Genomic DNA, 138,547 nt, shown 5'->3' with positions numbered 1-138,547 from the left:
CCACCTCAGATTCGTGGGGTGATGCCTTTAACGATTCTCTGGATGCAGCTACATCCTCCTACACATGTCGAACAATTGTCACCTTGAGTAAGACGATAAAAGTGTGACAGCAGCAATCCTTTTACTGTATGCGTCAGGTTTTCAATCACAAAGCAACCGCTTCGCATAATAGGTGTCGAAATGTGCATTCCTTGTAGTTGAAAACCTTCGATCTGGATAAATCAATCGGAACTGAGAAGGGCCGGGATTTTGAAAGTCCCACAAGGAGCTGATATATGTAATAAAAAACCGCAGCCACATCGGAGGCGCATGTCTTGCTCAGAGTTTGTGTCCTCCACCAAGGCTATCGCCGCGCAGCGTTGTGACGCGCGCGACAGCTCATCGTTCTGTTGTGGTTTCGAGATCGAATCACCATCTCTACGGACTGCGCAGCCTTTTTAGGATTTCCGAACAATAACATTCCAATGCTGAGAGCTCTTGTTATGCGATAGAATGACAGATGGAACTGAGTTCTCTTAGTGTACGTGTGAGCAACTCCTAAGGTCGCAAGTGTCCCCGCAGGTCACCCGCCGCGTTACGGCCACCTTTGCGCTAATCAATAGCGCCGTTGCTGGACTCAGAAATATCGAAGCGGGCTAGCATGGAAGAGATGGAACGTACGTCCTTTGATGAATTTCGACCAAACTACTTCATTTCATCTTTAAAAACTGCTTTACAGAGTTGCATTCTTTAGTGATATTGTAAATGATAGCAAGGCAAGGGAGCAAAATCCAGAAATTTTTGGATTGCACGATGAGATTTACTTCATGAGGATGCTAGTCCTGCGTAATCTAATGCTTCTTTTCCTCTTATTTTAATCTGAAAAGGAAAAGAAGACTTAGGGGGAAAAAACGTGAAACTGACGATGAAATTGATGGAAGAGATCTCGTATTCTAATCCGAAAGAGGCACAAACGAAACAGAGTGTGAAAAAATGGTGATAGTGGAGAAATATTTGGATAGTAACAAGTAATACATTTAAAATTGAAAGTGAACGCTGCCTACCTCGAATTCATCAAATATGATATGACTTCACTCGACGATTTTTTTCTCCGGACTTAATGTGGAGCAATAAATAAACTATGAGCTATGAGAGGAACTTCAGCCACTTTAGTTGGCAGACTTGGTTAGAAATGTATATGGCTTTTTTCCTACAACTGCTGAATTTATTGAGCCAAAGTGCATCTACTAGAAATTGTCCTTCGCAGACTTTGATCAACACTAAAAGAGCGTGCAGAATAGGAGAGGTAGTAGAAATGAAGGGGAAGTTAACGATATTGTCCTAGAAGTTGAAACATTCATTAAATTCTATGAAGTGAGTGAAGTGAACTCTGTAAATGAATGTAATAACATCTAATGAGTTACTGAACAGATGTTTTCCCTTTCTCCAAGATGTTTGAGCCCACACAGATTTATTTTCCAGCACGAGACGAGCAGCTAATTGACAGATTAAGCCGTAGAGGAACAAAACAGCGTGAAATTGGTTGATGTGCATGAAATGGATTGCAGAAAAATATGTGCAAACGAAGAAACAAAAGTCACCTTGAAAGTGTAACTCCCACGACCTCAGCAGGGTACTTCACATCATCATTCTTTGCTTCTGGAATTAAGAAAATCCGATCTACAAATAAAGCACGATAGAGGAAGTATTGGATAGGATGAGGAACAATTTTTGCGATAAACAAAAGACATCCCAGGGATACAAATTCGATGTTGAAGTTTCAGAAAAGTTTGCACCTAGTGGTTTAGTTGATTTGTTTCTACTACTGACGAAATTACATTAGCAACGAAAGTTGAAATTTGGCTGCAATCTGTAATTCGAACTGGAGAAGCAGGGTCTGGTCAGGGAAAAGTAAACCAAGAGCCATTTCAAAAACATGTTGCACTTACCAGAAAAAAGAAATCGTCTTTCATTAGCTCTAGTGATTTGAGAGGAATGCGGTGTGAGCATATTCCAGCGTCGGCAAAAGAAGTTAGACTACGTACGTCAATACTACGAATCCGACTTAGTAGATGAGGAGTGAGGAAAGAAGCCGCTGTTTTCACTTGATGCAATATTATCCCAGGGTGAGATAATCCCATAGTTTGACTTTAAAAAATCCTCAATTTTGCTAATAACGGTGACTGGAAACGACCAAAACGATGAGCGCAAAAAAGTCACTACAAATCATTCTCATGCACTATTGTGAGACACTGTCCCTATAAAGCTTCAAGAAAAAATGCTTAAAAAAGAAGCTTCTGAAATTTGAAGGCTGCAAAGGGGGATTTTTTTGGTGAACTTACGAATTCCACCTCAAATGAAAGTCATATAGTGTGGTGTTTCTTTTTTGCTCCAGTAGTGATCTAGTTTTGCCTGCAGGTGGACTAAGTTACTGTCAACACTCCCTGTTCATGGAAAGAGGAGAGCACAGGATAGTATTGTAATCCATAATGAATCACATGTCATGCCACATTCATCAAAAATCCCTGTAATAATTTTTTGAGGTTAATGACGTATACTCGCTGCTCATTTGAAGAGAAAGGAGCTGCGTGAAAATAGTGAGGTATATTTTTACCAGAAAAAAATATGTACAGAGTTTATCAATTCTCAGAATTTCGAGCAAAAATAATCTAGATAATCCAGTAAAACAATCAAAGATAGCTAGTGATTTTCCAAACCAGAAAAGCTATTGATTTTCACTGCACTAAAGGCATCACCCCACGAATCTGAGGTGGTACGGATTTCAGGTGGAGTATTCGTATACTGGATAGTAGATTATGGAGAAGGGTGTGGTTCCATTTCCTCCTAATTGCCGTAAAAAACGGCCCGGAAGATGCGGCGCCGCGCGGAGCTGGCGCGCTCCAATTGCACTCCTTGTAGAAAATAGTGCGCCGGAACGCTCGAAGCCGTATCTTTTTTACGGGAATTAAGAAGAAATGGACGGAATCACCCTCCTGGCCATAATCTACGATCCCGTATACGAATACACCACTGGAAATCCGTACCACTCCAGATTCGTGGGGTGATGCCTTTAATCCTAACCAGTCGGGGTCATTGAAGAAAAAATAACTTGAAAAACGGTTGATGATAGTCTTTGTGGATCATTCTAAATAAGGGAAGCATTATTTTTCATTGAGTTCAATACAATTATAAAATTTTATCATTATCATTCATTATTTATGGGGGCTTATTAACTACTGACTAACTGCATTCGTTACCAGTGATGTGAGTGAAATGGATTTGGAAAAAAAATTAGAAAGAAATTAGAAACCGCTAATAATTTTCAACGCTTTGTTTTACTCTGTACAACAAAGCATTGAAAGTTATTAGCGGTTCTTGTTTGGTTAGAAATCACAGGGAGACCAGATTTTTGTTCTAAGAGAAAATTGAAGGTTATCTTATTTTAAGAGGAAACGGAGAAAAATTTTTCAGTTCAGAAAATTTCTTTCTGGGTTTGTTAGTTCTCCCGCAAAAATAGTAGAATTCCTGTTAAAATACTTTTTTGTAGAGAGAAACAGCGATTACAAATATGCGACCTACCCTTTTTGTAGATTCAATCGTTCCATTTATTTCTAGCAGATCATAATTCAATTTTTGTCTCATTTCTTGCACTTTGCAATCACATAAGCTAGAAATACACGTGGATAACCGCTTAGAACTGCTCTTTGGGATATCTCCTTTCTCTATTTGCCATCCTCTCATCCGATCCTTCAGTACATTGCGTCGCACGTGTTTGCACCTTGCAGATTGTCACCACAGGTTTAGGATTTGTCCTAGTCTACAGAGGAAATGTGGTAGGAGGGATTTTAACTTCTGTGGAGTTGAGGCGATTCACATCAACAAGGACGGCCTACAAACCCTTAGTTTCATTAACGATGAGATATTTATCTAACGTCTGCGGACTTAAAATAGAAAGCCCAAATTGTATATGAAGAGATCGTAACTATGTTAGAAAGGTGAATACACGCAATTTTCTGGAAAATTAGCCTACATCAAAAAACGTGCGGCTCATAAATTATTCATGAGAAATCGATCATGATATCCTATATCAATGTTGTCCTTAATGTTAAGAAGGTAAACACGGCAGAGAGAAGCTCATCCTGAAACACGCACTCACCTGTGACTGTCCGCCTTGAGTTAAACATTGGTTTAGGACTATACTACGTTCCCAGCCGCTAAGCTCCGCCCCAACTGGAAATGTCCGCCTCTTCTCTGCTACTTCGCCTGCAAAGCGGTTAGGAGGTGTGAGAGGTGAGCAGCTACAGTGCAAAATGCAACGTCGCAGCTCTTAACTGAGCACTTGAACAGAAATCTGATCCGAACACAAAACAGCGCACCTGTGAGTATTCGAAGTCCGGATTATGAAGGTATATCCATCCATCCATAGGTAGAGCAGATTGTTGCTAACGCTATATATATATATATATATATATATATATATATATATATATATATATATAGTACCTACAAATATCATGTACATGTACCATCAGTAAGCAGAAGTAAACAAGTTACACTAATAACTAGGAAATGTACTCGTAGAACGTTAGACGTAGAAGAAATAACACTGTTCTAGGACCATAGAGGATAGTCATCCACCTCAAAGTTCTTTTGAGTAGCAATGAGGACAATGTAAATAAATGCAATCTCACTGAAGTTCAATGTCTTTCTAGAGTGTAAACAAACGCCCCTAAGTCCATTCTGACGCATTCGCTCAGAAATACGTCTGTTCTACCACGAACATTTCAACCATGCTTTTCTAGTCTTTGTATTCTGAACCTTTTATAAAACGTAGATTAAAAAATAACTGCCGCTATTATGTTTGCTTTGTTGTCTAGAAACTTGAGAATGATACTTTCGAAAATTTCTCCCCAAGAAAAAAATCCGAAAGTTGTTCGCAAATTCCCAGAGTAAGCTGTTATTCTCCAAATGCACTTTCACATTTCCAAAACGGCCACACAGCCTCATGCATGAAATCCCGTAATGCATTGACAGCTATCTTTTATGGTGAAACAAAAAAAAAGCGAAAAGGAGCGTTTGGCTTGTATCACAATCACGCACTCACCAGAAAAAAAAAGAAAAAGGGAAGTAAATTCATTTCCGCAGGTGGTTTCAATGGTGTCACAAATCAAAGAAGTCAACTCAGACGCTGTGCACGTTGGGTTCTTGTGCACGTGAGTTACGAACAAATATCTCACTGTAACAAAGGTTTCATATGCTAAATCTAGCGTTTGTTTTGTTTTGTACACTTTTTCGTCCATGAACACACTTAGCCAATACCTGTTTTGAAAAAATCCCTGTATATAAATTGCACTCACTATACACATTTTCGACTAGAAAAATATTTGGACTACTTTTTTAATTGGTGTTACAATCAAATACGCCTAATTTTGACGCTATTCCCAAACCCAAAAGGGCCGTATTATTCTCATTTCAATGCTCAGAAGCAAGCTAAAGAAATGTCTTGTCCATTTTCCTGACATTCCAGAAAGATCTTGATCCACCGCTTTAGATGTACCAAATTAACGCAAAACTAAAACAGCAATAAAATATTAAATCCCCTCGAGATCTACAAACCACATCAAACGCCATCTCCGCTTCGAGCGTTCAGTTTTTATCTCTTCTTATTCTTTGTTGGCTGACTTCTGTAGACCAATAAAAGTCTTCAACGCTATTGCTGACGTTGAAAGCAGTGAAAGATAGGAAATGGGAGTTTTTTTTTTGGCTCGCAGACTAATACGTAAAAGGAAAGCAGGTCCTTGACGTTGTCTTTTAGAATCTTTTAGAATTCTATGCACTATTTGATTTCTTCACCTTGCATTTCAGTGAAACACTCCAACAAATTCTGATTGAAGCAATTATTTGGGTAGAAACACGAACATATGCGTTTCATGTTGAATTTAAAATTATTAACAGCTGTAAAGGACTTGATTTGCAATTCTGCAGCTGGATATTCGTAATATGATGAAAGAAGGCTTCAATATCTTGCATGTAGTAAAGTAATATTGCATAACTAGGGGAAATTCACTGAAATGAGGGGAGATTGTTGCTCTCTAAAAGGATGACATCCTCTTTTCTCAAACCAACAGCACTCTCTCATAGTTTATCTGACCAATCCTGCTCCAGATTAAACCAGCGATCCACGGAAAATTTAGCACCACTCCATCACTCTTGGAAAATGCCCAATAGCAAGAAGAGTTATCTATTGCTAAAGAGTATCGTTTTAGCAGGTATGCAGGCTCAAACAAGCGTTCGTAGTTGTGATTTTGCTCTAATGAATCCAATCCAAACCTGATAACGCATGTTCTAGAAACAAATATGAGACGAAAAACATCCGGGGTATAAAACAAGAGCAGATAATGGGAAAACCTTATATTTGCAATACATTCAAATGTTTCGCTGGGCATAGATTATTTGTGACTGTGAGTGTCCATAACCTACATTTCGTATCGGAGACACAACTATTCAAATATTTGGCGATAGGTCAGAGTTCAACTTTAGCATGATCCCGCTACAACCCTTTGTGTACACTTGGTTGAGTTTGTAAAATTCATTATCTCGTCCAGTGAGTGAACTTTCGCATTCAACAAACATAACAAATCCCCGTAACGTGACCTAGAAACAACGAAAGCAAGAAGCCCAAAAGTAAGAAGTAACGGTACATTTCATGGGTACTGCCATCCATGTCAAAAGCATGCTTAAACAACTAATCTATGAGAGCTCTATTATAAAGGGAAACACTCGTAACAAGTGCAACACAACGTGGTTGATTTATGATTAAGAAAAACCAATGTCAGCTTCCAAACAACCACTCAGTCATATACCTACATGTTTGGGGGCTTATTACATGACCAGAAGTACAATCGTCCACTACTGGGCATGTCGAACAGGGAACGGTGACCAAAGGAGACGGACGCGTTGTCGACCACACCGACCGCACCTTCAAAGATCCAGGTTAAACATGTAGCTCTGCAAACAGAGCAAAACTTCTGGTGAAGAATTCAAAACTCGAAAGAAAAATATAAATTTTAAAAAATGAGGTGCCGATAACAAAAGTCACTGGTTCGCCAACGATGACTTGCGAAAAGAAATTGAGTTTTTTATCTGCATATCAAGCGTTTTCTTTCCAGGTGGTGGAACTACGTAGTTTGAAATCAAATTAGCTGCATGAATGAACTGAATTGGCCGATTTTAAAGCAAATGTCGAACTTCTACGAATGCTCAAGTTGAATTCAACTCGAAACTTCTCTTTCGCTTTTTAGAGAGCTATTTCTTCTCTCCTAGGAGCATCTGAACATCTGAAAACTACTTCTTATGCATAAATTAGTCCCAAATACGAAAAAGATGTGCCTGTGGAGAATCAACTACAGCAAGAGAGCACAATCACTGTATCTGCAGAATTATTGTGAGGATTTCTTCTCAACGATAATTTCGACATCCATCAGTCTCGCTATTTTCGTTTTCGCAACATACAAGCACATCTGGATTACAGTGAAGTATGATGCGCATTAAGTCTCGAAGATGCACATGTTCTGACTACCCAACAATGAATAGAACACGTCCGGAGTCTCCTGTGGGACAAAGACAAAGTTCTGCTCTTTCTAGATGTTCATTCGAGACAGAGACTTGCGTTTCAAGTAAGTTATTGTCTCTGCACGTGCTGTATAATGCAATTGTGAGTAAGAAGACATGGAGCGCAGCAACTTATTTACATTTTATCCCTGATCTTAACCTCTAGATTTCATTCTTCATAATTTCCTCGTGCTGTTTATATCCTAAGTTAGTGCTATTGCTTCATTTACCCCGTACATCCTAGTAATCTTACCTGAGGGTTAGGACCACGGATGTACAGAATCATGAAAGGTAACGACTATCAATTTAAGCAATGTTGATGTGTGAATGATTGAATGAATGAACGAATGGTTTTTCATTAGTGAAAAGTAGATACTGAAATGAACACCAAAAGGTAGACTCATTAATTGAGATAATCTATTTGTATGGGTTTTTCAACTCTTGAAATTGAATCCATAGCGATCTGCCAACCAACCTACAAGGTTAATCAAACATGAAGACTTTAAATCAATCGCGCGTTTGCTTTTTCTCTTCCTATGACGTAAATTTGAACTTCTGCGGTGTAGTTCCATTGCAGCAGAAGCTAGCAGAGATATGCTACTTCTTTTCGTCACACATACATCCCATCAGCTCTTAAAAAACGAAGCCTCAAATAGATATGTCGTCAGAAATCGTGAATAAAAAAGAAAAAAATCCACGTATCGACTTAAAAGAGAGCTAAGGGGAAGGTTGCGGTCATACATAGTCTACAACGAAGCTGTTTAACCATTGAGGGTGACGCCTCTGCAACATCGAAAACTTTTTCTCTTCTTAACACACGTTTTCTTCCTCCTTTCTGTATAGAAAAGGCGTACCAGTAATGAATTTTCACATAAGATGTAAGCTAAGCATACAAATTTCAGTTATGTGGAAAGAAATTTCCAGCATAGACGAATCTGTGCTATAAGCAAAAGAAGAAATGAAGATAGATCGCTTCTGAAGGTGCTACTGCGTGTTGTATCAAAAAGTTTGCAAAATGGGCATATTCTGTCTCAGAAGTAGAGAGAAACAGAAGTATGTAATGCACAGAACAACAATAAAAATTTCAAAGGATTAAATGTGTAGCAGCAAAAATGTTGCGCAACGAACAAGAAAGAACGAAGAAAAAGTCGGTCAATTTGTTGAGCGCAGCAGAGAATCAACACATCAACATTGCAAGGGTGCTCGGTGACTCATCACCAGAAGAAAAAACACCGATGTAGAGGATCTCCGTAGGTAACAATGAAACAAGATACGAAGGAAGCGCAGACACTGTATCAAAATTAGGGCTTTAGCCGGACGTTCAGACTGGTATATATATAATGCTAAATAGACGAATGTTTATTAATTAACAAAAATGAGAAACCAGTAGAAGTGGGTAACACGGTCAAGAAATGAAGAGTTATGAATAGCTTACTAACGTAGAAGATCCGACTTCCTAAATATTAAATGAGGTCCCATATTGTAGTTGGTTAAGGTGGACAGCGTATTGTAGCTGGCTAAGGCGGACAGCGATCTTGAGATCACCGAAATTAAGATGGGAAGAGATGAAGGATAATCACGCTAGTGTTGATGGGTCAGTAATCCGCAATAAGATAAGGGATTAAGCCACTGGCGCACTCCACTTGGGATGCGCCAGCGCGTTTTATTACAATTCCTAACAGTTGAGGTTTTGGTACGAGTGGAGTCCTATACAATGACTTTTCGGTGGGCAGTCGATGATCAAGTCAGTGTTTTTAACCTCCCGATGAATTCTGATAGCAATTAATCGACCCCTCAGGGATGAAAGGCTTGGTTGGCACTAGGTCGTTTTCAAACCATCGACCACATGGGTACAGCGGACTTCTATCACACTGTGCCACATCCGCCCTAAGCAACATTATTGTATTTGAAACTGTGTTTACCGCCATGGGTGCGATCGTCGGGACCGGTGCTCCGACACTCTTGACTTTTGAACGATTAGCTAATGCATCCTCATCGCCTGAGCTGCACCCCATGAACTAGACCCCCCTTCACTTGAGGAGGGTGCGGCTCCTTCCTATCGCACCTATGATTACTACCAACGAAAGCGGTTATACTTATCCCATCATATTGTGTAAGACACAGATCTCTGAGGTTCAAAAAAGAAACGCACTAACCTTTCCATCTGGTCTTCGTTCAACTGCACCGTCTAATATAGCCACATCCAAGATCCGTTCGATATCTTCTAGAGTGATTGAAACATTCAATACCCGCTTTTCTAGGACGAAATCTGCTATCTGCAAAAAAGCCTAGCATCGGTTACGCTCGTGTGCACTTGTTTTGTGGGTTAAAAGTACCTCCTGAGGACGGACTGCACTGAGTTCCTTCTGTATTTGTAGGTCATCGGGGTGGTTATCGATCGCTTGTTTGCGCCGTCCCTACAGAAAAATGTGTAGTGCTCGCCCCACACTAGTGACAAAATTATAGCAACAAAAACAAACATAGGTGCGATACAGGGAAGCCGGACCCTCCTCAGGTGAAGGCGGCTCAGCTCATGGGGTGCAGCTCAAGTGAAGGGGGTCCTTTCGATAGTCGTCCAAAAGTGAAGGGGGTAATTTCACCAACCGTTTAAGAATGAAGGAGGTCCTTTCCCCAAACCGTTCAAAAGTGAAGGGAGTCAGAGCACCGGCTCCGACTATCGCATCTATGAAAAAAAAATTTCTTTGTCGTTAATGGAATGGCCAGTAGCATGGGTTGAGGTCTTATATAGTTAGTTGTCTAGGCGAGAAATGACAAGCTCGAAAACGTTACGGAGATGTTTCATAAGTATTCTTGAGTTTATTTTAGAGCAGGAAAATAAGTAACTAAGAGATGACAACTACAGAGAAATGAGTTTTCTAAGTAAGTAAGTCAAGTAAGTCATGTGATCGAAGGAGCTCAGCATGCTCGTGTTTAGACGGATTTAGACCCTCAAAGAGGCTTTGAGCACATATTCAACTTACACCACATTCTTTCAACGGAAATTTGCCGAGTAGTTGGCATAAGCATCAAGTTGAAGGAGATACCTGTATGTAACCTATACAAACATTGACCAAGGTGTGAATAAGCTCCGAGTCCAATTGCTGATCCGAATAGAATGTCCCTGCAATTTTAACGGGTAACTGAAACATAAGTAGCGAAAAATTGAAACTCACCTCCAGTCAAAGAAGTATCGGGCTCCAAATCATAAAGCATGTAGCATTTCTTCGTGGTACCTACAGCCTAAATATTGCATCCCGCATATGAATAGAAAAACGGTGTGGTATAGTCGTGTCAAAACGACATGAAAGTTGCGTGAGCGGTTAGCGAGCGAGACTCTTGCCAGCATCATACTTCCCCGCAGTTCGTAATAGTACCACCTCGATTCCAACAGCTATCTCCTTCGTACCGCTTACGCAACTGCACTGAGCTTCAGATCGTTTTGGCCCGACTATAACTATGCATATAAAGAAACTCAAAACATAAGTTCGGTAAACATCGTTTCTTACCAAACCTACTGACAAAATTCAGATACATATATGTATATACATTTTGTAAGCATTAAAAATCGTATGATTCGCATACAAGCTGACGGATGCAAAAAGATAACAAAATTGGGTGTTGAACTAAACCTCCAAACCACATTTGATAATTATTTCCACCTTTTCCGAGTGAAAGAACAAATTGCAAAATCTTAGAACGATACAAATTCAGAAAAAAAGAAAATTATCTGTGAAAATGATACCTTTACAACACCCTTCAAAGAAAGAAGGAAAATACCTTTATATTCTTGATAAGTTTCTTCTGCTCCAGTGATTTCAACACCTTTCGAAGTTGAACTTGTGACAATCCTGAGCCATCGCGCAATTCTCGTATCCAAATCCCTTTCCGTTTTGAATCTTCTATCAAAGTGTATATCTAAGACACAGTAACTTATATATGAAAGTAGAAAACCAGGTACTGAAAACATACAGCTTGTTCCTCATCGGTTGCTCCTGTTAACTGAGTATTTGTGTTCACTTTCAATCGCAGGGCTCCACCTGATGTTTTCGCAATCACGAGTCTTTTTGTTACCAACAGATTATTTATGGCATTCTGAAGATGCATAACACAAGTGAGGAAACATAGGAGAAAAAATTGTGAGTGGGCAATAATATACCTCTACTTTGTATGTAAAAAGCAGCATAATGGAAAAATCAAAAGAAACCTCGATATTTAGCAGTACTCAGGAATAACCAAACCTTAAATATGTACCTGTCTATCTATTGCTGGAACTGCAGCCGTAAGAGCGCTAATTGTGTCCGTATCCATGCCATCTGCGGACGACTGGACAATATTGAATATTTGCTCCTCCACGGCATCGTTTGTGGTTGCTCCCACCTATGAATATTCTCGCTTTCTCTCTCGATGTGAATCTACATCTATCCGTGAGAAGCTCCATCCTTTAAATCATAGGTGCGATAGGGAGGAGGCGGACCCTGCTCAGATGAAAGGGGTCTAGCTCGTGGTGTGCAGCACAAGTGGTGAGGATCGCTTTGCCAACCGTCCAAAAATGAGGAGTCCCTTTCGTCAAACGTCCAGAAGTGAAAAGAGACCATTTGCTAACCGTCTAAAAGTGAGGGAGGTCGGAGCACTGGCTCTGATTATCGCGCGTATGTTTTAAATCAGTGCTTTTGCATTTTTGCAGCCAAATTTAAAATTCAGTGGCGCCCTTATTCCTGGACGCTCTATCTTCCTTTTTTTCTCTTAGCAGCTCAAGCTTATATATTATAGATCCTTTGTGACTAATGCTTCCGTCTTAGGGCCTCGATTAAATTAGTTATTTACTTCTAGAAGAAAGCCCCCCCCCCCCCCCCCCAAAAAAAAAAAAAAAAAAAACTACATTTCACTGTCAATGCATCTCCTGATGCTGCTAACACGGCCTAGTAGGCTTTAAACCCCATATGATGACTGCTATAGTTCTTGTGCAATCTTCTAATAAGAAAAGGGTGCCTTACCTCAGTCTTCACTGTAGGAGCAGACGCAAGCATGCGACCCAACAAAAATGACTGCAATGGAAATCAGTTTCGTTTGGCCTCTATTACTAATATTACCCCTCAGAGTAGAAAAACGTAAATACAAAACGTACATATGAACACGAAACGAGAGGTAGTCCAGAATCACAGCCGTTTCGTCATAATGCAATGCTGGTCGTGAATTTTATGTGGTTACGTGCACCCACGTACAACGTATTATTTTAACGACTTTTGGCGGCAGTGCGGGGCCTGAGTACGGTGTTATTTGTGGATGGAGTTTAGTCTCTCCGGTACTTTTTTCTATCCTTGCCATTGTACAATTTTATTCTTCTATGGTATGAAGGAATATCATCACTGAGAGAAGTCGGACAGGTGAATCGCCAAAAAACTTCAAACATCTGCAAGTAAAATCAATCTCTGGACATGAGATATGCGATTGATCGTAGTGAGCTACAGAAGAGAAATTGTAGCTATTAAACTCCCAAGAAGAGATTTTGGTTCTGAGGAACGCTAACTTTACTGTCGCGGATATCTTAAGACGGTTAAAGGCATCACCCACGAATCTGGAGTGGTACGGATCGCCGGTGGAGTATTCGTATACGGGATCGTAGATTACTGAGAGAAGAACGATTCCGTCCATTTCTTCCTAATTGCCGTAGGAAACGGCCCTGAAGATACGGCTTCGAGCGTCCCGGCGCACTATTTTCCACAAGGAGTTCGATTGGAGCGCGCCAGCCTTGTGCAGCCCTGCGCCGCATCTTCAGGGCCGTTTTTCACGGCAATTAGGAAGAAATGGACGGAATCACCCCTCTCTCCATAATCTACTATTCCGTGTACAAATACTCCACCTTAAATCAGCACCACCTCAGATTCGTGGTATGCTGCCTTTAATCAGGATCAGGCTGGCGACTGGAGCTTTCTTTCAGACTTTTCTCGTGCTAGAGCGCAGACGTACTTCGTGATGGAAAATAGGTTAAAGGTGTTTTTAAGAGCTTTTTTATTTTCCGAATCATTTAATTCCATGCTGTGAGATTTCAAACTGATAAGAACTTTGAAAGTTCGAGTAAAACGGTGAATCAGAACCTTTTGTAAATGCCAGATTTCGAATAATTTCTAACCGATAGGAACACATGTTTGAGTGGCGCTTCTCCGTATGCGTAAGCCCCTATACAGCGTCGGTACTGTAGGCTCATACAACAAAGATCTGGTGTATAGTTAACTCGTGTATAGTTAACATCGTTCTTATTATTGAGTTTGTTTATTGAGTTTCATTGAAATTTATGCATAGTGGTTATTTATGGGTTGTTTATTTGCGAAAACGGCATGGCAACACACAGGGTTTCTCCTCAAAGTTAGACTCGAGAGGTAAAATTGGAAGGATAATAAAGTCGATAAAGCTGGTGTGGCCTTGAAAAACATTTACAGTATTCGTTATCTGAATTTTTAACAGCGTATTTATTTGAATTCTCACAAGACTTTTCTTTTCTGCTACATGTTTTTTTTTTAACTGGAATGCACTGCGACTCACTGAAAGTTGTTACTAGTGAGGATTTGGCGGATGTGCGTTAGTCATTCAGCAATCTTTTTAGAACGACAAATGATTCACACGTACGTAGTCGCTGTTGCGTATCCGTAACTTGTATAAAGTTGCTTCAAACTCTTCTTGTTTCCTTTTGCAGTGTTCGTCTTCAGACTTATTGCAATTATTGTTTTGATCGTATTGAATAGACAGTTACATGTATGTGTGTATCAGCGGAGATTTGAGACCTAAGTCTTTAGTGAGAGCGACAAACTCCATATCTTTTGAAGATGAGCATTGACGAAAAATTTCAAGCGAATCCTTTCATCGACGCAATACACAAGAAGCGATATTTAAAAATTGTGGTGTAACCTATACAAGCTAAATATACATATGTACTAAACGAAGAAACAATTGTAGTGTTCATATATGGACATCTTTTCATTTTATTTGGTCAATACCCAGTTTGCCCGACCCACCACAGAACTTCATAACTTATGCATGCAGGGAAAATCTACGAAATCGACTTCTTTTTTGGCAATGATTAGGTTTTAACCGACGCAGTGTAGTATCCTGGCGATACACGTGGTGGTGGACAGCTCTCACACGGCCATTTCAAGCCCTTTGGACCTGCAGGTCCTGGTGGACCAATGTCCCCTCGGGGACCCTTCTCTCCTTTCACTCCCGGATAGCCTCGTTCACCAGGAGGCCCTTCCACACCTGCAAAACGCAAACGAAAAGCTGAACTGACTGTCAAACATGCGGTATATCTAGGAATCCTTACCATCTTCACCATCTTTTCCTCTTCTTCCTTTTTCTCCAGGAGGTCCTCTTGGGCCTGGCTCACCATCTTTTCCAGGCGGTCCATCAGCAGTATAGACTTTACCGGGCTCTCCTGGTTCTCCAGGTGTCCCCGGCACACCTCTAAATCCTTTTTCCCCGATTTCTCCAGGCTCACCTGCTCGAGAAGGAAGGGCAGGTTTCCCTGGGAATCCGCTTCTGCCGCGGTGACCTCGCTCTCCTTTTTCACCAGGAGGCCCGGGACGTCTGGACGACAAGGTCAGTTCTATCCAATGAAACATGAATATATTCATGCTAATATCACACTCACCCTTGTGCACCAGCTGGACATTCACGTTCGCATATCGCACGACTGTCGAATTCTGCGGGGCGCCCGAGCCGTCCTGGCTGACCTTCAATAAGAATTGTTGCCTACTGCCCTGTTTCCTAAAACTTACAGCCATCCGTATACCAGGTGTTCCATCTAAACCATCCGGAGAAGGATGTCCTGGAAATCCTTTCAGTCCCGGCGGGCCGATGCAGCAAGCTGAATAATTGAATAACAAATTTCCGCTTTTTCGAATTCCTCTAGTTAATCGCCTTCAAGTAGTGTTTCGCTTGTTCCACTAGATGCCCTTAATATTGCTAATTCGATACAACTATGGTGACTCCTAGGAACGTGATCTGTCATTTTAAGCTTCTGCATAAATTTTAGACACTTATTTGCTTATGGAAGGTTTTGCTTATGCACTGGACATATTTTCTAAGCTCATTGCAGTAATAAGCACAAAACCAAGTTTTAATACTCAGTGTCGAACATCAACACAGTTTTTTTATTTAAAAAAAACTCACACGCCATTTCCCGTTTCTCTCGTATACTTCGGTGAATTTCAGCTTTTGCGACATCAACTTTTCGCCATAGTTCTCCTATCAAGGTCTAAAAATTTTCCAAATTCAGAGAAAATGTGGGAATTATAATTTCAAATCCTTTTCCATTGATCGTCACAGTCGCACTATGAACATATGATTAGTATAAGATAAAACACAGTTTACCTATTAGTAGCTCGTGTTTGCAACAAAGTTTTCCAAAAGACAATTGGGAAAGAAGCAAAATACCGATAAAGATATAAAAGAGTAAAAAGGAATTCCGCAAAGATCCGCTTTTCATATTTCTGCAAGTTTTTCCGCAAGAGTACTGCTTGCACTTTTATGTCATCTGTTGCCAGTTAAAAACCGCACAGATAGGAGGAGTTATGTACTTGCAACCCCATTCAGACATATTTTAATTTGCTGAAAACAAATCCTGACATTTTCATGTCCTCTACCGTAAGCTCCGGCAAATCGCCTGACATGTTTTCAGTGTAGTTTGGAAGTGTTTTGAAGACAAAAATGGATCGTGAATGTTTTCCTGAAGAACTGCCGAACCTTGAAGATTGTGCTGCATTTGAGCCAAGTCGCAGATCTTAAATCGAAAATTTCCTTAGTAGTCGGGAGAACCAGGTCGACCGTGTTTACCGAGCTAGCGTTGACAATATTTAACGGAACATAACGTGTGATACGTGTCAATACAAACTTCGTCCTGTTTCTAATCGTGTAATAACTTGCATGGGATCTGGATTTGTTATTCGGACAAAAAATCGATGGAACATCGACATTTCCAATCCGATTCATTGCTAATATGGTGACCCTCCTCTATAGACTTATTTTGACGATATTCGCACTATTTCAAACTGCTACAGTCTCCGAGCAACCAATGCAAGATAAGGATATCTTCCACGATGAAGTCCTAGAACTACTAGCTAATGCCGATGTTGACGTCGCACCTAGTATGCCGATACCAGAAAGTTTCCCTTTAAAAGATAGGCGAGAAGAAGAAGTTCTTCGCGACGGAAGAAGCAACTATAAGTGAGAAAATTCGGCCATGCGTGGCGTCAGTGAAACGGAAAAGAATCACATGTAAAGAGATACGCCTTTTGAATTTATTTTTTTTTCATGCAAAAAAATATTTTGTATTTGTGTAACAACAGCAAAGATTGAAGTTTTCGCAGAAAATTTTTTCGCACCCAGAAGTTCTGTCGGAATTATCTTTCGATTATGTTGATCGTATTTTCAACTATAGTTGAAAAATCTCCAAAAAAGTTGTCTGTCTCATGCAATTTTTTCTCTTCACACAATTTTCGTGCAATGGATATTTGGAAAGATTTCAGGTACGGATTAGGAATGCATCTGTGCCCTGTAACGAAAAGAATGCATTGTTGTCATATTGTGCTGTTATATGTATACCAGTCTAAACTAAAGATTTTCTTTCGCTTCGCTGCCCTTCACCGATAAATGAAAATTAAGAGTGGCTTTCTCTGTGAAATTAGATTTCTGGTATTCAAACAACGCTTTCTTCCTCTTTTTTATAACAAGTAAAGGTAAAAGATTTTGTAGTTTTCTTACGGAACGCGTTCTACATTTACAGAACAATCAAACTTCTGTTTCGAACACTCCTTCGAAACCAATATAATATAGACACGAATTGAGAGCCATTACTCGAACTATGAGGTTTCTTCCTGATTTCCCTCAACAGGTATCAAGGAATGATGTTTTAACGTAAAATAACGTGAAGACATCATCGTACTGATAAAGATAACGTCCACGTCAGATCAGGCAAACTGTTCGCTACAATTTAAAGGCATCACCCCACGAATCCGAGGTTGTACGGATTTCAGGTGGAGTATTCGTATACGGCATAGTAGATTCGGGAGAGGTGGGTGATTCCGTCTATTTCTCGCTAATTGGCGTAAAAAACGGCCAGAAATATGCGGCGTGTGCACACGGCTGGCGCGCTCCAATCGAACTCGTTGTAGAAAATAGCGTGCCGGAACGCTCGAAGGCATATCTTCCGGGTCTTTCTTTTTTACGGCAATTAGGAAGAAATGGAGGGAATTACCCCTCTCTCCATAATCTACTATCCCTTATAAGAATACCCCACCTGAAATCCGTACCACCTCAAATTCGTGGAGTGATGCCTTTAAGTACCCATTTGCACGGTTGTTTCCACTTTTTGAAGAAATCGTCAAGGCTGAATAAGTTCCATTTTGAGACAAAATATTTTGCTAAGTCTCTTTTGCAAAATAATGTGAACTGTGCTCTTTTTGCTCAGGAGACATTACAGTTATTAGGGTCGATATTCTCAGAAGTTCATTTTGATCCCTCACAAAGATTAACTCTTTCCAACAGGTCAATCCGCCCGAGGAAGGTTTTGGAATACAAATAATAGCTTCTGTTCTACTCGTATCCTAGACATAAAGGCAGTCATCTGCTACATTTTTTGAAACGTTGATTTTGACCTATTCATCACATACTGGAGAATGTTTCAGCATTTTTACCACAAAAAATCTTAGAACTCATAGGGATTAAGTTAAATTAAATTAAGTTATTTGATGAAATAACTGCAACTTACCGGGCAGTGTTGCTGATCTATGTGGGAGAAAACGTACAGTGTGTGGAATAAAATCAGTGGACATAAAGCAGTGGCACAGATGATAGCAGATACGGAGCAAGTGAGCGCCACCGCAGGCGATCCACTCCATCGCCATAACAGCGACAGTAGCGCTGGCATCTGCGTGAACATAAATTCATAGCAACTACGTACACTAGGGAGGGTAAATAAAGAGAACTAAAGAGGAAGATCAAATAAGATTCAATAAAATCAATGGGTTGAAGTATGCAATTTAAATTAAAGACATCACCCCAGGAATCTGAGGTGCTGCGGATTTCAGGTGGAGTATTCTTATACGGGATGGTAGATTATGGAGAATGAGGTGATTCCATCCATTTCTTCCTAATTGCTGTAAAAAACGGTCCGGAAGATGCGGCGTGCACAAGGCTGGCGTGCTCCAATCGAACTCGTTGTGGAAAAAATGCGCCGGATCGCTCGAATCCGCATCGTTCGGGCCGTTTTTTACGGCAATTAGGAAAAAAATGGACAGAATCCCCCTTTTATCCATAATATACAATCCCGAATACGAATACTCCACCTGAAATCCGTACCATCTCATATTCGTGGGGTGATGCCTTTAATAATTCCACAGACAAGACAGGTTAGGGTGAACATGTGAGGAGAAATGATGGATTATGACATTCGAAGAAGTATGACAACTGAGGAGGATGCTGTCTTCTACGAATAATGACCTCGTAGTAAAAACGATTGACGTAAGGTTGTACGAGGTTGAATACGTTCAAGAGGACAGAAGTGCACTTGAGAACTGGCCTCAGAAAGCATCAAAAGCTAAATGTCACACGATTGCTTGACTAGAACTCTAAAAAAAACCAATGAACATCCGAAGGTTCTTCGTCTTCGAATCTCTTGCGATAGATCTGAAAAAGGGGATGAGATCAGCGGAAGTATAAACCATTCAATGTTTTGTACGACGATTTGTTCGTGGAGGAAGTATGGATGAGTGGCTGTGTGAATCTTTTCGCACCTTCTCATTCGTATAATTGCTCCTCCGATTTGCCCCCATTTGGTGCTGACGTGCCCTTTTTCCACAATTTCCACAATTCCTCGTAGTGGATCACCATATGGTATGCGCAGTCGGTTGTCGTTTGATCACGCGCTTATTGGTTGCTTTCATAATTGAGTAATGTGCATATTTCGTGCATAGATTGTCCTTTATTTGTTGAACATATGTTCCTTGCGCTTGTGCGCAATTTTCTGGATTATGCCAAATATTTCTGACCGGATTATTTGTCCAAAGTCAGCTGCTTCACTCGTTTTGTCAACTCGTCTTTGATATTGAACCTAACACGCATTAATGTTAAAGTATAACAAAATTTTAGAAGTTTTTCTCATTCAACAAAAGGCAGCACTTGATCAACACGTGCCACAACGTTAGTTCTGGGTTTGTCCACATCTGATGACCGGTATGGTGGTAATGTCTACGCAGGGAAAACAGATGTCATAAATTCAAATTAACTTGAGGAAGTGCGATTGAAGCAGTGTTCTTTGTTCAGTTCTGCGAACAACATGGATGATAAAATCCAAAATGGCAAGGTCGAGTCAAACATTTAAGATGTCTGGAGCATTTACACGATGGTGTTGAATTTGCACAGATCGGTGGAAAAATTCGCAACGTTTGCGCTGCGTTGTCGAAAGTACGTTATTCGGGAAAACTCAGAAAAATTAGAAAAAGAAAGTATGATGAGCTCAATAACGTTGACTAGTCACTGATAATATCGCTCACGCTCAGCTCGTTATGGGACCGTTTTTGTGTACTTCTTGAATCATTTTTCAGGCGAATGCGCATCTAAGAAGAGACGAGAGTTCACACAGTCAAAATATTTCGTATGATTTAAGTTGAAAGCTGAGAGAAGTGTTTGAAAACAACGATATGATTTGGGGTTGAAATATAGTTAATCCACTCTTTCGTCAGTTTGTTCTAATAAAACTAAGGAAATAAATGAGTGGATTTCGTAGCCAAGTGTTTCATTCAATTTTCCTTCCGACATTTTTAAAGGACGTGTCAGTGAATCGGAATCCAGAACCTTCAGGAACAAATTGAAGCAATCAGAGCACCGGCTTCCTGCAACACCTCTATAAGCAGATACTTCTTCTTTATAAAATATAAATGATGCTGTTTAAACAGTGTTTTTATGTCATTTGACATCAGAAGAACTAATCTCTTCTTATTTTTGTTAACACTATTATTATTAATAATATTAGTAGTGCTAGTTTTTATTATAATTTGTATGATTTGTGACAATGGTTATTGATCATTACTAGTGATATTATCATCGACACTACTATTATTGTTGTACATTCTTTCAATAGGTATTGCCCCTTTAGTCAAAGATATTTTTTCGGAACTAGTTTGAAGTTTTTGTAGGGCAAATACAATAGTAGATATGTAGGAATACTAGCTGTAGATCAACAAAGACATTTCATTGAATTGAAAAACCTATCTATTTAATTTGATTTATATTTACAGTTCAACAACGAACTGGAGTGCAGAACTCAGATCGTTCAGCCCGAAAAAAAGAGAAGACAAAGAAAAACTAACTAAATACAAAAGTTGGTCAGCTGGATACTATTGCTGAAAACAAATGAGATATAGAAAAGTACTATATTCTCATTATTACAGAAGATCTGGGTGTTGTGACATTCAGTTCCTTGTGTGCTTGTACATATTTACATTGATGTATGATTTCTGAAGAGATATAAAGGTGTAGGAAGTCAAAAATGTGTTTCAGGCCTAGTTTGGATGTACGGTCGTACGTTGGGAAGGGTTTCGAAGCGGTTACAGTATGCTTTCAACGCTGGAAAATGAGCCATGTAGAAACTGTCGTAACAGCTTTGAAGTCGAGTCAACATCTCAATCAAAGCGATGTCTGCCCATGAAATCTGAAAAAAATGACGCTAATTATATGCATTAACAGAAAACAGGAAAAGACTTCCGAGAAAATGCTGAATTTGTTGCAAGACTCGAGGCACTGTGCGAAACTGATGATATCACTCTACGAAAATATATTGCTAGGCGTGCAGCTCGTGAGTGTTAGTCGCTGTCACGCCTTGTCCTTAGGTTCTTATCCAGGAAAACGGGGTAGTAGACGGCTTTGTTGCACCAAATCCAACCTCCGAAGCACCTGGTAATCGCCGACTTGTGCCGGCGTAGCCTTACGCGCCGCGTGCGAGAATACAATGAAGTGGCAGTTGACGCAGCCTGTCCCGCTCACTGGCGGACGCCTCATGGGAAATTAGACGCCTCGCAGGAAAATTCTATCGACAAAGGTGTCTCCCACGCCATCAGATTTTTTTGGGAAGAATTGATCGGGATTCGGCTCGTGCTCGTCAACTACCTGTGACATTATCGTTTCGTTGAGCCACCTCAGTGTCGTGTTCTGCTTCTTAATCACTGTGTGTTAATTGTGTATTGCTAATCTAATCACTACGTGTTACTTCAGTTCAAAAATTCCATCAATTACCCTTGTTCCAACGAGAAGAATTTTTTCAGACAACTCTTCCTCAAATTTTCTTAAGCATGGAAATAGCGTCGAGTCTTTGAACGTGTTCCATACCACTCGCTGAAAGAAACTTTTCAAACGTGCCATAAACAGATAATGTGTAGCTTCAAAACAGCAGCTAACCCGCTCTTCATAATTCTTCGTGAGGGTCGCCCGAATAATGGGTGCTAGACCTGTGTGAAGTTCTTCAAGAATGGTCATCACATCGTCGATAGCCTTTTTTTCACCGGGTAGACTTCCATAAAGCCCTAGAACAAGAGTGAAAGTGGAAATTGAAAGTTTGGGTGAACTACGAATAAGAAGGCAATCACAAAAATATTGAAAAAGAAAAAATGTTTGTTTGTTTGGCGTCGTTTTCACTTTTGAAAATAAGGGCGGGTGAACCAAAATCCTAAAGGTAGTTTCGTTAGCTTGGGAAATGAGTAGTTTTAATCAGCCCATGAGCTAACAATAAACATCCACTTCCTTATGGCAATGGGAAAGATTTGAGAAAGTTGCTGTTCATTTATTTCCATACTATTATATTTCCATAGTTAGTGACATTAACAAAATTCATCCCTAGAAAGGATACTAACCGAGCTTTTCTGCGACATATTTGGATATCTCGTTGACTCCTACTATTCTCGAGCTGTTATTCACTATCATCACCGGCAGTTTCGTGTCTTCAGAGAAATTGTCTGAAATCTGAAACTCACTGAACAGAAATAGTCAATGGTGTGTGCATCTAAATGTACGAAAATGTTATTTAATTGTTGATTATGTAGTGGAGTAAATTTCTGAAACTATAACGATAGAAAATCCCATGAGCATACACGGCACTAACGTAGTCAACGATCAGGCATGTTTCTGGGAAGTTGTTTTCAGGCGCCGAACTGAAAATTTGCTACAAAAAACATTTTTCAGCAAGTTTTTTTTACAATGAAATGTCTAAGGCAAGGGAATTATTCTTACTCCATTACTTTAATTGAAAAATCTGCCTAGCAAATTCATTCTATACTTCAATTTCAATACTTTAATTAATCGTACTTACCATTTTTACTGTAGAATTTCATGCGCCGGTAAACTATTTTCTTCCCCGTAAGCTCACCTTTCCTCTTCCTAAGCTTCCATTCTGCAATTGTTAACCTTGAATCCGTGAAGGGGTGATCAGCAAACACGAGCATAAGTCTCACAGCTTCAGCTCGTCCTCTTCCTTTCAAGGAAATCAGCTCGAGTTTTTCACACATTCTAATAAGTGTCCTGAATAGCATGCGGTGAAATAATTTTGTTCTGCAAAAGAAAGTTCTGAAGAGAACGTACTACGGAACATGGTCTTTCTTCGAGAAGAAACAAGAGCTTATTACAACTAGGCGAATTGTATTTCTGTGTTTGCTCGGATGCTTTGCACATGGGCGTAGAAACACACTCGAAGTGAAATGTTGTGGAAATGGAAATGCTGCGATGCACCAACGAAAAGAATATGAATATTAAGAATTAATGCGAATGGACGAAAATAATCCTCGTTCGCTGTACATTATGCATCGTTCATTATACATCGACGAATTCATTATGTTCACTGGTTAGGACAACGCCCATTGAATTCTCTGCGTGACAGAATCACATAGGAGTCGCATTTTGCCAAAACTGAATAAAGAGAAGTAGTAGTGGAAATGATGTAAAGCAAGTATCAAACGATATTCCCTCTCTGAGGCGACAAATACATATCTGTTCCCTTTCAAACGCAACCTTCCTGTCTGATTCCAAATTAGCTAGAAATAAGATCTATGTAGACTTCAGCTCCCCTTACGGTTCAGGTAGTGTGCCTTGTACTTGTATTTAAGCACTTATAAATTTAGCCAACAAGAAACTCTTTTTTCAAACTTAAGGACCAAGGAGCAGTGTTTTTCTCACAACCTTTCACGATTCCGCAAAAAAAACCTGCAGCTATCGACGTGCTCAATCTTTTTGGAAAAGTCATATTTATTCAAAAATCTTTCAGACTAATGATTTTTATTTTGTTCTTTGTTGTGTTTTTTATTCTTCTCTCTCCTATTCTCTTGGACAGCAGAAGAAATTGGGGAGAAGGTTGTAGATAAATAATCCTCCACTTCATTTTTATTCCACATTCCATCTTTATTTGACAATAGAAATAAGATGTATCAGATGTATATATCCGATATATCCGCCGGAGAATCTGCTGGAAGCTGTTCTTGTATAATAAAGAAACCAACAACTTTCTTGTGTATGCATTACGAGGCCCAAGCGCTCTTTAATGGCTACATCAATGGAAAATGAAGTGTTGCACCGTGGTATATGGTGTATGCAATCAGGGCCAGGATCTCGGTTGCTCGGGATTTTTTGCAAAAGTAAATCTTGCATAGCAAAACTGCGAAGTTCATCATGTGAGAGCCAATGGTTTGGTTTCGGCACCAAAATGGCTGGGAAAAACTTAGTCAAACGCATTAGGGTGATTTAAAGGTTGCGGTGAATTGAAGAATACTTTTGTTCTTCTGCATGGATACGTTCATTGTAATAGGTGAGATGAAAGCAGCAGGAGTAGAGAAAAGAACAAATGGTGATAGAATACAAAGATAAATGCGAAATGAAATAAAAGTAAGATAAAATTCGAAAAATATTGAAGTAAGAAGATGCATAAGTTCAGTTTAGTATGAAGTGTGAGGAGGACACATCTATCCAGATCCTAGCTAGCGGTGGAATGAAGTCTAGTGAAGTGGTCGTAATGGGCTGCAAAGCTGTAGAGAGCTATCGCCGCAAGAAGAATGCAAACAGTTTGAACGAATGCTAAACAAGCGGATAGAATGGAAAGAAAAACGATACACTCAAAATGTTTACAAATTCCTTTCTTTGATCACGTGAGGTTCGATCAAAGACACATACTCGCTTGAGAACATCGGCGAAGAAGCACCAAGCCCGACCACTCATCAGAGGCCCGCTAAGTAAGAAGAGGGCGAGAGAGTGGCGGGTTTTATGTAAATATTGGCCGAATGCCAAGAGACCAGCCGCCCGAGGATTCACCGTGTATGTGCAAAGTGCTAAGTTTCGTCTCCTCGGTGGTGACGCACCCTGTTTGACCATACATGAGGACGATCCTCCGATGGTAGACAACAAACACTCTGTCACAAGGATATTCTCCTTGTGACTCTGTGAGGATATTCTTCTTACTGGTTTTCTCTGTTTATGCGGTTGCTGCTGTTTTCATTTTAAGGTACTCCGGGAAAATTCTCCCATCACTTACGTCCCGCCCCTACAGGGTCCCATAACTCGAAAGCAGAGCGCCTTCTCTTCTCTTACAAGAATTAAGAATACAAGACAAGTGACAGGACTACATCTTCTCTCTTTAACTTCAACAAGAAAACTGTTTCAAAAGAAAGTGAGGTGTAATAGACGGGAAAAAGCTTGATAGCTTGATTGAATTTGTCTTCTGCCGTTGACGGAAACGACGTCACTTTTGGGAAGCACAAATTCCAAGTGGATCGGCTCTGGCGATCAACACGATTCTTCAGTCAATATCCATCAAAGAAAGGAAATCGAAACTATTGAAAACGAGGGAGCAACGCATGCCTGTACATATGTAGTACAACAACACGACTAAATGAATGTTGAACTTAAAATGTTCCTTTTGAATCGTTCACCAGGATCAGAAGAAGAGTTCTTTATAGAAGCTGTTTTATGTCTTTGTTTATTCTTTTTTTATTTATTTCTATTCGTTTATTAAATGATTGTTGTTATTTTTATTACCAAATATACATAAATCTTTTACATAACCATTTTTAGTACAATCTCCTACTAATGTTTTGGATTGGGAATGCCACCAGACTCAAGTACTAAACGCACTAGTGGTAGAATACCTTAAAATCCAATTGACTAAATATTAAAAGTTGTTAAACGCAGCTATAGAGAAGCAAAACCTTACACACCAGAGGGGGAAAAGAAGAGTTCAGATTAGACTGGTCGTGCGGTTGCCGTGAATCTCGTCTTCAACGGCACGTACCGACAGTATTGTGCTTCTCGCACTTTATCCTTGTTTCAGCAAGTGGTAAACAAAGCTCTCCGAGTACCGCAGTATTTTCGTCAATAACAAATAGTGTCTCCGAAGTGAAAACTGCAAGGAAAGTTGACGGAAAGAAGAATTCTTTTGCTCTTCCTTCTGTTTTCTTTACTTATCCTACATCTCCTGCGATTTTTTTTTAACACTTCACAGAGTTAGAAATCAAGGAGGTTAAGTATTTGATAGAGTTTTTTCAGAGTGATCATTCGAAATCATTCTTTCCTCTGGCTATGACTGGGGTTCCTGCTGCTTTCATAGTTCTATCGAATCACAGAAATAATTCCTGTCGGTACTGTATTGAAAGAATGGGCATTTCGTATTGATTTCAATGAAAATTGAAGTAAGACAACGTGCGCTTCTGAAGGAATTGATTTTGGAAGATCTGTGAAAAAAAAGTTAATTTCCTTAAAGAACAAAAGATCTACTAGCCTTCGTGATAGGACGACTCAAAACATGCAGAGCTCAAGCAAAGCTAAGTTTACTTTTTTACGTAAACTAATTTTGCGCCTGTCCGACCGTCCCTGTAAACTAACAATTTGCTTATACTAATAAACTTTTTGTCCATATAGTCGTTACAAAATTTAAACTGGTAAATCGTTTATGTATATACATATATGATCACTATGCCTTACTTTACTAAATGGTAACTTCCTCGTGCATTCTGCGCTTCAATACGACGTATATAAGCGTATGTAAGTTGTAAAAATGTCATTGTGGAATGGTACTGCGAAGGGACATGAAGTGAAATTACTCGACTTCGTCAAGAGCTCATGTTCTGCCAGTTGACCAACCTTTTAATTTCTAGATAATCAGACTACCGCGGCTCTACACCAGTTATCGTTTTCGACCGTATAAAATGGTCGGATCGATTCTGGGTAACTATGTCAGGCATTATATTTGCCTAGTTATTATTACCCAGCGGCGCTGTAATGGTATTGCGTTTATAATCGAATTGAGCAGATGAGGTGATCACAATTTAAAACTTTTCTCTCATAATTAATGAGACATAGGACAGATCAAGATTGAAATCAATGCGTTTTCACGCAGGAATTGAGGAAAGGTTTTCCTCAGAGGAGGATCAGTCAGATCAGGTCGTTTCTCTGGTCTGTGCACTCCAACAATTATCCTTTATTTTTGTATCTTTTGATTTAAGTGATTTTTAAGATTTTCTGTAGACTTTGTAATATTGATTCATGTTTAGCTTCTGGCTACGTTCTTATTGAGCATAAATTCAAGGTTTGCCATTGTGAGTCGCGAAAAAAGAGGATTTGGACGATTTCTGCTCACGCTTCTTCTTGCTGCGTATCTTGTTGAGCAATTCTGCTATTTAAGAGTCGATTTTAATGGAACGAAAAAATACTACTCTATCGAGAGACGAGTTTCGCTTAAGCTTATTTTTAGGATAAAAACACACTAACATTCGCTGTTACATATTTCTCCGCATCCTTCCGTTTGGATGTTAGCACGCGCAGCCTTCAAAAATTTGAGTTCTTTAGAAAGCCACTTAATCTGCCTTTTGTAAATTTATCTTTTTTTGTATTGCATTCCACCGTTTCTGTTTCACCTCTCGCGAAAATTTTTGCAATCTCCATTGTGCCAGGATAAGTACAACAGTGAACTCGTTGATGACAGTTAACTATATTAGAGGATGGACATTTTATAGAACAGCTGTAGCTTTAAAAAGCTACTATCATCAGTTTGTAGCGTGTGAGCAACAGCACTTTTGCTCGGATTAATTTGTTATCAACAGCAGCAAATCAATTGAACAAATGTAATTTTCAAAGGAAATTTTCCATGGATTTTCCAAATTTCTCTTTTCAGTTGAATATTTACTCTCTAATAGATATTAGAACAAATAATCCAAATTTGTGAAATAATTCTGCACTGAGAAGCCCATATCTTCAACAACTCAAATCAAGCATAATAATCCGTTATAATTTTTTTTTTAAATTCAGTGGGTTCCCTGTTCTAATCTCCCTTTTTATGCCGTTATTTTCGCATTCCTGCAGGTCAATAGCATTATCTTGTATCCTTCTTCCAACTCACTTTTGCATGCAATTCATCTTTGTGCTTGTTTTGTAAGCTTCATACGTCGCGGTGTATTGTGTTCGCATGTATTCGAACTGTGTACATCGCTTTGTTTTCGGCGGATGCACAGCACATGATGTTTCTTGGAAATGAGCAAACATATGAATTTGTGGCAGTAGCCACCAGCTGCAAGGGATTTGCAGCCGACTTTCGGGAGAACTCCGCTGACCTCTTCGCTATTCTCGCTGTCCATTTCAGGCCACTCTCACTCGCTCGCTTCCACTTCCGTTCGCGTGAGGTCATGCGCTGATTGACGCTCATAAATTTGCATTTTATGCGCAGCAACGGGCTGTCCACTCACTATGTGTCCATTCATCGTTGACTCGTCCATCTTCTCAATAGTCTCACAAGGAGTTCGTGGGGAGTGCATTCTGGGGACCTACCGCCCGTGAAAGTGACTTTTTCGGTTGTTGCATGCATGGGTGCGACTTGCGTTGATAACGCTCCTCTGCTCCTGAACCGTGAGCAATTTGGTGCGCTCTCCAGGCTTCCTCTCATTAGGCCATCTGCTGTTTGTCGTCTATGGCGAATCTCCCGCAAACAATTCGCAGTAGATGTGCACATTGCGACAATATTCAACGCCGAAATGAATCCTATTAAGCGCTCCACCAGCGATTCGCTTTCATCTTCGAACACATCTTACTCATCCACTCAAGTCAAAAAATTATTTTGAGATAATTCACTGGGTATTTGCTGATTCTAGATGTTGTTGTACTTGTAAATGTCTAATGTATGCTTGTCATATACTTAGCAAGACGACCAATCTATAATTTTCTGAGTCATTTGATTGATCTGACCTGCAATCAGCTGTAATTGTGTGGATGATGGATTGATTTGTGTGGATTGTGTGTGTGTGTGGATTTTCTCCATTTTTGTTAGATTCAAATATTACGGACAAAGAATAGTGGTGGAATGAGGTGCTCATTCCTCTTCTTCTTCTTCTCAATCTGCAAATCCTCTAGCCGATACTCCGTGCTGAGCCATTTCAGCGTCCTGTTTATTTTCTAGACTAACACAACGACCATCACACGAATCTGAAAGAAGAGAAAAAACCCTTATTACAATCTCCTGTGATTTGAAATCATTCTCACTTTCCCTCCAATGGCTGACTTATTTTTTGCAGTACTACATGTTGGCGTCTCGTGGCACAAAGGAAAACCTCAAGTTTTTCCATAATTTTTGCATGAAAAATGGGTAGAATTTATATCTTTTCAATGATCTACATTAATTGATGAAGTACCGCTACCAATTATAGACACAGAGAGCACTTTTTTTTATGAATATCTGAGGATGAAACCGGACAAGAAGAGCTGGCCGTTTTCCCTGCATAATCTTCCCATCTATGGTCACCTCTTTACTAACCAATCCCGTAATTCCCCTGCATAATCAGGATTCTGTCAGTTATTGTTGATCCAGCCGTCTTTCAGATCAGGTTGCCGGAGTAGCATCCACCTCTTCGTTCTGCGGGATCATTTCCCGCATCGTCATATTGATTTCAAGCAAGCAGTAATCGTGTATCCATCTGTCGTATTCCTCTGATTCTCGCTCCCTCTCACTGCTCTCCACATCCTTTAATCCTTCTCCTCTGCTTTATAGCCGCGCCCCATACTCTCCAATCATTACCTCCATTGACCTCATCTGTGTAAATGTCATATGAGGTTGTGACCTGATTTTCCGTCTTTTGCGGTATCTTCTTGTTAATCGTAATTATTGTCTTCATTTGGATCCTAGATTACGAGGCTGATCCTCAGTGGTTCTTTGAGCTGCGTAGGCTTACACATAGTTGCGTTTGTCCACGCCAGCTACGTTTTATTACTACAAAAATCGGTTGCCCTCGTTCTCCTCCTCAACTACAAATGTAGGCCTTAATCCGCAGCTTTTTCGCATAAACAGAGCAGTTAGCTCATGTAAATAATTTAACGAGAGTGTCAACACTTTTGATGGATAATTAGTGGCACTTAATTACATAGCTCTCTTGCTTGCACGACAGCTCAGCAATCGTTTATTTCCACCACGATACTGCTGCCATCGGAGGGGAATTTTAATTTTGCGATTTCCACGCTATGAATCCTCTCTTGGGAAATGCACAGTTTTGTAAATTGAGTTGAATGAATCACAAAACCAGTACGTAGAAATGTAAAAGATTAAAGGATTTGCATAGGCACAGTTAGTGTTTCATAAAACGCTTGTAGCCACTGTTGGTGCGAGTTCCCAAATATTCATTTCGATTTGAGACTTCAATTAGTGGTGATGTTTGCTCATCAATCTTCAAAAGTTCTTATGATAGTCTATATTTAAAGTATATTTTATTTCGGTTCCTTTCGACTTCCCTATCTTGGGGAAAAATTTAAATACTACATTCTAGGAAGTGCTACAGGTTCGCAGTACTTTCTGAAGAATGACGATGTTGAACCGGGAATATTTTCGCATTTTATATGTGGACATAATAGTGAACCGACTTTCTTCAAAACTCTTCTACCTTGGAGAACTTTGTGGAGGACTAGGATTCTTCACATGATACTTATAGTTTAACCCCAATCTTGCATAAAAAACGTTTCCATAAGGAATGGCACCCGCTATGACAAGCTTAAAAATCATCAGACAGTGGACGTAGTTTTTGTTTTTGCTACTATTCTATGAGCGGTGTTGGAGGAGTTCCAATCAGAGGAGAACTCAATGAACTCTCAAATTACTATCGCTAAAAGTGTCTATATGTTGCCATGGAATTTATATGTATTTATTAACTTTTATTACCTGATCACAGGAGAAAATTATAAATATAATTGCAAGAATCCTAGTTCTCCACGAAGTTACTTCAAGTTCTAAGAGTTTGCAAAGGAAATAACAGTTGTTTCTACAAAATGTGCCATGGTCTCCGGTTCGTCATTGTCACTTTTCTCGAAGAGCTTTAAAAAACACAAATTTCGTTTCGTGTCGCTAACTAACCGAGGACATCTTTCCGGTTTTCTATGTTTCTCTTCATATGGACATGCATGATTTACTTTCAATAGACTTAGTTCATTGAATGCCAACAGATCCTGATCCTAACAGCCTGCACTTGTTTAACTGAGGGCAAATAACAATGTTTACGTTTCACGTAACTGATCCCACTATTGTAAACAACTACCGTAGTCTTTTTCTGTAGATCTAGCTCTAAATAGAGTTTCAGCTATAGGAAAGTTTATTTAACTAAAATCGTTATCCCGGATCAGATATGAAGTTCATACGCTCTTCAAATAAGCCTACTTAATTCCCCAATGCGCTGCAATCGGACGAGCTTTTTTTTGTTGAAGTAACATTCGGCATCTACAAGTAAAACAAATTCCAAGATTGGTTATTCTCACACATTTGTACGCAGTTCTATATGTGCCATAAGCAGAGACACTTGAAAGGAATCGCATTGTTTATGCAGGACTTTGCGTCACTGACGCGACGATTCGCGCCGCTGTCACCGCTTCCGCGGACTTCCTTTGGCTGAGGAGCTATAATTGCTCTTAAAGAGCAGCTGCGCCATTATTCGCGCATTTTTATGGTTTTACTTGCACCTTGCCCTTGCTGACTATCGACTCTCTAAGGACAATGTCATGTAAAATCTTCAAGAAATATTCAAATCTCATTTTGTTGCTAACGTACTTTATATGGTGTACTAGCTTTGAAGTATGGATCGGGAGACAGTGGCCAAGTCTCTTGTTTTCAGTTTTCTTATTTCAGTGCAGAGAAATTTTACTGTTTCCTTCTAGAGGTCCTGTGCACTTCCGTAGCTCTTTTCTTAACCTTCGCTAATCGAGATCAATTTTTTGATTTATAGTTGAAATTTTCACGGGAAGAAGGACAGTTTTCTTTAACGGGACATTTTTCTCCCTGTTCAGAGCCAATTTAGTCCTTCGAGAAATTTATGGCTTCCGCTGCCTCTGTCACTCATCAACAATGTCGCAGCTAATTTTTCTTTTTTTTTGCAGAAAAGAGTAGCGCTCGATGCATTTATTAGAAGAGATGGGGCTCGTTTTTTCCCATTGTGTCGCGTTCTCTTGCTGCTGTGAATTGCTTGAGAGCATAGATGTTTGAAATTTTCTGGGAGAAGTTGAACTGTACGCATGAGAACGGAACTGGTTACATACACGTATGTGTGTGGGCTCCTTAGTATTGCCGATTATCGCTGCGAAAGTATCACATGTAGAATAGCAAATCATTTTCGAAAAAAAAGATCTTGTTATATTGATTTGCTTGAACTGTAGCCAAGATTAGTATCGACCTTTTTATCAACTAACAATCGGCGTTATCGTTTGAGCCTGGAAAATCAAAGCCATCAGTGATTCATCCTCTCAAGCACATCATCACCTTACCGCATCACAAGGTATTCAAACAGTAAGCATACTCAACGTATGTACAACACAACGGCTTGCACTTACCTTTTTTAATTTGGTGACATAAAAGACTACCACGCACCACAACTGAGAGTCACAAGGGTTTTTATAAGAGAAAGACCTGAAGGCCGGCCGGTCGAGTAACCCATTCTCCATTCGGTTACCCACTGGATATAATCACTTTGTGTCAGGTTTACAGAAGGTGTTTTTCCCGGCTGCGCATATGGATATGCACATTTAAAGGCATCACCCCACGAATCTGAGGTCTGTTTCCGTCCATTTCCTCCTAATTGCCGTAAAAAACGGCCCGGATGTGGCCAGTGCACAAGGTTGGCGCGCTGCAATCGAACTTCTTGTAGAAAGTAGCGCGCCGGAACGTTCGAAGCCGTATCTTCCGGGCCGTTTTTTACGGCAATTAGGGAGAAATGGACGGAATCACCCTTTTCTCCATAACTTACGATCCCGTATACGAATACTTCACCTGAAATCCGTACCACCTCAGATTCGTGGTGCCTTTAAGAAAAATAATCAGTTGCTGATTAGTTTTCTTAAAGGATTACACATTGCTGATTTCGATACTAAACACGGAATTGAAATTCTGCTATTTGTTGAGAAATTAGGATGGTACGACTTTGTGCCAAATTATTCCGCTTAAGGAGGAGGGGGAGGGAATCCTTATGTATTCCTCAAGACTATCATCTCTAATTTGTCGTTATTTTGTCGCTGTCGCTTACTTTCCTCAATGAATCTCTCCTTCTTTGAAACACCCGTCAAGCAGCATCAATCGGATGTTTTATGATCAGTGGTTTAATTGGTACCCAGTAATGTGATTCGATAGCAAATTCCCATCTCTTTTGCTGCGTGAAAATCTGCTTTCACTTTAACCATCATCTTTTGGTGGACCTATTATGGCTCATCTTACGTTCCTCTTCGAGTTTCTTGAGCGAGGAAAAAGCATAGGTGAAGTCTAGCACGAGCAGAACTTTGCATTTGCGGCGGCGGCTCGCACAAATCGAAGATCAACTGGGGGAAGGACAGGTGACCTACGCGCCCGATAGGTAATCCTTGGTCCTTTTAGTCTGTCATAGGTACATGAGAAACTTAAACGGAGCTTTGCTCGTAATCAGAAGCAGAAACATCGTTTTTTTTGTTGATAGGCACTCGGGCCGGTTCTTGTCCGGATATTTACGCCAGACTTTTCTCGCTTTTTCGTAGCATATGGAGCTTATTGAGCGGAGGTAAAACGAGGCAATGAAATTACAAACGGTCCGTGAACGACCGTTGGTTCACTCGTTTTCGCAAAATAACTTGCTGACGCCGGCGTCACTCGATTAGCCTCGCTTATCTTCGCTTTCGCGGTTATTTCACCTATAAATCAACACCGAAGTGCCGTACTTACACTAGTCCTCGTTTTGTCTCCTCGGGAACAATTCCCGAATCTTTGGTCAACTCAGAGATGGTCTCGGAGTAGCAGTTGGCGTTTTCTCCTCCGCCTGCCTCGCCTCGTTTTTACTTATTTCTCACGATTTCTCGCGCTGGACTGGTTAAGTGCTGGAAGACTTTAGGGATAGGAAAATAATGAATGATTCATGGATGCAGTGGTTGCGTGTCGACCAGAACACGTAAAGAAATACTGATATGGGCGGCTCGCACAGAATTTCTACCGATTAGGGTGGAATTTTTTTTATTTCCTACAATGAAAAACGATTTGTTTCAAACGAAGCTAATTACACACTGTAATTGCTTGGGTTCCGTGGATGAATTGAAATTATAGCCATCCCTCCGGTTCGTTCTGGCGTTACTTTTAATGACATCTGGCGGAAATGCGCAACGGGATGAAGCACACATTAGTTTCCGACCCTCATTGGAGAGTATAACTGAGGTGAACGAGATAAATGCTCCCACTTTTTTATTCTGAAATGTGAGGATTTTGTTCCACAAGCTCAACGTAAGCTATTTCTTCTTTATTCGTTCTGCTAACAACCAAAAAAACTTCAATGTATGCGACATTTGGCTTTTATTCACTGGAGGGAACAAATATGCACTTGAAATGACTACGTGCAACAGATGGTGTCGTTGTCGTTTCTTTGAATTGCATCATTTGATGTACTTCTTTGTACTGGACGAAAATTAATCTACAATGACCGTTAGGTACTTCTTATCCCTGTAATAAGACATCTTTTCGTAGGAGAGAGCGTTAAGGTTACGAGCAAATTTGTTGCCTCCTAAGATTCGTAGTTATCATAAACTTTTCTTTAGTTTGCTGAAGGAGAACATTTATTCCCCTGAATTAAACGGTGGTTGGCTTTACTGAATCGGAATTCAACGAGAATGACCTTATGGTCCTGCTCATTCGTGTTCTTTATGGTTTCTTCTTCGTAAGCTCCGCACTTTTCCAGCGCCATGAAAATCTTCTCTTTTCGTTTCGAAATGGAAAGACGCGCACTGCTATTGCTGGTTTTATGACATGAAGGAAGAAACGAACGAGATGTTTGTATGTGGTTTTGCAACGCACGAGAAGCGGCAAGGGTCTGGTGCGATTCCGCATGCGGGTAGTGATTCTTTTCTATTTTTGCAAGCAAAAGTGGTTTAAAAAGTAGTAGTGACTGAGATGTACGAGCAGATACCATGAAGTGCGGAAAATTCGAAAAAATTGCATCAGAACGGTTATTTATGTTTGTACATGCTTCTAAACAGCACTCTACTATTTTTACGTGACTAATTTATTTGGATGTTGGCGGAGAAGTTATTTCTGCTGTCATGTTTTTCTGTAATTTATTTTCGATAGTTTGTTGATTTTCGAGGTTTTAGTCTTTTTCGAAAATAATTAGCATTTTGAGTCTACTTTTGAGACGTAGCTTGAGCATTTGCAATGCACTTTCCTTCTTTATCAAACTGCTCTTTCAGCTGCGTAGCAGCTAAGATACGCTCATATTTCTCTTTTTTTTCCATTTTCCCTTCGGCTGAGAAATTGCTATGCAAAGAATCAATCGTAATGGAACATTTATAACGTTGTTCGTCATGGAAATGCGACTGACAGCTCACTCTTTTTCGCACATAGAGGAAGTCAGGAGAATTTTTTCTGGAGTGAGGATGTCGAAAATAGAAAAAGAGAGAAAAAGCGCTGGAAATTCTAATTTTTACTTCTGAGCCAGAAAAAAATTCTTTCTCTCAAAATTTTGTAGATTCTGGTAAAAACTGCATCACGACGAAAAATGTGGAACTATTAGAGGAAAGCACTCGTAAAGAATTTTCTTCTAGAATCTTCTTCCGCATTTGAGGACTGGATACTCAAAAATGCATGCTGTCAACAACTTCCCCTCCTCTCTTCTCGCTGTTAGTCAAAAACAGAGACAGAAATATTTTTCGGTATTTTTCTGTTGTCACGCCATCTATTTTACCTGCCACCGCTGCTGTCATTTCGATTATTTACGTCTAAGTCAGAGTTTATTGGTTTATTGTAGCAATGTTTCGCATTTCTTGAGCACTTCACGAGAATATTGAACCATACGTACTTAGCTTGCGGCAGAATTTTTGAATGTGTTCATTGTGATACTGTTCGAAAAATGGAGCAAAAATGAGTGAAAATGTCTCTAGTTAGAGCTTATAATAGCATGATGACTTTAAAATATTTTCCAACACTGACTTATAATAGACAATTTTAAAATTTCGAAGTGGATATAACCTCGTGCAGGACCTGTTGAGCTTATAACTAACCATCTTCAAATGTTTTGCAGGTTATTTAGTCATAGTCCATACGAAAGAAGCAAGCACACCTCGGATTTCGGCGACCTGCTCAAGAGAAAGGAAATATCCACAGACAATAGCGTGGACACATTCGCATGCCCACAAAGTTTCCCCATCGGTATTTTTCCGTAACAGGCTCAATTAATTAATATAAAATATGTAAATTCTGTTCTATTCATGCATCAGCTAAAGCAGTCTGGATTTCAACTACATTCATTTAGTTTGAAAATCCATTGTCTTTGAAAAGTTCTTATCGAAGAAATGGAATTTTGTCGGAATTCCTTTGAATTTTCCAGGGCGATAGTGCTGCTTCTTGCAGTTGCGAGCTTTTTTGTGTTGCAAGTTTTGATTGCAAAAGATTTGTATGTTCATTGATTGCGCTAAAATCTCCGGGGATCCGAAGGCCATCTTTTCAATTGGGGAAATGCTGGGAACGCTGCGAACATTCTTTCTTATGTTTAGATAAAATGTTCCGCATGTGTCATGAGTTTTTTTTTACTTCTCACTTGCTTACTTGTACAGTCCATTAAAGCAAGATGAGAGGTCTCTTGTCCCCAAAATTGAGGCAAAATGTCGTGTTACAAGATAACATTGATTTCCGCTCTTCAGAATCGCATAGTTTCACCCTTAGAAAAACGCTTCCGGTACGTTATGGTTCTCTGAAGTGACCTTTCTCATTCTTGTTCAGTTCTTTTCAACGTGCTCTTCCCGCTTTATCCTTTATTTTCCTCTATGAATAACATGAGCGGTATATCAATGTAAAGATATGTGGAAGAAGAGAAGTGGAGAATAAGTACATAATACGATGAAAATTTTTTTTATGAAATGGCACTGATTAATGGTTGAGGATGTAATGTACAATCCCCGAAGTGCCTCGATAGCTGCGGTTTCTGTAAATGAAAGCAATCATTCCCTTTCTTTAGAATTCGTATAATTTGGCTTTATCATAGAAGTTTTCAGTACGGTCACTTAAAAATCTTGCACTGATTTTTTATCTCCAATTTTTTTTAAGTTAGGAAAATATGATTTCCTGAAAACCAATAGAAGCTGCCAATTCGCTGTGCCCGCATCGCCAATAATGTTCGCAGATTTTTCTCGCAACATTTCTGCGATGTACATATTTGCAATCGTTTTTCGGGTTGGCAATCAAAAATTCGCAACTGGGGAATTTATGTTACGCAGCCGATTTGAAAACGGTTGTGCAATTTATGTCTGGCAGGAGAGGTGGAAGAGATACAGCTGCGGTTGGTGGTACAAGTGGTGGTTAGTGCAATGCATAGTCAGTCAGCTAAACATAGAGACTTTTTTGCCACCAGTTCTTGCCCTAGTTCCTCGCATGCATCGTTTTTGCAGCTAGAATCTTTAACACTGTCGTATCATTGGCAATATTCACGTTCTACTGCTATATGTTCGGATCTCTCTGAAAAACTGCGCAAGAAACTCGCTTAAAGGCATCACCCCACGAATCTGAGGTGGTGCGGATTTCAGGTGGAGTATTCGAATACGGGATGGGAGACTACGGAGGGAGGGGTGATTCCGTCCATTTCTTCCTAATTGCCGTGAAAAACGGCCCGGAAGATACGGCTTCATTCGTTTTGGCGCACCATTTTGTACAAGAGGTTCGATTGGAGCGCGCCAGTCTTGTGCGGCGCCGCATCTTCCGGGCCGTTTTTTACGGTAATCAGGAAGAAATGGACGGAATCACCTCCTTATCCGTAGTCTCCCATCACGTATACGAATACTCCACCTGAAATCTGCACCACCTCAGATTCGTGGTATGCTGCCTTTAACCTCTTAAGTGGCGTGCACCTGCACAAAAACTGGTGTACACATCATAAGCGCTAAGGCGAAGTGTGTAGCACAGTAGGTAAGAGGTCCGCTGTGGCCGCACAGTCGATGGTTTGAAGCCGCCCTACTGCCAGCCAAGCCTTTCATTCCCCTGCAGTTGATAAATTCGAAGTTAGTTAGTAGTTAGTTAATTGGTTATCTGAGAGGGTAAAAACGCTGATTTGGCACCTCGGCTAGCCTCACAAGTCATTGTGCAAGCTAGTTGCGGGTTTCTAAACCTCAACGAATTCCAGTAAAACGCGTTAGCGCATCCCAAGTGGATTCATACGCCAAATAATTTACTTTTTTAAAACGTATGGGCGGTGGTAAACATAGTTCCTCTTTTTTGGTGCCTTTTCCCTCCGGCAATAGTTTAGGTGCATCGAAATAGTACTTAGTACCAGTCCGTTAATTTAAAACATTCTTCTTGAGATAAAAATCAAAAATAATAAAATAAAATAAAAAAATCAAAATATTGTTCCTTATAAATTTATTGTGGACCACCATGTCGTGTGTGGTGGATACATCCAGATAGCCATTGATCATTGTTGTTTATGCGACGGGTGCTTAGAAGCTCTCTGAACTGGTCAGCTTACCACGTCGAGATTAAGGTCAGCTTTTCGTTGCAGCTTTGGGGAGAGGCTACATTATTCCTCTCTCCTCCTCCTCCTCCTATGGTAGCGCCCTCGTACGCATCTGCTTTTCCAGAATATTTAAGCCACCACCGTAGTTCATTCGTTTTCATTTTTATGCAAGTCCGCAATGAACAGAATTATAATCTTTAGAATGATAAAAGAACTGATGTAGAACAGCCTGACTTTTTGACCTTATCGTTATCCGGGCAGACTCACATTTCCAGTTGTTAATTTAAAAGTCTTTTCCGTTGCAAGGATAAGATTCCTCTATTTTAAAGAGTTTCTGAAATAAAATTGTACGATATTTTGACCTGGAGAAAAGTGTTCTATGGCAAGTATGTAAACTTTCAAGCTTATGTACAAAGGCACATTACATTTCACTTGATATGTGATTATGAAGCTACGAAATTTTTCTTCTTTATTAGGCTCCATATATATATACATACATCCGTCCATGTATACTGGGAGATATCAACAAAAATAGACTAGTTAATTACACTTTTTTGAAGAAAAAAACACAAAAGAGTTCAAGAAAGCCAATTTCTAATAATTACTATAGTCTGCACATGCTCCTTAAAGAATGTTTTTTGTTGGATTGAACAATCGGATAATTATAGGAACGCATTCCGGCTAATAATTGACCCCACCGTGGTGCAACAAATTGTCAAAATATACCCAATTTTTCTCCCCTTCGCTCAATGGCAGCAACAAATTCAGCCACTGAAACTCGTTAGCGGCACGAAAATGTCTTAAATACCTTTCAATTGACTTTTTTGATGCCTACTCACAAGAAAAACCAAAATTAAAGGATTTTTTTACAGGGAGTGCCTGATCTTATGCTGCAAGCTGAATCAGAGGTAGAGCTTACAAAAGGATAAGGGATAAAGGATATGTTAAGGAGGTCAACAACGCTACTTCCACTAATCAGTAGAAACCTCGTTTTTTCCCTTGCAGAAGTATTTGTGTTCAAAAATGGCGCTGCTATTGTTTACGGACTAAAAATCAGATGAACTGATGCATTTGCTAGAATAATTAACTAGTTGTTCCTGCCACGAGAGAGAAATTCCGTCTACTTTTAGTAGTAAAATGTTATACGAATATGTAAATATAAATAAATAAGTATAAATATATAAAGTTGAAAGCAATGCATACGTCTAGATTCAGTCATCGGTTAAAATTTTTTTGCCAATTTTTGCAAAAGGTGTGAAACCCACTCAGGTGTGGTTAAATTTCAGAGAGCTTCCTCTTATTTCACCACTAGTCACATCGAAATCCTGCAGAAACTCCTTTTATTCAGAAAATATGCGTTCCAGCTTTTGCTAAGCACCTTTATACTTTGGGTACATTCTCAAACGTAGGTAGCATATAATAGCACATGTGTAGTAACCTATGAGGTTCATGTTCGGCATATAATAACCTCTGAGATTAGGTTCTCTGATCCGTGAAGATGTAAAATTTTGGCAACGTGTCCTTCTCTGTGACAGCGCGAATGCAGAGCTGATTGTCATTAGCACTTTTTGAAGTTCCCTGCTGACAATAAGTCCGGATAAGTTAATTCGCCAGCTATAGCTGATGCTGGAAGTTGCAGCTGTTTTCGAACTCAGACACACGTCAAAGCAATTCGTCCATCGCAAATCCAATTTTCCCACCGCAGTCACTTAGTTGACCGCCTTATGCGACTTTTCAAGAACGCTCTCTTCCTTCCCCTTTACTACAGTGGAAAATCTAGTTCTCGTTTGGGGAGTTTTTCATTGACTCAGATTTGACCACGAGAGGATCATTGCTATTTTGACAAAACTGCTAACACGTTTTTTCGCCGACACTTTTGAATAGAAATTTTACCGAAGGGAAAGATTAATCTTTTGACACTCTAGTGCGTACTAAAAGGAGACGAATTCCTCTCTAAAGCAAAGAGGAGAAACTTAAAGTTGTGTAGATGTGAGATACACAGAATTATCCCCGTAATAACTCATACCGGCGCTCAAAACTCCCTTATCGTACTCAGAAATAGCTTAATTTTCTTTGTCGTTTTTTGTGCTCCAATAAAATCGTAGTAAAATGTAATCACCCTTTTACCAGTTCGGACGACCGCGATGCGCATTCGATTGGGGTAGACCAAAACGGAGAGATTGTGTCAGACAGAAAGAAATATATCCTAGCCTATTTTCCAAGAGAGCCTAGTCATAAACAAGTTTTTTCCCACTGTTTCCTCCAGGACGTAGAGGACATACTCGAATAACTACATCTCACTATATTTCTCGTATACGTTAAGTTGAAAAAAATTAATTTTTAGCGACATCTTAACTTGTGAAATTTCATCAAGTAACACTTATTGTCTTTGCACATTCAGTTCTTTGTAAATAGCTCTCCAACAACATTATCCGGATATCGGCGGCTCATTGTGTTCTGTGTTTGTTTTCTGGAAGTGACCTTACCACATATTGTGTCCTTTCAGCGTGGGTCAGTGTAATTGGAGAGACCACCAAAGACGAGTGAGGCTAATTAGGAGGTGACCGAATGAGAGCGTCCGCAGCTCCGGCTGCCGTCGCTGCGGTGGCCTCCGCCTCGGTGCTTCGTTAGTGCACCACTCGTTAAGGAGTCATCAAATTCTACATTTCCCCCTCCTCTTGTCGCCACAACTAGCAACTAACAGCCACAGGAAAAAACATGACGTTAATCAACGGTGGACTCCTTAGTTTGGCCCCTAATTAGCAGCTGTTGCAGTCGTTGGCATCGAGCGACAGCGCGAAACCAGAGCAAATCGATCGCAAATGGAAAAATCTGCAACAGTTGCGCTCCTACTTCGAATATAGGACGAACCAAGTCTTCCGGAGCTGTACTTTTCCACATGCGTTCTTTCACGCAAATTGCTGCTGTCTACTCATTTACGAGTTCTGAATTCCGTGCCCTTTACAGGGGTTTAAAGACTCCTTTAGTGTTGTAGACGGTCGCAATTTCTCCTTAGAAACACCATAAATTCCCACTAATTGCTCCATTACGTTCTAGAAATTGTAGAGCAAAAAAGATGACCTTGCGGTGGTTTGCTATCCTAGTGTTTATAGTTCAACCTCATGCGGACAAGCGGAGAGATTTGCCTCTCCTTTTCCTCACGTAAAGTGAGTGATTTTCCTGTCTCTGCTGTCAAACCTATGATGCTAACAACTTCACGTGCATGCTATTCTCTGTTACTCGCAATACGAGGAAAAAGCATAGAACAGCACTAATCCAAAATTTCAATCAAAGCATCGAGGAACGTTCCAGAAACTTCTTCTCCGCTCTCGTCGAATTTTAACCAAAATATTCCAATTTTAAAAAGAATACAATTTGATCGTTCATTCTTACTATAATAGTAATGAAAATGGGGAATGAATTTGCTGCATTAGCAACGTTCCTGAAAATTTGAATTTCATTACATGTTCTTGATACTTTATTTCATGGATGAATGGATGACTCTTTTTGAAATAAAAAAATCAAAAGAAAAAAAAACCCAAAAACCTTTGCTGAATGTATTGAAGTAGAAACTACCTAGGAAAAATTTATCCATAAGTCATTTGCAATTTTCGAAGATTTGGAAGCTGGTTTTGTATCCAAACTCTTTGCTGAATCACTCATTCCGGTCCATCTTCAATCTATCGAGCCGAAAATAAAAGGTTGAAATATTGTGGACTTGTTAACATGTTTTTTTGGAACCTGACACTTTAAGGGCAATGTTTTTTATCTGATCCCTGACATTTTCACGATTCTGGATCCTTTTGACAATTTTATTGTATGTGCTTGGTGTCAATATATGCATTTGAGAGTGTTAGTAGTAATAAGTGTATTTTTCTGCATGTCACCATATCGTCCATAACAGATACGATCGACTCCTTCGCAACCAGAAACGATTCACCCACAAGCATGGCACCCAGTTGAGTCACTCGGCCAACCTAGACCGTGCACTCTATTTTAATAGGTCTAAAAAAGTTAAGCAACTGATCCTAAATTAGTATCAAACAAAAGTCGTCGATGTTGTGCAATTTGTTGAGAAAAGAATGGGTAGATCATTTGGTGGATGTTTCGTGATTGTATCGTAGATGGCAGGTCCTCCATCGGCAGGCCACCAAGTTGGGTGAGTCAGTGAACGTGGGGCAACAAGAACTAATTAACAAATCTGGGTGCTATGCCTTATCAGACTTTTTCTTTTCTGTTGATCCCATCTATGCCTTTGAAGAATTTTCACGTTCAATATTGATGGACATAAATTTGGCCCTTGTTCGTGTTCTGGCCGTTATCTTCTCAGTTCCATGTGATTAATCAAAAGCGGACCGAATTACAGATCAGTGGACGTATAAGCCACATTCATTGGACATCGCTAATGGGATTTTAATCCTACTTTCGAGAAATAACGTCATCCAAAATGTCCGCAAGTTTCCTGAGTGACGTTGACTTTTGTTGCCTCATATTAGTTGGCATTGCAATTGTGAGAAAAATCAAGAGCGTAAATGAAAAACATCCCTGTTCTGCACGAAAACATTTCCTTCTTTATTTCATCGCTTTTTTTAGTTTGTCACAATCGTCTGATTTACTAGCTTACGTTGCAAAAACTACTGCAGCGTTGCCAAAACTCGAATTCATCTCCTCTTTTCATTGTTTCGGTTGTATAATAAGTGTCTGTGTAATGATAGTATCTGTGGGGATATTATTGAAAAGTAGAGAGTAAGACAGCGGATCTAGATCATCTGGACATTTTTTTTTACTACAAAAGCAGATGACTTATGTTTGAAAAAAATCATTTCGCATCCAGTTACGATTTTCCGAGCAATGGAACGTGGTTTTGCATTCAGATGAAATGTGTTTTCAAAGTGACAACGTGGGGAATACGAAATTCCGTAGCCAAGTCATGAATTCACTTTACGAAATTTATAGTTTTGTATGCAGTAGGTGTAGTAATGAGATTTGATGTAAATTTCCACCAATAAAAAAGTTAAAAGTTAAAAAAAAATTAAAATTTCCACCATGCTATTCTTGCACTATATATTAATTCACATCCCCTCGTCTATGTTGCTGAGTCTAGCAACAACTTCTAAATATTAGATGAACTGTAGCTGCTGAAATCGGCAACGAAATGAGCAGCTCTCTTCTGTTGAGAGTAGCTCATTCCTTATTAATCTGTTCCCTGAATATGTTGGCTGAAATTTCCCTCTAGCGAAGTGGGCGCTAATCCTTCGAATTGTTATCCTTGAACTCGCTTCTGTCGGTTTCGACTTATTCTGATGGATTTTCGTTCACATCTCTAGGCTGATTCCTTCTGATAACCTTATAATGCATTTTTGGTTTTTTTTTTGTGCGAATCGTGCAATTAGTTCGTTAGAACGTTTAAGTTGAAAAAATCGCATAAATTTTCTGTTGAACTGTTTTAGGTATTCTACTGAGAAATTCTACGACGAATATGACTTCTGGAAACCGAAACGAACTTTTGTGACTTTTCCAGAGCTGAAACGCATACGGATTTGTTTTTTGTTGGCTGCTCCCTTGAAAATTTTGTGATTTTCAGTAAGTCACTGGACTATTCTTTTGTATGTCATCAAAAATTATTTCCAAAAATTATTAACACTTGCTTAATCCTACCCTGGATACCTGTATTTTTCCGTTGATTCTTCTTCTTCCTTGTAAGCGCTTGCGTGGGATTTCTCTTCGGTAACTCGCAGTTACTTCAAGAAAGCGCCGATTAATGTTCTCTTGTCCTAGATCACAGCACGGATCCTGTTTGACTGGTCGTTAAAACACCTTTGTACCGATGAATACCGCTAAATTCTTGATGGAAGGTCTTAAAATTTCGAACCCCTTAGAAAGAAACTCCATCAAACATTTGAAAGAAAATTCTGAGTGTTGTTTATTTACCCTCTGGCCCTATTCTGTGGCAACAATTTGTCGAAATGCAGCGCTGAATGACTCTCGGATTCACTTCATTACTCAGCTCTTCCTGAAGTCGAACTTGCTACCGTTTCAGAGTTTTCCAAAGAGATCGGATCCAGGCTCTCAAGTGTTTCTTCCCTTCAAGTATATTGGTCAGGAAGGGTCGCGAACGCACTCTCCCCGGGCTTGGGAACGGCAACGCCAGCATGCAGTTGTTTTTCTCAAGTTTCCACTTGTGAAATTGAATTTTGGAGAAGAGCGCGCCCGAATAAACACATCGAAGTAGGCGTAGTTTCCGCTAACGACTTCCTGCGCATTTGATCGATTCCGTCTCGCAATTGATGATCTCACCTTATCGCTGAATCTTTACCATGCCCTGTCGTGACATTGCGAACCTCTGGGTTGTACGTGCGCCGTACCTACGCATCTATCCGCCCGCTTATTCCTCTCGTCGTCCAGACACACATATCTGCTCGAGTCGAGGATTAATGTCGGTGATTATCACGGCCTGATATCGGATGATCCATTTGCTCCATGTAAGAGTATGTAATGAGCTTCGGCTTCGGGTAACTTCTTCATTGTTTCCCTTTCGATCGTACACGTTACTTTTTTTGGTACTCCTAGAAAAATAAATAATAGTTCAAAAAGATGAAATCCAGCAGCTCCCTATAAGTCCTACAGCGGACGAAGAGTTTACAAGAAGTCTCCTAATTTCTTTTTCTCTCCTTTTTCAAGCATTTATTACAGAGTACACATCAATGCTCACTACTTTCTGCACTTTGGGAGCACTCGAATGCTAATTTTCGTGAAAGTCTGAAATTACCTACTTTACTAGCAGAACGCACTCAATTTTTAATGAATATGAGGCCAGATTTTTGAGCGAAGCTTATTTTCCCTTGCATTCTTTCTTCTTCCAATTTTCTTCGCTTGGTTTAGCCTATTCTCGCACTATTCTTTTTCTGCTTCATAAAAGTACGCCTAACGTCTGTTTCCAAATTTATTCGTGCTACCCGTGCTTCTTTTCTGGTTCTGTTGTCTTTTTTTTTTGTGAAATCTTTATAATTGCTTCTACAACGATATCAAAGATGCAATGAGAGGCAAAAAGCAAAGCAAAGTTTTGGAAGCCGACCTAGAGGGACGACCTAATGTGATAATTTTTATTAGTCGCTACTTTCTTGCGGGGATTTTGCAGTTCTGTTGCCCAGCTGCCACCATTTCTCTACTTTTTTCTCCACTACTGATGCCGTCTAAACAAATATGTAGCTATTTCGTTTTTTTTTTTTGCAGTTTCAAACATTTTGGCTCATTCGGTTTATGACTGCACTTTCACCACAAAAAAGTCCGAATAGTTCAAATATTTGTCTTCCTAAAATAGATTCGAACATTACATTAGACCTATAAAGCCACAAAACAAGGACTTCCAGACTATATCTTAGAACTGTGAAGAGCTAGTTGTGAAAAGTCTGAATTAAACCTGATCAATGGTCGATAGAACCACTTAATTTGTGCTAGCCATTGGATTTTTTTCGAATTTTTCCCATTTCATCCATAACAACCTATCTTACGTACCTCAGATGATAAGAATTGTGCTTATTATTACTGTTACAATGGATGCATTTTCTCTTCGTCTTAAGGTGTTTGTTTGAACTCTGGCTACGCATGCCGTTTATGCATGCACCAAAGTCGGGAACGGACCAGTTACCCTGACACCACTGGACAAAGTACATTTTTCGTCATCCAACCAATAAAGATAACAAAGGGCCGAGAAAACAAATCAAAGAAAAAGTTGGGGAAGAAGATGTTTTCCTATAAAGTGTTACGTTTGATCCTCTCTTTTTTTGGAAGTGTTGGTCAATGAGGAAAAACTGTTGATTAGATTTAGATTTGATAAGTATATTTATTAATATCAATTATTCTCATTTTTCAATGCAAATTGTGGGGCGATAGATAAGCATCACGCGCCGAAATGTATTTTGTGCTCTGACATGGCACCTTGATAAGCTGGCACCTATAAAACAGGCGCCACTTGCATTTTTCGCAACTGCCACCTCATGGGTAGTCTTCATTCCTGAGTAGTAAATTCAGTGTTAGGCTGTAGATAGCTCTGCTCTGTTTCAGTACAATTCAAAATCCAGTTATCAATCAAATAATAGTTCAATTCAATTAGAACTACTTATGTTTACTTCAGAAAAGTTCCCCTTTAAAACATTTGGAAAAAAAAACTATGAAAAATTCCGGAGTGATGACGCAAAGCTAACAGGTTTTATTTGCCTCAAAATATCCACATTTAAATTACGAGTTAAGGGGAGCTTGTCACGAAGCGATGTTGGCATCTTCAAGAGGAAAAATAGTGCCTGGCGCTGAGATTGCGAGTATGAGCGTGGCTCCGCTCAATTCACTCTAATTGTCCTGAGAAACCGTGTGGGAAATGGAATTTATTCCTACGAGGTTCCCACGAGGGTGAAAATGCGTCAATTCTGTCTGCGTGCCGGGTCCACAAGCAACCGATTCAAAATCAATGAGGTTCTAGCCTAGTCGAGTGAAACCAATGAGTAGGCTGTTAAGAAACCAACAAAAGGTGTACAAAGATGAACAAGCGTTCTGAGGCACGTCGTATGAAGAAACGCCGTTTCCCACGCTGTTTTTCAGGACAATCACGGGGACTCAACGTGGCCACTGTTCATCCCCGTGATTGTGGTTGTGAAACGGTATTCATAATCTACTCCCTGAACTCTGTAAATTCCACATAGACCGCAACATCGTCAGTTTCGTGATACCCTGCCTTTAAATCATAATAGTACAATATCACTTTAGCACCCTAACCACAGAAGTATATAAACGGATAGGGTCCAGATTATTCCAGCCTTTTCTTTATCTGCAGAAATATCCACTCAGTCCTTTAAGTTCTGAAAATGCCTTTCCCGATGAAGTATATTGACGTAAGTCCGCAAATTTGCCAGCTGATTTCTTGTGCCTCCTGGTAAAAGGGGGATTTCGTTGTATCGAGTAAGTTGAATGTTCTGCTCTATCAGAGTTTTGGGAGCTATTACTCAAAATGCTTATAAAACTCATCTTTAGCTCATCCTCCTGAACCAAGTCGAGTTTCTTGCTCATCTGTGTAAGTATCTCACCTACGTTTACGATCTACGTCTTGAAGTATTATAATAATTCTCTTAAATTCAAGAACAGAATCACATGACCTTATGGCAAATATTGGAACAATTTTGCTCCCAAATTCTTCTATTTTTGTCATATTTTCTTAGTCCCTTCATCACCTAGCGCACGTCTGTCTAATATGAAACAGAGTTGCAATGTCCGAGTTGCAAAGTTTTCCAGCGTGTGCATGCCGACGTTCCAGGATGTGATCATAAACTCTTGAGAACCTGTTTACCACGGGAATTGCATGCATTTTGCCCACTTTTATATTTAATAACGTTGCAGCAGTAGTAAGAGCACTTGTCCTATCCCAGAATGTGTTTTCTTGAAACTTTCACTGGCAAGGGGAAAGATTCGAGATCCTTGTCTTTCCTGGACTCTTCTCCCTTGAGGGTACTTCATACTTCACTGATGACTACTTTGTTTGCTGGTTTTCTTTTTGCTGTCGTTTAGCTGCTATTCATGGCTTTATGTGAAAGCATGTTGTTGTTCGATGCACACATAATGACACACTACTGTTTTTGTTTACCCGAGTTCGTTTCTCGCTGTTTTCTTTTTCGTTCTCCGACCACACCGAGAGTGCAACGTGCCTGTGCTTTGAAACCTCGCGATGACTCTTCCTGAATATGATCGTCGGCTAACCAGTTTCCTATGTATTCACCCCCCTTCCGTCAATAATCAATGCCGTTTTTCATCTCTACACGCCAGCGCCAATTTTATGGTTCGATTCTCGCCTTTGGTTCATCAAATTCATCAGACATTTTGACTAATTTGGATAGGTTTAGCGAGCGAAAGAGAGAGGTGTTGCGCCGTTTCTCGTTCTCCATGTTTTCAGTTCCAGCTCTGTGTCTTCAAATTGGCTGCTACTTCCCGTGAAAATCCCGTCCCCTAACAGGATATGAGCCACTCATGTTGACTTTATTGACCCTTGTCCTTCACCACTTCAACCGAACCACATCCGTTGTCGTCACACTCTGCTCTGCATTCCACTGTGCAAATACCGTGCATTTAGCCGTGTCGTGCATTAACAACTTCTAAAAACGTTATGGCTATGAATCGCCCTTGTCCTTCCTCTGAATCGGTTGAATTCGCTTTTGAGGAAATGTTCTGGAAGCTTGTTTAGCCTCTCTTCTTGTTTGTACGGATTTTTCTAGTACCTACCGCAAGAGTTTCCTTACTTGTTTACATAGTAACGTGGATTATTTGTTTCTGGTAAAGTAGATAAGACAATAAACCGGTCGCCGTTCCATTGCATTTTTACTCATATCACACGTGGGGTTCTTTTTAGCACTTCCACTTCTGTCTGTAAAAGATATTTTCTATTTTTCTGTAATTTTCTGAATCACGCAGTATTATACATTCGTATGGGTAGTGCGCTTCGTACATACGGCTTATTTGCGATACCTTTTAATCAATTTCGCTTGTACTGCAGACAAAATCCGAACTTTTTCCACCTGATTGGAACCAATTCATTCCTTCTTCATGATTTGGGAATTGAATGTTTTACCAGTGCGCATAAAACATCCAACAACATCATGTGATTGCACTTTTCACCCTTCGCGCCATTCCTCCCGCAGCTGTTTGTTTCTAATACGTTTTTTTTTCTATGCAAGGACATGTATACGACATCATATAATGAATCTCCTGTGATTTCCGAATACAGAAGCGTCTGGATAAAGTACGGACGTATGTATCAAAAGAGAGGGTCTTTCTTGTTTATTTTCATTCAAAAAATTGGAATTGAAGAAGTATCAGTTCGATAGGCGCACGTTAACGTTTCTTCTGGAATGTATTCATTAGCTTCTAGAAAAGATCTAATTGCATAGAGCAGCTGGGCGCTCCTGTTCTTTGTGCTAATAGTTCTTAAAGTTTTATAATTTTATGTAATAAGCTTCATATTTCTCTAGATTTTCATGCGTTAGTAGCTCTATTCTTAGCAACAGTATGTGGGACAATGACGCTGCTGATTGCTCCAGAGCTTTCTCAAAGTTCTCATCTTTTCCAGACTGAAGAAATGCCATCTCAACTATATTCTCCCATTCAAATCCTACTTTTCGGGAATTATAGGCAACGAGAGGGTGTTCCGTCACGTTTGGTTTGCGCACTTGTCACCTGCAATGCTGCGATGATTTCTCTCCGATTGTCATTTTCATTTTGTAATGTCTCATCAGCGGGGTGTTCGGGATGCGTCGGTCTGTTTCCAGAATCTCACCTAAGGTTTTCGCTGCTTGCTGCGTTGATTCTTCTTCGGCAGGGACTTCTCAGTGGCTTTGTTTCCTTTGTGTCCGAGCACTTCCGTTGTACTCGTTTCAGAATAGGCAACGCCTGGTGATGGCGCTCTCGTCTGCAGAGCTGTCTCCTTGTGTTATTTGCCGATCAGCAGCTTAGCGAGAGTATTATACGCGGACTCCGTTTCCAGCGTTAGTTTGCGTTGTCCGCTGGTACCTTCTGCCCGTCAGCTGGCTTGTTGCCAGAAGAAAACTGCTCTTAGTTTCCCGCTACCCTGCTAAGATACTTGTGTTGCCTCTACCGGCCCAGAATCGTTTTCATTCGTTTCTTCTTCTCCTAATCGTCATCCATGAAGTCATTAAACTCCTGGACGATGTCTATATCGCTGAGCTGAAGACTCAGATGGTTTGTCGATACTGCCGCGATGCCAGCCAACTTCTCTCCATCATTTGTTCGCTGTTTTTTCTCCGACAGCTCCCGTTACAGCTACCGAAAATTGTCGTGCCGTTCATCTTGAATCTATACGCATTCCACAGTCGAAAGCGCACGATCTTATTTTTAATTGTGTCTTTCATGAAAACTGCCCTTTCCTACATTTTGTTTTTTGCCATAATGATACAAACAGCTAACATTACACAAAAGAACTTGTTGTGCTTGCCACATCCATTATACACAGGTGCTGTCGAGGATTGTACTCAATCACAACAGCACATGTTTGGCCGCAGCCCAATATTGTTGTCGTGCGATAGAGGTTCCTTTCTTCTTCGTAACATCAGCCTATTATTATATTACAAATAAATGGTGTTTATGATCTATGAAAATTGCTACAACGACCGTCAGTTTAGCGAAGGATGTTTTGCTGTTGAAGAATTTGTTAGCTCTTCAATAGACAAAGATACCACGCAGGACAATAGAGGGATTTTGGATTGCTGCCAAAAATCGTGAAAAGAACAGAGTGGAAGAGTTCGATAGGATTTCAGGGAACCAATAATCACAGAAATTTAGAAAGATTTAGCGAGAAATAATTCAAAATTTTAGTCGATTTAGTTATTCCAAGTCTTTCCGAGTGAGCTCTGCTAAAAGACAGGTACGAGTTTACAACATCAACGCTCTATTGATACAATCATTTGTCAATTTGGATCTCTTTCGACGCGCGTAACTTGCGAACAGCGATGCAAACTCGTCCACACTGACAAAAATTGATAAGATTTATCCCAATTTGACAATCATTTTCTGAATTTGTTTGTTCTCATCTTTAAGGAATTCATGGCTTATATTTCTTCAAAGTTCTTAGTCTATGTTCTTCGGAATCCATGTATATGTTGAGAAGAAATATTCACAAGAATTTAAGTTCCAAGTTCGACCTTCTTTGAATCTTATCATCGTAGAGTTTGATTGTGCACTACTTTTTAAGCAGAACCAAGATTGTTATTGATCTTCATTGTGGCTAACGTTTCGGCGTCGTCGCCTTCTTCAGAGCCTGGAAAAATCAAAACACACGTGTAATCTAATCTCTCAAACGCCTCGTCATCCCACAAGATATGACTTAGCCAACAGATTATTCAAACACAACGTCAGAGAACAGACCACCATAGCGCTCACCTTGATAGCCACGAAATCGTGATGTTAGCGGACGCTAGTAGTAACTAGTAACGATGCCCGGCCTCTGCCCCCGTAGGTCAAAACCCGCAAAGGTCCTGATATGGCGCCAGCTCGTTGATCACAGCGATGCATTCTTCTTTATGATTCATGATTGGACTTTTGGCCGTGATATAAAACGATTCCAATGTTCTTGAAGAATTTGAGAATTTGAGTTTCTCGCTAGGTATCAGTACACTTTGTCAGCAGAGATCAGCACATCCGCTACATTGCTCAAATTTGCTGAACAAGCAATAGCTTGTCTACGCGTTTTGAATTCTGAATGTTCAAAATGTCAAGCTTCTTTTATATTTAATGTGCCAGAAACTGAGGAGAAAATGTTTCTAAGCCTCTGAAAAATTGAGGAGGATAGCAAATTTTTAGGGTCTCGAACCTCGAACAGGAGATTTTTCGGAGCTAATCTGCTGGAGACATAGCATAAATAATTTAGGAGATTAGAAAGTGAAAAAGAGTCCGACACACCATTGTGTTGCATTTTACGCTAATCCTAAGATCTCTCTGAGGAAGTAACAACAAATGATTCATTTTCGAATACGTTGAATGTACTAGCGCGATTCTGTGATTGCCGTGCGCATGAAAACTAATGCGAATTGTGCAGTCGGAGAGAAAAAGTCGGATTCGCCTTTGTAGTAGTGACGTGGCGTGTACGCATGCGCCAATGGAAGCCAGTCGTAACGCTGGGCGTACAGCACGCCACTCAACATTATTTCCTACTTGTCAGACGCCAACTCGATATCATTATGATTTTTTAGATTCGAAATCTATCACCAGTCACCTCTTTCTCCTCTTTTTTCTCCCTCTCCTACTTCTCCAGCTCTGGATCATTCCAGTGATGTTTGACGTGTAGTTATTCAAAACCGTCCCAATTATTTGCCATCATTATGCGGTAAATATTTGTGGAAATGTACGTTGAGCCGAGAAAGATTTGCGATTTTTCTGATCATTGTAAAAGTATGGTAAAAGAACTTAGGTAGAAGATTTTTAAAGTAGTCATCAGTTCAGGAAAAGAGAGGAGAAAGTGCAAAGAAAGAGTTATAACGTCTCAACCTTCTAGTGCTATCAATTAGTATTTATTCGTTCACTTACCTTGTGCTTCTAAACAATGTAACTTCTAAACCTTGTGAAACTATCGCAAGTGTCGGAATCTGCCAGAAGCCAGCAATATTAAGGGGACTCGAATCTTCCGATGCACATGCAGTCAGCCAATCACTGTTGCGCTAAAATCCGCTGTTTTTCCACTTTTACGATCCTGATACGCAAAGAGATCCCCTTCAAGAGCACCGCCTATCAGTCAACGTTTCTCTGCACTGTAAACAAGGAAAAATAACAACTGACTAATAATAGAAGGATTTCTTACTGCGACAAAAGAACTGATCTCGTTCTTATTTCGGTTCAGAAAGTGATGGTACACTAGAGGGATCCTCCCAGTGCCAGATTGCACAGAAAAATAAACTGAGTGGTCTTTTAGAGTGCCTGTTATTTTAGTAACTGTAGTCATCTGCAAAAAGAAAAACAAGAGACCGATGTATCTTGAAAGTCGGCTAGTAACACTAAACTATTTTTGCTATTTATCATAAGAATGGAGGAAGACAGTATCGCCGTTCCTGGTTTAGTAAAGGTTATTTGTTACGGGGAATAGACGATATATTTGACAACTTTTTTTCGAAACGGCAAATTTGTACACAAATACATGAAGTTCGTTTCGAATTACAAAAATGTAAAACACACTTTGCTATGGGGGAGTACAGGACGCTATGAGACTAATATTTGTTATTGTATCTCTTGAGCCAGTTTTTTTCTTATTCTAGAAAGCAGAAGACCAAACGAACTTCTTATCCGCGGTGAAGAACTGAACAATCCTACAATTACAGGCGAAATAAGTTATTTTAAACGCAAGTTATACGCTACTACGTCTTACTACATGCTTACAGAACACTGGTTTTTCGTGATTTTCTGTTCATCTACTTTTCGATAACTTGTTTTAACTTTTCGACAATTTTTTTTCAGCAGTTCATCGTATTTCTTTTCGGATCTTAAACTCTTCGGTCCCCCTCCTCAGGTCTCCTCTTACTGTTCTCTTCGAGACTTATAGAAAAAAGTTTGTCGCCTCTGTTGTCATTGTTCGACTTTCGCGACTGGATTTGAACGTTTTTTTCTCGTTAATCAGGTTTTGATTTTCGTGACCATGATGCTATTCCGAAACATCAGACGAATGTTTTCGGTTTCAAAGGTCCTCTCCCTTAAAGTGGGTCACTTCTTATCAATGATCGCCTTCAAATTAGAAATATGTGGAAAGAGAATAGGCATTAAAAAAAGATTTTCTCTTCTAAAATTCTGGTTTAATTTTATGTTTGAACCAGGTGAACTATAAAGAACGGCATTAGCTTATTTCTTCTTGTTTATAACACTTGGCAAATTGCTAAGATTATCCGGCATAGGAGGATAACAGCTACTGCTGGGAAATAGTAAAGCCACAATTTGCTGCACAAAATGAACCCGCCAGAAGTCAACGATTTCCTCTGCCTGGTCACAAAAATGCACTTTTAGAATTGAAAATTCAAAAGTTTTCTTAGAAATTTCACCAAATTCTCTTTTTAGTTCCATTGTTTGTAGAGGTATTGCCGGAATCGTGAACGCCCTGAGTTCTGTCGTAGAAAATCAAAAACTAAGAGTACTAAGACTGTGCGCGTGGTGGCTCTTCAGTGTGCACTGTTCTGAGGAGCAAATCGCCCTGAATGCAAACAATCCACATTCGAATCCGCCGTCTGAGAGCTTTCCCAAGCGGTTTCATTCTTTACGAGATGAAAAGTGCACCACCGCCTCAATTTGCTCTAATTGGGCTTGCCTTAACTCGCTCAGCACTTCTCTCGATTCTAGCGCTCTAGATCTAAGCGATAGCCGGGTTTTCTCCTTGACCTCATTGTCATCACGGCTAACGATAGCAGCGTTTAACTACGTTTTTCGTATTTGCGACAGATGGGAGTTTTTTCTGCTGATGTGATGTCGACGTTACCGATTAGAACTGTTCTCTTTGCAATTTTCTGCGATTTCCTAGAGATTCCTGTTGGTGTTCGGTGAATGCGAGGAGCAGATTTTATCACAGTCCCAATGGCGCGGGATTTTGTTCTAAATGGATCGTATCTTTTTTATAGTTGCAATATCTGGAGATAATCCAAGCGCTGGTTCATCTTTTCTGTTCTTGCTGCCGTCTTAACCCTACGACAGTAGCGCTATTTACAAGGGCTTTTTTAGTCAGGACCAATATTTACCACATAGACAAATAGACAAGCAGGAGACATCCACGTGTACCGTAACTACAGTAATTTTATTCAATAGAAAACGATGTATTAGGTTGTTCCATAAGTTTCTTTTTACGGTCGTCCACAGTTTAGTTTGGAGCTATCTGAGTCCTAGGTCAAAAGATTCAACAATCCATCACATCGATGGACGAGGACTACCGACTATTCTGATGACCACATAGTTGACTGGAATAGCTTTCTTGTTGAATAAAAAATATCAGAGAAGTAGGAAGGAAACTGAAACAACGTGGTGTTGTAACACGGGAGAACTTCACATAACGTTCCGAATCGGATTGAGTTCGAAGCCTTTTTCCAGCACCAAAACGTCATATCGAAAACGTTTCCGAGACTCTACGGAACCGTTGACGCAATGCAACCCCGCCCGCATTGTAGAGACGAAGTGTTGAGTGCTCCTTCGCGACTGGTTTCGCCCATGGAGCCGCAAAATATTTATTTTCTCCATCAGCCGCGTAGAAAATCATGATACTGACGTTGTCCTTGCTGATTCGACGTGTGTTGAACAAACGTTTTTTGATTTTCACCATTTTTGTCATTGAACATAATCAGTTCCAAAATCTCTTTCTTTTAGATTCTGCCTCTCACCTTCCGATAACCACTGTTTCACTTGTCATTTTCAAAATAGTCAGCTTCCACTCATTATAACCGTTGCGAAAAATCACATCTATTAATTTTTTTTCGATCGCAGGAAACAATATGACAATGATAACACGTTTAGTTATTTTTCCGGTTTAGTAAAACTTGAGATTTTTTCCTGAAATTACATGAAGAAAAAAATTGTGAGCGCGTTATGTGTATGCGTAGTTGGCAATTTTTTCGTGGTTTTTTCCTACAATCGAATGAGTACGGCTATGATGTGTCTGTCGTTGTTTATGAGCAGCACCGAAAAAAGTGTGTGCCTTCTTTCCTGACATTTCTCTCTTGTCTTTAGCCACTATAAAAGCCATCGTTGTATAATTAAAGTGTTCAAAAAGTTGATTAGATTTCAGGAACGGTATCTGACCAAATAACTCAATCCAGAGATCTTGACCTGACATCTTGATATTTGACGTGCTTGGGCGTATTTGAGTTTGAAAATCCTAATTGTATACTGTTTTCGCCCACACTGATCCGAAATCAGGTCAAGATCTCCGGATTGAGTTGTTTGGTCGTGCCTTGCCTGTGTCATGGCTGATATTAACAGAGTTTCCAAATATTATTTTTCTAAGCATTTTTCTTCGGCATACTAGTTATGAAACCTTAATATATTTTTCTTACTTTCTACACGAATTTTCTTTTTTTCGAATTATGGTTCTTTTCTGTATTTTTACTCTCTCCCTCGTCCTCCTCCCTCTCTCTTCCCCTGCCCTTGTCTCGCCAGCTAAACAAAATACCACTTGAACTTTTTTGTTCAGAATCCATTTTAAAAATTAATTGGATCTACAGTAGGGCACAAGTTACTTGAAACAAATCCTAGCAGCACAATAGGTAGCTAAAGAGACTTTTTTTTTTGTAAATGCTTTATATTTCTGGAAGGTACTTTGAATTCGTTAAGTCTACACTAAATCACTTATGAATTGACACCATAAAAATCTGACAGTGAATGTTCTACAAAAAAGTTAAAGTCGTGTCTTACTTTTCGAATCCAACGTCAAAATGCATAAGTGTTACATGCACCTCAGAAGCACTCAGTTCTTGAGACAACCTCTTCGATCCACACATTTACCCCACATATTATTGGCTTCGAAATTCGTAAGTCAAAAGGAGACAAAACGTCTTCATAATGTCTGCATAAGTACCAGAAATCCTGGCGCAAACCGCCCGAACCATCTACTGATAAGTTTGCTCTCGGTTCGGGGTGGTTTCTTCCCGTTTATGACTTCCTTGATATTCGATTTTCAACCACGTATTGAGAGGAGACACGCATGCACATACCCTTTCGAGTAACATGTTGCTAGGTAGGAAATGTTGGTGCAGCGCTCACACTCGAATCGACTTCGCTAGGACTATCGACAGCTTTTCCTCCTTTTTTCGTTTCCATTGAGTCACTAGGCTGCTGCATGGAAGGTTGGCGACTTGCAACGGCCTGAATTCACAGCATTTCCCATCCTAGAACACTAATTTACACACACTGAGATTGCACATTCGATTCCCTTTGTTTGACGAAGGAACATATCTGTTTTATCTATGAGTCTGACCATCTCCGATTGTGAATCGTTCTGTCCACGTCGTTTTCTATTGAAATCTGTCAAATTGGCGTAAAATCGCCCCTGAGTCATGACCTTTCGTACAACCAACCGCTTGCTCTCTGGCGTGTCCTTGGGGGCGAACTTTTTCAATCGTATCTGAGAATTTCTTCAGAAAGATAAGCGACTTCTGTCCACGAGTTTGCTGCATTTAACGCTTTTTACCATATGAAAATGTAAGCAATCGACAGCAGTTATGTTTATCCGAGCGACAGCGACGCATCCGCAAGCTTTCCTCCTTCATTTCTGCGCTGCTCTAGTCCAGCGCTGACCACGGTCACCCAAGTGAACATAAGTAACGTACCTTTGAATTGCTTCCAACAACTCCTAAGAATAACGTTAGACGTAATTGCTATAAAAGCGAAATTGAGGCCGACATTGCCTTCCTGGACCCACTAAGGAGCAGCTGAGCGAGACGATTTATTTCCGCAATCATCATACAACCGGTTCTACTGCTGCGCAGCTTCTGTCGTTTTTTGCGGGTCTCTTCCTGTGGGTATAATAAAGCATTCTTTTTGTTTGAGAAGAAAAAAACTCAGTTGTGCAGGTTTTTTTTCATGAAATTTAGTGCGGATCCTCGTAGCAAAGAAAAGAACACTTCAAGAAAGAAGGAGGAGCACTTCTCTTCGTTCCATAAGAAGTTGGGATAAGTGTGCTGTAGTCTGAACTAGTACACTCTCACTTCAACAGCACTAATAGTTGCATTTCTAGTGAAAAATTAAATACATAGTTAGTTGAGTAACCTACGTCTCTGTAGGCCAAACGCAGCGTGAATACTTCGGGGAATGCAGGAGAACATAACGAAGAGTGCTAGTTTTATTATTTTCGACCAGTTTTCCTGGTTTTAGGAGACGTTAGGAGGAACGTTAGGAAGTTTCGGTACTGCTCAATATTTTGAAATAAGCTATAACCGTTAGTGACTCAAAGTAGCCATTAGTTTCTGTCACTAACGAGACTGCGTGAATTGCGACTAACGTGAATTGGCTATTTCAATTTCTGTTAGATTTCAAAAAGGGGCATCGTTAGCTATTTCTGTTCTGAATATTTGATAGCATATTTGAATTGTTGAGAATTCTCCCGTGGTTGTTTGACTATTCAGAAACACTGCAATTTTTCTGTACGATCCGCATTCGACAGTCTCTGGTCCTTTCTCTTACAGCACATACACATAAACGTATCTGTCATATTTGATACAGTTGGTTTATCGGAAAAGTTGAGCTGGCACTTCAGAGCTCTATATCCGGTCATATGGATGAAGAGCCACAAGACGTTTTTCTTGCTTGCAAAAACACGATATCTCTTCTCATTTGAAGAAAGACTAGGATCCTCTGCATTGGAAAACGTTTAGGAAGCCGCTCGATGCGGTGCGGTGGGGCTACCGCTTGGGCTCGAGATGGGACCCTCACTAGTTCCACTCATCGCTGCAGTCCAACTGATTTATTTAAAAAAAAACTGCTCATTACTATTGTTGCTTATAATTCTCCTGGAATTTTCTAGCTTTTCGCTTTGCTCTCAGCTTTCTTAATTTCGTCTAATTATTTGGAGTTCTTAGAAATATGTAATAGAAATTGGATGCGGAGCTTGAAGTAGCAGAATTGTTTATTAGCAATTTGCTGATTGGTTGTTATAACCATCTCTAGAAAAAAGATTACATGTAACCACTGAAATTGCAAGCACTGATATTTGTGTTTCATCATACGACCGCGTTGAAATTACCTTGCATCGCATCAGTGAGTTCCAGCAAGAGAGAGGGGTCTCCACACTTCCGACTTCTGATAGCTCTTAAAGTCCCATTATTTTTACAGTTCCGAAGTGCCGAGTTCCGTATTCCGGAGTTTGAGAGACACCTGATGTTCACTCTTCTCTCAAACCAACGAAATTCAAGACCTCACCACAATCATCAAGTTCCCGATTTCCAGATCCTTGGTTTTAGCCTTTCATTCCTTGCACTTTGAGAGCAAATTTGTCCAGAGGAAATTGATAAATCGGTCCTTACGATCGACGTGAGCGAAGTCCGTGGAACACCATAACATCTATACAGATCGATGTTCATGGTTAAATCAATGAAGCGGAAGCAAACAGTGCATCGATTACGTCGAATGTGTGAAGATCGGCTGTGATGGGACGTGGTGAGGTTCTTGCGATGTACCAAACTAATTCACATTATGCACGTTTCGTACCCATTTCAAGCATTTTTCGGTCGCCCACGCACTGTCCAATGCCTTTTTTTGGATTTTGAGTGGTTGTTTCTACTGTCTATACAACTACTCACAAAATTTACCTTAAAGGCATCACCCCACGAATCTGAGGTGGTGCAGATTTCAGGTGGAGTATTCGTATACAGGATAGGAGACTACGGAGAGGGGGGTGATTCCGTCCATTTCTTCCTAAATACCATAAAAAAACGGCCCGGAAGATACGGCTTCATTCGTTTTGGCGCACCATTTTGTACAAGAGGTTCGATTGGAGCGCGCCAGTCTTGTGCGGCGCCGCATCTTCCGGGCCGTTTTTTACGGCATTTAGCAAGAAATGGGCGGAATCACCTCCCTCTCCGTAGTCTCCCATCCCGTATACGAATACTCCACCTGAAATCTGCACCACCACAGATTCGTGAGGTGATGCCTTTAACACATTGATGACAATGTCGAACGAACGCATCCCATGGCGATAGTAAATTTTTGGTGAATGAAGTTCAGCCCACGTCATCGTTGTCACTCTCATCAGAATCATCTTCCTCCTCCGATGATGATTCCACGGGCACAACCAACTTTTGAACAGTTGCTTCGTCATCGGCACAAGGTTTTCTTCATTAGCTGCAATCAGTAACTCATTCTCAAACTCCTATTCAGTTTAGCAAATTCTTCGGCAGAGGCATTCATTATTGGGTGGAAAATTGAGTGCTGGTTTTGAGATCCTCCGGCTATTTACGGTTACCAAACTCTGCGGTCCTGAATAACGACGAACATCCCATAGGCGTCAATAACACTCATGTTTCCATATCTTTCTAAACTGCCAAAAACTTCTAACGATCTTCAATCAGGTCTGCATTTCCGTACCATTAACTTCTTATTTAATGCTTCTCCGTTTCTTAAAAATTTGGAAAAAATCGTTCTCTGGGACCTTGTCCGACGATGCAGTCGGGCATTCAGCGCGCAGAAAATATGCTTGATCCCATGCGGCGGATACGCAAAAAATCACTTGGTCGTCAATTTCTTACTATAGTAGCTAAGGTGATACCCTGGGTCTCGAAACGTACGTGAACGCCACCTTTTGCTTCAGTCCAGTTGCTATCGTCGTTGTCAGATTAGCGTTTTTTCCTTATCATTCACTAATTGCTTCATTATTTCCATCTGCAGTTCCTAAAGTGCTTTGCGGGTGCACTGCCTTTCGATAGGGGAATTTGCTGAGTCGGTGGGAGTCCTAAAACTTAGGCATTAGTTTTCGGCGATCCATGAAAGGTAAAGCTACTAAAAAAAGGAAGATAGATCTGGAACTGCTAATGCTTCGACCTCACCAAACTCTTCAAACAGACTTACTGGAAGAGGAGTTGAGTTATATCATTTAAGGCACATCAGTAGGAGCACGTAGGTTATGCAGCTCTGGGGCGGGGAGCTTTGCAATGTTGAGCACAAATTCGAAGTCCCGCCCACAGGATCACTCCTTTCACCGTCCACGTTTAGTTGGCTATTAAGAAACTTCACGAACTTCTAAGTTCTGAAGGTTCAGATGTCTATTGGTAGTCTTTTCTTCACATTTTCTTTTTTAAGTTGAAGTTTTGTTGCGGTGGTTTTTCGTTCCTATTCATATACCATTGCATATATCGTATCATAGCAGTAGATGGTAGCGTTGGTGAGATTTTCTGAATGATTTGTTAGGTAATCATTTCAATACTTTTTTGTAAGGTTTTCGAAATTCATGCCCTTTTTAACCTTTTGCAGTCTCTCAATTTTTTTTTATTGTCCTGGAAAGTTCCTGTGATTTTGTTGTTGCTGATGTTGTTCTATTGATTCATTCATTAACTACAGTACCGATTTATTTGAAGTGTGCAAGAACAAAAAACAAACAAACAATGACTTTTGCTAAGAATCTCAACTGATCTGAATAGTTGGTCACTAAAGAATTACGCTAAACTTTTATGAAAGTTGATCAGACTGTTGGCAGCATGAAATGAATGAGCAACAGGATTAGGTGTTCTTTGAAAATCATTGCATTTCACGAGGAAAACGTAAGCCGGGGCTCCCAACTGTGCTCTTATTTCAGGAAGCTCTGTCTTGCATCTTTTTGTTATTAGCGTTAGCCTACATATCCTAGATCCTCTAAGAATAGTGGATAGGTTTTAGATCGCCGAGTAACTTACATAGTTACTTTCAGAGATAAGAGCGCCCCCGCAACTACGCTTTACTCCATTTCACATGATTTTTCGAAGGTAAGTGGATAATACGCGCGTAATGATCTGTTTCGCTCTTTTTTTGGAGACGGGAACCTTATCTAAGGGAAACAATCCACACGTCTCACTGATAAGGGTAGTCTGAAGTGACGCTTGAAACTCAGACGCTCACCACAACACCACAGAAGGTTTCTCCCAAAAAATGTCTACGAATGGAGCACTTTTCTCATCACATGTCTCTGAACCCTCTACCGTTGGATTATACCAGTATGCCACGGCCATTCTGACTAGATTTGTGAAATAGAGAAGTACGCAGCTGAACCCACACTGTACATGTGTGCAGTCATGTTGGGACCTACATGGCCGCATTTTGTTTGTACTGATCAGGATTTCTACTACGACTTCATATTGAACAAAGTTTGAGTGGTTTTAGAGGTTTTTTCCGTGGGAACGACGTCTTCTGAATTGCGTTCATCGGTGTTCGAATGATTTGTCGCTTCTCAAATTCCGTTTTTCTTTCATTCATGTTTCCTTCATGTTTCTTTCATGTTTACTCAACGTTTTTCCTACTTCATTCATTCGCAGTTTTCTACTATCACTTCGGTTTCCAGAATTTCCGGAACTAGAAGCTCTTGCTGCTTAATTTTTGAAAATGATGTAGTATTCCTAATGTAGATTTGAAAATGGTATAACCATTCATTTCTTCCTTGCCTTCAGTTAATCCGGACCCCACATTGCTTTGTTCCTTGTTTTGTTTTGGCTATTCTTAATCTTTGCCTACGAATGCTTATTGATTTTGCCGCAATATTTCTTTTTTCACCTTTTCTTCTTCTTCTTTTGTAATGGAAATCGTTTCACTTCGTTGCAACCGTTAATATGGAACTTAATTCCTAATTTTTTCTCTCTCCTTTTCCGATCCATGTACCTTATTTTCGAACCGTTCGGCTACGTGTTTGTATTAGTGTGTGATTCAACTTAATCGTTCATCGTCCCCCATACCACTCATCGTTTTCGATTGACTTTTTATATTCCACTCTCCAGCTCCACCTATCGCTGATTCTTTTGTTTGCTTCTCGTACTCGTTCACATTTGTCTTCCGTACACCTTTTTCCTACCTGAATGAACAATATCGCTTCTGGATTTACTGTAAAACTAGCTGCGCAGTGCTTGTTTAGTGTTTTCAGGCGGGACGGCGAATTATTGGCTTGCGACAGCTACATTACTGACACATTCTTGGTCGTTAATGAGGCCCACAGCAGCTCATCACGTCAAGGTGAGTCCCACTGTATTCATACGTTTCTTGCTTTAATTTCTCTACAATTCTTTCATATAGAAGCATCATATTTAGTAATTTACCTGCTACAGCTAACTATTGCACTTTTTTCTCTTTTCTTCCTCTGGATTATTTGTTAGGAGTTCCTCTACTTCTTTTGGTGCACTGAAATCCTGTGAAAATTTCCCGACCTTACATGTGCATGTGAAATTGTGAAATTCATGTGAAATTCGAAAACTATTGTGTTTTGCTTTGAATGTGGAATTGTACTATCTAACATTGAGAAGCATCTTTCCAAAGGCCGTTAGTTTTCATACGATTTGTGCAATTGGTTGCGCGGTGTGTTGAATTTTTTGCTCTACTCTTACTACTACTCTGGAACTTTTTTATTCCAAAAACTCAGCAGTTGAAAGGTCCTCATATAGTGGTTCTATCCAAATTCAACCGATCACTCTCTCAGAAGAATATTTGGCTTCAATTCTTTGTACTATCCCACGTCTGGATGATTGGCGAAGGGATCCTCATCACTTGAGCCTCACCCCATGAGCTGACCCCCTTCACCTGAGGAGGATCTGTCTCCTCCCTTTCGCATCTATGTAGTTGAGAGAGTTTAAGATTGATTTTATTCGTCGTGGGAATTTTTCATGAAAACCTCGCAATTGTTTTTTTTTTCTCTTTAATTAAGGATATCCACATTTTCCTCGGCTCCCACGCTCGCGGTGAAAAAGGCTTATTCTGATTAGTTTTGTGCAAAAAGAGGCTTTTCGTATGCATATTCCGATTTCGTATGCAAAAACAAAGTTTTAGCAACTTTTCTAAGTTTTTGTTTTTTGTTTTGAATGTAAGTGAATGTGTTTTGAAGTGTTCTGAATGCAAGACTGAACAACTATTTTACTTCATTTTGATGTTTCTTGAGTTTACAAAGAATAAGTCACACGAGTTTTTGGTACCACTGCACGAATCCGACTTGGACGCAAACATAAAGAGAACTTTTTTTCTACTGTAAGAGAAAAAAAGTTTACCAATTATGCCCTTTCTGGTAACTTGTGTCGCTGTGCATTTTCTTGTTGCCATTTTTTGGGCGACATAATTCATGTTGGCGACTACTTGCTTATTCTTTAAACACTTTATTCACTCTTGTTTCTTCTCACACCCTACTACAGTATGCAAAGAAATAATTTCCGATGCGAAAAACTCTAAGTCGAGAAGTTTTGTTTCCTGCTGCGTTGGTATTGTCACAGCAAACCGGTGCTTGTGCATAATTTCCTTTCCTGATCATACGTGATTTCTAATGAAAAACAGAACTAACATTTTGGTTTTTTCACTGTTCTTTGTTCTGTCAGAATGTGGTTCGAAGAACGTAGTTGGTCAAATCTGAGAATGGCGGAGCTTGTCGAAGAATGGAGGGACCTTTGGTCGTTCAAGGTTGGTGAAAACTTCCAGAAAGTTCTCGAGAGTGCCAGTGATTGCCCATAATTCATTCATAATTCAACATGTTCAGGTCGATTTTATGGTTGCTGCTATTTCCTATGTATTCGCTACTACTAATTTTTTGAACTTGCCGAAACTTATTCTAGAAAATGGAGGGTGTAAGTAATATAATTTTTATTTGCTCATCCCTTATTTGTACACGACAACCGTAGTTTCAGTAGCATTTGTGGCTGCTTATGGTTCTGCTCTCCTAGTGCTTGTGCTTCCCACAATTATTCTTGAACTTGCTGTTGGTCAGCTGACTGGTCGAGCACCGGTGCAAGCGTTTTACCATCTGTCGCCGGTTTTTAAAGGTTTTCCCCCTTATCTGTCATTCACACATACGTACATCGGTCTTTCCTTTTTATATAATGTCGTAAAATGTCTTTGTTCTTTCAAAATTTTGAGCAACAATTTCTACCATTCGTAAATCAGACTCTGTTTATACTGGGAAATATCGCTTTTCTAGGTATCGGAATCTCACAAGTATTATTTACTCTGCTTGTGTTAGCCACAATGACACGATTTGTTGGATGGCTGATTCTATTTCTCTTTCATCTCTTCTGGACCATTCAAGCTGACCGACCAGGTGTTGTTTGGCTTACGCCAAACCGATGACTATCACTTATTCGTGTCTATACTGTTCATTCAGGATTACCATGGCTTAACTGTAAGTACTTTCCTGAACTACTATCAGCGCCATGTAGGGATGCGGGATCAATGGCAAATTTCACACTAGCTGCGCATACAAAACTGAGCACCGTACAAGCAGAAAGTTCACTGATTCAGTTCATGAGGTACGTTGAACAACTTCTTTATGCTCACTGATTTCATCTAATTTGTGCCTCCAGCTTTTTGACCAAATAATCCTGGAGTCCTAGAATTGACACTAGAATATGTGTATTTTCTCTTTCTTAGGCGAAATTTCAGTTTTGCGTTTTTTGACTTTTTTTTTAAAGTAAAGTCTACAGCTTTTCTTTCTAATAAGTTTATTTCGAACCCCTCGTTCAACCTTTTGATTGTCTGTCCACAAAGTTCTGCGCCCCACTTCATAAGATCCGTGTGACTTTAATATTGCTTAGGAGATTCTTCAACTTCAAGAAACTGCTCCAAATGGAGCAAACACTCTCCTTTTGATCATATACAGTAAAAGCGAACAGTAAACATCCAAACTTTGTTTTAATATTAGTTTATATTCTGTTCCCGCAATTGTAATTAGATAATCTAGCACTTCTTATTTCAGTTCTCTGGAGAGACCCTCATTATCCATAGCTGATTTCGGAGATTTTCAATACTATCTGCTTGCTGCTCAGGGACTGGTGTGGATCATTGTGTTTTGTGGGATTTGCTTTGGCGTAAGATGGCTCGGAAAGGTTTGCTTATTTCACTTTTCTTTTTCCACTCTTTTTAATTGGGGGATTCATGATGAAATGTAATTAATGTTATCTCCGAGTTTTCCAATAAATTCTTAAAATTAAAACTTTCACACAAATATCAACAAAACATTAGTGAAACGAGACAGTCCTTCTCATAACACCTGTAAACGACAGGCTTGTAAAGAGGTTATCCATTATCAATAATATCGTATTCATTCCTCTTGATTCCTAATACTTAAGAATAGGATTCGGGTTAACCGGTATCTACAAAGAGGGAACTTAGCATTCCTCTGAAAAAGAAAATTTTGAGAATCCCTGCCTGATTGTTCCTTTTGTTTGGAATATATTCCGAGTCATTAAAAATTGGAACAGAAACAGAGAGATATGAAAAACGTAGACAATCATTTCTCATCAAACTCAGTTGAAACTGTTCTAAGAAGTTGTTATCTTGTTTCAAGATAAGCTTCTCTAACATTTGTGAAAAATTAGCAAATACCTGAAAGAATTAATATTTGCTTCTGCCTCGTGAGTGGTGCAGAAGCAACAGCGTGGATGGTCGCATTGCAGTCACGGCTTTCTCGACCACCATGTCTGCGCGCTGGGATCGCGGACCACTCACGAAAAACCAGTTAATTTGGCTCACCGAGTGGTTTTTTTTTGAGATTTCGCTCCTCTTCGCGTTCACCATGAGTGCATGTTAGTGCATGTTTGGTCATATATGTCAAACGAGAAGCCGAGAGTTTTTCTTTCCAATTCTCTTAGAAATGCTTCTTCGAAATAATAAGTACTTTATCCTTTATTTATCCCAAAATTTTTGAGAAGCAGTTACAGGCAAGATTTATCGTGTACATTTAAGAGGACATGAATTATGTTTAACGTTGTTCAGGTGATTCCATTTTCCTTCATGGCAGCGTTCAGCATGCTACTTGCGCTTCTTATTCGGGCTTGTACGATGGATGGTCTTATGTCGATTTTCAAAGTTTATTTCAATGCAACAGACTGGAATAGACTTGCTGATTACCATGTGAGTGTGGCTAGTTTTTTTTTTTTAATCTCTCTTACGCAACTGAGATCTTTGTGCAGAGGATCATGCTAACAGCTTCGTTCTTCATTCGAAACGTTACAGGTATGGAAAATTGCCTGCGAACAAGCAATTCTCGCCACTGGAATCGGTTTTGGTGCATTCATTACAATGGGTTCATATAACAGAAGATCGAACAACCTCGTCGGGTAGGTTTTGTTCTGCATACAGTTCTCTTACGCTAATGTGGTTATGACGAGTAATTGAAGTAGCTGTGCAACTATTTTTTCCTCTGTTTTTTTAAACGTGAACATTCCTTTCTTAATTCTTTTTTTTATTTTGGGAATCATGGCGCGTTCTTGATGAGTAATCTGTACGCTGAAGTAATCGAAAATTATCTTGCCGCTTTCGTATTTCACATACTTCCAGCTGATTGTAGATTTACACCTCAAGTTACCTCAAGATCTACATCAAGGTTATAAGTAGGCTGTAATAGTAAATACTTAACTGTTACTTAAGTTACTTATACTTAAGTTCTTAGCTTTTCGCGTACTTGAATTTCTGTTGTCATACTTCGTGAGATCTTATCTTATCTTACCTTAAGATTATATCCTACATTGTTTCTTGGCGTTTTCATTTTCCTTTTTTTGCAGCGATTCAATACTTATTGTTCTTGGACATGCTTTGTTGACGCTTATGCAAGTCGTTACTGTGATAGGTTTAGTTGGATTTGTTGTGTCAAAGACAGGCTTAACTCCTTCTGATGTCATGGATAAGGGTAAATGCAGCCAGTGAAATGTAAACGCAGATTTTATAAAGAAAAAATTTTAGGCGAAGCACAAATGTGGCACGTTCTGGCTTACTTTTCTTATCTTCCCAATGTCAAACTATGGAGTGGACTTCTTCTTTTTGCATCTATTTTCATCTTACTAAACATATTTGTGAGTTGTTCCTATCACCTCTATAGATACAAATTTGATTCTCTTTACGAGGACGAGAACTGTAATTCTCGAAACTACCCGTCCTCAATTGACAGTTTTACATGTTCGTTTATTTTAGCATCTCCTCTCTTTATCTGTTTTGGCAACTCTGGAAGACGCTCTCGGCGATCGGTGGTCCCGTTGCTTCCCTCGCTTCATTCTTGCGATTTTTGTCTGTAGTCTCATCTTTTCAATTTCGCTATACTTTGCGACACAAGTGTGTTCATCCTTAATTTGTAGTGAATGTTTGCCTCTTTATTCACGTATTTTATTTTTCTTTATTTTCTTCTAGGCCGGACGACATGCCTATGAGTTGGTGACAGGCTTTCTTCAATATTTGACTATTTTTGTTATTCTTGCTTTCGAACTCTTCGCAACGGCATGGTTCTACTGTGAGTTCTATATATAGTCTAGAGCGATGTTCGCGTGACATGAGGAGCTCATCAGTTTGGAAATTCATCATTGGTTTGTTGTAGGGGTGAAATTGTCAAATGTCTCATTTTACATTCCGTCTGAGAAATTTCCAACCCCTTATTTTTAGTAGGGACGCGTGTAGTGTAGCGGTTAGAGGCTTCGCTTCCTGCACGATCGATCGGAGGTTCGAGTCTGCCTTAGTGCTCACCAAGCGTTTCTTCCCTCTAGGGTCGATAAATTGGTACCAGACTTGTGTGGGAGGATACAAGCACTGACTTGACACATCGGCTAGCCCCCACAAGTCGTTGTATAGGCCAGTTCCACGTTAGTAAACCTCAAACGATTTTGGATTGAAGTGAATGTGGGGGCGCATCTCACGCGGATTGACTTTATTTTTAGTTCCTCATACGAGTTGTTACGCGACCCTGCAAGTTACGAATTGTTCAGCTGATCGAAATGGTTTTTCTCAATGTTTTGCTTAAGATTATCTCGTTATATGGCCTCTTTTGTGAAATTTATTAATGTATGTATGTACTTCCTAAGAATACAGTAATCATTTAAAGGTGCACATCGCCTTGGCATGGATCTCCATGTAATGCTGAGAAACGCGTGTTGTTGGTGTCTTGGACACTTCATTTTGTATTTCACATATTTACTACCCATAATTCCTGTGGTAAGTTTGATAACAGAGTTATATTTAGAAATGTATTGTGTGGCGTTATGTATTCTGGATCTTTATTTCTATCTCAAGGAGAAATTCATTATGTCATCGGAAAATTATTTTCTCTAAAACCTTAACTTTCTTTGGCCAAAAAGGGATTCAGTAGAAAGATTAGGAAGCTCGGTGATATGGCGGATTGAAAGTGATATTTTTCGTGATTTGCAGGGAGTAGCTGTGCTGAATCTTCATGGCTACGACTTCTCTACCTTCTCTCCTGCCATTCATTCTTGGCCTTGGTCGGAATGGGTTGGGGCGGCGGTGGCACTTGTACCTCTCTTGCCAATACCTCTGTTCTTTATATTCACAATTTTGGGAGCCTGCTGTTGTCGTGGTAAACAAGGCTATACAAGAGGACAGGTAAAGTTATACATGCTTACGAATGACGTGAATGACGCATCTGACAACGTTATGATTGACACAATTCATTTCCTTTCGTCTTCTTTTCAACATTTCAAGAACTTTTTTGAATTCAGCGATTTCGATCCGTGTTCACTTCACGATTACGAAGAGACCACCGGGATAAGTCAGCGCCACCTCCTCGATACACTGGCACTGCACCTGGCTACCTTCTCTTGCCTCAAGCTCCACTAGCAGAGCCCGAAACATACGCTTAATCGTTGAAGCGACATTTGTGAATATTGTGACTATAGATGCGATACTCATTTTTAGTCAGGTTAGTACATTCTTTTTTCGTCATTCATTATCACGGGAATAGGTTTTTCTCAGAACATGATTCTCCTCATGCGTTGAATAGGTGTTATCAACCTTTGTTCGTTAAGATCACATCATTATGTGAAAATCTTTCTCTTTCTCGTACGGCTTCGTGGCTTTGAGAAAATGTTGTGTGTTTAGAAGGGGGTAAAATGACAAATATAAATAGGTCATTTTACTGCGTATTTTGCGATAAAGCACTGAATTTGATAGGGAGAGGAGTTGCTTGGTGAATCATGGGTGACAATCTCCTTTAAGATGCCAAAATATTGTTCTAGTTATGTATGGTTTCAACCGCATCTCTTCTCTTGTTTACAAAGTAATGCTTATGCTAAAGAAAGCCACAAGTCTTAATGTGCCGAGGAAAAGAGATTTCATATTTCGTATTTTCCAATTACGAAAAACAGCTATTCGTGAATTTTCTTATGAATAATTAGAATACGTGATTGCATTGATTGGAAGTTGATTGCGCAGATGTGATACTGTATGTTATAGGTGAGATAGGTTCGACAAAGATAGCATGACATTATTCCTAGAACTAAAGTCAGAATTACTCAGTATGCATAGCTGTTCACCAAGTTGTAGATTTTTGTGGTGAATTTTTTTAAAGGCGCTCATACCACTGTACTTTTGGAGCATTTGAGCACGTGTTAAGCAGATGTTCGAAACAACACCTTTCAGACAGATACCGGGTTCTTTCCAGTAGCGGAGAGTTTGAGGTGTAGTTTGTAAGTATCACAGCAGAAACGCGAACCAATCCCTACGAATTCAGGGATCGCAGTCATCAGCCTGTCTAGCTTTACATTCATAAAATTGACGGAATGTTCTGCGATAAAGTGAATTTCACCACCCGTACGAGTGTAAAAAATTGCTTTTCGGAAAACTGCACCACTAATGCGTTTGATGCGGTTTCATTTTGTGAATCTTGTGTTTGCAAAAAGTTGTCTCGTTGGATTGACTGAGTCCTCCGATTCCTGGATTTGTAGGGGTGCTCTCGCTTTTGCTCCCATCAGTGAAGGCTACGCCCTTGAGTCATCCACTGGTATAAAGAACTCACCCTGAAAAATCCCCCCATACGTTGCCTTTAAATTCGTGAGGTGTCCGTGAGAGGTTCTCCTCCCCGGTTTGTATGATGTCCGTGTTCGTATTTGTGTGTCTGTTGTTAATTGTAATGGATTATGTGTTGTTCCAAATGCGTCTTGTTTATTTCGTATATTAAAGATGAGTATTTGAAATGAGTGGGTGATTTGTTGAATGGATGAATGCAATGCAGTGCGAAGCTGTGCAATGTTGATTAGTCTACAATTTACAGCAATTTTCCTAACATGCAGGTTTGATAGCTTCCACAGTAGCCATCGTTTTCTAAGTGTTCTTTAGTCAACCTAGTTTCTAAGTAATTTTTGAACAAAATGAGAGACATAGCAGTTGTTTCTAGTACAATCCTGATTAGTCTACACTCAGTGCATGGCATCACTTTCTCTCTGTTTCAGCTGGTTGATTTTTATATGGATTTCAAAGGATATGTGTGTACCTTTAGGAACTGGTACAACTATGTAATTGCTTCTAACGTTTCGTTGATATGTGAAATCAGCGATCTAGACAGTTTTCTGTGATTTTCAATCTACCTCTAATTTGCAACGAAATAAATGTGTTCCATTTAGTAGAACATACCGGTATTTCAAAGAGGGCATGGACACCCAAGTCAGACACAAGCCGCTTCCGTCCATCATCTCTATCCGAGTCGTTTCTCGTCGTTTTTCTCCCTCCCCGTAAAGTGCATATCCTTTCACGTAATTGGAGCCATCACACACCGCATGTCTTTGTTTTCATTCCTTACGGTTTGCAAAATCGAACAATAACCTGAATGCTGCCTCCTGCACTGCTTCGATTTCACTCATCTTTCATTGTTATCCTCATATTCGTCTCGAATAAATAATCGATACGAGATTCTCATAGATCCCCTAGATGTGTACTCCGTACTAGATATATTAACCATTTGAGTATTTTGTGTTTGCTTTTAAAGTTGTACCTATTACTTCTGTTGTGGATTTCTCGAATGCATAATGTGCTAAAATAGCCATGAGTTATAACAATAAAGACTAAGTTTATTGTTGTTGTCGGTTGTCAGGATGCGCCGAATGCGATTGTCGATCATTCGACTGGTAATCGTTTTGTCGGGATTATCCACGGGTTTCCAAAAGTAGGCTGCGACACAGCGATACAGCTCTGTGACGCCAATAGCTGGTTATGTGGTGAAACTCAGGGTTTCTAGGGTTGATCGTAGAGCGCTGCGAAGTTTTTGTGGTCACTGGTGTAGATTGAGAATAATGATTGAGGATGGCTGGAATTGTCAATGAGTTTGTAGATGGATATGAGAACATAGATGTGTGATATCGGAAAAAACAGCCAGTTGACTAGTCTAACATCGGCGATTAGTTTTTTCAGGAAGTTCAGTATTTTTCATTGCGTCGTCTGAGAACAAACTACTTCGTAACTCCAGAAATTATTGTACGGAAATCTCTGCCTCTCCTTTCTCTTGCTGTAGTAGATGCACATACGTCTCTTCGCTGATTTCCTTGAGATTTAGCCACCACTGGTGTTCATCTTTATTAATAGCTGACCTTTAGGCTTAATCTCTTTGTCAGAGTCTCGAAACGTCATATATACATCGAAATCAACGCTGGTTTATAAGTTGACACCACTGTAAATTGATACCGCAAAACAGCTCTGACTCATCCTGAAGAATAATTAGTGGTGCATCCTTAATTATTAACGGTCATTCAAGTTCGGGTTGGTTGCGCGAGAACTTACGCGCATGGCAGAAAATCAGTCATGCTATTTTCATTGCTCTCCTAGGGATCTTTCTTTTTCTGTCCTCGTGAAATAGTTCCTGTGTGAATCAGTTCCCTTTTTTCCGCTTTCTCTCCCTCCAAGCAGATCAAACAGATTAAAGGAGGGTAGCGCTATTATTATGGTTTCGATTTTCCTCCGCTCTAAGTGTTATAGAATTGAGGAAAAATATTTTTGGGATCTTTTTTTTTAAATTGTATTTCCTTGCAATCCTCACACACAGACGGAACACAGATTCTGCGAATCGAAACGACGATTGCGGTTGATTGACAACGCATGTCAATCCATGCAATTTTTCACCTGTCCTTGCGGCTAAATGTCCTTGCATTGTCAAGGAACGGCAATTTCTTTTCCCATGTGAAACGAGCAATTCGTGGAGCAAACCTCTCCACCTATTCTTTTCTTCTTAGTTTTCTTGTTGCTAAGCATTACACGTTGTGACGACCGATCATCATAGTCGGTTCTTCAAGTCATCTCGATTATGCTATGAGGAATATGGGAGTGGAGAATTGTTCTTGTAGATTCTTCTTTGACGTCGTTTCTCGAAGAGGAATGATAAAGAGTTCAAAAAACAATGTTCCATTTATACGTGACTTATAGAAAACACTTCTAAACGCAGGTGGTTGCACAATGCGAGGAATAAGGACGCTACATAAAAGACTTAATTTGAGGACTAGCATTTTTCATGTACTCTTGGTAATCTCTTGTAAGTATAATGAGAATGAAACCGTCAGCTCCCTCTTGTCTAGTTTTTCTGTCTGGAGACTCATCTCTATGTTCTTTTTTCTCACTTTTCTTTTCTTGGACATATAAACACTACAAAAGGTTGTTTTCACCTTTCCCTTCCGGTTACTCTCTTTTCTGATCCTTTCTCAGCCGTTACTCTTAAAGGTCTCTCTCTTCTATTGCTGTTTCTTATGATTAGACTGGATTTTGCATTTTTATAAGATCTTTTAGGTACTTTATGATCATTTTATTGAGTCCCTGATTTCATAGGAAATTCCGAAAGCAGAGCGGAAAAATTGAGTTGAAGACCAAACAACTCTATGAATTAAAGGCACGAATCTGAGGTGGTGCAGATTTCAGGTGGAGTATTCGTATACAGGATGGGAGACTACGGAGAGGGGGGTGATTCCGTACATCTCTTCCTAATTGCCGTAAAAACGGCTCGGAAAATACGGCTTCATTTGTTTTGGCGCACCATTTTGTACAAGAGGTTCGATTGGAGCGCGCCAGTCTTGTGCGGCGCCGCATCTTCCGGGCCGTTTTTTACGGCAATTAGGAAGAGATGTACGGAATCACCCCCCTCTCCGTAGTCTCCCATCCTGTATACGAATACTCCACCTGAAATCTGCACCACCTCAGATTCGTGGGGTGATGCCTTTAATGATTTTTGAGAAAAAAAGGATTAGCAGGGCTGAATTCAGTTCCTATCGTGATTTTTTCATTAGTTTCTCTTAATTCCCATGCAGAAATATCCACCACAGTTTAGTGCAGAAATTTATAATTTACAGTAGTGGTATCAATCTGAAAGCTTGGAATTTCCTATACCTAGTGACTTCGTCTTTTGTTGTACAATACTTGGAAGTAAATGTAAACAGACAAACGTTTTTCCCCCCACTGAACGAACTGCATTCGGATTCTGTGCAGAAAATTTTCAGTGGAAGTTCATCCAGCGTAATGGATTTTCAACGGCGTTTAATCGTGGCAAGAGAAGGAATTTCGTGGGAAAAAACTCACGGATTATTTCATCATGTAATGATTGTTACATCTAGAAATGAACTTTTTTACTATAATTTCCTCAAAGCAAAACTAACTGCTGCGAAATGCGGTCGAGAAGGGGTAGTGAGCGTGATTTTCCCAAAGTTTTGCTAGTTTTTAGACCGTGACATCTAATGATTCGGGGCAAATAGCGATCCGGAATGGATACGCACTACACATTTAAATACGTGCCTGTGAAGTGTCAGATCGCTTGCTTTGTTTTTTTTTTGTTTATTTACATTGCCTTCTAAGCGACTGCCTGTGAGGTCCAAATCCCTTGTCTTCCGAGACTCGTTCGAAATCAATGCACAAGTTTTTCGTAGCTTTATATGCTTCGATAAGCTATTGGAAGAGCTTCTCCGGAACGTGTAGGGATCGAGCCAAACACTTTTCTGAATGAGTTAGTGCTTCTCAAATCACTGTTGCTACATCTTTCTATGAGTCCTGGACAGCTACAAGAGAAAGCGGAATTTCTCGGTGACTGTTACAAATAAGTGATTTGTTGTTTTTTTTTGCGAATTGCTGACTGCAAAGTAAAATCACTGGGTCTTATAGATATTCCTTTGCTATCATGCTGGTATAATTGACATAGTATGAAGTTTTCCAACATTTGCTCGATATACTAATATTCACACAAAGCGTAAATGTACTACACAAGGAAGCTAGACGCGGAATTTACTATCCGTTTTATTTTAATTTCCCTATAAGAGCCTGTTCATATACTTCAATTTTTATTTATTGCATTGTAGTGCACCTATTCATACCTGCCTTGTAATAACAACTATAATCATGAGATATGTCAAATAGTACATTATCTAAAAATCCCGGTCATTTTTGTTAGACTAAAGGTTGTAAAATTAAACAGCAAACATGCTGAACTGTCTTCTTTTCATCCAATTCCTGAAGATCCTACGGTGACTGCCGAAATTATCCTGAAAAGAAGAAGACAACACTATGAACGAGACCCCGTTGGCAGAAAAAGAGCGACTGACATGTCGTCTTTTGGCGCAAATTATGTCAATGATTAATGTTTTCAAAAATACGTAGCCAAAAAAGGTTAATTGCATCAACATCAATAACCAGGGATTTAGCCATCATCCGAAGATGGTTCGCAGACGCTCAATTTTCACACGTGAAATCGGATTTAGATTAAAATTTCTGGCTGAGTTCAGCGAAGTTCGCGACGCTGTTTCAGTTGAAGGAGATATTAACTATCTACACGACACGACGAGTCAGCAAAAGGAACTTAGACTAGGAAGAAATCTATTGAAGCTTGAAGTGCAAATGCACTGAGAGGCTGGCTTCTAATTTTTTAAGGCATGTGCTTCTTGTGAATTTACCGAAAATAGGTACGACAAGTGTGAAATGGAATTTTTTCCAAGTGTTTCTTGGGAGGGAACAATTTAGCATGTCATAGGACAAAGTAGGTGAAGTTAAAGAAGCTTACTGTACACACGAATGCTTTACCGCCTGGAAATAACTAGTCTTGGATTACAGAGTCAAGCTTTCCAGGCACATCTGTGGTTTTCCGGCGGCGATTACTTTCTGCTTGTTAGGCGAACCAGCAGTTGCCAGGCGTTCGCATCGCTCTCCCCATTACCTCTTCGGGAACCGATGCTTATTCTTCTTCGGCGGGGCATTTGTTCAGATTATCATGTCTTGTAGACGCTAATTCCTTGGCGCTGGTTCGAATGTGCAACTGGTGGTGTTTTGACCTTGCGTTCGGCTTCGCAATCCTTCGAACGCAACCCGAATGAAAGCGATGAGAAGCGCGAGGCGAGTTGAGAGGCGGCCGTGGAACAGCAAATGAAGACAAAACACCATCGGTAGCGGGCAGCGCTGTTTGATTCTGGATACAACGCTGCTACTCTAGTTCTGGAAGTCCGGTGTGATGGTCTATGCATCAATTCCGAGCTGGTTTCTTCCCCCATACGCCCGAGGGGTCAGTGTCCGCTGTTGCACTGTTCTTCTTCTTCTTTACTCATCCCCGTTTGTTGGTCGGGGCGATTCCCCACATAGAAGCTGGTTATGTGCACCTCCTTACTGCTGGTCACTGGTGGTGGTGGATGCGCTACCGCTTGCTGCTTCAGTGATCTCATGGATTTCATCGCGTTTCTGTCGGCTCAGCTGGTTCCCCTTCTTTTCATCGTTCTTTGAGAACGAGAAATCTTGAACGTGGCCAATCATGACACCATCAATCGCTATGTGTAGACCTTCTTTTCCATAAAATGTCTTTGTGTGTCCGTTCTACCGAATGACGTTGAGCTTCTACAATAAATTATCCTTATTTTAATGTCCGATCCGGTTTGAATGAAAAAGCTGCACACTAAGGCTAACTCCATTAGCGCACTATTTGCCCCTTGGAATCTTTTGCATCAAGAGCGACCGTACACGTTTGGGTGGATGTGGTCTTTCCTCACTCTGATCCGCCACATTCATCCCTAATGTTCTACTCTCTATAATCGATTCTTATCCTGTTCAGTTCAGAATTTTCTGCGCTCATCTACGAGGTCTTTCAAGTAAATTTATTTTTTTTTGCGGGAGATATAGGTGCGTACGCCCTGTCTGTCTAGTCGTCTTCCTTGTAGGCACTTCCACAGAAGAAAAATTTCTGATATCGCATAGGAATTTAAAAGTTACTTATACTGCCTAAGACATCCACGACTCCTCTTACATGCTATAAGTCGTAAAAGTGAACAGGAGAATCGTAGTTGTCAAATGAGCTGGTTTGAGGACAGCAGAAATGTTATTTCAAGAAAAAAGGGTGTTAAATATTCTTTTCTATTCCTGCGTTGATCGTATAACTAGCTATTGCTGATTTTAGATTAATTAGTGTTAAGAAAATTTTGCTAAGCGGCAAATATAAAGAGAAGAGAATTTACAAGGAGTTTGAAAATGTTTATTGAACATTACGCACTTTTTCGAAGTATTCTTTGTCCATTTCTTTTTCCCCAATGACTCTTTCACCGATTTGAAAGCTCAGATCAGAAACTTTGGGAATAAAACGGCATGCCTGCGTGTGAAAGGAAGCCCACGAGAAAACTAAAATCCAGCTGTTCAAAGCTTATGGAGACAAAAGCTGAGTGATTTATTTCTGCATTTTCATAAATTTTATACTTTCTGTCCTTTATACCAACTGAACTCTCTTATTGCTTTAAATGGATTTAAACGGCAGTTCTTTCTTGTGATTTTTTGGTTATCTGCTCTACTTTACTAAAGGTTTTTTGGCGATGACTGTAGCCGCAAACTGGTTCGACTGCAAATGCTGAAGTTTTCAATTGCAAAGAATCCATTTGCTTTCATGACGTCGAAGAGGAAGATTTACTGCTGGTAAACTCTTCGTAGCAAAGCATAAAAATCTTTGCGACATCTTCGCGCTTGAATTCAGCGTTGGGCCTACACCCTTTTGACTACTCAGACTAACTAATTACAGGTAGAAAAGTTGCTTGAAATAATATATGCACGTCTACTATCGTTTTTAGTACGTTTTCTAACTAAATTATTCCAAAAAGCGCTGATGTCCTGAGTATTTGTGGACGAAATCTGTATTGGAAGCACCTGTGGGTCACACACTGTGTGATGAGCAAAATTACGTGAATCACCGGTGCTGCACGTCGTCTTCAGTATGATGGAAGGGGAACCTTGCCAGCGGAAGGACTGGTAGTGCGGAACAATTCTCAGCTAAATTAATTACGGAATTGATGGCTAATTTTCATCGCGCTGCCAAATTTCTGCGCCCCCATCGCTTTTTATTCTACCGTAACACACAAATTGGGCATTGTCAGGATAAGACATCGTTAAGCCGGACGAGGTGGTCATATCTTGCACAAGAAAAGGACATTTCTCGAGTAACTATGTTTGTATTGCATCGTAAATCGCTGCATACACGTTGCTACGCCTACCGCGTACCGCTAACACACGACCAGTATCGTCTGAATGTGTTCTACCGAATCCTGTTTAGTGTTATATGTTGCGCGTTCCGCGCCTGGATTTCTCGTTCCGCATATTACTCCTCACTGTTATGAGTCCTCTATAAATCGTTCATATTAGAAGGAATCACAAACAGTCGGTGTCTTTTTCGCTTCCGGGTCTGTTTGCTGATTGTGCGACTCCTTTCAGGACACCCCACAAAATGCTGCGATTAAGGCTGTCATGGGTAACCACTTTTTGTAAATAGCTCTTTTTTGGATTTTATAGGAACTGCTTCTTGAATTGCTTGTGCCTCATAGTCCTGTTCGATTCCAGGCAGCCATCGTTGTCGTCACTTTTTCTGGATTTCCGCAAATGGCTCGTGCTATCGGCAGCGACGATAATTCGAGTGAGTAGAATTTTTTCTGTCGAGGACGTTTCTGCGTAGTACGATACGAAACCGCTTTCGGATGAAAAACCATTTCAAACGATTCCAAGGAAGAGGTTTTCTGGGAAAGTTCTCGGCGAACATGCCGACGTAGTTCAATTGCTCCCGAGACTTTCTTCTGTGCGTTGATGGAGTCGCTTTAAACGTACAATGACGTTAACCCTCTCTTGTCGGATCTTTCCACTGGAGAAGATCTGTGTGGAAGAGAGAACGAGAGTTAGGTAGAGATGAACTTAGGCAAAGTCCCTAAAAACTCCTACAGATCCGGGAAATCTCGGATTTGTATAGCTGTCAACTCAACGTAAGCATACTTTTTTAACATTCAACTCGGAGAAGGAAACTCAGCATAAAAAATCTCCCCTACTTTGAGGAGTGTATGCATATAGTATATGAACTAGGGTTAACTGAAACGCTCTCCACAAACTTCGTATAAGGGTCTTGAATCATGTGGCGGAGACCTTATCGACCTGTATTTCCCCCATTTTTGTCAAAATTTTGTTCACTTTTTCAGAGCCCCTCAAAGCACAAGCATTCCAAAGTAGTAAATCCAGGCCTTGCGGTCACATATTGTTCTCTATGAATACCTTTTGTTTCAAGATTGAGCTGGTGTTTAAAAAAATTGAAGAAAAGCTACTACCAATTCAGTAGTAGAATTTGTAGAGAGGCTGCCTACTCTCTCCCTGGTTCTATCTCTTCTCCCTCTTTAAATGTAAGCATTGCCAAATGATCCTTAACTGCTGAATCTCTGGAAAACGACCCAAGATAAGTGGAAACAAGCCTTTTCTATGTAGATTCTGGTCTTATTACAGTACGAATAAACCTAGAACACTAGCTTTTCGGTTAAATGAAGGGATAATATGAGTCAGAGAGGGAGGAATAAAGTGAGAATGGCAGAAAAAGTACTATGACGTTAGAAATTAGCCTATGATTTCAATCTTCAGTTTATTTCCAAACTTGACAGAATACAATCATATTGTGGTTCCGCATTCGAAAAAAACCACTTTTCAGAATTATTCTCACAGCTAAACCACGTAGTTTTTGCAGTGCTGCTCTGTTTGCGTTGAGTTTCCTTCTATGCATTCCTTGAATAAGAAGTGCTCAATCTTATCCTTCTATGGCAAATAAAAAGCTGATCAGATATGCGACTCATCGATTCAAATCCTGCTTTTTGCTCAGATCCTGAACGACAACGAAAATTGCTTCGCTAATGATTAGTGCTCCGTTTTGTTTGCTGCCTTCATATCAAGGCAAAGCGTATTAGCGCATATGGATTTCCATTCGTATGCATCTGGGAAATCAAGTTCTTCCAGAATTTCTCTAACATCGTCCCGTTCATTATCATCGTTTACACCTCATGGGAATCATGAGAATCTCTCACGATCCTAATTTTCTCAACATAAAACCAGTCAAAAAAATGTTGGTGCGATTATTTGCAGAGGTTGTGACGGAACGGAGCGAAAAACGATTGACACTGAAGGATTTGCTCGCTATGTCTTTTTTGTACGGTAATTGTGAATCTTCTTAGATGGTTATCCACAATATCGAGATCGATCGCAACAAATTACACGCCTTTTTCGTCTTTTCCCATCTGTAGATCGCAAAATTATCGGATGAATATCGTGACGAATTTTCTCTGTGAGAAGCCAGCTTTTCTTTCTTAACCCACCACATGCAAATATTGAAATTGTGAGCGTTATGTTATGACTACGTCTGCAATTAGTTTAATGCTCAGAATATTTCTTCCCTGCTTTGAACCTCAATGATAACACTTACCTTCAAAAAGACGTTAGATTTTTTGTTCTGTAATAGCGGGAGGTCCAAGAATGTCATTGTATCAGACTAGAATGCGAAGACAACAACTGTTTACTCTTACTATTCTCCCACAAGTATTAGTCAATAAATAAGAAACAAACAAATAATAAATATTGGTACAAAAACGGAGATTAAAATTGGCGACGAGATCGCTGCCAAGTGATAATTCTCAGTCACTGAAATATCATCGGATGATTGCTGAAGCATTCACGTCCCACTCTCATTTTCCGATCGAAAATTGACGGAACTACTGGAAACTCCAACACACGAAACTGTATTTCCTTTGGGAAATAATTAGAAAGCAAATAAATTCTTAGGATAGGAGGGATCTCATAGAAATAGCGCTCCTATGCAGTGTAGAATCAGGTCAAAAGGATCTGGGTTCGAGAAGGAACTTCCACTATATCCAGTAGAACTACAGAGGTAAGTAGGGGTCCCACCGAGTCAATTCGAGCGCAGCGAATTAAACAATTGCATCAGCTCGGTTCGTCTTGTACTGGCAGTGGATGAACTACTATCAACAAAAATGCAATAAGAAAACACTACAGAAAACTGTCTAACTAGCGGAAAGAAGGGAAGTACCGAAACGTCCCAGAGGAAACAAAAATTAGTTGTTGACAAATCCAGTCTCTCTGTTCCAACAAGCAGACGCTCGCGCTCGCAATTTGCGGACATCCGTTACCCTGGAACAAGGGGCTACCGTTAATGGACGAGGGCTTTGGAAGCGACTTCTGGTGCAGGCAATTTTGACTCGATTCCTTTTGTTGTTGTATAGTATTCAATTTGGCTAAAAAAATGAACCATGTTTGAATTGGGAAGGATGATGTTTTCTATTGTGAATTCTGCCGTTAACATAAGCAGTTGTGCTTGTTCTAAAACTATTCCTGGAGTTTTTTAGTTGTTTGCTCGGAAACCGATGCTGACATCGTATTCGTCGTCGACACCACCTCATCGAACAGCACCTCGTTTCTTGTTCAACAGCATCGTCTTCTACGAACATTGAAGTGAGTTAGAACGAATGTGAACGCGGATCTTGATTTAATACGTCGTTGGGATGGAGCCCAGGATCTTGCAGCGACGGTTCACGCGATAATCGTAAACGCTTGTTGTGCGACCGTTGTTCCGCGCCTGACGATAACACGCAGGAAAGGATTGCATAACTGCTTCTCTTGCTTTCAGAAGACTCTCCAGCGTCCTAAAAGGTCGATCCGTTCGATATGGAGTGATTGGATTTCACAGACAGCCAGAACTGCTCTTAGAACTGGAGTCACCGTTTGCAACAGATACGGGGAGGGTTAGTTGGTTGAATTTTTGTGTTCTCTTCAGAAAACTTCCAGAGGAACGGATCTAGTTGTTAAGAAAGACGAGGATTTTTCTCGAACATTTGCAGATATTTAGAAAACGTTGGGCTAGCGGACAGTTTATTCTAAGATCATTTAGTAAAAGTTTGCCGGCTGAATAAAGTGAGACGAGGTGCGATTTCGGCAGGTGTGCTATATAAGCTCTTTAAGCTGCTGCGAGAGTGGAAAAAGAGCAATACTGCTCCGGAAAACTATGAAACTTATAACTATCAGCAATCAAAGGGAAAGTTTAGCACAACCTTTTGACCTTCACTTTAATCATGTCCTGTGTGGCTGTGAATCTCAAAACGGCATCTAATTGACCCAAGAAAATTTTTCTTAGCATGTTTCAACGCTTCAACGGTGAGACTTTAAACAAATCTGGAGAATACGTATATTTTCTATGTTTCTCCATACTTTTTCCCCACCACAGAAAAAACAGAACAAGAAACTGCAAAAATCTGTCCAAAAATTTTATTTCTCTGTTTTTTGTTTTCGTTCATCGTCATGATTCCTTAGGTGTCGGACCTGATCTCTTCGTTGAAACCCCGTCAATCGACGTCGAATTCAGTGGCACGTGCCTTAGATGAGGCAATGTCGTTATTTTTCGAGTCTCGGGGATCCGCTGAGCGACGAAAGATCGTCATCCTTGCTCACGACGGAGTTAACACAGATCTTGTGGCGGAGACGTTAGAAGCAGTGTAAGTTCGGTGGCACTCTCTAGATGTGGCGCGATTCTGGATGACACGGTTGAAATTTCCAGAGCAAATGTGGAGAAACTTGGCGCATCCACTTTTGCGGTCACTGGCAGTTCTCGACCGAACTCATTCGCCTTACTCGGATACACAGGTCTTCGAGAGAGGATCTTTGTGACGGCCGCAGATAGGGCCGTTTTTCAGGATGCACTTGATGAGGTGGGTGTTCTTCTGGGATTTTCTTATAACGAAGGCATCTATGCAGCTATCTTATTTCGTTAGGATGTCAGTGAAAGTTTTTTTTTCATCCGTCATATCCCTTTTTCCTCATTTCTTTAAAGGCTTGGTTTGATTAAAAAGTTCAAAAAAAATGAAAGTGCACTGTACGACACCATTATGGTTAGTTATCGTCGTTCATAATTGATTCTCAGAAATTTACGAGAGTCGAAATGGAATTAGTTTCACTCTCGATTTCCAACATTGCATAACAAGTACGATCTTTTTCGACCCGATCACTGCATGATCCAGTTTCTGCCTGAAGTCCTTGTGTAAGCAGTGAAAGCGGTTACGTTCACATAAGAAGCGGCTTCATTACCGTACCGTAATGCATACGTATCAACGTCAGTTTCAATTGCAACCGATTGCAGTACGTAGTAACAACGTTTGTTAAGCTCTCCTCAATCGAATGAACAGAAACAAAGCGATTTCTCGCTCAGTCCCCTCAGCGATTGAAGGCTGTTTCTCCCTAATCACCTTCTGGCGATTAGCTTTGAAGGAAAGCGCTTGTTATTTGATTAAACCGGTAAACGAATCTGGACAGTTGCCCGAAGATTCAAATGTCATTCACGTTTCGCATTCTCAATCATGTTTTTACTATTAAAACTGCAATTGCACTAGAAATTTCTCTGCTAAAAACACAATACGATCCAGCCAATCTTTGAAATTGAAACTAATTCATTAACAACGACATCGAAGAAGAAAACATAAGCGTTTATGAGGGATGAACTGGATTCTGGAGACCTGCAGATATATGTAGAACCGCGGCTTTGTAGACCAAAAGAAAAGTGGAGTGCAAAAGGACGTTCTGTTCTTGAAAATGCACAGAAAATGTCTACTGGAATATTCTCTTCCAAAAAAAAAACATAAAATAGGTGTCAAGAAGTAAACTAGCAGACACTCTTGCTATGTTAGCTACTGTGTTTGTTAGTAATGTATCGAGAAGAAACTACTGTAGCTGGATTTTCTGCAAGAGACGCAGGTAATGCGGTTGTCGAAGTTGTTTGTCGTAGCAGGGATGCTCAGTCACTTGTTAACTTCTCAATTTATTTATTTTTTTAATGCACCTGTAAGTCTCTTGTTCCACTCGTCAAAGCAGGAAATGACACAAAACTACTGTGAATCCTATCATATACAGGTGTGTACTTTAAAAAACTTTAAAACTCAAACTTTAAAAAAGGCTACGTTTTGCGTTACGGTATAGAAAGATGGCCATAGACGGTTGAGAGCCCAGGGAAATAGTGCTTGGCTCAGTCATACTTCATATCCTGAAGAGAATGTTCCGGTAGATCTTCGATCTAAGCGAAAATTTGGCAAACGATCACATTCAACTTGCCAAACAACTGAGACTGAGGCATTCATTCGAAATTAGGACCTTCATTCAAAAATTAATACATCTGTTACAGGTGCGGAACCCGACGGGGCAATTTCCATTATTGGAAAAATTCTGCAGAATTGTCAATGCTGGGAAAGTAGTTTATATGGTGAATCTCGGGAACTCGAGGTCTCTTAATCTGTTGCTCCTATGATCGTTCAGTACACTGCGAACTAATCCATAGATCACTACCTCCCTACCCTGCGCAGTTTCTGTAACTTCTTCGTTCTTCTTCAACGAAATTGCTTCTGTTTGGAACCTAACTAGTGTCATCAGGATGCTATAGGTTTTAAGGGCAATGTTTTTCTTCAATAATATATATAGTTTGGAATGGTATAATAGTAAACAACAGATGTTTGCTGCTGATCTGAGCGCGACAGGATCTCAATTGAAACCGCTACCACGACGTTAAACAGACTGATCCCATTAGGAATATACTAGACAACGGAATAATGACTTGATAACCATGCTTAGCTGTCGAATAACATTACTGGAAGAGTCTTCTGTGGTTGTTTTGCAATTATCCAAATGAAACATGCACCAGGAAGAGGAAATGACAAGCTGTCAGTTTCGGTTAAGAATGAGATCATCTGTAGCCGCATCGCTGCTGGCTGGAAGAATCAAGTAGAACTAAACAAAACTCGCTCTCTCCGACTATGCGTGGATATCTTAAGCACATCAGAAGAGCAGCAACCGTAAATTCATAGGAAGACATATAAATGCAAAAAAAAAAGAGTTTTCTTTTCACCCTTATTTTGAAGCCAAGTAATAATCTTGACTTTCCCTGCACTGAGGCTTATGGAAGTTGTGAATTGCGTAAACGAAAAAAATGATTAAATTAAGATGTAAACTACGCACCCACGTTAGCGAATTCAAACCATTGGATTGAACAGAAAGGAAAAAAATATAAATCCTGTGCAATTTACTGTAGCATTCAAAACTAGAACCATTTATTTGCATTTTATTTTTTACATTAACCATTCCATTCGTTAATTTTTAACTGATTTATTCTGTTTTATTTCACTTATTTATTTGCGTTTATCACTCGTCTATTATTTGCTGAGATTTCGATTTCATTTCAATTCTAGGCTCTTGGTATCTGTGTGGATCTGTCTACACATTCCCCAACATCAAAAGCGCCAAAAAGAAGAAGACTCCACGGAGTGCGAGGTCGAAGAGCTGAAGAACAAAAAAGAGTTTTCAATGTAGGACAGATATGCGGTTACGAGAAGGTTCGTTCGGTTTAACTCCACAATCCACACGTAGGTTCCGGAAATTTCTCGCTTATCCAGGTGGATCTGACTCTGGTTCTCGACACATCCGGCTCTGTTTTCCGAGTTTTTGAGGATCAACGAGAAATTGCATTGGAGATATTGGACGAGATCCCTGCTGCTGCTTATGCGGATGCGGTTCAGGTAACCCTCCTCAATCAAATCCTCGCTCGCCGTCTCTCGCACCTCATCCGAGGCCCTTTCAGGTGTCTGTTACTCGATTTGCAGCGAACGCTGACGTCATTCTGCCGTTTTTGCGAGGTCGACCTGTTGATGAGATCAAAGAAACTATACAGGAAGTGAAATTCACAGGGCAAAACACAAGAATTGCTAGTGCTGTAGAAATAGCACTGGATGAGATGGAGAGAGCTAAGCGAAAAGATGCAAGACAAGTACGGTAACTGTACTGGGAGGAATGGGGGAAACGAAAAGAGCAGATCCCATGATTAATTATAGGTTTTCATACTGATTTCCGATGGTCATGGTCAGGAATATTGGAATGTTGTGCAGGCCACAGGAAAACGCTTGCAGGTACGAACGAATATTCTAGATAACTCTTCCAAAAGTCCTTTTTTTGCAGAAGTTAGCCTGAATGTTTCCAGGAAACAAATGCTGAACTGTTCGCAGTCTCGGCCAGTCGCGACTACAATGAAGCTGAGCTACTGATCTATGTCGGCGATAAGAGTCGAGTATTTGTTGGGCCAAAGTACAGTGGGTGAGTTGTTCACTCCTGTGAATATGTTGCTATAATAAGGTGCAGTTAGTCGTTATAGTAACTCTTGCAAATTTTTTATTCTCTAGTTCCTCCGCATTTGATTGAGAAAATCTTCCGTCTCATGAATTTAGAAGAAGGTCGATTAATTTTGGTTTAATAAAAAATGGGGCCAGAAGTTTCATAAGGGAAGTATGTTCCCAGTTAACCTTAATTCTAACAGAATTTTGCAAATCACAAGTTTCTTTGATTTTTGCACCCACGGCTTCTATTTTAGTCGTTGAATCTTTTTTCCAATCGTCTCTGCAAATGGGGTTCCTTGGTGGTTTCCATGGAGTCTCCATACAGCTGTCTAGAATTTCAGACAACTCAAAAAGCCATTTCGATTTATATTTGTTCTGACACTGCTTTGACTCCGCACATTCCCACGTTCAGATTGTGGAAATGGAGTGATTTTGGTTGCTGAAAATAACAAATCGGAGATGATAAGAGTATTAGAGGAAATAGATGCTTCATTCTACTCATATATATCGCCATGCATACCGCCCATTGTATTTCAGAGGATTAGTCCAAAAAGGCTCAAAACTCTTAGTTATTCTGCATGTTTCGAGTAAAATTTGTATATTAAAGGCATCACTCCACGAATCTGAAGTGGTACGGATTTCAGGTGGAGTATTCGTTTACGGGATATTAAATTATAGAGAGGGGTGTGATTCCGTCCATTTCTACCTAATTGCCGTAAAAAACGGCCCGAATGCACCGAAACGCTCGAAGCCGTATCTTCCGGGCCGTTCTTTTTGGCGATTAGGAAGAAGTGGACGGAATCACCCCCCTCTCCATAATCTACAATACCGTATACGATTACTCCACTGGAAATCCGTACCACTCCAGATTCGTGGGGTGATGCCTTTAAAACATGAACAAATCAATAAATCCGACCATCTGTGGTTCGCTGCTTTTGCTTTGCTGCCACCCATCACTCTCAGAGTATTCGTGGATCAATACGGTCCTCAGATACGGTCACGATCATGGAAGTTTTAGGCCCAATTTTTTCTTTTGACTGATGTTGCGTTGGTTGCTGGAAGACAAATAAACAAGTAAAAAGATAAACAGAGCATTCAAGAAGATGAACAGCAAAAAACATGTATTCTTCGTGGATTTATTATGTTGTTCCCTTTATTTCAGTTTCCTTCCAACTATATCGAACTACGTCAAGAGTTGTCTCGACAAAAACCTGAAGTCATCCGTGGAACAGCCACGTCTACCACCTAAGCATAATGTAGTGAGTTCCTTCCTTTTTTCTCTTGCTTGCGTTACCTGCGATGGAAATCGTTCTGCATCTTAAAGCATAAAGGATAACGCGTCTAGCGTTAACCGCTCGGAATGCGTCCCCACGTTCGCTTAAGTTCAGAATCGTTTGAGGTTTACGAACGTGTAACTGGCCTATGCAATCACCTGCGGTGTCTAGCTAATGTGTCAAGTCAGTGTATTCATCCTCCCAGACAAGTCTCGTACCATTTTATCCGCCTCGGAGGGATGAAAAGTTGATCGATTGTGCAGCCGGACCTCTAACCGACGGCGCTAGACCCACTCCTGCGTCTTGCAGTGTGGTAAATAGGCTGAAGTTTATCATGTTCGCTGAGCTCGCTGATTACGAATTGTATTTTCTTTCTCCATTATATATATATATATATATATATATATATATATATATATATATATACAACTAGCGCAGGATATGTTCAACCTAGTGAGCGCAATGCACCTTCGATTACGGCAGGATCAGATCAGGTAGGGGACGAGTGTGTGCCGGCAGGCGCGTCGCGCTCATGCCATTGATCCCATCATGTCCACATGTTTAATCACATGCCCAAGGCTTAGCCGAACCAGTAATTTATTTCTCAGAATTTCCGGTGCTGTAGAAAATTGTAGTGCAACGTCGAATGCAACATTAATTACTGTGGCGTCAATGGTTGAATCACCAACCTTTAATTTTGCCTGATATCCGAATTTTACAGTTTAACTGATGTCCTCCGCTTAAACCCACCAGAAGAAGTAAATCCGTGCTTGAGGAAAGGATTCATTTCATCGTTGCTTTTTCTCATATCAGATGTGGTAGGGACAACACGACATGACACAGTCGCTTAAGCGGCCGCACTCGAAGTAGTTTGGTGGAGAAAGCGGTTGGGATCGAGGCGAGACCACCGCGAAGCGCAACGAAGAATGGTGCTAGCAAGGGTCCACGTCGATATTCACCTCAACGCTCAACCGCACCGCTTCCAGCCCTGCCACTCACCAAACTGCAGCGTGCATCATATCTTTCTGATCCTGTTATACTTCTTCCATTGAACTTAACGTAGCTCACTTTTGTTGCTGGACCTATGCAAAGGGCTTCAGCGACCCCTAAAAGATGTGCGGTACCTCCGCAAATCCGCGTTACAAAGGCAGTGTGTGCTAAATTTGCAAATCAGCTTACTTGTACATGCAACATCAGAGGAAATTCTGAAAATCGTCAGCGTACTGCACGTATCCTAACGCTAAAACACGGTTACGGTGCATAACGGGGACGATATCCATTCCTCTCCTCCAGGATAGTCACCAAGGAAGTTTGTTTCTCAAATTTCGAGTATTTAAGGCTTGCTTCATGTGTATTATTTCTTCGCCAATATTATTTACTAAAATTGTAGGACTTATCAACAACAGAGAGCGCTTTGGCTTTGGAAGAGATCCTGTCTTCAACAGCCAGCGAATCGACTCCAGTCACTGAAGCTGAGGAGGAATTGTCTGAAGGAGGTTCAGGCGACGATGGTTTTTCTACAACCAGTGAGTGACACAGGCTTCTTTCTTTTCAAACGGTTTCTTCGGAGAGGAATAATTTTTTGACTGATTCTGAATCGTTTTTAGTCGAGCCAATTGAAGCTGCTGGCAGTGAGGTTATCGAGGATGAGGTTGCTGACGGACTACGTGAAGAAACGGCGGCCGAAAGGACCGACGAGAGTGAAACCGCAAGATTTAAGGATATTGCGCAGGTACTAGCTAATTCTAATTAAGTTGATGCTTTTCGTTACGTGTATTATTACTCTTAGGGTACATCTTCCTGCGACATTGACCTCATACTAATTATTGATCGCTCGGAAAGTGTTGAGGAAGACTTCAGGAGGGAGCTTGCGGTGAGTTGCGTAGGTTCCTGTAAAATTGTGCACATAATAACAGTGTTGAAAATCTGTGAGGAAAACTTTTCTAATAATTCAGATATCACCCTCTTTATGTTATTTCTCGTTCTGGAACTCCCGGATACTGTATTTAGCGATTTTATTCAATCAGCCAATTGTACCCTGAGTAAAAATTGACCAGGAAACTTCGTCTTAAATGCTAAATCTTCATGAATCACCAGGAAAATGTGGTCTCTCTGTAAATTTATTTTTCCAGTTAGCAACTCGGTCCGTAGAACTATTCGCCCTCAAGGATTTTGCTTCTGGAAGAATTCGAGTCGGAGCTGTGAGCTTCGCAAAGGTAGGAGCACCTCTTTCCCGTAGAACTTCTAACCGGACCCTCCAAGAGAATAAAATTCCCTCTTTCACTATTCTTCTTTTCTTCGAATTCTATAATAGACAGTGTAGAGCATTTCAGGAAGAGTCAATGATAAGTTACGAAAATATTAATTTTGAAGATGTCCATGTGAAATCATAATTTAGTTAGTTGGAATACATCTGTAACTAATTTGACTCCTAATAGTAAGCCAACCAGTACACATGTATGTGAGGTTTCTCCAGTTTATCTTTCCAGCTTCAAATCACAGGGATTTTGAAGGATCTGCTTCATCTAATCAATGGATCGGATAAATCAGTCTTCGATGTAGTCATTATCTTTGAAAACGCGCCCGCCGAAGCGTCTGAGGTTCCCGATCCGTTGAGTGCTCTGGATTCCGGATATCTGCATAGTTCGACATCTAATTTCATCAGAACTCAGCTTCTTTTCATTAGAGACGGATGCATACATCTTCTCGTCTTCGTGGAAAGATCTCTTTTATCCCTTTCTTGGATTAGAATTCAGTCCTCCGTTTTGTTTCCCTGCTACAGTTTTCTCGTTTTCTAGCGATCGTTTTCAGCTTCTGTATGCATATGTCGTTGTCGGGCTTCCATTTATTTTTTCTTCAGTTCTACGGTATCACCGTATGTTCTCATCGGAAATTTTTTTTGTTCCTGCAGGCAGACCTGCAGTTTTTCTTGATGCAGGGCCTTTCTTACTAAACCACCCTTGAAATCGAAACCGAAGTCTCACGAAGATCTATTTTTCAGGAAGCAAAAGTGGAATTACCTCTAGCGCTTCGTCTACGTGAGCAGGTCGTTCGAGCTCTACAGGAAATTCGTAACACTGGAGGTTCTACCTCATCAGTTTCCGGAGCCCGTCTTGCCATGCAGGTACGCTTTTAAAGAAAATCAAATGAGTCTTCTAAACAGTAAAGCAGCTATCTTGAACTCAGGGTCTGTGATGGCGGTAAAATATCAGAAATATAGGAAGTCAATTTTCGAATAAAAAATGTTTAGGATTCTAAAAAAATTCCAAGAAGCTAGTAAAGAGCACTCCGTTTTTACTAGCTTGTATATGTTCTTGTTCTTCTCTAACAAATAGAATTCAAATAAAATTCTGCATAAGTCAGTTGCAAAGCCAGCAACGGAAGATTTTTTAAAAACTTTTATTCTTTGCAAAGATTTGCTGCACATATTTAGCGACTGGTCTCTTCGCGACGACCGTCAGCTCGTCTTGTTTTCCTCCTCATCTCTGATGGTCAAAGTCAAGATCATTGGCGTGAACTCGTCCAAACTTCGATGTGAGCAGCGATCGGCTTTTCACTCTTTCTTCCAATTGTTGCTATTAATTATTGACATATATTATTATTTGAGTGTGATATATATTTAATAGTTGATGTGATAATTCTCAATAAGATTATTTGAGGAATCTTCGTGACCAATCAAATAGCGTTCTTCTCGCTATCACTGCTAGCCTTTCATTCTCTGAACGGGAACTGCAGGTATATTTACATCCTCACGCTAAACTCCACGAAGGGATCTCTATAATGGACACTGAATTATTTTAATCGAATGGTCGCCTTTGAAACAATACGCGCCCCTCTGCGGTTCCTTCTCCCATACTGCCACGCGCTAACTGAAGGCGCGCGGCGGCCCCTCGGTTGAACAGGTGGCAACTATTTCAGGAGATCAAGAAGAACTTTCTTCCCAAAATAAAAAATAATAATAATAATAAATTAACATAAAGCGAAAAATCAGCTGACTTGAACACGACCGGCTCTGCTCTAAAGAAATTTAATTCTCAGGTTTGGGCAGGAGAGAAATCCAAAGTGTTCCTCGCGAACGAAGAGAACAATTTCCTGCATGCGGTCAACAGAGAAGTGAAACATTGCGGACGCGACGAAGCACTCAGCAAAATCAGCGAATTGGAGGGAATCCAAAAGAAGGAAAAAAGCAGTAATGCTACTGTTCTCGGCAATGTTTCACGCCTCACAACAGCAACAACAACAACTGCTGGAACAACCACTGAAGCGACAGCGGAACCGTCGAATGAGGAGAACGTTGACGACAATCTCCTTCAAGAAACCAGCACGATTGGAGATGCAGTGAGTCCTAAATGGAAGTTTTCGTTTTTATCCCACTTAGAACGGGACAATTGGTTAGAATAAGTGGGTTACGAAAGGACGCTATTTCTTGTTACTGTAAGAATTTGGTAACCATTACATCTGTTTATTTATTGATTTATTTACTTCACACATTATGGGCTGTCCCATTACTACTAGGGATAGCAGTTAACAGTGTACCTCATCAAAGTGCTTCCGGAAACGTCTTCTTTGACTGGTTTTGTTTCTACTACAGGAGATCCAAGCAGCGATCTCTTCAACACAGCAAACAACCGTCACCGTCTCGAGTTCCACAACTACTAAACACAACAACACTGAAGAAGAGTCTGAGCCCACCACGTCCACGAAAGTTTCTACAACTTCCACACATCGTTCTTTCACAAACACAACAGTTCTGAGAGATGTTGTCGAGTCAACGACGTTATCTGACTTGGAAATTGAGTCTACGACTGTGGACGTTGACGACACCACCGACGGTGAGTTCAGTTGAATAATGGGACCACTCCAGAAGAAAAATCTTGGGTGACCATTTGAAGTTTTCATTTAGAAGAAGGATCTGGAGCGGACGAACTTAGAGCCGCTGACGAACGTAAGGCTCAGGGTATCCGAACCGCCAAGGATTTGCCGAAAATCGAGGAGGAAAAAGGAGAAGGTGAGGTCGAATACTATTTGAGTAGTTAACTAATATAGGGTCCGTAAAAATCGGTAATTCAGTGAAGTCTCAATCAGGAAAAGCAGGTCCCTCTTCCTGCATGACCGACTTGATGTTCGTAATTGACACTTCGACTAGTGTGGAAGCGGAATTTCAATTGCAGCTGCAATTTGCGGTGGATTTGGTTGGTGTTTCATCTTAGCAGCAGCATCTCTCATTCTACAACTTTTCACCTCCAAATTTGCAAAAATATTTTTTGGAATTAATCCAGTTATCTACGTGCATAGGTGAAACGACTTCCTAGTGGAGATTTTGAAAATCGTGTTCGAATTGGAGTGGTGGTCTTCAATTCTAAATCGTCTGTTGCTCTTAATATGGCAGAGCCTCGTTCCAGGTAAGGTATTGTTAATCGGGCAGAAAAGATGCATTCTTAGAGATTAATATTGTTGATTACCAGTAGGAAGTAACTTGTTATTGAACTCGATAGCTCTCCTGAAGTAGTCGTTCCTTTCGTAGCGTTTCTTTCTGAACAAAACATTTACAATTTTAAGAGTACTTTTCGAAAGTAACTAGCCTTCTTCGCACCACATTAATATGCAGTTTATGGCATTAACTGTTCCCTCTCCTGAAAATTATCCGAACAATTGATTTATTTCCACATCTCCAAATCCTTATTTGCTTTAAACACTTCTTATAAGATGGAGCAAATGATTTTAATCTATTCAGATCAGCAGTGCTGGACTCGCTTCTCTCCCTGCGTCATTCCGGTGGAAGCACCTCAGTCGCTAACGGCGTTAACACTGCTGTGGACGAGATTGAAAAGAACAAACGAAAGGGGGCCCGGTTAGCCAGCCCTAAAACCTGGACTTCCTTATAGTAATTTTTATCTTTCAGTCTGATGCTGGTGCTGATATCTGATGGGAACAGTCAAGATCATTGGGATGAAGTAATCAGATCGTCGAATCGGCTTCGAACTACTGGAGCTGAAGTCTACGCGGTGACAATTAGCAAAAGATATATGTTCAGGTGGGTCGCCTCGGACAATATCCTTGAAAGCAGCGAACATTTCTTATTTATCTAACTAACATCAAATTCAGAGAGTTAGAGCTGTATGCAGGCGATAAACTACGAGTGTACATCGACGCAAGAGTACGTCAATTCCTGGATGAAACTGAAAAGGCTGTCATAGACTGTGAAGGTCCATCCGAGGTGTGGAATTTCATTCTTAGTTTCCGCACTCTTTCCACATTCTTTTCTTTTGCAGGGATCCGCCTTGTCTGTTGTTCTTCAAGCTCCAAAGTGAGTTTTCTCAGGATCGTTTCGCTCTCTTTCAGAAATTTTCCCCTATAGATCGTGTTCTTCATTGGTCGACTTGTTGATTGTATTGGATACGTCGGCCGCTTCAGCTGAGGATTTCTTTATGGAGAAACAAGTGGCTGTTGATCTTCTTAAAGCCATTCCAGAGAATGTGTTTGAGGTACGACTCCTGCTTTGATGTTAAAACAATTCGCGACATTCTTGGTACCATGATGCTACCTGCCAGTTTAAAGTATCAGCATTTTTTCCGTCCATATGAAATCCCGACAGAGCTCACGTAAATTGATTATTCAAGTTGATTATTTTACAAATTTGTTTATTAACTACTTTATTGGTTTTTATTCAATTATCTATTCAATCAGTTATATTATCTATTCAATTTTTTTCTTTTGTTTTTTGTCCTGATTTTCTCCCTAGAACTGCTCTCCTTTATTCCAGAAACGCCTTTCTATTTCCATCATAACATTCTCGAATACCTCTACAGTTGTTTCTTCCTTCGGCTTATTGCCGAAAGATGAAGTGGTGTTCGAAATGGAGCGCATCGGGAATTCGACCGGTTCACCAAGTCTTACCACAGCCACTTCTGCAGCGATTATGGTTGGCGATTGAGTTCAGAGATCTTCTGGATCTAGTGGATTCCTTCATCATTCAGGAAATAAACGCTCATCGAAGAAAGAACTCAAGAATTGTGGTCATCATCGTTTCGAATGGAAATGGTGGTGAAGATAAGTGGGATGAGGTCAAGGTCGGTTATATCTGAACGGTTTCTTGAGGATGCAGTGCTAAGTATGGAAATTTCCAGAAAACATCGAACATTTTGCGATCGTCTGGTGCGGAGATCTTCGCCGTGTCCCTGTCCGAGACCGCTAACGTGGGCAAGCTGAAGGAATACACCGGAGATGCTGAGAAACTATACGTAGCCGAAAAATCGGATAAATTTATAGAGGTAAAATAAAATCTGAGGGGATAAATGAGTCCTTCGGTAAAATTTTGTTTTCTTAGGAAATCGGTTCTTCGGTACTGGCTTGCACAAGTGCCAGCGGAGTGAACAAGTACGTTGCTTTATTGTATTCCCATTTACTCTACATATTAGTATTTTAAATTTACAGCGTTGAAAGTGAAGATGTCGTGCCTCACACCGACGTAAATTTCAATGAGAAACTCGAAAAGTTCACAAAAGGACATGTGAAGAGAAGGTTAGTTCTTGCGATAGGATATAGATTTGCGCACGAGAACTGGTCCTCTTTTAGGTGCAAGTATGATAAAATGGATCTACAAATTATTCTGGATGCTTCTTCTTCCCGAAAAGAGGTAGATAAGCCACCTGGAGCGAGAACAACAACGCAAATGCTGATCGTTTATTTTTTTTTTTCGAATTTCGAGACCTTTAACAACAAAACAGATCCAGACCAACCATTCTTAGTAGAGGAATCCATCCACAGCACCTCAGAGTCCAACAGCGTGGAAATGGAAGTGTACTTGGAATTGATTAGGAAATTCTAGGTGTTCGAACACCAACGTGAACTGGCCCTATCACTCATCGAACGTCTGCCAATCTCCGCTGACGGTGCTCATGTTGCAATCGGAATTAACAGCTTCACATCGGTGCCTACCCTTCGACAAACTCTTGGACTTGGAAGAGATAAAAAGGTACGGTATGCGTTTCCCTCATTCTTCTTGGATGGGAAACATTTCATTTCGTCGATATCACGACGACACATACAAATACGGAAACCACAGGAGAAACGTAGAGTTCCCCCTAGTTGTCTTAAAAAAATTACGTGGGTCCGCTTTAGTTCCTACGAAGTACGTTAGAACGCACATGATTGTACACGCTCCGGTCTGCTCCTGAGCCTATTCATTGGTTTTACCCGAATATGCAGGCGAGGAGATCTCATTGATTTTCGACCGCTCGCTCATGAACACGGCGCGTGTACTTAGGTAAGCGTTGCTGCCGATTTCGTGGGAAAGAACACTGTCTTTTTTCACGCCGTTCTTTGCGACGATTGGAAGAGGATGAGCGGAGCCACGCTCCTTTTCGCAATCTACAATCCGAACTCTACCTTTTCCGGACTTCCTCTACCACGTCAACTTCGTAAAACCTACCTGACGCCTTCAGGCCATGCATTCCGACTGATCGTTGAATTAAATGAATAGGCGAGATGCGATATTTCATGTACTGACCTCAGAAAATTGGTGAAAAGATGATAAATACCCATTTTTGTGGGATTTTACATTCGGATCTCTCCGCTTCACTCATGTATTAGCCTAAAAACCTCTGTACTGAATATATAAGCAGTATTAACAATACAAATCTCCTCATGACAATGTTGCGTCGTAGATGGTCCGTGCAGCAATTGAATCGATTGACTATCGTGGAGGATCGACTCTGACTGCTCAGGCAGTTGATCTCAGCGTTGATGATCTGCTACGAGGTCGACGCCCCGATGCTATTCAGGTGGGTCTTAACACTTGGAACGCTACCTAGCGTTAGCGGATCTGTCGCTGTTTCTGAACGAACTACCTTCGAACACATGTGATTTGAAATCTAGGTTGTTGTACTAATGAACGACGGTCTCTCACAAGACGCGTGGGATCGTGTACTTGCGGCCAGCGAACGATTAGCTGCTACGAAAGCTGAGCGCTTTGGTGTCGCACTTGGCAAAGAGGTGGGTTGTTCATGTCATGGAGCAGATCATTTTTAACACTTTTCATTTTCTGCACTCACAACTGACGTCAATCTCCCCGCCTTTCGTCCAAACCATTTTTCAGGTTGATTTGCGCGAATTAGAACACTATATTGGCAATAATGATCGCATCTACAGAGATGGTTCAACAGAGAAGTATGTTCTTTCTTAATCTATTCTATTCGTATCACCCGTAGCTAGGCTCTCCCATTTGTTTGCTCCAGTACTCCTGAGTTCCACAACGTCCTACAAAGTGGTATCTTGGGAAGGTTAGCCGTTGGTTTCGCTACATGTAATCCGAGAATCTCCACAACGGTTTACCGCCTCATAGTGGCGTGGAGGTGACACTGGGCGTCGAACTTCGATGCACAGCGGAGGTTCGTCCTCCGGCAGGGTCTCCCAAGCTGATGAGGAGTTCTACACATCCGACATTCCATCTTCTCGGAATCGGAAGCCTAGCTAAGATTAAACCACTGCTAAGATTCACCACCGTCTTGGCAAAATGTCGCAAGGTGGCTCCCTGATCCATGTAGGTTGGGCGACCTGTGGTGAAAGCTAAACTCGCTGTGGCATGGCTGCGTAGTTTGGGGAGTTTGGGAAGATTTGGACTAGAGGACCGGAATGAAAATGGCAATTGTCTCGCCGGGCTGTTGTCCGCCGCTCGCCTCTTTCATGGGAACTCTCTTTTTATGAAAAAAAGATCATCGTCGGCGGACGTGGGAATCGCCCAAAGCCGCGACTCGTGCGGAGATCGACCACATACTTACCAACCGGAGGTGGTGTCTACTTGACGTCTCAGTAGTACCATCCCTTCGTAGTGATTCTGATCGCCGTCTCTTTCGTGCGAAAATACGACTTAGCCACACGATGGAAAAGAACATCTGCTATCGGCAACGAAGGAGAAAAGAAGTCGTCCACGACGATTGCGTACTCGAGGACTCTTTATCCCAAGGTGACTGGCACATAGAGGAGGACCCAAACGTGGACTACGAGATGCTGCTCAGAGGATTACAAGCCTGTGCTGAGCGTGCCTCGAAGCCGCGCACGACAAACGTGGATCGGATTTCGAAGACCACCAAGGAATTGTTGGAAAGAAGAAGGGCTTTGAGACTTGATCCGAATGCATCGCACATTGAGCGGTTAGTAGCAAACACTACCTGCAGGAGGATCTTTTGAAATCCAGGCAGAAGAAGATTCTGGAAGCAGCACAAAGAAGAACGAGTCTAAAGAAGTGCCGCAGGGATCTAATTTTATAGTAATATCATGATATATAATAACGAGCTTAGTCCGTGTGTGTTTGTTTGTTTGTTTGTTTGTTTGTCTGTGTGTCACGAAATTCGAAAAAGGGGGTGCGACGGGTCCAACCGGCGTCGGATTGGTGCGCTGGGGTCAGATAGCTATAAAATGGGTTGCGACGGGTCCCGCGGTATCGGAATGGCGCGCCGGTGCCAGATACCTATAGAAAGGTTGAGACGGGTCCACCGGCGCCAGATACCTATAGAAGGGTTGAGACGGGTCCATCGGCGCCAGATACCTATAGAAAGGTTGAGACGAGTCCACCGGCGCCAGATACCTACAAATGTTGAGGTTTAGAAAAAAAAAAATAATAAAAAAAAAGAAAGAAAAATTGTTGGAGATGCACCAGTCTGATTTACAGAAAAGGGCATTAATAATGATTTTCGTTGATCAGTGAGGAAAGACAGGGTTGAGACGGGTCCATCGGCGCCAGATACCTATAGAAGGGGGTGCGACGGGTCCACTGGCGCTAGATTGGTGTGCCGGTGCCAGATACCTATTGAAGAGGTTTCGACGGGTCCACCGGCGTTGGGCTTGGCACGGAAACCTATGGAATTCGAAGGGAATTTTTATCAAACCCTGCCACCACATAATAATTAATTTTTCCATATTAAGGTTCCTGAATGATGTCGTCTCATTACTGAAAGGTGAAAAGGATTGCCCTGAGGACGGTATTCAAAGAGAGGTAAGTTTGTTTCTTTGCTTTGAATGTCGTGTACTTTTCCATCATTTATTATTTATCCATCGTTTACCCGCTTACTTATTTATCGTTTATTAGTTTACCAATTTGAAGAGCCGAACGTTCAGATTGGTAAACTAATAAACGAACTTTTACTAGTGTTCGCTTCTCTCGCTTTTACCGATCAATAAGAAATAACAATAAAAACTTTTTTTTGTAAAATTACAATTGTTTTTTATCCTATCAACGCCTTCTTCAATTTTTTTCCTCAAAAGTTTAGATATATGTGAGAGATTTCATGATTTTCTTCGCAAACGCGTTAGTGCTATATTTGGAGAGCAATCAAACTTGATTTTACATCTATGTTCCTCCCAGGACATCTATGTCAAACCTCCACAATTTGGAAACATTATTCGAAGTATATGTTTCTTCCGTTCCCAACTATTACCAACGAATGATGTGCTAACATGAAATGAAGTGAACATCATTATCTTAGTGATAAAAATAACGTTCTATGTCAGATCGCGTAAACTGTTGGCTACTATGCATTGTATCTGATCAGCCGTTCGCACGTGTGTTTCCCCTTTTTGAAGAAGGGATGTTAGCAGCACCAGGGGAACATGCCGGAAAATAGATGCGCGAAGGAGTCATAGAAACACATCCTACAGTTGGGGCTCCCGCGCATCAACCCGACGCAGTGGGACCCGTCTCGCCCCATTTTACAGCTATCTGGCTCCGGGGCACAAATTCGACGTCGTAGGACCCGTCTCACCCAATTTCACCGCGTTGGGCTCCCGCACACCAATCCGATGCCGTGGTACCCGTCTCCCTCTCTTTTTGGAATTTCGTGACTCTGACATACACAGACGCAACACGTGACAGAATAAGCCAGTCATTATATAGCATGATAGTTTGCAAATTTGGAAGTTTACATCCACATAAAAGTTTATTAACCTTCACTAACATATGACAGAAAATAACTTGGCCTATCAAAGCCAATATACTTAATGACATATCTTCGGACAATGGTAGAACGGTAGAGTGCTCGCCCATTAGGTGCATGGCGATAGTTCGGCTCCAAAGGCGCAGAGTTTTGCATCATTATGGAGTATTTTCGTGACACACAGACAAGCACACACACATGCATACACATGGACTAAGCGTTATTTTATAGCATTATGATTAGTTGTTGTGCACTCACAATAAAGGCAGCATACCATGAATCTGATGGCTGGGAAAGCTAGGGAAGGCGTTGCAGTTCGCGGTATCAGGTGTTTCCGCTCACCTCTTCCTAATCGTGAAAGACTCCGTTTCTCACCACCAATTCAGTTGCAACGCGCCACCCTTGTACACGCGATGCATCCGGCTGCGCAGCGGTCGGAAGCCAGTAAGTTCTCCTTGACTGCCTATTGAGGTGAAACTAATGAATAGGCTGCTGAGGGGATCAAAACGCGTACATAGAGAAGCGTTCTAAAGTTCCTCGCAGGACCGAAAGCGTTTCCCACGCCTTTTTTAGACGATTAAGAAGGGGTGAGCGGAACCACCCCTGATCCTCTTATCTACAACCCCATCTCTAGCTTTCCCCGCGGATTCCCTCACCACCTCAGATTCGTGGTATGCTGCCTTTAAGATATTTAAAAAATTGGGCAGCCTGGGTTTACCGAATTTACCAGCCAAGTATTTTCGAGTGTTTTTCAAATATTTTGTACATAAATTAGGAAAATTACTTCATTCCTTCTCTCTTTTAATTTGGAGGTCACCGAACACCTTCTCCAGTAATTTACTGAAGGTACAAAAATGATTGGAAATCCATCTTTAAAAAACCTCGTACTTTATATTTGGATTACTACTTTCAATACATTTCTGGTATTTGTAGAACATTGCTCCGCCTCGTATTACTCCTCGTCGTCAATTCGCAACCGATGATTGCTCCAGCCCTAATCTGGATTTGATGATAGTGTTTGACAATACTGATAAATCGAACAACAAAAGGGATTCGGGCATAAACGCCAATCGATATCTGTTGCTTGACGTTCTTGGTTCGTTCATTTTCTCTTAAACCGTTCACCGTACTCACCTAATCGGATTAGCATCCATGAGCATCTATGAGAATTCAGGATCTCTGAAACATGGCGCACGAGTTCGCGTGTCTGTGATATCATTCGATGCTACTGACGGTACTCCAAAAGTTACGTTGGATTTCACTGACATTTCTGGAAGGGATAAATTTTTCGCACAAGTAAATCCTCTGTTAGCTTCTTTCACGTTCTCGGAGGTTCTGATTAATTAGGGGTTCAGATAGAAGCAATTAAAACGATTACCGAAAAACCTTCCTATTCCGATGCGATATCGCTAGCCTTAGATCATTTGAATTCTGGAGGACGGTGAGTTCTTGAGCACAATTTTTTGTCTTTTTCTCAGAATCACATGCGTAAAAAATTCTAAATTTATTCTAGCGCTGACGCTAAGGCCGGTCTTATTATATTGGGAAATGGACGAGGCAAGGACTCCGATGAGGAGAGAAGCGTGGCAGCCACAAGAATCAGAGAGGTAGAATAACGTGTAATTCCATATTACTCTTAGAACATGAAAACAAAATGGGTAATGTCTTACAAACTTGTATGATTTGCTTTACAATAGGGCTTTCGCTGCGAAATTTTGTTAATTAGCCAACTCTCTGGCACAATGCAAGGAATTTTCCCAAATACAAACAACACTTTTGTGTTCTATTCTGTAAGATGTGGGTTAGCATACTAGAAATTATTTTGGAATTCCGATTCTGAATTTGTCTAGAATTTATGTATTTATTTCTAGTTTGACTTGTTTATTTATTTATTTAGGATCCCAGTCTGAAGTTATGAGTGTCTTACCGATATATTTTGCTAAGTTCAGCGCCATTTAGCGCCGTTAAAGTTCCGACGTCTATACAGCATAAGTACAGCCGACACCATGTGTTCAACCCGTGCAGGCGCAACATGTCCGCGGGCACTGTTCTGCACCTTTGGCGCTCCTTGTGATCGATACCGCAGCTTAACTACGCTGGCGAACTCTGACTCACTCTTCGAACCAGCATTGTGCGAAAATTGTACGTGTTGCCTTAGCTTGGTTGAACAGCTTTGAGGCCGACTGTGTCCTTTAAATAGTATTCAAGTCAACAGAACAAAATTCAAAGAAATATATAAAATAATAGTAATAATAATAATGAATCAAAATAATAGCAAAGTCAGTAGAGCAGGCGTTCAAATAAATGGTAAGCGATGAAAGGGTGAATTCAGGAAGATTTTCTTAATTCTAATTAATTAATTAACTCTTTCCAACATCGCAAGGGATTTTTTCTTCACTACATTTCACTTCCCCCTCACTGTTGAGGGAAATCAAACTTGGCTGAAAAGTTACTGTATCGTTATCGGATTACCTCCAATGGTTTCCTTTGACAGACTCCCGGTGTCAACTGCTTTGCCGTGGATTCTTCCCCATCAACGAATATCAACGCTTTAACGACGTTCACAGGCTCGGAGGAGCGTGTCTATCCGTACGAGAAAAATGCAGATTTCGCTAGGCAAATTAACAAAATGGCTAACGCAGGCGACAATCCAAAATGTCAATTTGTGGTGAGTTGCTGGAGAAAAACTGAGAGTCCGAAAAGCACTGGGTCTAGTGAGACTAACCCAAAATCTCCTAGTTGGGAACCATTCGTGAACGCGTTCATGCAGCTGCCGCTGTTGAGGTACGACCAGTCCATGAATGGGTGTACAGTACGCTAGGACCGTTGAAGATCGAGAATCCCGTACAAAGGGACATCATTGGTGAACCACTAAACCTGGAAAAGTTGAACGAAGGAAAGGTAAGCGAGCGATTTCAATTCCAATCGATTAGGCAGCGTTCAATGAAGCAGTACAGCTGCTATCGAAGAAGAAACCTACTACGGTACGAATCGTCACCACCACAACTCCAAGAACTACCAGGACAACAACACCGAGAACCACCACTACTACCGTACCGACTACGACCACTCAAAGAACAACTCGACTTTTTTCAAGAAGGTATCTCTCCGGCTAGTTTACCTCAAAGACAGCTTTCTAAGTTTTTTAGTGGTCTAGTATACATCATCAACATGGAAGTATATCTGTTCTATGCTTTTCTACCTCCTTTAATTTTTTTTTACATCTAATTAAAGGACCCGACGACCCACTAGTCTTATTCCACTAACGGAGCCGACTACAAGGACAACACGTGTTCGGACAACGACCACAACAGCTTCCACGTGAGTGACATCGAATTTCTTCAAGTTATTTTAGTTTTTTTTCAATTCGAAATATGAGAAAGTGTTACAAGCTGTTCCAAACATTCTTTGGGTCACTTGTATTTACTGTTGATCCTCAGTGTTTTCATTGACAGTTTATTTCACCTCTATAATGATGTAAGGACATCCTGAAGTCAGAAAAACTACACAGTTGCACCAGAGAAATTAACTGAAGCTATCAAATTTAGGTGTCATATTAAGACCCGAGTGATGCGAATGCTCGTACCAGTTAGATATGTAGTGTTATATTCTTATAAGTAGTCATTTTACAGTGAAATCTCCATTGGGCATTCCTACTCAAATGAACTATTCATTTTCTTTATTTTTATTTTATAATTTATTATTATTTGTAAAAGTTGTGGGCTAAAAACTGAGCCAATTAGATTGAGGAAAAATATCCAGGTAAATGATGATAAAATTATCTTTCGAATAAATTTGGCACTTTTTGACCTGCACATTTTTTTGAATTGTTCATAGAACTTCTAAGGCCGATATTCCGAATTCCAGTGCTAACTCCTTGCTTCTCATCCATTATGCTGTAAAAAAATAATGGTGTCAGTCTGTGATATTTAGAAGCCTATAAAGGAACTTTCAGAAGAAATAACATTTTTTGTTTTCTCAACTCTTTTGAGTAGCACTAGATAAAATTAGAAGATTATCGGAAAAGCAAGGAAATTTTGAGCCCTCCAAGAAAACAATAGTAGCATATTATAGAACAACCCGCTCACCTACAACGCCTTCTTTCACAACATATTTCCCCAGAAAATTCACGGACGGACCGGAAGAGCCGTCAACAACCTACAAACCAGGCCAGTATCAACTCTTTGCGAACTGCTGCTTGAGACAGCACTGAGTGAGTTCTATTTAGGTTGCCTCCTCGACGTCATCGTTGTTCTGGACTCGTCAGGGAGTGTCGAAGAAACGTTCCGCCGTGAAAAAGAACTTGCAGCTGGCATAGTGTCACGATTTAGGATTGGACCAAATAACGCTAAGGTTGGTGGTTGGATTCGCCTAAGTCGGCTGTGATAATTATAATTTGAAAATTTGTGAATTTTTCATAGCATTAGATTTTTTCATCTCAGATATCCATTATTAAATTTGCCGGCACACACAAGGTGAAAACTGTATGGTCGTTTGCGGATGTTCAGTCAAAAGGGAAAATCCTGCGAGTCCTCGATAGCATACCGTTCACATCCGGCACTACTGCTATTCACTCTGCTCTGCTCAAGGTAAGAAGAAAATAAGCTGTAGCAGTAAGCTGGCTCCTTAGAATGTCGCCGGAGAATCGCACGTTTCGCTTAAGGCTCTCTCGGAATACACGGCTGATCACGGAGCTCGTCCGGGCAAGGCGCGACCAATTGCAATTGTGTTCACCGATGGTTACGGACAGAAATCAACGTTCCAAGAGGCGGCAATGCTAAGAGCGGTGATCCCAGACACATTTGCTATCGCGATTAATCACAACGTAAGCTCTAAATATTATTAATCAACCATTAATTATTTATCAAATATTCGAAGGGCATATTTGTTGAAGTATCTGAAGAATTATTTGTTTCCGAACGATTCCTCAAGCTCATAGATCCGCGGTGCGAGCTGGAACACCTTTCTTAGCATAGTACATCTTCTTGCGGTTGAGGAGCCGAGGGAAATGAAGAGCTTCCTATTTTGCTTCCTAGGACCCCCTGAAGAATGTGACCATCGAGTAATCGATTCCCGTGCTGCGCGTTTTCTATCCCGTAGTTTGCTTTAAACTATGCAATCCCTATAACCCGTTTCTGTCAGGACACCTTGAATTTTAGAAATTTAAATTGAACTTTTTGGTTTCAAATTTAGATGGCGCAACGATGAGTTTCCTTCCTTTCAGTTCCCAATATTCCGTCCAGAGCTCGAGGTTATCGTTGGTCAACCACAACGGGTGTTCACTGATGCGAATATCGGGAAATTCCACGATGTCCTGGAGACTATCGCTGGCGACTGTATACTCAATTGAAAAACTTCTCAAATGAGCAGAAACCTAGCAGCCAATGGAGGGAAAGGATGTGAATAAGAGCAAGTGTGACACCGTTGCTGTCAAGGGGATATTCGCCTCGTACAGTTTAAAATTAGGAGGTGCTCCTCTTTCTTCTGAATCTATCTATGCCTTGAAACATAGTTTCTATAAGTTTTTAGAGATGATCATTGTTTATGTTGAATGCAGCCATTTATTGCCGCTTCTATGTCCCTCCTAAGATCTTTTCACCTCTCCACACTCTTCTTCCTCTATTCAATCCGGAAAATATTTTGTTTCCTCTGCGGAAAACTAAGCTTGACTGACCAGTTCTCGGCCCTAATTTTGGACGGCAGTTCGCCAGGATTCACGTCCGGGTTACAATTAGTGAGTAACTCTTCTAAAATTGCAAATTTAATAGATTTTAGTAGTATCCTGGACAATTTCACCTCTGACAACCGACTAGAAAGTTTCTGCACATCATTCAACTCATTTCAAAAATCAGTCACTCTCTAGGTCGAGGATGATTACTATTTCCGAGGATTTTCGACTAGTTTTAACCACAATAACAACTGGAAAATTCTTGAACGGCATAGAAACATTACTGTAGCTTTCATTTCGCCTCACTTTCAGTTAGAGCTCTCAGATCATAGTTTCTCCGAGTTAAAAGTAGAGAGACTTGACCTGCTCTGCTACACGCCTTGCCTTGCCTTGCCCAGCTCCATCATAAACTCTTGATCTTCGATTTTCATCATCACTGCCACCATAAATGTGCCAACAACAGCCTTTTTATCCGTGAAATCTTCTCCTCCTCACGCCTACTGGTTTGTGTAAATTTAAATGTTCGTGTTGTATATTTGCCTTTGTTTTGCAGTGTCTTTCAGATATTTGTTACATTTCGAGTATATGATAAGAAGAATTAGATGGTTCTCCTCGTCCCAAATTCACCCAATTGGGAGCATATAACAAAGTGGGAAGAGGTAAGCGTCTGCATACATAGTCGACGTTGTTCAACACCACATAGGGCCAGCCAAGCCTTTCATCCCTCTGGGGTCTATATCAGACTTATCTGGAATTGATGACTGAGTGTGTGGATGTGTGGAAAGCACCTTTATCCTTCAGATTCCATAGGATAATGAAAGTAAACGAAGGAATAATACAGGGCCATGACAAACTGAGAGATGAAGATTAATTATCACTGTTATTAATTAAGTATTGAAATCTTTGTCTCTTTGAATTGAAAGGTTAATCCGTGGTTCTTTGCAAATTTTTCCACTTCATCGATATTTCAAATGGTCTTGCCATTTTATCGAATTTTTCTGGAATAGATCGACCACAGAAGCTACAACGCTATCATGAAAAATTGTACAGCAACTGCTGAAAACAGTAAGTTCTCGCATCTTTACCGGCTTCAACGACTTTGAAGAGCGATGGGAACACTTGGAACGCTTTGTCTAAACAAATGACAAATTACAGTTGGTTACAAAACCTACATGAAATAAGATATTGGTAAATTAGCCTTCAATTAGAAATCTATACAAAGAAGGGAGACGATACTAGTACGACACATTTTTAGCCGCGATCGACCTCAATAGGTGATCCGATAGACCGAAAATAGCAGGGTAAACAACCCATCGGCATATCACGGAGTTGGGGAATCAATCGACCTGGTAGGTGCACCCTTCCCACATTTTTTCCTTTTCGCTGATACCACTTATACCTTCCAGCACATTCACACGTAGCGTTAATATCTTTCATTCGTATATGCAAATTTGTGATCCCGTGATTTGTAGACCTTATCCTTTCATCTTCTCGTATTCCGTGCTCGTAAGATATCTGGTACTACGAAGATATCAAAGTGCTTTTGAAAATGGATTCTATTTGAGGGAACGAATCTCGTGAACAGTACCGTTAGCAGAGATGGAAACAATGTTTGACAGCACTTTGATATCTTCGTGGTATCTGAAGGAATTAGAGAAGTTGTAAAGATGGAGCGATTCACAAATTTATACATATGAATGAAAGATACTAGCATTGTAGATGGAGGTTCTTTAAAATATAATTGGCATAAACGTAAAGAAACATTTGGAAGGGCTGTGACTTCCACTTCGATTGATTAACACAACTGCGTGCCGGTGGGTGTGGATTGATCAGATCTCTTACCCGGGGTTGGTCAGGATTTAAGATATGTATTTCCCACCAGTATCGAGCTTCCTGACTAGTTTCTAGCTGAAAATCAACTGATCAAGTACTTCTTTTAATTAAAGCAGCACGCTTCCCTGTCTGCTTAAGTGAAATAGGTGTTAATTTGATTCATTGGTTAAGAGGACACCGTGTCATGTCGGTGATTCGCCATTTCTGGTCACGGAGCATCGATCAGATTACCTGTGGAGACGAGTTTTAAACCGCTTGACTTTTTTATTTCCCACAAATGTGGCCAAATTTTCTCTGAAAATAAATAAGACAATACCTGAAAAGTTAAAATTCATGAGTGCATTAGAAAGGGAGGAAAGGAATATTTCCGAAGAACGAAGATTGAAGGGACAGGACAAGTGGAAGCGGATTGGGCAGCGTTGCATTGATTTACATCCCATTGTTGGACATTTCTTCAAAGTATTAAGTAGTGCCATAAATAACATCCGGCCGGGTACAGTGGATCACCCAAACAAGGGATTTCTGTTATCGCTACGAAGCAGAAATTCGGTTAGCCTCTGGTCTCTTTAGACGTCAGTCTAATGTTTCGCACGTCCCGTTTAATGTTTTGTTCACCTTAAAAACGGAGGATTAAAAAATACACCTACAACATATGATGCTTTGGGAATTTGTACAAGTTAATAGTGCTGCAGCACCAGGGGTCAAAAAATACGCAGTGTGCATGGTAAAAGAGTGATAACCGATCGGGCGGTCAGAAATTGGTCTGTCAAACTCCGCTCTGGTGATTTAACCTTGAAGGACGAGCCACGGGCCGTGCAGACTTTGGTGACGATATTTTGAAGTCAGTATTGGAGCAAAGTCCGCGTCAGACAACAGAGAGATAGCAGAGAGGCTTAGTACCTCATCACCACAATAAGTCGTCACATTAAACGTATGAAAAACAAAAAAGAAGTTATTTAAAACTCAACCTAATGTCTGTCTTGTGGAGATCTGCCAGAACCAATAATTTTGTACACCTTTACTTATTTTACTGTCATCCTCACCAAATATATGTATGAACATCAAATCGAAATTTGCTCTTTCCGTTCTACATGTATTTCATGAAAATTGTAAAAGCAACGGGATAAAGTTACACCAAGAAAATCTTATACCCATCTACTCAGACTCAAATAGCGATTAGCAATTTTCTAATCATCAATATTCGAAAATTACAGGAACTGAGTAAAAGTCTGGCAAAAATAAAATCTATATGAGATTTTTTTCGACGTAACTCGGAAGCGGTGCGCCCAAAATGCTAGGGAAACTTGAATGGCAACCTGCTTTATAATGAGATATTCTCTATTTTTGCTCCCGAAATTAGCCACTAAACCATTTTCACCGAAGTCCAGGAATAGAAGTGCAATGTTTCTCTTTATCTCTTTTTCTATACCAACTTACCTACTTACTAGTAATAGTAATAGTTTCCCGAGGAGAACAGAGGACCAACTTTGACGTCGGCAAGGAAGAAATTTGAACTGCTAGCACATATTATTTTAAGAAATAGAAACAAAGATTATTCATCTAATCTCATCTACCTTCTGAGCAAAAGTGGTCGAAGACAAGAAATACTGAATCGGAATGGAATGACTTCTCCAGGATCATTTTAATAGCTTCAGTGTGAAGAGTTCATTGACAATAACCTCCACAGAAGAAGCAAAATACTGGAAACATTAAATTGTTGAAAATCTTCTGCCAGACAAATCGTATATCAAGTGGTTCACTTTTGTGTGGAAAAAACACTAGAAAACGGAAAATTCTACGTTTACTGCGCGCGGTGTAGTGCAGTCGGTAAGAGGTTCCGCTGTGGCTGCATTGTCAACTGGATATTGCTGATAGGATATTGCGATCAAAAGCTTGCCAATAACGAGAGGTTCAAATCCGTCTTGGTGCCAACCAAGCCTTTCATCCCTCCCTGGTCAATTACTTGGTACTAGATTTCTCTGCGAGGATGAAGCACTGGGTTGACACATTGGCTAGCTTACGTAGGTCACCGTATGGCCCAGTTACACGTTCGTAAACCTCAAAGGATCCCTAGTTGAAGTGAACGTAGTGGCGCATCAAAACAGATTAACACCAGACACCTTATCATTTATCCTTTTATTGCAGAAACTAAACGTCAAAAATCTTGGTGAAATCTCGCATAACATTTGAGCACCATCGAGAAATTTCACGTAGCCACTAACTTCTACAGTATGACCAACAGATCTTGAGACCTTTCATTTGTTAGCTGATTGAGATGAATATATTGAAAAGCTTCAAAGAAATAACATAAATAATAAATAAAGAAACTACTCAGGTATAAGGCCGCGACCCCTAACCGGCTCCTTCGCAAATTCCACCCTTCACTTCCATGATTTCCTTCCTTGTCATCAAGCAGTAGAGCAAGAGCTGTCTTTTTATTCGTGAAATCTCTTCACACCTATTGGTTTGTGTAAACTTAAATATTCATGTCGTATGGTTGCTCACTTTTTGCAGCGTTTTTCAGATATTTATTACATTTTCGACAATCATATAAAGAATTAAACGGTTTCATTTTTACATGACTTAGATTCACAAGGACAAAGAACACAGACGAAGGAGTAGTAAAACGCGATGACAGTGGCAAACACTCTGAGAAACGAGGATCATGCCCAGATCTGAAGTTCTTGGATTCATCAGCAAATTCCTGTTTTTGATAGAATCATCTGCCAAAACTCACCCTAATAGTACAATCCCAACTGGCAGAGCATATAGCAGTTCCATCGGGGCTAGTTCGTAAACAGCTGATGCGATTTTCATGTCCATAAAGAACCGAATGGCGCACGCATTTAAGTGAATCCCATACGCCGACGCGATAGTCACCGTAGCCGGCGAACAGAATACGTCCTTTAAAATGTGTAGCTGACTGTATTTTCTAGCAGAAGACAATAAAAGTGAGAAACAGAAGAAAACTCACCGCTTACACTGAAATCTACTCCATTCACAGGAAAGAGTATGGATTCCTTTTCGTAGACACATACTTGCCGGTCGGCTCGTAAATCAAATAAACGGCACTGAAATGGAAAGCATTCGCTACTATACTGTATAATAGACAAATCCCTATTTTTCTCTTTTGCTCTCCAAATGGAATTATAAGATCAGTCAAGGGATTTGATACGCGAAAGTTAGCTAGGAATGGTAAGGCTTCTGATGTTTCTGCTAAAACAATGTGTAGGAACGCTTAGAGACGTTTCAAATCTCCGCGATCAAACTGGAGATTTGGATACTAAAATCTTCACGAATAATGATAAATAATAAATTTTCATGAATAACAATGAATAATAATGAATTTCCATGACGCTTAACTAATAATTTATATGTAACTACTGTGAACCGCTTCATATAAATGTGTGTCTTACGGGAACCTACCATCATTAACATTTGCTAGATACTCATTGACTCGGAAATTGCAAAAAAAAAGGAACAAGAGTAAAAGAAAGTTCTTCTGTTCATTAAATCAAAATCACAAAACGCTCACTGTGGCATCGTCGGAACCGGTAGCGAATGCATCTCCATTCGGATGGAACCTAACGGTGTTAATGTCCGCTTCGTGGCCTTCGAATGACTAAAAATACAGCTCAACATGAATGTTAATGGCGGAGCGACTATATTTATTCCGAACAAGAAGACAAAGCATGAAAGAAAGTTAAGCTAAGCAAAAAAAAATCACAATTGAAAATAAAAATTCAAGAAAACACCTGAACACATTGTCCTGTGCGAATATCCCACACCAACGAATGTTTGTCGGCACCGGCAGAAATGAAAACATTACCAGTATCGCACTTAGGTACGTCTATTGCGAAAACATCGCCAGTGTGTCCATGGAAATTCTGGATCATCTGAAAGTGAAGAAATTCCCTTCGACTTCCCGAGAAGAAAATAAATCTCTTCGAGAAACCCTTCCATTCTCTCACATTTTGCAAAGAAGAAAAGATAAGACGTACTTATGTAGGCGATCATCCAAATAGAAAAAAGTGAGAACGAGGAGTCCGATAAATCGTACAAAAAAAAAACCTTAGAACATACCTGCCCACTTTCTACATCCCATATAGCACAAGTAGAATCGCCGCTTCCAGTGAGCAGAAGGTTATCCGAACGCAAGAACATGCAACAACTCATATAACTCGTATGTGTGGCCACACTTCTCTTCTTTTGCAGAATGTCGTCTTCAAATGAAAGAGGGAAAACACTGCATTTGTTGTCAAGCCCTCTGAAAAGCAATCGCTTCAGGGGAAGAAAAAAAAACAAGTGAAAATTTTCAAAGCGCTAACAAACCCGCATGCAATCAACTGACTACTCGGAGAATATGCGCAAGCCATGACCCATGTAGTTGGCATCGTCAAAGCGTGTTCTTTGTTCGTAGTGAACCCATCCCATACTATCACCTTTCCATCTTGCGATGAACTAACAATATGCCTTTTGTCCAGCGACCAATCCATACATAGAACCTTTCCGGCATGTCCTTTTAGAATTCTTCTTTGCTTAATTCCTAGATTTGGAAGCGGATCCAGTCGTTCTGCGGCTTGCTGGACTGAAATATTCGAAGAATTGAAGTTGTCAGCTCGCCAACAAGTGCGCATTTGCTAACGAAAGACAATAGAAAATAGGGATTCCTTCAAGGGAAATTGTAAGAAGTGAACTAAGAAATAAGGAAAAATAATATAAGATCTAGCAAAAAATACCACAGGAATAGAGCGCTGGACAAATTTTCGTCTGTGCATCTCCCTCAAATAAAGAAAGTAACCGGGCAAATTGAAATGACCTAACAACCCATTTAAATTTAAGATAATAAGCAGAGCGCATACGAGTGCACGGAAAATCAAAATTCTTTTCATCCACAAACAGAACAGTAAACAGCTGAGTCATCACTTACTCGGAATATCGTTCAGTTTTTGTCGCTCTTGGTCTAGCTTCTTTCTTAATTCTTCTGCTTCCTTCGCTAATACTTCTATCTGATCTCCTTGCCTGGAAACTTTCAACCAAATTTCCTTATACTTTGGAAGTCTGCGAGAAACTAACCTAGCTGCAGCTTCGCTTGCCGATACGACAGGAGCTGCGTTTTCAGGCATTTTCATGGGTTCCTTGGAAGTTGAAGGTTTGTCCTCTGTGCTCATTCGAATACTACTGAACCAGCTAACTCATCCCAGCTCCGTCTAGATACAGAAAATAGAGGAACTAACAAGAATAGAGAAAGACAGCAAGTCGTTGACGTGCACAAGTGTGATGAAAATTGAAAATAACCAGATTTCCAGAACGTTAGCAATTTGTATGAAAAATATTGTTTTTTGACAGACCTAAGCGCAGTGGAAAAACCTACCTATAGCATTCTGTTGCTCATGAAATAGATAAAGTCAAGAAAATGCGGCAAGAATACGTCTTATGTCAGTACATATCTTCGTGAGACATATTGTCAAAATATACGACAATGAAGGAATAAGTAGAAAGCTAATCTGCACTTCAAAACATCATTCATACGTACATAGGTCGATTACGCATTCACTCATCGAAAATCCATAATCGTTGCAGTAAAATCCAATATTTGGACGTTTTTTAAGCGTTCATTTTTATTAACCGGGAGCTGTTCCATACATCCTATTTGAGATTCTCATCTTCGGAGAACACGAATAAATTTCACGGATAATGTTTTAGAATCGACAGCTAACAGGAATATATCTAGACTTGAAAATTTTTCGAATTCTTTTAGATTTCAAAAATTACTGGAGAAAAAACGAAGCCAAGGTATGCATACGAATACAGATTTGTATCATCTTGCGGAAGTGGAATGTTGCAAAAAAAATTGATTTAAAATACACAACATCCATCTCTCTGCACTAGTAGGGTTTTTCCATCGAATAACATACAACGTGACATTTTTACGACTTTATTGTAGCCCTTCAAGTTAAGTAGTGCGGTTCCTTGCTGCCGGTGGTCTCAGACTTCCCAAATTACTGCAGCCGATGAATTAATGGCAGGAGTGAGCTTCAATCGCAAGTTGATAAAAAAGTTAATTTCGCTATGGACAAACAGCGGATTGAACAGAGTTGCGATAATACAGAAATGATAAGAGTTCAATCTATGCAGTTTCTTCTTAGTTTTTTTTCTCGCATTTATAGTTATTTTTGCAAGTAGACGTTCATTTTCTCCATCACATATTTATTTCCGCAGGACAGTTCGTAATTGTGAATGAACAAGTTTAGAGCTCTACGATAGATGCGTGTCGACGAAGGTTTCTTGCGAGTTGTAAATTAACATTGCGAAACGCCTCGCCTCAAAACCATCGACATGTGACACTCACTCGTTGCTGATACTCTATGGAGGAGCCGACTAATTTCTCATGCTATTTCGAGTTCGTGCAGCGTTCTCTTCAAAGAAAAGAAAAAGAAACAGGAAAGCTATTCTCAGTGGAAATCATTTCTGTGAAAAGAAGATAAGTAGATAATATGACTTTTCTAGGTAATAGTGGGCAGAGAAACATGATACGAGCAGTCTTTTTTTTCTGAATCTAGCTCGTTTTCAGGAACTACGATTTCTAATATTCAAGTAATCAAAGTTGAATCTTCTCTAATAGTTCACTTGAAGAAAATACGATGACAGAGACAAATCGACGTCAAACCTTTGCAGAAAACTGTCACATTAGTTAAACGGAGCGTTGAGTGCGTAAACAAGTTGTCCGTTAACAGTCCTGCAATTAAAGTCAAAACAATATCTCATTCATGTAAAAGGAAGTTGTAAAACGAAGAGCGGAAGGGCTTGCACAACGTTCTAAAAAGCATTTCCTGTTCTTACAGGGCGAGCTTTAACACTTGGCGGCGAAATTAAAATCTGATGTTACAGCTGTTGAAAGCGTTTTTAACCATCAGAATGAACGCCAGTCAGTAAGTGGAAGTGGAAGGAAAAAAGTTGGAATCAGTATATAAGTGTTATTTGACTAAAGAATCTCTTCTGCTTTAGCAGGAGGAGTGACTCTTTCTCAAACAATTTCATTTTGTAACACAAAAAAGGACAACAAATGTTAGAAAAAAGCTTCCCGAGATTCATTTCACCAGCAGTTCTTCCCAGCTGTGAATCAGGGTGGACGGACAACCGATAGAACTCGTCGATGAGTTCTGTTACCTGGGCTGTACGCTGAAGGACAACGGCAGCTACGAGAAAGATATTCAGCAAAGGTGCGCTAAGGCCACTTTTGCATTTAACTCCTTGACGAAATGCCTGTGGTCAACTCCCATCACCAACGATGTCAAGCTGCGAGTCCACCCATCCGCAATTCGCTCCACCATGATGTACGGATCGGAGAATTGGCAAGCACCATCTACGGTGATGGAGAGGCTTGATTGCTTGATTGAAAGGAAGCTGCTTTGACGGCTGCCTGGCTACTTCTGACCTACGGTATGCCACAACTTTACGCGGAAATTGATGTAGTATACCACCGGATGACACATGGAAGATATCAACATCTTGCACCGCCATCGAAAGTGTCTACAGAAAATCATCTTCGCTTCTTCGTTAAGGAGACCGGAAGATCGCCTTGTTCGACGAGTTTTGAGGAGTTCGTGGGGTTCGAGCTGGAAGAAGCCACCTGGTCGAAAACGAAGTTTTGGACTGAGTGGTGAAAGAGGACCTAAGGACACTCGGCGCGGATAGACTATTCAGGCGAGACGTAAATTTTGGCACAATATGAAACAGCGACGAATGGATTTATTCTGTGCAAGCTGTCGCAGAAGATCGAGAAGGCAGGGCAGAGCTATGTTGAAGGACGGCACACCTTGGTAAAATGCTGGTGTTTGCGATGATATCAGCCCGCCGGTTCAGTCAAGTCAAGTAAGTCAAGATGATAATGACTAATAAACTAAAAATAATATTAATAATTAATAGTGGCATCTTTCGCAACTTTTTGCCGCATCGTGGACTCGTACAACACACATAATCGTATCAAATCATTGGAACGAACCCACCCAAAACCATTTTCCGTTTCCCCCAAAATAAAGCTAGCCGCAACAGAACAAAAAAAAAAACCAGAAAAAAGAGTTCCATAATAAGTTGCACCTCATACCTAAAGTCGAAATAAGCTCAAAATTTACAATATAATGCAATGTAGATATTAATTGTACAAAATAAGTCCGATTTTAATTTATTGTAAAGTAATTCGGTAGTTTTCCATTTCGTGGAATGGGAGTATGCACTAGCATAACTGTTAAAATAAGAAAAATAAGCTTCTCGAATGGGTTATCATATAAATAATGCAAGTTGTCAATTATATACGAAGAAAAATACCGCAGTAAAGTTAGTAAGAAGTTCTTGGGTAGTATACTGAAATGAAAAGTGAAGAACAAAGTAAGTACTAAAAAAGAATAACATATTCTAGAGTAAATCAAATTTCCTATCTATTATCATTATTAGTTTATCTTAACATTCAAAAATAAAAGAAACATAACAAAAGCGTACGTTGATGGGATACTATACTAATTATGCCGTTAATTCCTATTTATAATTTAAATTTACAGCTCAACGAAATCAATTAAAAACTAATTTAAATTTGTTTAATTTTCTGAATTGATGGTGGGCGCACCATATTAGAGATATGACTACTTCTGAGTGCATCACAGTTACAGATTATTTCAGTCTAAAATAGCATGCGTACAATAACTATAAATATAAATAAGTATGAAATAAGAATATAAATGGAATAAATAGGTGTATAATAACAATAATACAATATAAATGGTATTAATGGGAAATAAAACTTCCGTAGAAGAGGAAGCAAACGCTCCAAGAAGAGAGTTTAAAGCCACAAGAAAATTAGATCCTCGAAGCCGTTCTCGCATCAGCTCCACTTCGAGTCGTTGAGAGTTGTTGCAGCAAACCTTGGAGGAGCTTTTTCGGGAGCGGAGGACAATGTCATGAAAGCGGCAAATGAGAGAGGGGTCAGCGGGAAGGCAAAACTCTGACGAGTCGTTCCGCTGTGCAGTCAATGTTAAAATATGAGTGGACATTGACGAGAAATAAATAGAAACTGATGGTGGAATCTTTGTTTTTTCGATAAAAGGAACGAAACTGAAATGAAACGAAGAGAGGAGGGGTTAAGGGTAGCTGGGAAGATTCAGGATTACGGGGAAACTACAGCAGCAGCAGCAGCAGAAATGCTGAGGTCCCCCTACAACGAAGGAGTCACAAAGAAAAAGCGAAAAGAAAACAGTTGGTTCCACATAAAAATGATAGCAGAAACAATACAATATTAGTGTCCACTAAAAGAAGGTCTTGCTCAGAGTTCTAGAATAAGTGTAGCAGAATTATCGCTTAGAAAAGAGAAAGGGGTTCAAATCATAACAGTAATTGTCCCTACGAATCACTTCTAGGTTGAACGTAATAATCCAGTAGAAACGCTTTCTCTTGAAGAAAAAACGACGAAAATTGAAAGGTTGACAACGAATCCGGAGCCATCAATGACACTTTCCCGTCCGCGCTGTAATAGTCCCAAAAACAGCATCACGAATCCACGAAATCTCGACCAAGGCGAAGCGGAAACAGCGAGATAACGACAAACACAAAAAAGAGCCTCTCAAAAGCAAAAGTACCGAGGCAGGACGCGAACGGGGAAGTTGGACGACAAGAGGGCCGTACTGTGATGCCAACCGGCCGACTGCGTGCTGTTGGCCGTGACCGCGACGCGCGCGGCAGACGCGACGCGGCCGCGGCACCCTCCGATGAATGACATCAATACGGCGCGACGAGCTGCTCGTACTCGCTGCTGCGAGCTGGGGCAGCCACCGCCCGAGGCTGTTCGAGGTCATACTGGTTATATCCAGGGTTGGGCCCACTCTCATGGATCCTCGCGGATTCGGGTGTGCCGCACTCGGTCAGAGGTCCGTTGTGGCCACATGGTCGATGGTTCGAAACCCCTGAAGTGCAAACCAAGCCTTTCATCCCTCTGGTGAAGTAGTACCACATCTGTCTGGGAGGATAAAAACACTGACTTGATGATCGGCTGGCCTCCGCAAGTCGTTGTATAGGCCGACAGGGGTTCTAAAACCTTAAGAAGAATTAAGAATACCAGTAAAACACGACCCTAGCGCTGACTTTATCATTTTGTTAGAGATTGTACTTATAAGGACTATTTCAATCACCTTGTTATTATTCTCACTATTATTATTATGATTTTGCTTCGTTATTTCGCTATCTTTTATTATTATTTCAATTTTCATGAACCGGAAAACTCGATCTTCAGGACTCGCCCAATGACCAGACGTTCCAGCGCCTCGCTTCCATATCGACATAGTAGTCGTGGGATGAAGTGACAGCGATGGACGCTCATTTATACGTCACTGTCGCTGCACACGTGCACATTTTCCGACAACACGTCGCGTCATTTCATGCCTGCAAATCGAATTGGATAGTTCGGAGCGCAAATATAAAAAAGAAAATATATCGCATGACATGAAGCCAGAAATGTGTGCTATGGGCAAGCTACCACACGAAGAGGTGACTCAAAATTATCCTGAACTCGTCTTGAATGGCTCTGAAGTGCGAAGGCGAAAATCGACGCCAGGATATCCGGAAATGGAAAAAAAATGATTCTCCTCCTTTTATCTACTAGGCATCCATTAACTGAGATTTGTGGTGTTTTAACAAAAAAAAGTGAGTAGAACTGAAGAAATTTTATGTTTGAACAAAAAAAGTGAGTAGAACTGAAGAAAAGGAAATTCCGCAACTTCCAAAAACTACAAATGATTTTTTCTCGCAAGGAAGGCAGATAATGTTGAATTTTGTAGGCCTGTGCACTATTCGAGAAATTTCTAGAAGTATGTACAATACTCAAATAGAAAATTCTTCACTTCCAAGCACGAAAAACGGTTGCCCATCGAACTTCGCCGTAAAAAAAGTTTCCTGAGTGTCATACATTTTCATGAGGTGCTAGTATCCTGCAGATCTTCAAGGACTGAGATGAGACTGCTAATAAGTGAACGATTTCTGAGCAAATTCGCACTACTCGCCCTCTGAGTCATTGCGTAGAGTTTTTTTCGAATATGTAAGTTGAAATTTTGTTCTGAGAAAGGGTTTTTTCGGCAACTTTCTTAAATTCAATGCACAATAAAATTCAATGGATGAACTTGAACCGTTTAGCACTTTTTTAATCCTACTCTTACTATTCTCACTAATATTACTATTACCACATACTTTGTCTTTGTTTAAGAGTTTCACAGGAATTTCACACAAAAGACTCTCTCGATCCATTGAATAATTTAGACCGTAATTTTCACCGCAGCAAATAAGCCATAGCTTTCCCAGCTTTCTTAGTATTTCACGGATGCACTTTCGGGCTAGAGATATATGTGTCTCGCATGCCCTAAATTCGATAACGTATTTTTCCGCAGAGAATGGTCGGTGAAGTAGAGAAAACGGCCCCACATCTTTGATGTCTGAGCCGACAACGATAAAAGGCCTAGCGTTGGTTCAAACTTGGATAAGTTTGGACAAAATCGGAGTTCTCCAAAATTTGGGTCTTTGAAAATTGGATTTTCTGCTTTCATAGCTTTTTATCCGCATTTTTGCGCTGAGCCTAAATATTTCTCTTCTAAGAAAATATTAGAACTGAAAACTTACAAAACCTAGTTTCCTCAGATATCTACGAGATAAAAGACGTCTTCTTAGAGTTATGAATGTTCAGCAGTTAAGCGGTTTTTACTATAAAGTTGGCGGAAAGAAACAAAATTAGACTTGAAGCACCTTTTTCGTAGCAACGGAAAGGTTCACAAATTCCTGATAGGAAATCTCCGGGAAGGAAGAATCGCGGTTTAATATTATAACAACAGAAAGTAAACGCTACACAAACCCAAATCTGCTTTTCCAATTTGCCACGTTTTCTCGGCTTAGAGTAGTAAAATGAGCCGTTATAAGCAGTAAAACTCCTTTCCTTTGATTTCGGAAGAGAATATCCAGAAAGCGCGCTCTATTTCCCTCACTTTTATTATATTTGGAAGCCATTCCTTTCGTCGCTCATCGCAGGAGAAAACTAGTCATCCTTCCGTCAAGGATAATTGATCTACGGCAGAATTACGTTTGAGTGAGACTTCCTTTAGTTGCACTTTCCTGGACATTTCCTTCGTTTCTAACTGTTTTTGGATCCCATAAAATGGTTGAACTGCATATCGCATTGTCATTCCAATGTCTGACATTTCAAGACGTCCAATATGTCAGAAGAGGTGGGGACGACCTATCAACGATGGACAAAGCGTTTCCCGATCGCGATCCCGGAAACTACACCTGTTTCTCCACCCGGTCGTCGTCAGCAATCTAAGATATCTCCTTTGTCTCTTCACTAATCGGCGATTTCATGCAAAGTGCATTTTTAACGTAGGTAATCCGTTCGGTTAAGTTCTTCAATGCAGTTTCTTGCACCAAAAATGGACTGCTAATCTTTCATCCTCGTCTCATCTATGATATAAAACACAATCATCGGAATAACTCCGACGTTGTTACCTTTGAAGAGGAAACATCAAATTTGAAATGAACTTTAATTTTCGATTAGCTTATTTCTTAGTTATGTTTAATTCACTAATTTTTCTTCGGTACTACATTTTTCCTGTTCTAAGTAAAGAATCTCTGTCTACTTTGTCCGTAAGTGGATCATCTGCCCACAACTGAATCCAGTCTGTGCACTTGGATACGGTGAAGCTTTTGTTCCATCTTGAAGTGAGTGTTATTCATCCCAAAACTTCGGTTGACGCTGTCAAATCCAAAGCACATATGTAAGGTCGTTAAGGTGTAGAAGTTGCGCACTATCGCTTTTTTGGAACTTATCCACATTTCAGGGATATTAAATAAGTATGTGAAGAATTGTATCTTTTAAGAAAGCAACGCCAAAAATAAACACTAACTTTTGGACCCCCGAAGAAGATAAGGTAAACAAAACGTACTTATACATTACATCGAGGCCACAAAGTCAGCAGAATCTCGATTTCACATGGAAATTCTAGAGATGCAAGAGGAAAATCTCGAAAAAGTGCGCTTTTCATTTTTTGCCCTTCCGCATTGAACACGAAAACATTCGTGATCGCGAAGAAAATCTTGATACTTGTCTTATCATTTGCACTTTTCTTTGTGAAAACGTCAGCTTTAGGCACATGCACTCTCGAAGGTGATTTCAAATCGTGATTCTAGTGCTCTATGAAAAGAAAGACTTCAGACTTCGTTTTGATGGAAAAACTCTCAAAATATTCACATGAAATTAAGTAATTGACATAAAAAAAGACTTACATGCAGCGATACATTTGTATAATAGCTGAATTCTTAACATTCCTTTGAGCTACGATCGCTGATAGTGAAAGTTTTCGCATTAGTGTGCTAGTTCACTAATATGTTCTTGTCGCACCGTAGCTCAAGTCATCTTCGCGATCGCGGCGATAATGGACCGCTGCGAAAACTGAAAGCTGTAGCCGTTATGTATGTATGACCACTTCCGTGAACTTTGAGTTCACGCCGTTAATGACCACGTCGATAACATTTCACCTACTCGACATTTCAAGTAATTGCTCTTGGTCGTCTCCTCCCCACTTCTCCCAAAGATCAGCTGATTTGACTTTACACTTTCCTCTTACTATGTATTGAGAATAATGTGGTTTCTGCCGGAATTTCTCTCAATACTTTCTTACTTCTACTTAGATTTTTCTCATTCACATCTGCCACCATGGTGGACCTCCTGCTGCTTCTACTATTTCCTTTATTTGCTGCGGAATCCTTTGTGTATCTACATCCAGTGAATCCAAAGCTTCATCCGAGAGGCATGTTCCCTATTCAGAAGAGTTTGAGGCAGGTGTTGTTTGTTGTTGTTGTTGTGTTGTTCGTGTCAGGCTTGCAGGAGCTTGAGGATCTCTTTTTAGGGGCTTCAACAAAGTTCGGGATCTACCTCTTTCTGGAATCGTCTATCTGAACCGTATAAAGCCAATATCTGACGAGTTTAAAGGTGGGCTTTTTTTGATTATTTCGTGCATTTTTATAGGCAGCATTTTTATCCACAAAAACCAAAGACCACCTGCAATAAAAAAACCCTGGTCAAACACATCTGCGTAATATTACTTTAATTTGAGGGTGGGTGTAGCGCAATCGGTCAGAGGTTCTGTGCGACCGATCTCAGGTTCCAGTCCGCCCTACTGCCAACTAAAACCTTTCATCCCTCCGGGGCCGATAAGTTGGTACCAGACTTGTCTGGGAGGATAAAAACACTGACTTGATACATCGGCTAGCCCCCGCAAATCACTGCTTAGGCCAGTCACATGTTCGTGAACCTAAAATGATTCTGAATAGAGATGAACGTGGTGGCGTCAAACGGATTAACGTCCAGACACTTTGTTACATTGTTTACTTTACCATTATTTCAACTTATGCTAGATGATAATGTTAAAGGCATCACCCTACGAATCTGAGGTGGTACGGATTTCAGGTGGAGTATCCGTATACGGGATCGTAGATTATGGAGAGATGGGTGATTCCATCCATTTCTTGCTAGTGGGCGTAAAAAGCGGCCCGGAAGATGCGGCGTGTGTTCACAAGGCTGACGCGCTCCAATCGAACTAGTTGTAGAAAGTAGCGCGCCGGAACGCTCGAAGCCATATCTTCCGGGCCGTTTTTAACGGGAATTAGGAAGAAATGGACGGAAATACCTCCTTCTCCATAATCTATTATCCCGTATACGAGTACTCCACCTGAAATCCGTACCACCTCAGATTCGAGGGGTGATGCCTTTAAATGAAAAGTGGGCGTATTTCGAGAAAATGCGGTTTAAACAGCAAATTGTAGTCAAGCAATAGCTCAATAGATCGGGGCAGTGGTCGAATGTTTTCATCTCTCTTTTCCCCCAACATTTGATTCCGTTTTATTTCCAACATTTTTGAGACGGCCCAATTTAGCTTTCCTCTCCTTTTGGAGCATTGAAAAGCATGCAAATAAATAAGTATTAATAAATACGAATCACAAAAAATAACAACATACGTAATAATCATTAGCAGTAAGAGAAATGTATAAAATACGTAAAAACTCACCGAGATAAATACAATCTTCCAGCGTTCTTATCCATCCCGCCTATACTGATGACCACGGAATTGGAAGAGAATTAGTTTTCATTCTACTGAACAGTCACATTCCTGAGGACTAGAGCCATACACGTAATTAGATTAACAATTGGAGATAAGGAAATGTGTATCAACGCAGATCGACCAGATGAAGTAAGAAGGATGGTGTCCTGGATAAGGAATAATTTCCTTTTACTTGGGAAAATAATTATATGAAGAACTTCTATGTTCAATAGTCTTCCACCGTAACCATAGATTGCCTTCATTCTGTTCAGGTTCGCAAAAAAACTAGGAGTTTTTAGATCCTATTGTTCCCTTTCTTTGAATTTTTCCATCAGGCATGCTTCTTCTGTATCAAGCACAGTAAAAATTTTCTGTTGGTTGCTGTTTCTTTACGTGAAATCAAGTTCAAGCCATGGTACCTTCCAAAATCAGGGATTCTGTGTGAGATGTACTCTACAATTTTAAAATTTTTAGAAACTCAAGTACTTAAATTTCGTTCTCTTGAGTATGCTAAAAACCTATTTAGTATAGTTTTTAATGAAACAAAGTCTCTTATAATGTTTTTCAGGAGCGATAGCACGGGCGAACAACACATTTGTGAGAGAAACAGCGTCGTCACCATTAAGAGAGCTCGACATAGAGCCACAAAGGGTATGTCGTGCTTTGTCGATGTTTAGTGGCAGCTTTCATGACGACTTAAAATAGTGTTTTTCTGATCAACACAAAATTTTCTCGTTAGCAAATGGAAGACATCTGAAGATTGAGTCGGGTCAAAACTCATTGCTATTAAAATAATTTGCTTTCAAAGTTTTTTTTTTTCCTTCTCGCCCATCTCTCCCCAGGGAAGAACCTATCTGCAAACTCGAACTGTGCACTGCGCACGCCAACATTGGATGATACTAATCAAAATAGTCAGCAACTGGAGTCACTAACCGTTACATTATCATTAGGTTGGCAACAAAGTTCCCGCCGTTTTCCAATTTTAATATTCCACATGTCATTAAATATTTCAAATGGCATAATGTTCTATGCCACTCGAAAGAGGATGTTTTGTTCTATCGGAATCTCTTTTTGCTCAGGCTAATTTATATTAATTCTCAGATTATTAAAATGGAATGTGAAGTTGAGAGAGATGGGCGTTTTCGACACCTCCTTCTTTGTGCTTTCAATCAAGGTTCTAGCGCCACAAAAGCTGCTCGCCAGCAATGATTCGACAAAGAAATGGTTGCTTGTGTCCGTGAGTTGCGCGGTGACGAGCAAGCAAACCAGCGGAGATTGTGGCTCGCTGACTTTTGTTGTCGACACTTAAAGCATGCGGAACAAATGCTCCATACTTTTGAACTTTTCCCGACGAGCGAAGATGTTCCTCTGTAGCAGTGTGAGAGGACTCCATTTTCTCTGCCATCTCCCTTGTCGTTTGACGCGAATTTTCGTGCAAAAGCTGCTTTAATCGACCTTCATCCAACTCAACTGGACGGCCAGAACGAGGAGCGTCTTTGAGGTCAAATATTCCACTGTTGAACTTGGCATGGCAATCACGAGCGCCATGGCATCAACGAGCCACCATCTTCGCTTATTTGCTTGCTCGTCACCGCGCAACTCGTGGACGCGAGCAAAGCAACTGTTGGCGTGCGCGGTGCACAGTTCGCAGTTTACAGATTACTTTATCGAATCGTCCCTGTAATCGAAGGAGTAATCACTTACATTGTTTTGCGAATTTGGAAGCAAACATTCGTGTATACATAAAAGTTCATTTACCCTCACTAACATATGAGAGAATTTAACTTTCCTTATCAAAGCCAACATGGATGCGGCTTTGGGCAATGGTGAAAGGTAGAGAGCTCCCGTATTAGGTGCATGGCAATGCTTCGACGTCTCATCGGTGAAGAGTTTTGCATCATTATGAAGTATGTTCGTGACATACAGACACACAGACACATACACACACGGACTAAGCGCGTTATTATATAGCATGGTAGAGAAAGAGCACTTTTTTGAGGTGAGTGTTGTCTTCAAAGAATTTTCAACAAAATTCCCGACTATTTACCTAATACGTTAGTATCTATGATCAAGAACGCTTCGAAGAATTTCTAGCAACACTCACATTTTCCAGAGCGCAGAGAACGATTACACAGTAGGTGATGCAAATGTGAAAGAAAATACGGCCTCCGTCAGTGCTGAATTCCATCCCGAAAATGATGCACACGTCATGGACTCAGCGGCGGTTCTGCCAACGTTACATTCGGTTTCCAGCACAGAGGAAACCATAACAGAACTTCCCACGTTGCCCACTATTCGCCGGACAACTACGAAAGAAACGGAACTTCAATCGCTCAAGCCTAAGAAGAATATGTTGGTGAATATCTTTAGAAGCAACTTTCTTGAAAACTGAATAGCTGTCTTTTCATAATGTAATTATTTGTACCGATTCCACATAATGAGAACTTATCCCAGAAAATAGCTATTTCGAAGAAGTCGAAGAATATTGGATCAGCAGAGGAGTACGATCTGTCAAGGGAAGCACAAATCGATCTAGATCGTCTGATCACGCAAATCAAACAGCAGGGGAAGGTTAGAGCACTCTTGCGAACTTTTAAGAACTCAAAAAGTCGGAATCAAAAGATTTAGGTCGATCTCATAGAGGAGCATCCTACGGTGACCACTAAAGACTTGCGAAAGGTCAGTTATTTACTTTGAACATGGAAGCTGTTTGCTTGAGCGAATCTTTCAATGCAGACTGGCTATGTAAGTGGTCGAACCGTCGTCCGACATGGAAATCCGAACGCAAAATTGGTTTCGTTAAGTCGAAGCGCCAATGTCCATGCAGGTGCAGGCAGTCATTTATAGACGTCATTTAGTTAATTATTCGTGGAATGGAAAAGAATGAGATTTAAAGCTTTGTGGGGAGAGAACGGAGCAAAGCGAATCATCACGGTTTTTTTTCGTTTGAACATACTTTATCTGAACCGATCATGAATACTTTTCCGCCTTCTTTTCCCTGACAATGCTGGCCAAACAAACGTTGAGAACTTGTTCAGCATTCAACACGCTGTTAGTTCAATATTATATATATATATATATTATATAATTTATATATATATTTATATATATATATATATATATATATATATATATATATATATGGATGATCTATGTGAAGGAAATACCAAAATTGCTTGGTTTTGATTACCGATGACCGATGTTAAAGACAATATACCACGAAATTGACTATTTTAGGACATCTATGAGAAAAATAGGGTTAAGGGCACAGATTGGGAGTATGGGTCACGCTTAATTCTCCCAAGTAATCCAGAAAAAGGCGTGTGAACCATCAACTGTATGATCTCGTCTGCCCAGCGATACAACCTGCTACGGGTAATAGAACGAGACCAATTCGTACTGCGCCTACCACCGTGTATTCCCTCAGCAGCTTAATCGTAACGTGCGAAAAATCAAAAGGAAAAGCCGTTTCACACGCGTTTTTCAGGACAATTAGGGGGAGTTGAGGGTGAACACGCTCTTCCTCGTAATATACACTCCCAACCTTATCTTTTACTGGAGAGATCCCACCGTCATTAATTTCATGGGATGCTGCCTCTAATGATTTTCGTGATCGCTTCACATAAGTCATCGCTAAGTTGACTCAATGTCAAGATTCAAACAACACCGAACCTCCACGTTTGTTCTTAGTCAATCCACTGCTACTACTTTAAAATTGCACATCTTCAGGAGAAATTATCCGAAAGCCAAGCAAAGCGAAACTGATTCAACTGAAAAAGAAGAAATCATTCGGAAGAGTGGGATCCTCGCAACGAACTCAACGAAGAGGTCCCGACTTCGACCCGTGGGAACGTATAGGCCAAAAATAACCATGGATTGACTGTACACGTATTTATTCGTCTATATAATACATAAATAATAACAAAATGCAGGATTTTCATACGTAATCTTTCCCAATCACTTCTTTTTGAGCGTTCGATGTGTAGTACTGCTCGTTGGTCACCTGTTGATCGTACCTCAACCTTCCGCAAAGTGTTCTGCAACGAGTGTTTTATTGTTGATCGGGGCAAGTGCAATTTTCCTTTCTTCATTATCCTAATAAATATTGTGTTCTTACGAGATTAGTGCAAATTATATGGACCTTCTGATGAGCAGTCGGAATTCCCGCATTCGAAGATAACAGAGTGGTTGAAGTAGTGAGTGAAGAGAAATAAGAAGGTAGCATATGTATTTGAGGTTCACGAGATCTCGACGTCGAAATCCATTTGAATTTCTGAAAAGGGAGACATGGAACGAATGCATGCACTTTCCATTTTTGTTAACAGATAGGGTATATATTTTTACATACTAGAGCGAATTCATTTTTCACCGAGCTAGCGAGAACAAATATTAGGTTTTTTTTTAGTACAGTGCTTATATTGCTAACTCCAGTAAGTTGGGGACATATGAAATAGGAGTTACGACAACGCCCTTTTCAAAAATAAGTTAAATAATCGAGAAAAAGACGCCACAAAGGATTTCTTTACGACTGATGCACTCAGAAATTCTTGAAACATTGGGAGCACTGTCCGAGTACCGTTGGTGTATAACAAACAGAAAACAATTCAAGAAATTAACCCCTTAACTTTTGAAATATGCGCATATTCAACAACCTAAAATTGTGCGCTGAAAAATCAAACAACGCAAATTCAGAGATGGTCACTAGTGATAGCGATTCTCGTACAATTGAGAGTAACCATTTCTCGGATTCATCTGCTCCATCTTTATCCATCTTTATCTCACATCTAAAAAGGAAAAACAATCACTTCACTACGTAAGCTGTAGTCATTTAATGGACCGTGGTGACGTAAACACGTTCGTTTCTGGACGGTCTGTGAGATAGCTCTTAAGGATCTTCACAAATCCACTATCGGGGTGTCGGATTTGAACTGGTGAACATTCTGTTCAGAAACGACGAGAACAGAAGGCTCTCACATACACTTTGAAAAAAAAAACAAAAGATGACTATTTAGGGACCAGCTAGGAATCCTTCGAAGCAATCGACAAACCATCCCACAACTATTCCCTCATGTTACCTTACCATGAGTGAATCCGACAAAAAACGTCGATTTTTACATTAAGTTGGTCACTTAAGTGAGAATAGAATATTTTCAGTCCCCTTATCCCCTCGGGTATAATGCATTTCAAGTCACAAGTGACAGTGGTGTTTTCCTTTATTTCAGTGATTTCTTTGAATATCCGCTTGAACAGAAAAACTTCTCTTTGAAAAAGAAAAACTCACTCAGCAATATTGACAAGTTGCAACACTTGTAAAGTGGCGTAGGCAGTCAGGTAAACAGAGTAGACACCGATTACGGTACCGATAACTACGACGTATTTGTGTCGCTTCAAGACGTGCTTATTATCCAAACGTCGCTCTCCTTAACATAACGTAAATACATCACTAAAGTCTACTTTGTCAACACTGTAGATTTCAATGAGTTATGAATGGGTTGTTTATGGAGTGTTTTGTTTCTGTAAGCGCGTTTACGCAGTAGAGTGGAAGTTCGGCTTTGCTTCAACTTTGAAATAGCAATTATTCGTAGATTCAGTAAGTGAAACATGCAGCCAGGATTGTTAATGATGTACTATCACCGGGGAAGTTTCGACGTCAGAGCTCGAAACCCTTAGAGCCACTTCAGAACGCAGAAAAGCAAGGACGTACGTAATCCACCGTTCAAAACACATAATTAGAACACGAATTGTGATTCAAAAAGAAATTATAGCTTTGGAAACGGAATCACAGTTAAAGGCATCACCCCGCGAGTCTGTGGTGGTGCGGATTTCAGATGGAGAGTTCCTATACGAGGTCGTAGATTATGGAGAGGAGGGTGATTCCGGCCATTTCTTCCTAATTGCCGTAAAAAACGGCCCGGAAGATACGGCGCGTGCACAAGGCTGGCGCGCTCCAATCGAACTCACTGTAGAAAATAGTGCGCCAGAACGCCTGAAGCTGTATCTTCCGGGCCGTTTTTTTACGGCAATTAGGAATAAATGGACGGAATCACCCTTCTCTCCATAATCTACGACTACGTGTAGGCATAGCCCACCTGAAGCTCGCACCACCCCAGATTCGTGAGGTGATGCCTTTAACAGATTGACGGCTAAGAGCTGAGATGGAGATGCTAGCGGAAATCCGGCAGCATAGTATTCGCTGGTAGCACAGCGCCACATACATATCTATGACAACCCTTAAATCAAAAGACCCCAAAATACGCAGCCAACTTGGTGGTCACCCTTCTCTGCTTCGTTTTCAGTTCAAGAGTTTTCTCTTTATCAAAGATGTCTAACTTAGGATAACAACGAGTTAATCAAATCTTCCTTGTATTTGAGTTTACCAGCGTCTTCTCGGTTTATCAAAGCACATGTTATCTACTCCACGAAACTGTGTCAGAGAAATCCGAAACTCGGGATTCAGGATCGATACAGTATCGCTCTCACGATCATGTTGCAGAATCCCTGACATGTAGCTATGAGGGCATCAGAGCCTTTTGAATAACGGTACAAACTTTCAAAACAGAAGAAAAGTGGCGAGCGCATCGCCGTAACTGAATGTACGATGATCTTGTCACAAACCCTTCGCGTTTTTTTTTAATCTAAATGGTCAAATGCGGATAGCGTTCTAAATAAACACTACGACGAAAGCAATTATATTGCAAAGGGATTTGCTCTAACATCACTTTTATCTTCAATTATGAAACTTGCATAATATTTGTTTTATCAATAATTTTAAACGATGTCGAGATGGAAGATGTGGAAGTAGATGAATGAACTCCAAACACGGTGCTGGTAACAGAAAGGAGGAGTCAACAAGGTTAATGTGAACGGTTTAAGTTAACTAGGTTGGTTTTCTATTCCCATCCAACTCGTAGTATGTTCAGGAGAGTGGATCGCGGAGGACCCTATTTTATGCCGAAAAAGGAGGTGATATCGAATCTTTAAGCGTAATAGAACACAGCTTACAACCCCGTCTCTACCATTCGCCTAGCAAACTAATCCATGCAGGTTGCGGCAGAATGTACTTCAATTCTAAAGGAATACCCTTCTAAAGGCATTAGAGTGCGAATTCTCTGCACTGGCCTTCCCCACCCATTTGACAATAGCCTCAAAAATATTTGACAGTCCATTCAACCCTCTATATCTGCTTTGCAGTCACTCATAATTATCATTTAAAGGCATCACCCCACGAATCTGAGGTGGTGCAGATTTCAGGTGGAGTATTCGTATACGGGATGGGAGATTATGGAGAAGGGGATGATTCCGTCCATCTCTTCCTAATTGCCGTAAAAAACGACCAGGAAGATACGGCTTCAAGCGTTTTAGCGCACTATTTTCTACAGGGAGTTCGACTGGAGCGCGCCAGCCTTGTGCAGCGCCGCATCTTCCGGGCCGTTTTTTACGGCAATTAGGAAGAAATGGACGGAATCACCCCCCCTCTCCGTAGTCTCCCATCCCGTATATGAATACTCCACCTGAAATCTGCATCACCTCAGATTCATGGGGTGATGCCTTTAATTACCGTCTTCGGATCGATCTTTGAGATGCTCCAGTTCTGCATTTTGTTTGATCTCCGCCTTCACAACACCGGACACAACCCTTAAACAGCTAAACTCATCGGAATGAAATAAAACTGAACGAGCATCCCTTACCTGAGGAGGATACTGTAGGCGTATGCAGTTACAGCAAGACATACAACACAAAATACAACAATACCCAAATAATAAACAAAATGAGCTGAGCTCGATGATTCAAGTCGATGGATGCAGGAAGCGGTGGAGTTTGCTAAAAAAAAATGCATTTTTCTTAAATGAAGGGAAACTTACAGGAATGTTCAATCATATAATGAGAGCAAACAAGAAGTGTTTATGTTACCAGGCAGTTAGTGCGGCTCCTTCAAAAAAAAGCCAGTTGCCCCACTCTCTTCTGAGCGGAAAATAGTTCAACAAATTCGATATTTTGTCTATTCGCAAATCGAGAAATATGACTCAGAAGCTAATAGAATTGTTTCTGGCACGGTTCTGTTTGTGTAGTATCGTTGCTTTAGATAAGAATCAAAAAGTACATGTGTACGAATTTTCGTTTTCCTCCCTACAAGTCTCATTTTCAATTGTCGAGAAAAAGTGAAAAATGAAAGTGTTTCTTAGAAAGTATTCTTTAATTCTCTAATTTCTATTATATGTGGCAAATTATTGTCTGTAAGTTTATGGGAAAAAAGCTGATATGTAGTGTCAGGCGCTGCAGGAGCAGCCAGGGAGTTCAGAAATGGGTCGAGTACACGGCACGAGTATCATCAAATCGATAGATCAGAACGCCTAACCATCGACGCTGCTTCCATTTTATTTAATTGCTGTACGCGTCGCAGATTCTGGATAGTAAGTGGAACTTCACGGGAAAGCGCAGTGCTTTCGTATTTACTGAGCTTTTTTTCAAAGATAGACCCAATTTGAGCAGTTTGACACCATGGGAATGATTTCCACTGTACAGATGTGAGTCTAACAAACGGAGGGTTACACAACGGGAGCGAGTGACGCCATACGCGACTGTATAAAGGGGGATTGAACGGTAAATTTCAAAATTTTAGTCAATATATCAACATATATTATAAAGTTGGCCAATAATTTCTAGTCTGCTTCAAAAGTTGCTAGTTTCAGAGAATCTTGGAAAACATTTATAGGAGTATGCGGGGACAAAGCGTGCGCAAACCGCGCCGTGCTTCTCTTCTATGGAATAATCATGTATCCCTAACCGCGTATTGATTCGATTTCGTAGTTTCTCCGAGACACTCACACAACAATGTTATCAACTTGAGAATTTTGGTAAAAATGGAAGAATGTTGTGGTTTAGAACAACTGTTTCACTTTTTGAGACTGACCGTTAAATGTGCATTCGTCGTCTATCCAGAGGCTGCGATTCTGGAGACCAGCGACCATATTAGCGAAGGTCATGCTTGACGAGACAATCCAAATGCACAAAATTAGAAGCACCACTCGTTTCCTGGAATAGGTTAACAGGTCAAAGATCAGCAAGGACTGTTGCTGTGATTCTTGTTCTCCTAAGACGTTTTAGTACGGCTAGCTAGAAAGGTCTCAAATGATAGGTCTGAGGAAGATTAGTGATAAATTCGCGTCTAATACGGGTTCTTAGGGGTGCGTGCAGTGTCCACCTTTGTCAACTGAGCACTACCATCTTTTCCAAAACTGGTTAAAAACGAAAAACATTTATCTTACCGCAGCCAAGTTCACCAGTTTAATGAGAATTAGTAAGTAGATTTAGAAAAGAGTAAATTGACGGATATCAGCAGCGGAAGTAGTTGCAAAGAAAGCGGGCTTAAAAATAGCTTGGCAGCTACGCTGAACTCAAAGTTGGGAAGTGATGCATAAATGAGGTGTGGCTCCTCACTTTCGCCTTTCATGGTTCTCATAATATACTGGAAGTCCCATGGTGACGTACTGCTGTTCGCATCTCAGAATAGATGAGATCTCTCGTGATATACCATGTTTTTGATCTGTTTCAGAGAAACTGTCTGACACTTCGTGCCCCCAGATTTTTTCACTTGCAAACGTATGAAGAATAGTCAGAATTTGAGACATTCAATTATCTCAGACTGTTCACCCTTTGATTATGATGCACTAAAGCCAATGCATCAAAATACTGTTTCTCGCCGCAATTTCTCTTTAATTCGCCCTGAAGCAAGCATGCGGAAGGTCGAGGTCGTTTGTTCAGCGCGAAAGTAATTCAATGGCGATAAAACGCAAATTCACGGAAAATCCCCAAATGTTTGTAGAAATCACCTCGTTATCAGAGTTGAATACCGCAATGGGTAGCAGATGAACACGTACTCGTTTAGTGTGATGCATAACAAATTGAGAATCGTCGCCAAATTAGTGAATCTGGAAATGATGGAATCAGATGATGATGAATCTCTGGAAAATTGCAAGAAAAAGCGCTGGCCTACCTTAGAAGGACACCGCTATACTGATCAATTCGAATCGATAACAGTGATTGGTCCGAATTCAGGTCTGTTTTCAGTAATTTAATCGCAAATAAAATCGAAGAAATGCCTAGAAACGAGTGCTCTATAGAAACTATAATAGCAATTAACCCAAATTAATACATGCAGCTGCTAGTAACGGAGCGCTTGCGTTCCTAATCCGTAACAACGTATAAGGGATTTTCCTAACTATCGATTGGTTTATCAACACCAAGAGGGAAGAAATGTGGTGCTACTGCTACTATTTGCGAAGCGATCACGTTTAGGAGTATCAACAACTCGTCCCTGAATCTGAGCTCAGGCACGAGATGCTTATTTCTAAGCTCTGCAGAGCAGTAGCTCGCATGGCGGTTGGGAAAGTCCCACGTTTCACGCCCGTTATTAGGGAGCTGATAAGGAACCAGTATTATTGTGAACGGCGAGAGTACCGGTTCTCCATCTAAGTTTCTGTAGATGAGCAGCAATATGAGGATTGAGGAAAGAGAAAGAAAGTTAAAATGGAAAAAAAAATCCGAAAATTGATGACTGCCCACCTTTGATAGTGTCAATAATGGTGAAATCGAGGATCATGATATAAAAAGCATGGGAAAATGCTTTTCTCCTTCTTGCCAATAGGGAACAGAGAAGCAGTGAATTGATGCAAATTGCCAGTGTCCCGAGGATCACATATGAAATTCCAAATCCTCGCGCAGTCGCTTCCCAATCCCACGCTGAAAACAACGTAGTTTTTGAACCATCTAGACTTCCTTTTAATGAGAAATTCTGCGCTACTTTCACCGTCGATCGTAAAAATAGAAGAACGTCCCTAGTCTAACATCTACGTAAGTGCAGCAGAGGAAATAAGTTTGTAGCTATAATTAGAGAGTGACGAATGGAACGACTATAAAAAAGTTTCTCAAGGAAACCTTGAAGAGTCTGGCTTCACGTGCACTTTTCAACATCGATGCACGTGAGACATCACAGGTATCCACTCCGCTGAATGTATAAAAACCAGCTATTGCATGCTGCGATGGTGTGGCTCTTTAAATTTCAGATGACATTTGAAAGCTAGGTCCATGGAAACATGAGTGAGATGTAAACAAGCTAACATTTGCTACTCTACATGATTTGACTTTGAGAAGTCGCTGTTTATAATTTGACTCTTGAAAAAAAAGAGGAAAAAGAAGGGGCATCGTTATCTAATATCTGATAATCGCAAAGACCAAGTGACATGAAAAATTTCCCGGAACGCTGTGCGATCTACGGTATTAGAAAAGATTCTGATGGTGTTTAACTGAAGAAATGAGATCAGTTGGTGAGTTCCAGCTGACCTGACGTGGTTGACTGCGGGTCCAGAAGACATTATTTGAATCCGCAGATGGGATGTTCTGAGTGAAGAAAGAGCTCAACTGACTGATTTCCTCAAGAACGATCACCATCATCTTTCGTCAGTGTACCCGTCGCGGCACAGTTCCATTTGTGGATAAAGGCCTTCAGGACCGCAGTCTATCATGTCTGCTCTCTCACACTCGACTATACACTCAGTTAATAAGTTAGTACTCAATTTTAGTCAGAAAAATGAGAGCTCCCCAGAAGCAAAACTACCTAAATATTCATTTGTTTATTTTTTTGTTAATTATTAATTCAATTTATTATTATGTTAAAATTACTACCACTGTACTTATTTGATGTAATGTTTTCTTGGTTTAAAGGTTTGCATTACAGCTTTTTCTGTGAATAAGGAATTAGTGGCTTTTGAGGCGACCAAAGTTGGCGCGTTTTTCTTTCAATTCGCAAATACAACATTAATCTCCTATTGATTTAAGTGAATAGGATCTATGTTAGATTTGCCTGTAGGATATCATAATCAGCTAATTCTTCTTAGAGGTCCCATTAAACTGGATCTGTAGCAAATGTCGCGTTTAGCTCTCGTCAAAACGCACAAGAAACGATTGTCGAGAGGAAGATATGCAGGTTGCAGCTTCCCTGAATACATCTGATTACGCCGTCTGGGAAAAATACTATCAAAATGCAGCAAAATTAATATCCCTACAGACAACGTGTGAACGGTTCAGCATGTTTCTGAGGTATAATAAAGTTTTTTTTTTTACTGATAAAGTAGTTCTGCAAGCGCTTAGGGAATCACCCCAATTTCGATAGGTAATTTGTTCGTGAATAGTGGGAAATCTTTTGAAAGAATGGGACTCTGATGAAGCACGGCGTTCACTTGGTTGCCACGCGTACTTCGGAATACTACATTCATGGCTTTTCATGGAGGGATCGACGGATGGATGCGTCAGGTGTCACCTCGAAGCATCACTTTTTACGATACTATGGTAACCCGTCTTGTGGGGAATAGGCTTTTAGGACAATTTGTCAAGGAAAAAACAACAGCAGAAGAACGAAATACGAACCAAGCAACGCACTATCAAATTAGCGACTCAGATATCTTGAGAACAGTTCTAATTCCAAATTCCAGCAGGTTAGTCTGACCGAGTCCAATTCAAATAAGTGTATCTCAAACCTGAAGTCAAGCCTAAACGCTTGACTTCAAGAGCGCCTAAAGCTCACCTGGCATAAGTGTCAAAATCTGAAGTAAATAACGGACGAATCTCACACGACTGTCCGGCTTATTTCATCTGAAGTTAAGTGCACGGGTTTTGAATCTTCCCCTAAAAAATTGACGCAAGTTTTCTTGAAGCTCATCTGGAAGTTAAGCACTTTTGGTTAAGCATTCCACTTTATCCACTTTTAGTTCCGGACAAAGTGTCTCACAAAATTCCCGTTAGCATTTGTGGCTGTTTTTGAAACTAGTTCAAAGAATCAATCAAAATCAAGCGCTTTCATAGAATCACAAAAATTCGTCCTACTTCCCAGCTCCCATTTCCTAATTTTTGATTCCCATCCACCTTTTTTAAAAAGTTGGTTGCCTTTTCTAGAGGAGTGAATTCTGAATTTTAGGTAATGCCGCATCGTCATTGCAAGGAAAAGAGGCAAGAGTTCGTCTGTTTATGATTTTTGATCAAGAAAGGACCCGATTTGCTGGCACACGAACTTTGTAAGAGAGAAGAACCCTGGCACTAATGAGAATAAACGTTCCATAGAGAGCAGGACGACATTGTGAGATTCACTGTGATAGTCGGGTGTCACCTAGTGCTCCGCTCTACGCAGTGGCGTTAAAGGCCGTCGGCGCGATAAGGTAACATGTGCGGGATATTATGGAGCCGAACTTGTTGTTATATACGGTAGTAAGCGAGTATCGAAAAAAAACTCCCATGGCCGCTTAAATTTCGTTCGAAAATGCACGTAGCTCCGAGAGGACCAGTTCATAGCACTACCGCATTCCGGCATATTCACATGAATGACCATGCGTGCGCGTTAGGGTGAACAGCGATGGATCGTGCTTTGAACTCGCCCACTTGGACAAAAAACTCACAAGTCATCCCCCGACTTTTTGAATGTTTTCGAGCAATTTACTACCGATAACTGACTTGGCTGAATTATCAGCAGCAAATCCCTCGAATTTGTTTAATTAATTTCTACTTAATTATACTCGCTGAATTAGTACACACGAAAAAAAGCCTTCATTCTCAGGACTCCTTATTTTTGCGAATGCTGTTTTTAATCGCAACGGCCACGTGTTTCATATAGCATGAAATGAGTAGTCACATAATCGTATCACACAATTACACGACTCAAACCAAGAACGAGAGTGGATACTGTAAGTTACGGAGGGGTGAGTTGAGTGTTTGCAAGTGCTGCACATTGTCGTTGCATTCACGATGCTCAACAAGGAATTGGCACGATTTTTTTCTGCAGAACATTGCTTATGATCACAAAAATTTACTAGAAAATACAGATAAAAAGTGAAAAAGAAAAACTAGAAAAAATCACATGTGGAACTTCTTAAACGTGAATGTATTCACTCGTAGTCCAGTAAGGTAAAACAAGGCGATCATGGAAGTGAACAATTCGCGAGCCGACGCTCGGATTCAAATGGATGAAAACGGAAATGCGGTGTTTTACATTGTACTACAGCTGAAGCAGAAACTCAGCGCACGTCTCAAGCCTTTCCCATAAAATTGGAATTGGAATTGGAATTCGCAATTTTCGTGCAAAATCTCCACCTACCATGGTTTTCGTAAATCTCAGCGCGACCAGCACGCAACCATCTGGCGAAGTCTTCCGCACTGAAATTCGAAGCATCCATTCGATTATGTGTTCTTGTAGCTTCTGGAATGGGATATTTTCTACAGAAAAAACGTTCTAAAATAGACACATTTTTGGACGACGAAGTAGAAAGAAGGACGAAGAAATGCGAGAGACACGTAGCAAAGACTAGCATATTTTGGGATTGCCAAGGACAACAGACTTAAAAGCGAATGATGATAAAAATGAGACTGACACTGACAAGTGCACGCTTTCCAAATTTATTTTGCATAGGTTGTCGAGAAAAAGGCTTTTATTGTAAAGTGAGTATATAAAAACGTTGAACCAGAAGCAGAAAGAATTTGTGACAGATTTTGGCGTCGTTTTCCGATCTCAAAGAGAAGTTGGTTATATTCATATATTAACAATCGCTTTAGAAGTGAGAAGATAGGGTAAGAAGTGGTTTTCCAGAAGGACAGAGGTGACAGTACCCCGCCATAACCCCTTCTTTTTAAAGAAAAACGGGTGGAATTCCATCCGAAGGTGCGTTTGATATTCTAATACATTCACACTCAATTAAGCATTGAATCTACAGCTGTGTCCGGAAAAAAGTTATTTCATATTGGAATTCTTACTATTGATAGTTCTTAGTCGAACAGAATTTTCTCTCAATGAGAACAAAGCTGGGAAAAACTAAGCATTTCTTATTTCTTTACAAAAAAGAGAATTCAATCCAGAGATTTCGGAATTGTGCCAATGACGTCTAGAAGGCGTCCCAGTTACAACAGCATGGGCACAGAAATGAAAATGGCACGTTTCAGATTTCCGCTCATCTTCGGTAATGGACACGTCAGCAAAAACTGGAAGCAGTTTCTTGGAAGAGACAGAAAATTCGGATTTTCGTTGTCCACACGAGACTGAAAATATAGAATTCTATGAGAAACAAGTTTACTCCTCCTTATGTTTGCGACCTTTAAATTACGACCATGACACTAGAAATTAAACGGGGAGAGTGAGACTACGATTTATGTTATCATTTCTATTATTTAGTTCGACTGGGTACAAATAAAATAAGCTCCGGACTCTTTTCTAAAGTTTCTTTTTGATACACGCATATTTCTCGTCTTAGTAACAAGCAACAGATCATAGGGACGAGAATTTATATAAAAGTGAAGACAAACTGAGAAACGGAACCAGCCAACTACAGACTAAGCTCAAACTTGTGCGCACATTATTACCTGCCTCGAAAGATCCGTTCCAATAGGACAAAGTGAAAGTGCTGCAGAGGACGAAAACAGAAGCGTAAAGAAGCGAGTAGAACTGCAGGAATTTTACGGGAAAACGAAGGATTAGCACATCGTTGCGGTTGCTCACTGAACCGAGTGCGACCAGGTCGATCGGAGGCGCAAACCTCTGCTCACTTAGATGATTACTTTCTCTCATTCACGCTGAACAATGCGCTAAGGACTATATTTAGTTACATGCTAAGATTCATCCCTTACCTGCGTCAGAAAAAGAAATATCTCCGTCGCGTCTTTCTCTGAGATGTAAATAGCAGTCAACCGCATTTAATTATGTGCCGCAAACTAGTAATCACAAGATTTAACGAAACAGCTCGAGCGAAATCTGATTCTTTGCGAAGTTATGAGTAGAAAGTGAGCGGCGGTGAGGAAACAACAGAGCCGAAACATGAGATACTAGGAGAAAACAATTCTAAAGCATGAAAAACTAGGTGCTCTTACAAGAAACCACTGAAAAACAAGAAATGTTAGACTGCATCTCGCTACCTTGGTACTGCAACCTTCTCCACTTATGACGAAGAAAGGTTGACAGAAGAGGTTGACAACTGAAAAAATACGGAAATGATAGAACTAAAAAGGAAAACGTAAAGAAGTCCTTGAAATTAGGAGAGCTCAAACAAAGTCCGGATAACGGTATGCAGATAATGATAAAAGCTTTTTTTTCTTCTCGACTTTGCAGAAACGAGAAGTTCGGGCATTAAATCAAGTCTTTAAAACAAAAACACCACATAGAAAACTCGTCCGTTACAGTTAGCTCGACCTCAGAATTCATCTATTCGTAACATACTAATGTGAGATGTTTGTACAATAAAAAATGTCTTTGCTTCGCGATTCTCACTAAGCAGGTGAGCAAACAATTTTAAAAAACGATAATAACTCAATGCCAACGCTAATAAACCTCGGAGTGATAAGAACGGAAGACCCCAGGACGTTCAACGAAAGATGTGTCAACTGAAGGAAATCAAGAACTTTTATACTAAAGTTTAACTTGTATTAAAGATCTAAAGAGCTTTCAACTTGAAGACTTTTTCAATTCAGGTTACCTCTGAATCTACAAAAACAAGAGAAAAGAAAGTAAAGGAGAAGATGTTCATGAAAAATATCGAAAACGAAGGCGAAATGAACTGCATTGGAGTGCGACGAATTAAGTAACTACTAAAATTACTTAAAAATCAGGGAAACGAAGGTGCAGAAACTACAGAAAGAGGCGGCAGTGGAGTGCGGTGAACTTTTGAACGGTCCCTCAGATGGCTAGACCTTGAACGAAAAATTTGAGAACTGGTACGAATGAGCAACTCAAGAAACGGGACCTCAAGTAACCAATTGCAGCTATTGGC

At 40.4% G+C, this 138,547-nt stretch overlaps 8 protein-coding genes across 16 annotated transcripts; 4 read left to right on the top strand and 4 right to left on the bottom strand.

Annotated features, from left to right (window-relative positions):
• Positions 1-4,193: 4,193 nt before the first annotated feature.
• RB195_005964 (uncharacterized protein) lies at positions 4,194-18,508 on the bottom strand (the record flags this gene model as incomplete). 4 transcript variants are annotated; one of them, XM_064178796.1, is made up of 19 exons in its annotated part: positions 4,194-4,242; positions 4,356-4,427; positions 6,843-6,958; positions 9,747-9,866; positions 9,927-10,007; positions 10,635-10,711; positions 10,764-10,830; positions 11,368-11,505; positions 11,560-11,682; positions 11,842-11,967; positions 12,585-12,595; positions 12,628-12,635; positions 12,716-12,773; positions 14,728-14,841; positions 14,906-15,168; positions 15,233-15,314; positions 15,374-15,448; positions 15,754-15,838; positions 18,350-18,508. In XM_064178796.1, the coding sequence occupies 19 exons, from the start codon at positions 18,506-18,508 to the stop codon at positions 4,194-4,196; spliced, it is 1,824 nt and encodes a 607-aa protein (XP_064035806.1). The 4 variants fall into 4 exon arrangements, with proteins under 4 accessions (XP_064035806.1, XP_064035809.1, XP_013295885.2 ...); XM_064178797.1 differs by lacking the exon at positions 18,350-18,508 and adding an exon at positions 16,327-16,572; XM_013440431.2 differs by lacking the exons at positions 4,194-4,242; positions 4,356-4,427; positions 12,628-12,635; ... (5 more) ...; positions 15,754-15,838; positions 18,350-18,508 and having other exon boundaries at positions 6,812-6,958; positions 12,585-12,617.
• On the top strand, positions 16,655-17,232 carry RB195_005965 (uncharacterized protein; the record flags this gene model as incomplete). The annotated part of the gene is made up of 2 exons (XM_064178798.1): positions 16,655-16,806; positions 17,109-17,232. The coding sequence occupies 2 exons, from the start codon at positions 16,655-16,657 to the stop codon at positions 17,230-17,232; spliced, it is 276 nt and encodes a 91-aa protein (XP_064035808.1).
• Positions 18,509-21,121: 2,613 nt separating the features above from the next.
• RB195_005963 (uncharacterized protein) lies at positions 21,122-28,415 on the bottom strand (the record flags this gene model as incomplete). Of its 2 annotated transcripts, XM_064178793.1 has the most annotated exons (7): positions 21,122-21,289; positions 21,871-21,969; positions 22,033-22,157; positions 22,485-22,586; positions 22,997-23,148; positions 28,004-28,171; positions 28,255-28,415. In XM_064178793.1, the coding sequence occupies 7 exons, from the start codon at positions 28,413-28,415 to the stop codon at positions 21,122-21,124; spliced, it is 975 nt and encodes a 324-aa protein (XP_064035804.1). The 2 variants fall into 2 exon arrangements, with proteins under 2 accessions (XP_064035804.1, XP_064035805.1); XM_064178794.1 differs by lacking the exons at positions 28,004-28,171; positions 28,255-28,415 and having other exon boundaries at positions 22,997-23,135.
• A 32,275-nt stretch (positions 28,416-60,690) lies between these two features.
• RB195_005962 (uncharacterized protein) lies at positions 60,691-69,355 on the top strand (the record flags this gene model as incomplete). 2 transcript variants are annotated; one of them, XM_064178791.1, is made up of 17 exons in its annotated part: positions 60,691-60,778; positions 62,735-62,759; positions 64,103-64,184; positions 64,261-64,348; positions 64,409-64,543; positions 64,699-64,818; positions 64,882-65,026; positions 65,473-65,602; positions 66,492-66,629; positions 66,732-66,835; positions 67,280-67,404; positions 67,458-67,567; positions 67,686-67,823; positions 67,899-67,998; positions 68,584-68,693; positions 68,907-69,098; positions 69,215-69,355. In XM_064178791.1, the coding sequence occupies 17 exons, from the start codon at positions 60,691-60,693 to the stop codon at positions 69,353-69,355; spliced, it is 1,971 nt and encodes a 656-aa protein (XP_064035803.1). The 2 variants fall into 2 exon arrangements, with proteins under 2 accessions (XP_064035803.1, XP_013295889.1); XM_013440435.2 differs by lacking the exons at positions 60,691-60,778; positions 62,735-62,759 and having other exon boundaries at positions 64,104-64,184.
• A 36-nt stretch (positions 69,356-69,391) lies between these two features.
• RB195_005961 (uncharacterized protein) lies at positions 69,392-104,478 on the top strand (the record flags this gene model as incomplete). 3 transcript variants are annotated; one of them, XM_064178788.1, is made up of 53 exons in its annotated part: positions 76,092-76,193; positions 78,261-78,381; positions 81,131-81,236; positions 81,412-81,526; positions 82,092-82,273; positions 82,336-82,486; positions 85,007-85,150; positions 85,211-85,333; positions 85,396-85,581; positions 85,646-85,720; positions 85,792-85,904; positions 87,087-87,183; positions 88,589-88,724; positions 88,806-88,930; positions 88,988-89,071; positions 89,331-89,414; positions 90,200-90,322; positions 90,632-90,732; positions 90,858-90,933; positions 91,237-91,536; positions 91,790-92,030; positions 92,102-92,206; positions 92,269-92,390; positions 92,494-92,600; positions 92,933-93,049; positions 93,101-93,232; positions 93,304-93,415; positions 93,471-93,505; positions 93,557-93,683; positions 93,962-94,120; positions 94,176-94,268; positions 94,326-94,469; positions 94,526-94,575; positions 94,633-94,719; positions 94,774-94,834; positions 95,027-95,173; positions 95,865-95,981; positions 96,076-96,192; positions 96,296-96,366; positions 98,122-98,191; positions 100,062-100,224; positions 100,303-100,424; positions 100,484-100,569; positions 100,642-100,735; positions 101,623-101,796; positions 101,868-102,029; positions 102,098-102,228; positions 102,363-102,449; positions 103,203-103,297; positions 103,357-103,481; positions 103,571-103,717; positions 103,792-103,953; positions 104,353-104,478. In XM_064178788.1, 53 exons carry the CDS (start codon positions 76,092-76,094, stop codon positions 104,476-104,478), a joined length of 6,432 nt encoding a protein of 2,143 aa, XP_064035802.1. The 3 variants fall into 3 exon arrangements, with proteins under 3 accessions (XP_064035800.1, XP_064035801.1, XP_064035802.1); XM_064178790.1 differs by lacking the exons at positions 76,092-76,193; positions 90,632-90,732; positions 90,858-90,933 and adding exons at positions 69,392-69,414; positions 71,114-71,153; XM_064178789.1 differs by lacking the exons at positions 76,092-76,193; positions 90,632-90,732; positions 90,858-90,933 and adding exons at positions 69,392-69,414; positions 71,114-71,153 and having other exon boundaries at positions 102,086-102,228.
• Positions 104,479-109,292: 4,814 nt separating this feature from the next.
• On the bottom strand, positions 109,293-111,800 carry RB195_005960 (uncharacterized protein; the record flags this gene model as incomplete). Its single annotated transcript, XM_064178787.1, has 9 exons — positions 109,293-109,304; positions 109,367-109,533; positions 109,604-109,700; positions 110,165-110,251; positions 110,385-110,525; positions 110,713-110,896; positions 110,962-111,217; positions 111,560-111,651; positions 111,706-111,800. The coding sequence occupies 9 exons, from the start codon at positions 111,798-111,800 to the stop codon at positions 109,293-109,295; spliced, it is 1,131 nt and encodes a 376-aa protein (XP_064035799.1).
• An 8,237-nt stretch (positions 111,801-120,037) lies between these two features.
• On the top strand, positions 120,038-125,620 carry RB195_005959 (uncharacterized protein; the record flags this gene model as incomplete). Its single annotated transcript, XM_064178786.1, has 8 exons — positions 120,038-120,123; positions 120,561-120,643; positions 122,320-122,402; positions 123,865-124,107; positions 124,206-124,322; positions 124,380-124,430; positions 124,488-124,578; positions 125,481-125,620. The coding sequence occupies 8 exons, from the start codon at positions 120,038-120,040 to the stop codon at positions 125,618-125,620; spliced, it is 894 nt and encodes a 297-aa protein (XP_064035798.1).
• A 68-nt stretch (positions 125,621-125,688) lies between these two features.
• Positions 125,689-137,982, bottom strand: RB195_005958 (uncharacterized protein; the record flags this gene model as incomplete). Of its 2 annotated transcripts, XM_064178785.1 has the most annotated exons (12): positions 125,689-125,788; positions 125,893-126,024; positions 127,033-127,171; positions 129,310-129,386; positions 129,440-129,572; positions 130,663-130,784; positions 131,582-131,680; positions 131,746-131,851; positions 132,315-132,491; positions 135,892-135,993; positions 137,697-137,755; positions 137,936-137,982. In XM_064178785.1, 12 exons carry the CDS (start codon positions 137,980-137,982, stop codon positions 125,689-125,691), a joined length of 1,293 nt encoding a protein of 430 aa, XP_064035796.1. The 2 variants fall into 2 exon arrangements, with proteins under 2 accessions (XP_064035796.1, XP_064035797.1); XM_064178784.1 differs by lacking the exons at positions 137,697-137,755; positions 137,936-137,982 and having other exon boundaries at positions 135,892-135,970.
• Between the last annotated feature and the right edge of the window lie 565 nt (positions 137,983-138,547).

The sequence above is a fragment of the Necator americanus genome, chromosome I (assembly GCF_031761385.1).
Source record: "Necator americanus strain Aroian chromosome I, whole genome shotgun sequence".
Classification (NCBI taxonomy): domain Eukaryota; kingdom Metazoa; phylum Nematoda; class Chromadorea; order Rhabditida; family Ancylostomatidae; genus Necator; species Necator americanus.
This window is presented reverse-complemented; position numbering and strand designations above follow the sequence as displayed.